At 42.6% G+C, this 132,377-nt stretch overlaps 3 protein-coding genes, 1 long non-coding RNA gene and 1 other non-coding gene across 8 annotated transcripts; 1 reads left to right on the plus strand and 4 right to left on the minus strand.

Annotated features, from left to right (window-relative positions):
- Positions 1 to 2,390: 2,390 nt before the first annotated feature.
- Positions 2,391 to 8,196, minus strand: APOLD1 (apolipoprotein L domain containing 1). The gene is made up of 2 exons (XM_065941078.1): positions 7,920 to 8,196; positions 2,391 to 6,196 (listed from the first exon to the last, which is right to left on the minus strand). The coding sequence occupies exons 1-2, from the start codon at positions 7,920 to 7,922 to the stop codon at positions 5,453 to 5,455; spliced, it is 747 nt and encodes a 248-aa protein (XP_065797150.1). The 5' UTR covers positions 7,923 to 8,196; the 3' UTR covers positions 2,391 to 5,452.
- Positions 8,197 to 57,142: 48,946 nt separating this feature from the next.
- CDKN1B (cyclin dependent kinase inhibitor 1B) lies at positions 57,143 to 61,826 on the minus strand. The gene is made up of 3 exons (XM_065941087.1): positions 61,342 to 61,826; positions 60,651 to 60,780; positions 57,143 to 58,487 (listed from the first exon to the last, which is right to left on the minus strand). The coding sequence occupies exons 1-2, from the start codon at positions 61,814 to 61,816 to the stop codon at positions 60,659 to 60,661; spliced, it is 597 nt and encodes a 198-aa protein (XP_065797159.1). The 5' UTR covers positions 61,817 to 61,826; the 3' UTR covers positions 57,143 to 58,487; positions 60,651 to 60,658.
- Positions 61,827 to 64,305: 2,479 nt separating this feature from the next.
- LOC136159711 (uncharacterized) lies at positions 64,306 to 75,352 on the minus strand. The gene is made up of 3 exons (XR_010661502.1): positions 75,219 to 75,352; positions 65,769 to 66,045; positions 64,306 to 64,408 (listed from the first exon to the last, which is right to left on the minus strand). It is a non-coding gene; the product is annotated as an uncharacterized lncRNA (long non-coding RNA).
- A 3,625-nt stretch (positions 75,353 to 78,977) lies between these two features.
- On the plus strand, positions 78,978 to 116,253 carry GPR19 (G protein-coupled receptor 19). 4 transcript variants are annotated; one of them, XM_065941149.1, is made up of 4 exons: positions 78,978 to 79,323; positions 79,888 to 80,245; positions 93,122 to 93,278; positions 114,303 to 116,253. In XM_065941149.1, the coding sequence occupies exon 4, from the start codon at positions 114,319 to 114,321 to the stop codon at positions 115,570 to 115,572; it is 1,254 nt and encodes a 417-aa protein (XP_065797221.1). In that variant the 5' UTR covers positions 78,978 to 79,323; positions 79,888 to 80,245; positions 93,122 to 93,278; positions 114,303 to 114,318; the 3' UTR covers positions 115,573 to 116,253. The 4 variants fall into 4 exon arrangements, with proteins under 4 accessions (XP_065797221.1, XP_065797230.1, XP_065797215.1 ...); XM_065941158.1 differs by having other exon boundaries at positions 79,888 to 80,068; XM_065941143.1 differs by having other exon boundaries at positions 79,888 to 79,940.
- Positions 116,254 to 130,511: 14,258 nt separating this feature from the next.
- LOC136156675 (U6 spliceosomal RNA) lies at positions 130,512 to 130,618 on the minus strand. The gene has a single exon (XR_010661164.1). It is a non-coding gene; the product is annotated as a U6 spliceosomal RNA (small nuclear RNA).
- Positions 130,619 to 132,377: the final 1,759 nt, after the last annotated feature.

Genomic DNA, 132,377 nt, shown 5'->3' on the forward strand with positions numbered 1-132,377 from the left:
TTTGTTTTTTTTGTTTTTTGGTTGCACAGTCATTAACAATGCAACATCCGGACCCAGGGATGTTTCCAAGGTAGGGCTTCAGGCTGGCACTCAGATAATGAGATTAGCTCCAGCAGTAGTTCTCAACCGACTGCAGCAACCACTATCGGCTCTTTGTTTGGACTGTTGGCCTCTCCCACCAATGTCCATCCTCCTTTTCGTTAATTACAAACAGAAACCTAGGTATTTGGGGAACAGTTAGTTCTTAGCTAAAAGTACCACATTTCCCATCCTGCTTTGCACAATTAAGATTAGTGACTTGCCAGGTGAAGACCACAGGAGACTTCTGGGAAAGTTTTGCCATCCTAATGTAGAGGCTGTCTCTTGTCCTTCCCCTCTACCCCTCTCTAGTGTTTGGGTTTTCTGAAGCTTGATGTGGCTGTGAGAGCTGGACTGTAAAGAAAGCAGAGTGCCAAAGAATTAACGTCTTCTAATTGTGGTGCTAGTTCAGTTCAGTTCAGTCACTCAGTTGTGTCCGACTCTTTGCAACCCCATGAATTGCAGCACGTCAGGCCTCCCTGTCCATCACCAACTCCCAGAGTTCACCCAAACCCATGCCCATTGAGTCAGTGATGCCATCCAACCATCTCATCCTCTGTCATCCCCTTCTCCTCCTGCCCTCAACCTTTCCCAGCATCAGGGTCTTTTCCAATGAGTCAGCTCTTAGCATCAGGTGGCCAGAGTATTGGAGTTTCAGCTTCAACATCAGTCCTTCCAATGAACACCCAGGACTGATCTCCTTTAGGATGGACTGGTTGGATCTCCTTGCAGTCCAAGGGACTCTCAAAGAGTCTTCTCCAACACCACAGTTCAAAGCATCAGTTCATTAAATTATTCAAATACATTTACTATGCTCTTCGGTGCTCAGCTTTTTTTATAGTCAAACTCTCACATCCACACATGACCACTGGAAAAACCAGAGCCTTGACTAGACGGATCTTTGTTGGCAAAGTAATGTCTCTGCTTTTTAATATGCTATCTAGGTTGGTCATAACTTTCCTTCCAAGGAGTAAGCATCTTTTAATTTCATGGTTGCAATCACCATCAGCAGTGATTTTGGAGCCCAGAAAAATAAAATCAGCCACTGTTTCCACTGTTTCCCCATCTATTTGCTATGAAGTGATGGGACCAGATGCCATGATCTTAGTTTTCTGAATGTTGAGCTTTAAGCCAACTTTTTCACTCTCCTCTTTCACTTTCATTAGGAGGCTCTTTAGTTCTTTAGTGGTGCTAGAGAAAACACCTAAGAGTGCCTTGGACAGCAAAGAGATCAAATCAGTCAATCTTAACAGAAATCAACCCTGAATATTCACTGGAAGGACTGATGCTGAAGCTCCAGTATTTTGGTCGTCTGATATGAACAGATGACTCATTGGAAAAGTCCCTGATGCTGGGAAAGATTGAGGGTGTCAGAGGATGAGATGTCTGGACGGCATCACCAATGCAATGGACATGAACTTGGGCAAACTTCAGGAGATGGGTAGGGACAGGGAGACCTGGCATACTGCAGTCCATGCGGTCGCAAAGAGTTGGACACGACTGGGAGACTGAACAACAAGCATTCTTTTCAATTACTTCTCAGGCTGTAGCTGTGTTCAAAGGTTTGAAACTGCTGGGAGTCTTATTTTTAGATAACAGAATTCCTGTACATGAATTGATTAATCTTTAAAAGTTAATTTATACAGTTTGATGCTGAATATTCTAAGTAAAAATAATTAAACCTCTACCTTTTCTCAAAGTTACTAATTTATACACAGGCAAACATGAGATTAGGTAACTAATTAGAGGAAGATCAAGAAGTTTGAGTAAATCAACTCTACTTCAATAAAATTAAAAGATTAAGAATCATAAAAAAAATCTTGAAAAGAAAGAGAAATGGGCAATTTATTTCAATAAAGGGAGAGGACTGATTTTGCTACAGTGGGGAAAAAAATTAGGAGGTTACAAACTGTTGAATTAAATATATCCCATTTCTCTCTGCACAATACCTTTATCTTAGTGTCTCCATTCCTTCTACTTTCATTTCATACCAAGGCATCGACTGAGAAATATATATAGTCGACAAACTGCTTGACATATCTGATCTAGGGTGGCTTCTACATCACTCTTCTCTCTCTTTTTCCTCCCAGTAAATACTCTGGACACTGACATTTGCCACATTGGAAATGACAGGTACCTGAGGACAAACGCATCAAAGTGATTAGGATCAGAATGTCTGTTAAGGATTATTTTTTTTAATAGAGTAGAATGTAGTTTTATTGAATCCTTGAGATGCAGAACCAAAAGAAACTCCTTTCTTGTGAAAGAAAACAATCCAAACAATTGTAAACCCCGGAAACCAACAGAAGCACTTAAACCTTCAATATGAACATGTTTATTTTTCCAACTCGGATATTGTTCTGAAGTACACTTGTAATCTAAATACCCCTTTCTCTCCTTCCCTTTACAACATACCATTTCAGTCTGTTTGTTTACAGAACAATGGCCTTAAGGAAAAAGCCTTATTCACATTCCCACAAAAGAAATAAATAAAATACTTGTCTCTAGGATCCATTTAACTAAACTTGACTTAAATCCTGGTAGAGGCTTCCATCTCTATAACAGACACAAAAGAGGATGAATGATCTTTCATTATCAAAACAAACTCCTATTAATATAGCTAAACAGTTCATTAAATTATTCAAATACATTTACTATGCTCCTATAATGTGCAAAGTACTGTTCCAAAGTAGACACCCTTCCTTAGATGTACAGTGGGCCACTAAATAGCAATTTCAGGAGCTTAAGACATTGGTACAGTCAAAATACCCTAATGATATGAAATGGTCTCTGTTGCTGCTGCTTCCAAAAGTGCCCAGTTTATTTCTAAGGAACAGCTCAGGCATTTGGAAGAATAATTCGAACTTAAGCTTTAATAAAAGATGGGGTTAGGCAGTGATTGTACCTTCATAACATAAAATAACCGTATGAAGTACATTCTGGTGATCTAAAACGCTAGCATCTGTGCAAGGTAACCTAAGAAATTTGACACCATTTCTTTTAAAAAGGTACCAACATCAAAATAAATCAAGATACAAATCAATTGCCATTTTAGGAAAAATAAAAATATAGAAACACCAACTCCTCTCCCCAGCTCGGAAATTACACTTCCTCCGACACACTGCCATCATTGGTAAGCATGGGGGTCAACTGGGTAAATTTAAATCACATTAGATAATTACATAATTTGACTTAGCTTGGGTATGTGTGTGATCCCAAAGACTTTTCAACATATTTTTCAGCAATACAGTGGTAGCAATAGAAACTGAAGAAATTGGAAGTATTTTCTTAGAGACAGCTTACAGATTTCTTACAAATTCCAAAGTGAAAATATAACACATCACCATCATAACACAAGCTACTTTGTCACTCCTAAGACCCAATTTCACAGGACATCAGGCTTCCTAGTGTTTCCTTCATACACCTCTACTTGGGTTTTCTTCCCCCTGAACTAAATAGATAGGGCCTTTCAGGTCAAGTGTTATCTGCTGGCAAGTTACCTTCAGGATAGATATGTTCACATCATTTCTATATTGACAAGTCAAGCCTCCATTTATGAGGCTTAAATTCAGCTCCTGGTCTCTTTATTCAGAACTTCCCTCATTTACTTATAAAAAGAACAACAACCCCCCCACCCCCCAAAAAAAAAATCCAAGAGAAAAAAAGAACTACCCTCATTTACTTAAAAGGATCATTCAAAACACTAGGGGAAAAATTTCCCTCTGAAGAAGACTTATTCAAGGAACACAATACTGTTTACAGCTCATGGTCCACCTTAGAAGGGCAAACTCAACTTACTCTCCTGAAAAGAACCTCAGTAGCCTCCCATTTGGAAACTTGCTATTCCTATTATTTTCTAATGTGGTTAAATAAAATTAAATGTTAATAATAAACAGTAATTAAATAACAAATTTAAAATAAATAATAATAAAAAAAAAAAACCCATGGTCTGGAGGTTTTTAGAAAAGGTAATAAAGGTCAATTTCCATTAAATTCACATTCCTTTCTGTACCAGTTTCTACAACGAGCGGGCAACACTGCCCTCTAACGGGCTGATTTTGTTATATCCCTTAGTTCACCTGATGGGAACCTGCTCCAGGAAGCATTGACACAACGGCCCCCCATGCACATTTTCTTTTACTTCTGGGACACAGTCTGTCCTGGACCATCTGTGAATGACACTAAAGACGGAGCAGCCCCTAGAGAGGCTATAGATTTAGAGAACGCTCATCAGGGGATTACAAACTAACACCCATTGCCATGGTGTTCAAATTTTAGCAGGCATCAAATTACCCCCAAGGGCTTGTTTAAACACAGCTTGCTGAGCCCCACCTGTGTTGCTGACTCCTTAAGTCTAGAGCTGAGTCCAAGAACTGGCCTTTCTAACAAGTTCCCAGGTGATGCTACAAGCCCAGAGACCACTCTTTACCACCCAGACACTGTGCTTGGCTTTATCTTACTCAATACTTCCCAATAGGGTGAGGTTTTAGCATCCATTTTACAGACTAGGAAGCCAAGTCTCACACAGAATAAACCCAGGACTAACTCAAAAGTCACTGATCCCTTCTCTACAGTCAGAAGTCAGTAAATGAAACTGTTAACCATTTTCTCTTCCTTCATTTTCTTCCCCAAGGGGGCGGGACTTAGGTGAAGGTTTAGTGGATTTCCCCTCTCAGAGCACCTGGAGATCTGGCTATGAAGTCACCTAGGAAGGTCCACTCCATCCCCAGGTTGGATCTGTGAGCAGGGTACGCTGAGAGAGGAGGGGGCGCCTATCAGCGGGAGGTGCCTCCTTTGAGTCCTGAACCGTCCTACACAGTTCAGAGAGTCTGATTAGCACTAGATTCTGGAGTTCTTCGTACTCAGAAACTCTGCCAGAGAGGTTTTAAAGCTAGTGCCTCTTCTCACGGGTGTTTTTCAGGACCTCAGAGCCTAGTGGGGCTCGGAGAGGACCCAGAGGGTGGGGATGTCTGCACCGCTCTCCAGCCTCGGCTCAAATCACCCGCCGAGGCAGGGACAGGCACGTTGCGCCGAGGCAGGGACAGGCACGTTGCAACAACTTTAAATCAGAAGTGCCCAAGGGCGTGAAGACTGAACGGTTATGATAAAAGATAAAATAGTTTTCAGGTCATATATGCCACCAGGATCAGGCAGGTAAAAGTCCCTAGCACTCAGCCCCTGGCAGGATGTCAGTGATGGTAAAGAAGAGTTGGGAGAACACACCCCCACCCCCCACCCCATCCTCGAATAGTTTTTCTCATCTTTTGCATTTAGCTCCTAGCCCAACTTGGTGTGTTCCTGAGGGAGATACAAATATGGAGCATCCCATGGGGATGGTTTTCTGGCTTCAGTCATTAGATGGGAAAAGATGTTCTCAGAAAAACTGCCCCCTGGGCCGGTCAGCCGAGATCTTGAGGTCGTGGCCGCGGCTGCTCTTCGTGTAGAGCTGGACTCTGAACTCCAGCCGCTCGCTGAGTTCGTCCAGCGCCCGAGTGCAGGACTCTAGGCTCTCGGCCAGTTTCTGAACCTTGGCCTTTAGCACGGCCTGGCTAACCCTGGTGGCCCCCTCGGCCCGCCTGGGCACGAGGAAGCCGCGGGAACCAAAGAAGACGATGAAGTACACCGAGTTGTAGAGCGCGATGGACGCGTTCCTCCCGCATTGCAGCAGCTGGCGGTCTCCGCCGCCCTGCCCGCGGCAGAAGAAGTCGAGGCAGCTCAGCATCTCGCGCATCTGGTCCTGGCAGGTGGCCGCGATCTCCTGCACGCGCCGCAGCTCCCGGGAGTTGCAGAAGATCAGGGCGAGGTCGGACGTGATGGTGACGGCCCCGCCGGCGGTGGCCACCCCCAGCCCCACGGCCGACGCCAGCAGCGAGACCCCCAGGGTGACGGGGCTGAGCGAGAGTCCCACGATGGCGGCCACAGCGCCCGCCGCGCTCAGCGAGCTGCCGGCCACGTTGGCCGCCAGGGAGCGCCGACGTAGGCGCTCTAGGCGCCGGGCCACCTCGCGCAGGCGCAGTAGCTGGCCGTGCAGCCGGCCGCGGCGGTCCAGCAGCAGCCCCTGGAAGCGTCGCAGAGCATCCGCGCCCTGCAGCTCCCGGGCCGCCGGCCACTCCATGTCCTGCGGGGACGAGACACGCGGTTAGCCCGAAGTCGAGCGCAACAGCTACAGCCACCCAAGGGGAAACGGGTCATTTTCCAGTGAGTCATGTGTCAGGTTCTCAAAGACCCGTTCTGTCATCTGGGACAAGTCCTCCATTTCCCAGGACTTTAAATCCGAGTAAGCCAATAGGAATAATGCTCTCGTCCACTTTTCTCCCAGGGAATGCCAAGGATTGATTTTTTTTTTTTAATCTGTTAAATAAGGGAGTGGTGCTATTAATATTTGGAGAAGAAATGGCAACCCACTCCAGTATTCTCGCCTAGAGAATCCTGTGGACAGAGGAGCCTGGTGGGCTGCCATCTATGGGGTCACAGAGTCGGACACGACTGAAGCAACTTAGCATGCATGCATGCATTGGAGAAGGAAATGGCAACCCACTCCAGTATTCTCGCCTGAAGAATCCCAGGGACAGAGGAGCCTGGTGGGCTGCCATCTATGGGGTCACACAGAGTCGGACACGACCGAAGTGACTTAGCAGAAGCAGCAGCAGCTATTAATATTAGAAGTCTACTGCAATACTGAAGGGCTTCCCAGGTGGCTAAGTGGTAAAGAATCAGCCTGCCAATGCAGGAGATGCAAGTTCAATCCCTGGGTGGGGATGATCTCCTGGGGAAGGAAATGACTACCCACTCCAGTATTCTTGCCTGGAGAATTCCATGGATGGAGAAGCCTGGCAGGCTACAATCCATGGGGTCAGAAAGAGCCGCCCAGGATTGAACAGGCACGGAATACTGAGCCCTCATCTCTGCAAGATGACATGTGGCAAGCAATAGGTTGTACCCCTTTACAAAGCCCTTTCCTTACAAGAAGACTAAGATCTTAGGAGTTTTGCAATAGTTTTTTCCCCTCTCTGATGAATGAAAAAGACAAATCACCAAAAACTCAAAAAGCATCTATCAAATGTAAGAAAATAGTTTTTCTAAGTTAGATGCTCACCTGAAGCAACTCTTCTGCTTGTTATTTTTCCCAACTCTTATAATCAAGTCTAAGATTTCTTAGGTTTGTGCTATTTCTTCTAACTAGAGTTCATCAGGTCTTCAGAAATCTTACTCTTTGATACATGCTTAATTAAAACTAAATTACACTAGCACCAGTTTGTTCCTTGATGATGAAAGCTCCCTTTAAAAATGAGTAACAATTGAACAGAATTTTAAAAGGGACCACAATTTTTGTTGAACAGCTCACTGAGGGCTATCTGTACTGAGCTGAACGGAAGCCAATTGAGGATGACTAACAGAGAAAACTACATCCTGAGTAAAAGTACATCCTTTCTAGTTGCCAAAGGTTTCTCCCTTCATAGCCATTGTACTTCTCATTATTAGGAACTTCTCAAAGGTGACAAAGCTATAGAAATCCAACACTTCACTACTGTGAGATATCAGGGCAGAAATTATTCTCATGTGGAAGGTGAGGAAATTGAAACACAGTCAAGTTCTATCTGCCACTGATACTTCACAGAGCCCAGTGTAGAAGTCCACTGGCCTCTAGACTCCTAGATCTTAATTTTATTAGCATGCCTCCACAAGTGTACCCACCACTGACAAACTGCCAGATAAAGACACCTCAGAGCAAAAAGGAGGCAACGTTTCTCAAAATGTATTACGGACCAAGGATGCAACCCCAGTATTACCAGTCCAGTGGCTATTCTTTCAGACAGCATTCCTCTGGTCTCCCCACTTACCATTCACTTCTGGCTATCTCCAGGAAAGAAGAATCTGAGACTGTTTCTGGATGAGCAAGCTTTATAGTTCCAGAGAGCCAATGACAGCCCTGGGAAAGCCTTGTCTTATTCTGAGAATTTGCCATTTCCTGTCCTGGCCCCTGCTGCCTTCATCCAGAAGGATATGACATGGTGGAAAATGACCAGCCAGCCTCGCAGCACATCCCATATTTAGGAAATGAACATTGTGTGTTCGCTTTCGCCCAAACGCAGGAAAAGAACCACAGGCTCTTCCCCAACTTGAAACAAGTGCTGTCATTGTCCCGGGGGCATACTCTGCCTTCCCTTTCCTGAAAATAGCTAATGACGTTATCTGAGAGGACATCAAACGCACCCCAGGCTGACCAATTATAGTGTTTCTTGGGAGGCCACCAGTACACAACCACTTTTTAAAAAGAAAAAGGGAAGAGACTCTGTCTGATAGAGCCACTCACAGTCCACTCCTGTATTTTTTTTTTTTAAAAAAGCATCGTGAATGTGAGCGTTTGAAACACGTGATTCAGTAGGCGCGCAGCCTTCAGAATGCAGAGCCACGCCCACAGGAAGTGCTGCGTGCAGTTTTGAGCATCTCCAGCTGCGCAGAAGCTCTTAGAGGTCTCAGAAAGGGCACACCTCGGGCCAAATGCGTCAGAAAAATCAGTGGGGTCAGGCTGCACGAGGAGCTAATTATACACTTTCAACAGCAGCGGAGATTCTGTTTCCTGGGTTTTCATGGGAAGCAACCACTGTAGCCCAGGCAATAGTTACATGAGTGCATTCTACCCCCACCGGGTGAAGCACTGGCTGAAGGGCAATATTCTAGATCATTCAGGAGAGGATGCTTTTTGGGACATTCAGATAGGTGTTGGCTGCTCAGCCAGGAAGACTCCTACCACAGGTTCCCAGATACGAATTATTGTCTCAACTCTCTGGTTCAGCTGGAAAGCCTTAGCAACCACATCTTTCTTGAACACAAGTCCCCCACCTTTATAAGTAGACATTGTATTGAGGAACACAACCCAGGTTTTTGCTACGCACAGTCATGGGCCTTTTGAACTTGCTTTTTCTGAATTTGACCCATGTCCAAAAATTCTGGTTACAGCTCCTCAAAGGATAAACATAACCCTCAGTCATACACCTTCTGTGCCTGCCTCTGCTTTTGAGGTAAGAGGTGGGAAAATGTCTTCCACTGAACCCATAGGCATAAGTCATTCCAAAAGGGATGTAAAGCAGGGTGAATTGGGCAGGCAGGCAGGCAGTGGGGGAAGGGGGGGCGGTGGTAGAGTAGGCAGGGAGTGAGACAGTGTACCCTGATTCTTCAATTCTCATTTGCTCCTCCAACTTCCCTGGATATTTTCTTGTGTTTGGGGTTTTGTTGTTGTTTAGTCACTGAGTGGTAGCTGTGGTACGCCAGGCTCCTCTGTCCATGGGATTCTCAGGCAGGAATACTGGAGTGGGTTGCCACTTCCTTTCCCAGGGGATCTTCCTGACCCAGGGATCGAACCCTCATCTCCTGCATTGGCAGGCAGATTCTTTACCACTGAGCCACCAGAGAAGCCCGTGTTTGGGGTTTAGAGGAACACAAATAAATCTTGATTTCATGAATGGGTGAATGTTGCTGGGATACAGAGAGGATCATCATCTTCAGAGCATCGGTAAACATAGCACAGAAGTAGGATGAAGAGGAGAAGGTCCAGGAGAATGGGCAGTACTGACCTCAGCCAGTGTCCAAGAATTTGTTTTTCTCTGTGTTATAAATCCACTTTCTTTTTTTTTTTTTTTAACGGAACAAAAAGAATTAATTCATTTGACAGTTTGGATTTGTTGTAGTTTTACCGCCTATAAAAATCTGGTACTTCACATCATTTCTAAAAATGGACACATGAACATAATACTTTTGACTCAGTATTTATTTACTTTCATATATTTAAGCACAATAAGAAATTTGAGGAATAATTGAAGGTATTTGGTCAAAAGTATTATTGAGGCAGTTCCTTCAACATCTTGGGGACTGCACCCTCAAACTTCTTTTCTAAACTGTTTTCTGGGCACTTGTAACCCATCACCCTGGACACGTTACATTGAAAATGGTGACTGACCTTCAGATTAAACATGCAACCAGGGCTGTGAACCACTGCTGGAGAAGCTGTGAATTCTCTGACCACTGGTTACAAGGCAGCAGAAACAGTATGGCTAGTAGATAGCAGTTTGTGAGTCAGGTGTTTATACAGTTAAGTTATTAACAACTCATTAGTCTGGGGCCCCTAGCTAAAATGACCACATTTTAAAAATAAGGTGATAACTATGTTCTGGGCCTCCCAGAGTTCTAGAAAGGTCTGGGCCACCTCCATTTTTTTTAAGGGTCTCAGTGAATTTTTTTTTAAAGAAGAAATTTTATAAACAAGAAGGTCCTACTGTATAGCACAGAAAATGATATTCAGTGTTTCTATGAGAAACCAAAATGAAACAGAATATTTTTTTAAAAGAATGTCTATATAGGGCTGTCCCAAAAAGTTCATTTGGGTTTTTCCATAATATCTTACAGAAAAACTCAAATGAACTTTTTGGCCAACCCAGTATATGTATAACTGAATCACTATGCTGTACAACAGAAATTTTTTTTAATTTTTATTGGAGTCTAATTGATTTATAATGTTGTGTTTGTTTATGCTCTACAGGAAAGTAAATCAATTATGCATGTACATGTATCCACTCTTTTTTAGATTTTTTTCTATATAGGGCATTACAGAGTATTGAATAGAGTTTCCTGTGCTATAGAGTAGGTCCTTATTAGTTATCTATTTTATGTATAGTAGTGTGTATATGTTAGTCCCAGTCTCCCAATTTATCCCCACTTCTTTCCCCTCTTGGTAACCATAAGTGTGTTTTCTACATCTGTGACTCTATTTCTCTTTTTGTAAATAAGTTCATTTGTACCCTTCTTTTAGATTCCACATACAAACAGTATCTATGATATTTCTCTATCTTACTTCACTCAGTATGACAGTCCATCCATGTGGCTGCAGCAGAAACGAACATAACATTGTAAATCAGCTATACTTCAATCAAAGTAAAATAAATAAAAAGAAATTTTAAAATGAGATATAAAAATGAGTGGTTTATTTCTTTTAATTGCCATATGACAGATCTTACAATGTCACTATTTCTCTATTCACAAGATAATCACTGATTTATAAAATAGTGCGTTACACTGGCAGTTTGACACAAGTTTAGGGAGCTTACACTTGGTGCTCTGTGGCAACCTAGAGGGGTGGGATGGGGTGGGCGGTTCAAGAGGGAGGGGCCATGTGTATACCTATGGTTGATCCATGTTGATGCATGGCAGAAACGAACACAATATTGTAAGCAATTATCCTCCAATTAAAAATAAATAGAATTTTTTGAATTTAATATTTATTTATTTGGCTGTGCCGAGTCTTAGTTGCAACACAAGGGATCTTCAATCTTCACTGCAGCATGCGGAACCTAGTTGCCTGACCAGGGATCTAATCTGGGCCCCTTGCATTGGAAACATGGAGTCTTACCCCTGGACCACCAGAGAAGTTCCCAGTGATGACGTTTTTCTTTTAGCCTTTCTTGGTGTATCTCAGTGACTGTGCATAGAACCCGTTTTGAAGACAATATCAAAAGTATAAAATTGAGACAATTTGTGAATGTGAGATTTAGGCCAAAGGTTTTTCAGACTTTCCTTTGTACTAGGTCCTAATATGTACAGTCATCCAAATAAACAAAAATAAGTTAAAATAATACCACCACTGCCTGAGGATCTTTGCCCATTTTTTTGGTAAATTTCATGAGCATGTTAAGTGCTATAGCACATAATTAGACTCGAATTACTTGCTGAATTTAAGGTATTTTTTTCTCTTAAAGAAGTGTCGATATTTTCATAATAATTTGATGAGAATTTAGCACTAAATTACAACCTGGTAGGAAATTTAGAGCCCTTATTTTGCAAACTTTCCACAAATCCATGTTGGGAACTTCCCTAGTGGTCCAGTGGTTAAGAATCAGCCTTGCAAGGCAGGGGACACAGGTTCAATCCCTGGTCGAGGAACTAAGATTCCATGTGCTTCAGAGCAACTAAGCCATACCACAATTAGAGAATCTGTGTGAGCAACGAAAGATACTGAAAGATCCCGTTTAACATAATGAAGATCCTGGGTGCAGCAATTAAAACCTACACAGCCAAAAAAGTTTTTAAATTTTTTTTAATTAATAAAAAAGATATCTATGTTGCATGAGATCTAAACTATTAATGCCAGAAAAAACTTATGGAATTGCACAGGAAAGAAAGTATTGAACTCCAGCCATTTTCAATTTCTGCAGATTAGCCTCTGATCTTTAATGTACACACACATCCTTAACCATTCGTGTTTAAACACTGGCCTGTGTTCTTTTCTCCACTTAACGTTCCTGCAGATACACACTTCTCCATGTTGACATAGTCCTCACCTCTGTCATTTTTAATAGCTCTATTATAATCCCATTGTTTGCTTAGTCATTTCCCTATTAGACACTTGGATCGCCTCCAGTTTTTTTCACTATTTTAACTAGAATTACCGGGAACATCTGTGTAAATTTTCCCCCTTGGGATCATTTCTTTGGGGAGTATTCACAAACAGGAAAATACCAAGTAAAAGAGAATGAACATTTTCATGGTTTTTGTTGCATGTTGTTGTATTGCTTTCCAAAAAACCAATTTATTGATATAATGCGATAAGCTTTATAAGAATCCCAGCTGCAGGCTATGGGACTACTCAAAGACTACTTAATTTGTTGGGTTTATTTCAGCTCCACAAGCATGTATCAAATACCTGTGTGTGTCAGACACCGTGCTAAATTCTGAGAATAAAAAGCTGAGTAAGATACCATGCCTGCCATCCAGAATGAAGACAATCCACTGGAGAGAAAAATACAGAACAGATCATTTCAATTCTATGTGGAAAGTGCCAGAGGTGTGTGCACCAAAGAAGCACAGAGTCCTACGAAGCACTACGTATGACTTTCTAGAAGTACTGTTATTGAGCTGAAACTTGAGAGTGGAACAGAAGTGGTTATTTGGACAAAAATTAGGAGGGAGGGGGAGCAAGCTAAGGAAACAGAATGGACAAAGGTGTGGTACCGCATTTAGGGTGCTTTAGGCAGTTTTCTATGGCTGAGCATAAAGTGGGATGCTGTGGGTGTCCAGGGATGAGGCTGAAGGGATACACTGGAGGCAAGTCACCTGAAATTTATTTATTTTGGGGAGATCAAACCATTTTATTGAGGGGCTTCAGGGGAGGGTTGAAAGGTTGGGAAGACAATGAGATCTGACATCTGTCTCCTGGCCAGGATCTCCCCAGCTTCACAGCCGCTGATGGTGGAATTTGGTACAGTGCATGGTGGGAGTTGGAGCTTCCTTGGTGACTCAGACAGTAAAGAATCTGCCTGCAATGCAAGAGACCCCGAATTCGATCCTTGGGTTGGGAAGAACTCCTGGAGAAGGGAATGGCAACCTACTCCAGTATTTTTGCCTGGAGAATGCCATGGACAGAGAGGCCTGACAAGCAATGCAGTTCATGGGGTTGCAAAGAGTTGAACACAACTGAGCTACTAATCCTTTCACTTTCAAGATGAGAGTTAAGCTAATTTTTGTCCAGATTAATCCCTTTTAAAACAGTAATATGCTTTTCTATAGATGAGTTATTGCTCTTTGTCTTTTTCTTTTCTTGATCTGTTACTGTTGTTTACATCTACTTCTAGAAACTATCCTATTTTACTCATCAGTTTACCTTTTTAAATTCAAGGTAATATAATTTTGAAAATCATTGCTTCATAGTAGCATTTTTATTTTTAGAGGGAGAATCTATCATAATCACATTTTCCTGGAAAATTTTACATGCTTGTTCTTCTGGACAAACCTGACAATGGGAGTTCTTCAACTGCTGTAGCCTCGCTAATATGATCAACTGAAGCCAATTTAAGTTTGTTCCACTTCCTCCTTCACAGGTGTGCACACTTGCACAGAACACCTGGGATCATTTGGGTGAAACATACATCATTCATATAGAAGCATTGGCCTCACAGGCTCTATTATAGTATAACTTCTTTACCACATGCCTTTTTCTCTGGTGCCACAAAGAGCTGAGTCTACATCCCTTTGGTAACCATAAAGTTTCTCTTATCTCCCGGGACACCAGCAAACTATTACCTTGGTCTCTTCCTTTCCCAGGCTTAGTCATTTTCTCCCAAGTTCTGAGGCATACATAACAATCATTGCAACCTGGATCCTAACACCTGCTTGTTCTATATTTAGAGAGGCATAAGAAATCTTCAGGGCTCCCTTAATCTCAGATATTTGAATAGTTTCATTTTTAGCATGTGTCTTACAGGTGAGAGAATGTTAGATATTGGCCTCCTTTTTTAACTTTGCTTAAAGCCTATTTTTAATAAGAAGAATTCAGTCATTTCACATCAGACATTACAGTGAAGCAAGGGTGTATGTTCCTGTACTCTGAAAGTTGATTGTTTTTATTCTAGTTATTTGCTTTTTATTTATTTTTTTCTTTAGTTATTTGCTTTTTAAAAAATAAATGGTTACTATAGAGGGTTTTCAACTTTATTTGCTTTTGAATTAGATGAGGAAAAAACTTTTTGTAGTCTACTTTTCCAGCTAAAAATTTAGCACTTTAAAAATTATTTCTGGGACTTCCCTGGTGGTCCGGTGGCTAAGACGCCGTGCTCCCAATGCAGGAGACCCAGGTCTGATCCCTGGTCAGGGAACTAGATCCCATATGCTGCAACAAAAGATCCCGTGTGCTCTAAATAAGACTTAATGCAGCCAAATAAATAAATAAAATATTATTCTAATATTAAAAAAGCATTTCTGCCTTTACTTTCTTTTTTAAGTTAAATTTTTTATTTTGAGAAAAAATATACATTCACATGTAAGGAAGAACACAGAAAAATTCACTGTATCCTTCACAGTTTCCCTTAATGGTAAAACCTTGCAAAACTATAGTAGCATATCACCAGAATCGATGTCAGTACAATCCACCCTTTTTTTTTTTTTTGAAATTTGAACAAAATCTGTATTTTAGTCAATAGTACTGTATCACATGTTAATTTCCTGAATTTGTTTTTACAACACAGTATTTCTTTATATTCTCAGAATTAGAAGTTTCAAGCCTCATTCAGGTTTTTCTATGCTAAATAAAAGTTAAACCACCTTTGAAAAATAGGGAAAACAGATTCTATAAGGTAGACCTCTGTGTATACAGGGATAACGTGGGGCTTGAATCCTGAGTCTGCATTTCCTGTGTGGTGTTAGGCAAATCACTAAACCTCTCTGAGACTAGAAAGTTTTCTTGATTAAATTAGAAAATGAACATTGAGTCCTTTTGAGACCTAGGAATTTGGGTACAAACATGAGTTATTGGTACCTTTTTCCAAACCAGTGACTATTTGTGATTTCTGATGACTTTTCAATAGTTCAACTGTTTACACGTTATTATTCTGATAGTATATTATTTATCAGCTGATTTTTTTAATCAGCATATTACCATAGACTGTCTGTGGCTTTCTCAGAAATATTTATATTTTTCAGCTATGGGGCCATCCAAAAGTGATTTTTAACTTATCAACTTATAGTGTTCTGGCCCTTTTTGCAACTGTCTTAGGTAGCTTGAGTAATCTTGTCTGGGAAATCCGATGGACAGAGGAGCCTGGTGGGTCCATGGGGAACCCAGTCCACGGGGTCACACAGAGTCTGACACGTCTGACGCGACTTAGCACACACACTCACAGATCAGAGAAAGTTTGTTTGCTGAGAAAAAAAAAGAGAGAGAGACAAGACCTGAAAGGCAAACAGAAAGAAAGTCTAAATTTCTTGCCATCATTCTGTTCCATGCTGCTGCTACTAAGTCGCTTCAGTCGTGTTCGACTCTGTCAGACCCCATAGACGGCAGCCCACGAGGCTCCCCCGTCCCTGGGATTCTCCAGGCAAGAACACTGGAGTGGGTTCCCATTTCCTTTTCCAATGCATGAAAGTGAAAAGTGAAAGTGAAGTCGCTCAGTCATGTCTGACTCTTAGCGACTGCATGAACTGCTGCCCATCAGGCTCCTCTGTCCATGGGATTTTCAGGCAAGATTACTGGAGTGGTGGGGGCGAGGGGGCAGAATCATCCTATTTCCTTAAGTTTTAACTCCCCTTTTATTATTCAAATGATCTTGATTTGCTTTCTGATCTTTGCAACAGAGAACTCAACTAACCAACACTAAAGCATATAAACTTGACTCTTTAACATTAAAAAATAATAATAACAGATTTTTGGAGGTCTTTATGCAGTACCAGCCAGTTAAGATTCTGCCTGCAATGCAGGAGACCTGGGTTCCATCCCTGCGTTGGGAAGATTCCCTGGAGAAGAAAATGGCAACTCACTCCAGTATTCTTGCCTGGAGAATCCCATGGACAGAGGAGCCTGGCAGGCTTACAGTCCATGGGGTTGAAAAAAGTTGGACAGGACTGAGTGACTAATACTTTCACTTTCACTTTAAGTGAATTAACTGTTTAATAGCCATTTAGAGGTTCCTCTACCTTTGCCTTCATCTTAGGCATAACAGCACTTTCTTTTCATGGAACAGGTACTTTATTTTCCTAATCACAAAAGAAATACTTCTTGTAATAAATTCACATAGTATAAGTACATAGAAAGTTAGGTTTTCCCTCTCCATTTGTTTTCACTCTCCAGAAGTAGCATCAAGGTTTACAGTTTCCTATGCATTCTTCATAATGTTCACAATTATATAAATATGTGGTTATGATTTTCTTTTACAAAATAACTTAGTGTTTCTGGATTGCTGGGCAACATTTTTTCCATTGAAAAAATATGACATAAATATCGTGCTAGTCACTCCCTATCTCCATATATTAGTTTTTGCCCTTTCTCTCTGCCTGCTCTGTGCCCCAGCAGGTTGCCCCACTCACAGAACAGAGGAGCCTGGTGGGCTGCGTGGGGTTGCAAAGCATTGGACAGGACTGAGCAACTAACACTTTCACTTTCATAGTTGTTTACAATGTTCCGCCTATCTCTGTTGTACAGCAAAGTGACTCAGTCATACATATTAGGCATTCGTGTTTTTTTTTTTTTCTGGCCATAACCTGTGGCATGGGGGGGGTCTTAGTTCCCCAACCAGGGATGGAACCCACGCCCCCTGCATTGGCAGCTCAGAGTCTTAACCACTGGACCACCAGAGATGTCCTCGTTTTTTATACTCTCCATTATGGTTTATCACAGGATTTTGACTATAGTTCCCTGTGCTATACAGTAGGACCTTGTTGTTTTATCCATCCTATATGTAATAGTTTGTGCATGCTCAGTCGCGTCCAACTCTTTGCGACCCTATCTCTGTAGAGAGATGGGCACAACATTGTTAACAACTATGAACGTGTTAGTTGCTCAGTCATGTCCAATGCTTTGCAACCCCGTGGAGTGTAGCCCGCCAGGCTCCTCTGTCCATGGAATTCTCTAGGCAAGAATACTGGAGTGGGTTGCCATTTCTTCCTCCAGGGGATCTTCCTGACCCAGGGATAGAAACCTCATCTCCCGAGTGCCCTGCATTGACAGGCGGATCTTTACCACGGAGCCACCTGGGAAGCCCAATATATAATAGTTTACATCTGCTAATCCCAAACTCCTAGCCCGTTCCTCCCCCACTCCCTCCCCCTTGGCAACCACAAATCTGTTCTCTATGTCTGTTTCTGGGAGAATTTTCTCTCCCTTGTGCCTTAAGCCCTAGAATGTAGTAACTTTCCACTGTTGCTCATCTGCAGGTTCCTCCTCCTCCCTCCTTTGTTTGTCTAACACTGCCCAACCTTTGTAAGTAAACTCTTCCTTAAAAAGCTCTTCACTGAACAGGGTGAGTCCTGCTTCCTGCTGGGACCCTCTCTTATACAAATGTTTTGCTAAGGTGATACATGTAGCCAGTCACTCATCCTATGGACAAGTCATGATTTACTTAACCCTTCCTTTATTGACAGACATTTATCATATTTTTTAAAAAATATTTATTTATTTTTGGCTGTGCTGGGTCTCCGTTGCTGCACACGGCTTTCTCTAGTTGCAGTGAGCAGAGGCTACTCTTCATTGTGATACACAGGCTTTGTGTTGCAGTGGCTTCCCTTGTCGGCCATGGGCTCCAGGCACATGGGCTCCAGTAGTTCAGCACACAGGCTCATTAACTGTGGCATTCGGGCTTGGTTGCCCTGCAGCATGTGGATTTTTCCTGGGCCAGGGATTGGACCTGTGTCCCCCACACTGGCAGGTGGATTCTTACCCACTGCACCACCAGGGAAGTCCCTGTCTTATTTTCAATTGCACTGTTTATTACAAACAATGGTTCAGTGACCATCCTTGTGTGTGGGCATGTGTATATGTGTGTGGGCATGTGTATATGTGTGTGGGTATGTGTATATGTGGGTGGGTATGTGTATACGTGTGTATACCCTTGGTGAGTATGTTTGTAAGAAAGATTCCTAAAATTGGGATTACTGCAACAAAAGACATACTAACTTTAAACTTGATAAATATTTTCTCTCCCTCCTGGGCAGAGAGTCAACAATTTCCTCTCCCTAGAGCATACTTACATTTAATGAGCAACAAACAAGCGATAGCTATGATGAATGAAAAAGTAAGGCTCTGGTAAAACATGCATGTTTAGACCATTAGTCCAAAAGAAATCGTGGACATTTTTAAACCTAAAAATAAAGGAAGTCTTTGTAAAGGAGTTTCTGAATCCTACAGCTATTCAGACAATGTAATCCTTCAATCAGCTTTATTTCAAGGAAAGAGAACAATTTCTGACTGTTTGAACTAATCTGACCAGAAAAAGTTCCAGTAGTCCCTAAGTGTATTAGATTAAGCACATGATTAAGAATAAAATCCAAAGAGCATTCTGATGGTAAGTTTCAGAGTACATTCATATAATGTGCTACTTCCATTTGGAGCCCAGATAACAAGGTGTTTGCTGCTACATTCTAGGTTTAAGTTTACAAGATTTAATATCTCAAAAGGAGACATAGACTCAAGAGGTCAAGACAGTCATTGAGCATTGTGTGTAATAAGTTAAAAATAACCTAAATTTCCACCAACCTGGAAATGGTTAAATGTCCGTACATCCATACTGTAGAATTTTATGCTGCAGTTTTAAGATACACTTCCTCGGGAGCGGTTTGGGAAGAGAATGAATACATGTATATTTACATGTATGGCTGAGTCTCCTGGTCACCTCAAACTATCACAACATTATTAATCAGCTATATCCCAATACAAAATAAAAAGTTCAAAAATACAAAAATAAAATGCACTTCCTTGATTATGAGCAAACTGAACACCTTTTGTATATTTAAGGTGACTTTTGTTTTGGTTTCCAACCTGCCTTATATACTCCTGTATGGATTATCTGCTCACTATTTCCTTTATGTATGGGCTTCCCTGGTGGCTCAGACGGTAAAGAATCCACCTGCAATACAAGACAGCTGGGTTTGATCCCTGGGTCAGGAAGATCCCCTGAGAAGAGAACTGCTATCCACTCCAGTATTCCTGTCTGGAGAATTCTATGGACAGAGGAGCCTGGCAGGCTATATTCCATGGGGTGGCAGAGAGTCAGACATGATTGAGCGGCTGAGCACACACAAACATAGTCCCTTAAATAACAGCAATTTCCTAAATTAAAAATGAGCCACAATTCAAAATTAATTTTGAAAGGAGATTTTTAAAAAGAGGTCTCTAGTTCAGTAGATGGCTTGACTGAAAGCTGACTCAGCCTGAAAGAGAAGCCACTCTGTCAGGATAAACAGTGGAGTGACACAGGATATGGGGGAATAAAAGGAAGCAAACATTTGGTGGACAGGTCTTTCTCATTGCTGCTGAAGGATGTGGTAGGCCAGCGGGAAATCCTTTAGTGAGAAGGATTCTGGAAGGTCCATACATGCTTTCTGGAGAAGCAAAAGGAAGAAGTCCCTTTGAATCCATTCACAACAAAGGTCCATGAATTAATGAATGAGGGATGTGATGGTTAGTTTTATGGGTCAACCTGGCTAGGTTCTGGTGCCCAGTTGTTTGGTCAAACCAGTCTAGATGTTGATATGAAGCTCTGTTTTAGATGTGATTTATATTTAAATTGATAGACTTTAAGTAAAGCAGATTACTCTCCACAGTGTGAGTTATAGAATTGTGATTCTTACAACAGTGTTTTTGTAAACAAAGTTGATTTAAATCTAAAAAAAGTTTTTAAAAGGTTGTTGGTTTACTGCCCACTGCCAGAACTGTGCCTTGCAGGTAATAGGAGCTCAATAAACATCTGTTGAATGAATCTGTTAACGTAGTGAATTAGTCACATTCTCATTAAGACTCTTCTTGCATCTATTCAGTCATGATGCATTATTCATTCAGAATACATCTAAATTAAATCTACTTCTTGAGTGATTGATTTTTCTGAGTTCCATACGTGATTGGGTCTGTTTCTTTTCTTATGCTGTCCTTGTCCTTGCTGGTATCAGAGTTAATTCGGGCTGATGAAATGAATCACATAGCTTTCCATTTCATTCTGTGCTCTGGAAAGGCTTAGAGAGCACAGGAATTATCTGTCCCTAGACTATTTGGGAGAACTCATTGTAAAACATTTAGGCTGTGTATCTTTTTGGTGGGTATTTCTTAGACAACCATTCCATTTCTTCTGTGGTTATTGACCTGGTCAGGTTTTCTACTTCTTGCGGATTGGTTTTTAAAATTTAGATAGTCTTCAATAATTGTTCATTTTATTAAATGTATTGCTATACAGAACACAGACATGACTGAGCACGCACGCACATTCACAGCCTCCTCTGCTATCAACGTCTACCAGATATGGTGGTGTTACAATGGTGCACCTACATTGACACGTACTGTAGTCACTGAGTCCTGTCCAACTGTTTTGTGATACAGTGGACTGTAGCCTGCCAAGCTCCTCTGTCCATGGAATTTTCCAGGCAAGAATACCGGAGTGGGTTACCATTTCCTACTCCAGGGGTTCTTCCCAATCCAGGGATTGATCCCTATGCAAGGGTCTCTTACATCTCCAACATTGGTTTTTGTTGTTGTTCAGTTTAATCATAATCTAATCAGATTATTTTGTAGTAGTCTTTTATTAAGAGAATCCAAGTTAACTACTTATTTTCCTATTGATGAACATTTCTAATATGTTTCAGATTTTTTTACTTTTACTATGCTGCTCTGAATCTGCCTGCAATGGGGGAGACCTGGGTTTGATCCCTGGGTTGGGAAGATCCCCTGGAGGAGGGTGTCGCAACCCACTCCAGTATTCTTGCCTGGAGAATTCCATGGACAGAGGGGCCTGGCGGGCTACAGACTATGAGGTCACAAAGAGTTGGACATGACTGAGTGACTGAGCACAGCACAGCACATGCTGCTGTGAACATTCTTGTCCAAGTCTTGTTGACTTACTATGCTAAGTCTCTCTACATGCCTCTGAGTGGAATCCTAGGCCCTAGATTATGTGCATTAAGAACACTTCTATTTTCTTAATTGATGTTTTAAGAACCCTTCTAGACATTACCAAACTGTTCTCTAAAGCAGACGTATCAAGACTTCCCTAGTGGTCCAGTGCCTAAGATGCCATGCTCCCAATGCAGGTGGCCAGGGTTTAATCCCTGGTCAGGAAACTAGATCCCACATGATGTAACTAAAGAGGCTACATGTCGCAACTAAGACCTGGCTCAGCCAAATAAACATTTTTTTAAAAGTAGACATAATACCAATTTATATTCTTTCCACGAGGTACATAATAGGTCCAATTATAATTCTATACTCTCACCAGCGATTGGTTTCTTCACATTTATATTTATTTTTGCCAAACTGGCTGAAAAATTGAATCACTTGTTTTTATTTTCCTTTTTATGATTCCTAATAAGGTTCATCATCCTATGATTTGTCATTTGGTTTTTCTTTTCTGTGCATTTTTTAAATTTTTTGCCTCTTTTTCCCCAGTAGGTTATTTGTATTTTATTGATTTGTGGGAATTCCTTATAAAATCTGGATACTAATCCTTATGTAACAAATGTCTCCTTTCACATTTTAACTTGTTACAATCAATTTTTATGATGTCTTTTAATAAACAGACTTTTTTTATTTTAATGTAGTTGAAATGATCAACTTCTTCCTTTGTAGTTTGGGTTTTGGGCTTTCTCTCACCTTAAAAGGCAAACATAAAAATTTTGGTTTTTTCTTCTAAAAATTGCTTTTCACTTTGGGTTCTTATCTGGAATTCATTTTGAGTATATGATCTAAGCTAGAGGTCTAATTATGTATAATGAGTTGTCCCAGCATCGCTGATGAGTTCATCTTTTCCCTGTAGATCCTGCGTATCAGTTTTATGTAAGTCATTGTTTTCATAGATAGATTCTGTCTGACCAAGAAATCACCTCACTCTGATCCAGCTACTGGGGAATGTAGCTTAGCATGAAAGCCAGATGAGTTTACTAATACTGAACCACAGAATTATATAAACTCAACCAGCCAGGTCCAGCTGCACCACGGGGACAGGTTTTATCACATGGATGGCATCCTATCCCGCAAGAAATAGAACTGTGCTTTCTTGAGCTGACTGGCTCCCAAAGAGAAAGGAGAATGAAGCCAATAATGCCCTATTTATTATTCCAGAATTTACCAATCAGATTAAGTCACCCTCTCCAAAAACACAGGAGATGTACTAAACTTCTTCCCACCTAAGATGTATTCATGTCCTAGTGTCACCGTAACAATTTACCCCAAACACAGTTGCTGGAAACACAGATTTATTCTCTTACAGCTCTGGAGCTCAGAAGTCCAAAATCCATTTCACAGAGCTAAAGTCAAGGTGTTGGTTGGGCTGGCTCCTTGTGGAGGCCCCCAGGGGAGAATCTGTTTTCTTGCCTTTTTCAGCTTCTATGACCACCTCTTTTTCTTGATTCATGGCTTCTTCCTCCATCTCCAAAGCTCATTACTCCCATCTGTGCTTCTGTCAACACATCACCTTCTTCTCTGACTCTGAGCCCTCCTGTGCCCCCTTGGGACAACCAGGTAATCCAGAATAACCTCCCTACCTCAGGATCCTTAATTTGAGCACATCTAAAATGTCCTTTTTTGCTGTATAAGGTAACATATTCACAGGGTGTAGGGGTCAGGATGTGGACATGCTTTGTTATTGTTTAGTCGCTAAGTTGTGTCTGACTCTTGTGATTGATCCCATCGACCACAGTCCACCAGGCTCCTCGGCCCTTGGGATTTCCCAGGCAAGAAGACTGGAGTAGGGAGCCATGTCCTACTCCAGTGGATATGTTTGGGAACCATTATTCAGTCTGTGACAGAAGTTTCATTTCCCTCTTATGCCAACTAACTTTGTTTGCTTCCAGGGACACTGGTAGGAAAGAGATTTTGCTCATGAGAAGTTCCAAAAGAGTTCCCTATTAATTAAATTAATGGTTTAGTGCCATTCAGTATCTAAGGCTAAGTTTTCATTCATTTTTCTATTACTTTTTATTATGCCTAACCATGCAATCCATATAGCATATCAGAGGATTACCAATGAGATTAAATAACAAAATTATACTAGTCTAATAATAACATGCAAAAGGAAACTTGGAAATAATCATCAGGGAAATGCAATCAAAACCACAATGAAATATCACCTCATACCTGTTAGAACAGCTTTTACCAAAAAGACAAGAAGTAACAAGCACTGGTGAGGATATAAAAGAATTCAAACCCTTATGCACTGCTGGTACGAATGTAAACTGGTACAGCCGCTATGGGAAACAGTATGGAAGTTCCCCAAAAAGTAAAAATAAAGCTACCATATGATCCAGTAATTTCATCTGGGTATTTATCTGAAGGAAACAAAACACTAACCTGAAAATATATATGCACTTCATGTTTACTGCAATATTATTGACAAAAGCCAAGACATGGGAGCAACCTAAGGGTTCACCAATGGATGAATGAATTTTTTAAATGGGAGATAAACAGACTATTATGCTAAGTGAAATAAGTCAGACAAATACCATATGATCTCACTCACATGTAGAATTGTTTTTAATGAATTTTTAGACAGAAGAGACTGGTGGTTGCCAAGGTAGGGGTTGGTTGAAATGGGTGAAGACAGTCAAAGATACAATCTTCCAAAGATAAGTCTTAAGGGTGTGTATATGACACAGTGACTATAGTTAATAATTGTTGTTGCTGTTTAGTTGACAGGTCGTGTCCAATTGTTTTGCAACCCCATGGACTGTAGCATGCCAGGCTCCTCTGTCTGTGAGATTTCCCAGGCAAGAATACTGGAGTGGGATGCCTTCTCCAGAGGATCTTCTCGACCCAGGGATTGAACCTGTGTCTCCTGCATTGTCAGTCGGATTCTTTACCACTGAGTTGCCAGGGAAACCCATAGTTAACACTGTACTGCATATTTGAAAGTTGCTAAGAGAAGAGATCTTAAATGTTTTCATCATAAGAAAGAAAAATTTTGCAACTACGTGTGGCAATGGATGTTAGCTAGACTTATTGTGGTGTTCATTTCACAATATATACAAGTATCACATTATTAGGTTGTACACCTGAAACTAATATGTCATGTTAATTATACCTCAATAAAATAATAACATCAAAGTTTTTCCTATAATCAAGTTTTTCATAGTCTTTCTTCTCAGAGTCATGATTTTAATAAACTAAGAAGACCTAAAAACAAAAGAAAAAGAAACTTCAATACAATAACATAATGCCAATAATGTTGAGGGGAAAAAATTAATATCCAAAAAGTGAAATCAAATCATGAGATATTAAGGTTCAAAGAAAGTAAACCTCAATATAAAATTATCTTGCTTTTATGAGTTAAAATTCAAAGAAACTAAAGTCCAAAATTCATCCCCCCATCTTGCTCTTCTGCTCTCAGCTGGAGAGGACTTCAATGCCTGAGTGGAGTCAGAGATCATCTAGCAATTTAACCATTCATTGACCAGAGACGCATTAATACCTGGATGTTTCAATATTCACTTACATAACAAATACCAGCCACAGGTATTCGTTTCTGCAAAAATCCCCCAGTCAATAATGTGTTAAGCTGCATCTCTTTGGCATGGGGATAGTTCTTACAGGGCCTCCCAATAATAATAACAATACTAGCCGAATCTGTGATGTACCTTTTTTCCCTAAGATTTAGTAGAACATCAGAAGGACCCAGGTGGCGCTAGTGGTAGAAGATCTGCCTGCCAACTGCCAATGCAGGAGACGTAAGAGACACAGGTTCAATCCCTGGGTAGGGAAGCTTTCCTGGAGGAGGGCATGGCCACCCACTCCAGTATTCTTGCCAGGAGAATCCCATGGACAGAGGAGCCTGGCGGGCTGCTGTCTAGAGGGTCACAAAGAGTGGGACACAACTGGAGCAACTTAGCGCGCACGCGCAAAAGGACTATAATGCTAGCTCCACACCCACCCTATTCAGAAAACAAGCCAATTCCCTGCAGTTATCTCAAACAAAAGACATACCCAGAACCAGTGCTCTGGATTGTCAAAGCCTGTTGGAGCAATTGCAGCTTCACTGAGTTGCTGGTTGGTTGATACCAAGAGTCCAAATGCTGTGGTCTGTGCATTCAAATCTGGCCAGGAGAAATCTCCTAGCTATGGGTTCGTTTCTGCCGTAGGCGCCTGTATGTACGTATGTGGAAGCTCCACCTATGTACACTGTCTCCTCTCTCCGGCCAGGTATCCGAGGGGATGTTGACTTCTTGCAAAGTTTAGAAACGTGCAGGAGCAACACCTCAGTCATCAGATGTTATTGAAGCAGCTATTCTTTCCCACTCAGATATTCAAAACCTTTTCATTTTCACAGCCTTTTTCACCTTGAGGTGCCTGCACCACCACGCTGAGGGGAAGGTGAATCCTGTCTAACAGAGCGCCCACAATAACCAGTGAACAGTTCTCTTCCTGCATTGCAATGGCTCTTCCCATAGACTCTTTTCATGGAATTCCTTGAGGGCTTCCCAGAACTCGCAGGTAAAAAATCCCCCTGCAATGCAGGCCCACAGGAGACATGGGTTCGATCCCTGGGTTGGGAAGATCCCCTGGAGGAGGGTATGGCTACCCACTCCAGTATTCTTGCCTGGAGAATCCCATGGACAGAGGAGTCTGGCAGACTACAGTCCATGGGGTCACAAAGAATCAGACACCATGGAGTGACTACACAGGTAAACCATTACCTGGGGAGGATTTCTCTATCGTATCTAAATAACTAGTTTCTAGTAGCCTTGAAGACAAAAATGGAGTAATTCTTGGACCACAGGAATTCAATCTAGGTCCATCCACCCCACCCTCTTTTGCCCTTGAAGATGGTTCAAAACAACATAAAAGCAGAATTTAAAGTAGAGCTGTTTGTTTCTCTTACCTACCAAGGCCTACCACTGGCACATTGAAAACTAATCTCTCACTAATGCTCTGTAGTCCAGAGAGAACCCAGCTGCCCCGCAGTTTAAAAAATGGCAAATATTTTCCCACTCCTTTAATATCTAAACGGACAGTGTATGAAGGGACTGTTTCTTTCTCCTTATAATTGAATCCTTGCCCCAGCTGTAACTGCTTATTAAGGCCTCTTCAGCTCGCTGGCCTCTGCTAAGTTCCTCTCCTGGTTCCTATGCCCCTGCCAAGGCCACTTACAACCTCTGAGTGGCTTTTCCAAGGTCTTTTCCCCAGCCACAGCTCTTAAAAGCCAACTGCACCATAATTAAAAAAACAAAACAAAACTACCTGGTCCAATATATGCCTACACGAACTGCCAAGATCAAAATGTCTTTGGAGAATAGACTAGTGGTTGCCAAGGGTGAGGGGGTTGGGGGAAGGATGGAGTAGAAGGTTAGGGTTAGCAGATGTAAGCTTTTATATAGAGAGAGAAACTCTAATGGAAAAATAACAAGGTCCTACTGTATAGCACAGGGAACGATATTCAGTATCCTGTGATAAACCGTAGTGGAAAAGAAATTAAATAAAGAATGTATAAGGACTTCCCTGGCAATCCAGTGGTTAAGACTTTGCCTTCCAATGAAGGAAGTTTGGATTCTGTCCCTCGCAGAGGAGTGAAGATGCCACATGCCTCACAGAAAAAGAAAAGGAAAACATAAAACAGAAGCAATACTGTAACAAATTCAATAAAGACTTTAAAAATATGGTCCATATACAAAATCTTATGTACAAATAGATATGCATACATATTTGTTGTTATTGTTCAGTTGCTAAGTCAGGTCCGACTCTTTGGTGACCAAGGTGTGTGAGCATAACTGAATCATTTTGCTGTACAGAGGTAATAAAACACAGCACTGTAAATCCATGTTCAATTAAAACAAACAATCACAATGTCCTCCACACACTCAAGAACGAGACCCCAGGACCAACACTAATCTTTAGCCACTCCAGAAGCCTTGACCACTCCATGTGTTTTCATTCGCTTCTCCCTAACTGTTCTTATTTCTTACGTATCAGTTTTCTAGCCAGTGCCTCAAACGTGGGAACACTGAAGGGGTATCCAGTAAAAAGCACCCTTCTTCCTTTCCTGAGTTCAAAGCAAATTTAAAAATGAGATAACAGAATGGAAGAAGAAAACCAAATGACCACTTAATTCCTGATAAAGTTGGGTTGCAGGATTCGGTTTACTATGAGAGAAGAGCTTCCTGTCGCCAAGTCCTAGAGTAAGATCCAGCAACTCTGATTAAAGTATACTTGTCTTGATGGGGATAGGAGGGTCAGCTGCTCCCAGAGCAGACCTCATGCTGGCTGGTGCCAAAGAGGGAAGGGGACAGGAATGAGCTGAGCAAGCTCACTTTACTCCCCACAAATCTCCCAATTAAACCATGCCCTCCTTCAGTTCAGGGCAGAATTAAGAAAGGGCCCCCCAAAAAGCCAGTTGTCACACTAATGCAACTCCCTTCACCTGCAAGGCTGTGTTTAAATTTTCTTTTAAATAGTAAAATATAAGTATGCATGACTTGGGTGAAAAAAAAAAACCAAGATGGTAGAAACTGCTACCTGGTGGGCTGGGGATATTACAGTCATAATCTGGAAGTCTAAAGTTTAGATTTCTCTGACAGCATAAGGAAATGATTTCCTACTCTTTCACATAGTTTTCTGTGCCTTTATGAAAACACTTGCACTTAAAAACACAATTCACCATTTGTAGCAACATTTAAATACAGGTTTTGCAGCCCAATATTCACTGCAGCACCATTCACAACAGCCAGGACATGGGAGAAACCTATCCATCAGCAGAGGAATGGATAAAGAAGATGTGGTACATGTATACAGTGGAATATCACTCAGCCATAAAAAGGAATGAAATTGGGTCATTTGTAGAGACGTGGGTGGACCTAGAGACTGTCATACAAAGTGAAGAAAGAAAGAAAAATACATGTCCTGTACCAGTGCATATATGTGGAGTCTAGAAAAATGGTGTTCAGTTCAGTTCAGTTCAGTCCCTCAGTCAAGTCCAACTCTTTGCCACGCCATGGACCACAGCACGCCAGGCTTCTCTGTTCATCACCAACTCCCGGAGCCTACTCAAACTCATGTCCATTGAATCGGTGATGCCATCCAACCATCTCATCCTCTGTCGTCCCCTTCTCCTGCCACCTTCAATCTCTCCCAGCACCAGGGTCTTTTCAAATGAGTCAGTTCTTCGTATCAGGTGGCCAAAGGATTGGGGTTTCAGCTTCAGCATCAGTCCTTCCAATGAATATTCAGGACTGATTTCCTTTAGGATGGACTGGTTGGATCTTCTTGCTCTCCAAGGGACTCTCAAGAGTCTTCTCCAACACCGCAGTTTAAAAGCATTAATTTTTCGGTGCTCAGTTTTCTTTATAGTTCAACTCGTACATCCATACACGAAAAATGGTATAGATGATCTTATTTGCACAGTAGAAATAGAGACAAAGACGCTGAGGACAAGCATATGGACACTACGGGACGAAGGGGATGGGGGGATGGATTGGGAGATTGGGATTGACATATATATGCTGCTTTGTATAAAACTGATAACTAAATAGAATCTACTGTAGAGCACAAGGCGCTCTACTCGGGGTTCTGTGGTGACCTAAAGGGGAAGGAAATTCAAAAAAGAGGGGCTATATGTATACCTCTAGCTGATTCATTTTGCCATACAGCAGAAAAAAGAAAAAACATAGTAAAGCAACTACAATCCAAAACAAATTAATTTTAAAAACGATTTAAATACAAGTTTTTCTCAGTTACACACACAAATGTTTTTAGCCTTCTCAGCTTCCCCCCATTACCCCTCCTGTCCTTTCTTTTTGCACCCACCACGAGGCGATGAGGGCGCACTGCAAAGCCTGCTTTGACAAAAGCAACTAGAGTCACTCCCCACTTCCAGATTTGAATGCAGTGGCCACACCACATGGTGTGAAGTTAATTTCCCAAAGGGTCCCAGATTCTGCCACCTGGGAGATCAGAGGACTTAGGTCTTCCTATGGTGAACTTTGGCCAAGGGAAAGGGAAGTGGGAGGAAGCGGGCTAACAGAGCCCTCTTCTTGCTCTTTTTCTTGGATTCCCCTGAGGAGTAGCTTCTTCCTGCAACCTTTCTGAAGAATTCCTGAGTCCTGAGCAAACACCCCGAATGAAAGACCTGCTATTCAAAGACTGCTTTGCATCCTCCCAGCCCTTTCCCCTCACTCTACCTGAAACCACTCGGGCTGTTTAGGGTCATCTTGCTCTTGCCTTTGCCTGGAGGACCAGCCTCAGGGCTTTCTGCAACCAGTCTCCCACAGATCCAGTGCTTACTGAGTGTTTCATAGGGAAGCAAAGAGAAGACTGTTGTTGCTGTTGTTGTTTAGTCATTAAGCCGTGTCCAGTTCTTTGCAATCCCATGGAGGCCCGCCAGCCTCCTCTGTCCATGGAAATTCCCAGGCAAGAATACTGGAGTGGGTTGCCATTTCCTTCTCCAGGGAATCTTCCCAACTCAGGGATTGAACTCACATCTCCTGCACTGCAAGGGGAATTCTTTACCTCCGAGCCACCTGGGAAGCCCTAAAGAGATGACATTACGTATTACAGAGAAAATCTTCCTTTGAAATATTCCTTGAGTTTCTTTCCTCAAAAGCTCCACAGCTTAGAGTTCACCCATCTCTACTTCCTCTTCTGTTCAAGATACTAATACTATTTTCTTCCTCATTCTCTGGTAGGTAAAACAATTCAGTCTCCTCTCAGCATTTTAATTCTCCTCACTGCCAATCACCGTGCTTATTTCAACAAAGGCCCTCTAGTGAGCGGAGTGCACAAAGCACTCATTCTTCCTTGTAGACAAGAAGGGAGGTATTGGCAGGACACCCTTTTAATACATTTTCCCCATGTCACGTAGGCATAAAGCAAAATTCCAAGCCAGCAAGGAGTGGAGGGAAGATAAAGCTCTGTCAGGGTGAAACCAGCATGGGTCTAGGTAGGGACCAGTTTGTAGTGGTGTCTGGTGAATGGAAAACTTCACATCAGGAGCATCACTCTTGATGCAGGGCAGACGTGACCTAAAACTGGGTTCAAGTGAGGCCACACCACCTGTGAATAGGAGGTGGGAAAGGATTTTCAGTAATATTACTGGCAATGGACACAGTTTAATACTCAGTAAATCTTATACTCAATAAACATCACAGTGATGTTTATTGACATAACGACTAGTGACCTAGTCGTTAAGAATTTGCCTGCCAATGCAGAGGACACAGGTTCGATTCCTGGTCTGGGAGGATTCCACATGCCGAGGGGCCACTAAGTCCATGAGCCACAACTACTGAGCCCAGTCCAGCAACTACTGAAGCCCATGCACCCTAGAGCCCGTGCTCTGCAACGAGAGAAGCCACCACAATGAGAAGCACACCCATGCCAACTAGAGAGTAGCCCCAACTTGTCACTATTAGAAAATGCCTGCTCCCAGCGATGAAGACCCAGCACAGCCACAAATAAATAAACTAAAAAAATAAACATCCCGTTAAGTTTGCAGCCATAGAACTGATCCCAGTGGCAATGATTCTGAAAGTGGACAAATAGATACCCTGCCCACAGTTGAAGGTTGAGGGACCAGGAAGCCAAGCAGTTCCCTACTCAATATTTTCTCATTATGCTTAAGAGTAGTACATTTTCTATTGCCCCTGTAACAAATTACCACAAGCTTGGTGGCTGGAAACAACATAAACTTAGTCTCTTGCAGTGCGGTGGGCTAGGAGTCTGACACCCATCTCACTGGGCTGACATCAAGGTGTTGAGGGGGGAAATTCTCGTTTTTAAAAATAAAATAAATTATTATTTAACTTGGCTGCACCGGGTCTTAGCTGCAGTATACAGGATCTTCAGTTGCAGCATGTGAACTCTTAGTTGAGGCATGTGGGATCTAATTCTGAGAGCAGGGACAGAACCTGGGCCCCCTGTAATGGGAGCATTGCAGTCTTAGCCACTGGACCACCAGGAAAGTCCTGAGAACTCCTTTTCCTTGCCTTTTCCAGCTTCCAGAGACTGGTGCATTCCTTGGCTCATGACCCTTCCTTCATCCTCACAGCCAACAAGAGCAAATTGAATCCTCTCATCACTTCACTCTGACCTTGTCTGCCTTCTTCTTCCACTTTTTGGGACCCTTGTGATTACACTGGGTCCACCTGGATCATCCAAAATAATCTTCCTACTTGAAGGTCAGCAAATTAGCAAACTTAATTCCATCTGCAACCTGAACTCCCCTTTGCCATGTGACAAAACATAAGCACAGAATTTGGGAGTTAGGATGCGTGCATCTCTGGGGAGCTGTCATTCTACCTACCACGTGGTGAGAAGTACTGTGGAGAAAAACAGAGCAAGGATGCGAAAGAGGGAGCGACCACTCTTTCACTGTCACGTCAACCTCTGACCACAGCTGAAAAGCTTCTCTATTTTTCCTTTAAGGATTCATTTGAGCCCACCTGGGTAATCCAAGCTCTTCTCCCCATCTCAAGATCCTTAACACTAATCATGAAACATGAAGACCCTTTTATCACTTAAGGTAACATATTTATAGGTTCTAAGGATTAGAATATAGACATACTTAGGTGCATGCTAAGTCACTTCAATTGTGTCCAACTCATTGAGACCCTATGGACTGTAGTCTGACAGGCTCCTCTATTCATGGGATTCTCGTCATGAATACTGGAGTAGTTGCCATGCCCTCCTCCAAAGGGTATTCCCAACCCAGGGATTGGACCCAAGTCTCTTACATCTCCTGCAGGCAGGTTCTTTACCACTAGCATCACCTGGGAAACCCACAGAACAACCATTATTCTCCATGCCACATCTTATCTGTGATGGAATTTTCTAGGCTTGTCAATGATTCTGAAATTTCCAACTTGTGCTCCAAAAGGTCAAAAGCCCTTGGAGAGAATTCAATGGGTAGATACGACTATTTCAATATAGTAAAAAAAAAAAAAAAAAAAAAAATAGAAGCTAAAATCTCTTAATATTAGCTCCCTGGGACTATATTGTCACCCTGCTTATTTAACTTATATGCAGAGTACATCATGAGAAACGCTGGGCTGGAAAAAGCACAAGCTGGAATCAAAATTGCCAGGAGAAATATCAATAACCTCAGAAATGCAGATGACACCACCCTTATGGCAGAAAGTGAAGAAGAACTAAAGAGCCTCTTGATGAAAGTGAAAGAGGAGAGTGAAAAAATTGGCTTTAAACTCAGCATTCAGAAAACTAAGATCATGGCATCCGGACCCGTCACTTCATGGCAAATAGATGGGGAAACAGTAGAAACAGTGACAGATTTTATTTTGGGGGGGCTCCAAAATCACTGCAGATGGTGACTGCAGCCATGAAATTAAAGGACGCTTACTCCTTGGAAGGAAAGTTATGACCAACCTAGATAGCATATTAAAAAGCAGAGACATTACTTTGCCAACAAAGGTCCGTCTAGTCAAGGCTATGGTTTTTCCAGTGGTCGTGTGTGGATGTGAGAGTTGGACTATAAAGAAAGCTGAGAACTGAAGAATTGATGCTTTTGAACTGTGGCGTTGGAGAAGACTCTTGAGAGTTCCTTGGACTGCAAGGAGATCCAACCAGTCCATCCTAAAGGAGATCAGTCCTGGGTGTTCATTGGAAGGACTGATGTTGAAGCTGAAACTCCAATACTCTGGCCACCTGAACAAATAGCTGACTCATTTGAAAAGACCCTGATGTTGGGAAAGATTGAGGGCAGGAGGAGAAGGGGATGACAGAGGATGAGATGGTTGGATGGTATCACCGACTCAATGGACATGGGTTTGGGTGGACTCCAGGAGTTGGTGATGGACAGAGGCCTGGAGTGCTGCGGTTCATGGGGTTGCAAAGAGTTGGACACGACTGAGCGACTGAACTCAACTGGAGACTGCAAAATGTGTGCATCTTTTCTCTTGACTCAGAAGTGAAGGAGCAGTAGCCCTCCATCAATACCAAGGTACAACAGAGTTGTATCAGATCAAAGAATCTCCTAGTGTTGCCTCTGTGTAGACAGCACATCTTGTCACACCAAGCTCCCAGCAACAGCTGATCCATCTCTTTACTTCTGCTTTCTGAGAAATCTACCTAAATGGAAGCATATGATCTGCAGGTCATATTTGGGTCTGGCTCCGTTCACATAGCAAAATGCATTTGAAATTCACCCATGTTGTTTTATCTATCAATAGTTTTTCCATTTTTATTGCTGAGCAGTATTTCATTGTATGCATGTGCCACGGTTTATCCATTCAATTGTTGATGAACATTTGGGTTTCAGTTTGGGTGATTATGAATGAAGCTGCAATAAACAACCGTGTACAGTCTTTTTGTGTGAACTTAAGTGTTCATTTCGCTTGGGTGAACACCTAGGATTACTGGGTTATATGGTAAGTGTATGTTCACCTTTATAAGAAACTGCCAAATTCTTTCCCAAAGTGGCTGTGCTATTTTACACCCCAACAGGAACGTATGAGGGTTCCAGTTGTTCAACACCCTTGCCAGCATGTAGCATTGTCAGTTTTCTGTTTTGTTTCAGTTTGATTTTGGTGGGGTTTATAGCCATTCTAATAGCCGTGTGGTATTATTTCACTGTGGTCTTAATTTACAATTTCATAATTACTAATGATGGTGAGCATATTTTCATACATTTATTCACCATTCATGAAGTACCTGTGCAAAATCTTTTGTCCAGTTTTAACTGGGTTGTTTTCCTATTGGAAGTTTTGAAAGTTCTCATATATTATACATGCAAGTCTTCTGTCAGGTATGTGATTTGAAAATATTTCTATTAGCCTGTGGCTTGTCTTTTCAATCTCTTTACAGTGTCTTTCACACAATAAAAGTTGTTAATTTTTATGACGTTCAACTGTGAATTTTTTCCTTCATGGATCATTCCTTCAGTGTCATATTTAAGAATTCTTTCCCTTGTCCAAAGTCACAATGATTTTTCTCCTATGTTTTCTTTAGAAGCTTTATAGTTTCAAATTTTACATTTAGATCTGTGACCCATTTTGAGGTGATTTTTGCACAAGATAAAAGGTATTGGTTGAGGGTTTTTTTTTTTCCCTCCTTCTCTACCTCCTCTTCCTCCTTCCCCATTTCCTTCCCCCTCCTCATCTTTTTTACCCCCATATGCTTGTTATTTGTTCCAATACCATTTATTGCAAAGACCATCCTTCCTACATTAAACTGGATTTGCTTTTTGGTCAAAAATAGGTTGACAATACATGGATGGATCTATTTCTGGACTGAGTATCCTGTCCCATTGGTCTTTGTGTCTGTCTATCCTTTCAATAAACATCACTCTCCCAATTAGTTTAGCTTTGGTGAACAGGTAAATCTATTTTTTTAATCCAAAAATCTCCATCGCTCGAAACATGTCATCTTGAGCAAGTTACACAACTTCTCGAAACTACAGTTTTCTTAACTGTAAAAAATAGGATCTTCGTAGGAGCTCTGTGAAACTGGCAAGGCATGGTGGGCAAGGTGGTGGATGTTGCTCATTTTGCTTGTCCAGCTCTCCTCCTTTCTTCCAGGGTCAGCACCTCCCTCTTTTATGGAACAGCTCTTCCTACGCACTTTAGAATACATACCCCAAGCACAGTAACGCCAGCTTATACATCATGTTTCCCAATCATCTTCCTCGATGACTTAGCGCCTTTGTGGATTCTGTTCAGCCCTATGGACTATCCTCCTACATTTTTGTTTATTGGGTTTGACCAGGCAAATTTCTACCGATCCTCCAATACTTAAAATCACATTTCCTCAGCCAAACTTTTGCAGAGTTACGTTTTCCCATCGTATACTCTCACAGTGGGTTGTTCAAATCTATTTTATTGTTCATACTCATTATCCTGTGATTTCACACACATACACACACAAAAACACACATGTTGAGTTCCTGAAGGGCTTAAATAATGTATTGGCTTTTTTTTCTTTACCTAATGCCTAGCATACAGCAGGTGCTCAATACATTTTTTTAAAGGCTTATGTATTTATTTATGGCTGCGCTGGGTCTTTGTTGCTGCGTGTGGGCTTTCTCTAGTTGTGGTGAATGGGGGCTGCTCTCTATCTGTGGTGTGCAGGCTTCTCATTGCAGGATTCCTCTTGTTGCAGAGCGCAGGCTTTAGGGTGCATGGGCTCCAGTACTTGCAATGCATGGGCTCAGTTGCTGTGGCTCGTGGACTCTAGAGTACTGGTTATGTAGTTGTGGCCCAGAAGTCTAGCTGTCCCATGGCACGCGCAATCCTCCCAGACGAGGGATGGAACCTGTGTCTCCTGCATTGGCAGGCAGGTCCTCTACCGCTCAGTCACCAGGGGAGCCCTCAGTATGTTTTTACTGGAACTGAAAAGGAAAGGAAAAAAAGAAAACTGACATAAACAAACTCCTTCCCAGATAGATATCTGCCTGAACTTTGTGCAAATGGGCCTCCTTGCACCATGTATGAGCACCATGGACATGTGTTATTTTGGCTCTCTTAATGACTCGGTCATAAGACCACAGAATAGAACATGCCAAGCACTAAGACAGCGATATCACACCAGCGTGGCCTGGTTCTCACGGTGACTCGGATGGTAAAGAATCTGCCTGCCATGCCGGAGACCTGGGTTTGACCCCTAGGTTGGGAAGATCCCCCGGAAAAGGAATGGCAACCCACTCTAGTATCCTTGCCTGGAGAATCCCATGGAGAGAGGAGCCTGGTGGGCTATAGCCTATGGCGTGGCAAAGAGTTGGACACGACTGAGGGACTAACACTTGCACTTTCATTGTGCTTAGGAATGAGGCTCTGGCCCTAGGAAGCAGGTCTAAGACGCCAGCCATGAAGAAAACATGCTTCGAATTCTGAGCATGGGCCACGTTGTATCCGATTATTAAGCAGTGTTACAACACGCCCCCCTCATTTTCGAATTGTTCTCCCTGTTCCTCAAGTAAAGAATAATGTGTAGCCTCCAATCAGAACAGAACCACCGAGGAAAACAAATATAATGCTCCAGCTGCTAAAACTAATGGAGAAACGTCTATGAATATACTATGCAAATTGAGAGGGAGCAAGGACTGATGGGGATAGATGCGGAGGCATAAGAATGAACAGGTAGGGGAGGGATTTATTTTGAAAAGTTGCCACCCACTCTGGGGGATCCCATTGACTATACAGTCCATGGAATTCTCCAGGCCAGAATACAGGAGTGGGTAGCCGTTCCCTTCTCCAAGGCACCTTCCCAACCCAGGGATCGAACCCAGGTCTCCCGAATTGCAGGAGGATTCCTTACCAGCTGAGCCACCAGGGGTTTGGTTGCCAGAGAAGTTAACTGTGCAACCAGATGGTTGGAACTTTCAGTGGCACCCCCCCGGACCTATGGGGGAGGGATAGGTTCCCCTCTAACCCCAAGCTGAATCAATCACCAATGGCCAATCATGTAATCAATCATGCCCTTGTAATGAGGTCTCCATAAAACCCTCAAAAGATGGGATTCAGAGAGCATCCAGGTTAGTGAACACATGGAGATTTGGAGAGAGGAGCACGCTGGCAGAGGGTGTGGAAGCTCCACCCCCTTCCCCCGACCTTGTCCCATCCCTTCTATTCGGCTAATCCTGAGTTACATCCTTTAATAAGAAACAGGCAACCTGGGAAATGAAATGTTTCTCTGAGTACTGTGAGCTGCTCTAGCAAATTAATGGAACCCAAGATGGGGTAGGAGGAGAAGGGGATGACAGAGGATGAGATGGTTGGATGGCATCACCGACTCAATGGACAGGAGTTTGGGTAAACTCCAGAAACTGGTAATGGACAGGGAGGCCTGGCGTGCTGCAGTCCATGGGGTTGCAAAGAGTCGGACACAAGTGAGCAACTGAACCGAACTAAAGATGGGGTAAGATAGACACCCTCTCCTCACTCTTTTTCCTGGACTCGCCTGAGGAGTAGCTTCTTCCTGCAATCTTTCTGAAGAATTCCTGAGTCCTGAGCAAACCACCCCGAGTGAAAGATCTGCTCTTCAAAGACTACTTTGCATCCTCCCATCCCTTTCCCCTCACTCTGACCACCTGAAACCACTCGGGCTGTTTAGGGTCATCTTGCTCTTGCCTTTCCCGGAGGACCAGCCTCAGGGCTTCCTGAAACCAGTCTGCCACAGATCCAGGGCTTACTGAGTGTTTCATAGGGAAGCAAAGAGAAGACTGTTGTTGCTGTTGTTTATTCACTAAGTCGTATCCAGTTCTTTGCTATCCCATGGACTTCAGTCCGCCAGCCTCCTCTGTCCATGGGATTTCCCAGGCAAGAATACTGGAGTGGGTTGCCATTTCCTTCTCCAGGGAATCTTCCCAACTCAGGAATGGAAACTGTGTCTCCTGCATTGGCAGGCAGATTCTTTACCACTGAGTCACCAGAGAAGCCCTTAATAATATTAATCATTATATTATTACATGATGTTATAATGTTATCAAATTATTATATACAATGCATAATAATCTGTTGTACATATATTTAAATCAGAGTGAAAGTGTTAGTCACTCAGTTGTGTTCAACTCTTTATGACCCCATGGACTGTAGTCTGCCAGGCTCCTCTGTTCAACGGATTTCCCAGACAAGAATACTGGAGTGGGTTGCCATTTCCTCCTCTGGGGAATTTTCCTGACCCAGGGATCAAACCTACATCTCCTGCATTGGCAGGCAGATTCTTTACCAATGAGCTGCCTGGGAAGCTCAGAGGCAGGCCCACAGTAAAAGTCCTTCCTGTCTCAAGTCAATCAAGCAGCCAACCAATCTCCTTGTTTGGGCCTTCTCTGGTTCTCCTGCCTTTATCCCTTAAGAAGGGGCTTGCAAATCTTAAAATGTCCAGCGGTGGCATAGCCTGCCCCCCCCCCCCCCACCCAAGTGTCTACTAATCATAGCCAAGCAACATGCCTGGTTTTTCTTCTTCCCAAAGCCACTTTCTAAAGTAATACCATTCTTTCCATCTTGCCAGAGGAAAGACAGGGACAGAGAAACAGCGGTATTCCTGTAGACATTCCAAGCTGTTTCTGTGTCCAGTGAAACAATTATCAAGGATTCAGGAATATCATTTTTCCGTAGGCAGCAAGATATTGCTGGCCAGAAATATTTAATCACAAGACCGTCTTCCAATCTGGCAGAAAGTGAAAGAGAATGATTGGGGATCGCGTGTCACCCTGAGCCACTTGGCCTTGTTCATATTGAGATTATTTACAAGAACAACAAAAAAGCCTCTAAAGACAGCCTGAGAGTCAGCAGGACCTAAATTTGAGCTTTTTTCCACGGTTTAATGTGACCTCGAGCCATAGCTCCCAGAATCCGCTTTCTCATCGATAAAGCTACTTCTCAGAATTTCATCAGGATTAAAAGAAATCATGTAGATAAGTGCCTTAACACACACTGTTTCATAAATGTTGGCCACTGTTATTATTTATTTAACTGCAGAGAGAAAACATCTGCTTATCGGACTACTGGGGGCTTTTTCCTGCAAGCAGGCTGTAGCACAAGGCAACCCAGGCACTTCCGGGAGGTGTAAATCAAAACCTAACATTTGGACTCGTTTTTAATATTTCTTCCCACTGTAAACTGGGAATAATCCTATGTGACTATTAAAGTCAAGCTGGTAGAAAAAAGTATGGAAGTTCGCAACAGATGGTCCAGGCTACAGCCCAATAGCTACTCAGTTACTTGCACTTTAGATGTATTTTTTCCAAAAGAGGGGAAAGAGTGGTAAGACATAACTCATGAGCAAGAATTTTCAGGTAATACTGGGTACACCAGCCCTTCCACGTGCGGGGGGAGAAAGGCTGAAGACCACTGCCTTAAGGGACCTTGACATTTGCAGTTGCGTTATGACTTCTAATTCCCTGTTCACGTCAGATTTAGAAGGAGCTTTGGAAATGCCAACCCATTTTTAAGGAAACAGAGATTGTGATGTTGTTAGCACATCTGGTTCAGAGGAAAGCTGTGCTATTATATAGCTACATTATCATGTTTAAAACCCATGTAAACAATAGTTAAACGTTCTCTAATCTAAGAGGTGTGAAATTACCTACCCAACCTCAAGGCGAAAAGTTTACATGATGAGGCAGCTGCTACTGTGTGATTACATGAAGCTCAGAGTAAGTTAACAAAATATAAGTTTCCCCCTTTAGAAATTTTTAGCACATAAAATTATCTTTTCTCAGCAAAGTACTCCAAGATGTATTTTTAAAATACTGTTTACAGTTGCTATCCAGTAGTGGATACATTTGGAATCTTGGTGAGACAATCACACGTGTAACAAAAGTTCCCTTCCTTGAAAATGTCTGCAGGAGTTCTGAAAAGGTGGTCTAAATTCACTTTACTGTAACAATGATACTGTTTTCCCATTCCAGTTTTCGCTTGTTTCTTTTTAAGACATGGAATAGTAGCCATCTTCTCAATCTCCCAAGCTTTCAGGCTACAGGACAAGAGCAGAATGCCAATGACTCAGTAACTACCTATTTCAATAACTATATAACTGGAGTTGAGCAGAGGAGTCCTGGGAAAAAAGCAAAATCAATGATCCTGTGTAAGATCAATGTGTATTCTCCTCATTCAGAGGCTCTCCCCACAATCTGTCAAGCCAACTTTATCTCATTGTATGCCCCGGAACCCCCGCCTCCCCAAATCCATCTCTCTCATAGCTACCAATCAGAATCGATTCCTTCCTCAAAAATCCTCAAGGACTTCTATATCAGTTAAGTTTTGCATTTGGCAGCTAGTAACAGAGCCCAGAAATAAGAGTGGCTTAAACAAGATAAAAGTTTCTTTTCTTTTAAAGGAATTCTGGAGATAAGCAAAGCAGAGCTGGTATGGCATCGCCTAGAGTTCCTGTATCTTTCTGCTCCACAATGCACCTTCTATCCTCAGGAACAAAGGATGCCTCCTCAAGTTGCATCCATCTTATCCACCGTCTCGGCAGCCAGAAGGCGACAGATAGGCACATGTCAAACTCCTTTTCAAACACCTTCGGGGCCTAACACAGTCCAGCATACTTCATGAGCCCCCTTTAAATAACTGCCCGATCCACAAATGAATTAATCTGGTTGCAGTAGGAAGTAGGGCAATTTATCAGTTACAAACCTTCAGTAGACTGTAACAGTATACCCAAGGGCACCATATTAGAAACTATAAGGTATAATTGTTAACTCTTTAAAACTCTTTAAAAGCTCTCTTATAATTGGTTTACCACAGTACCTAAAATCCCCAGGTAGAGAATTATTCTGGGTTTTTCTTTATTTCTGTAAGTGAAGTATAGTTCATTTACAGTGTTATGTTAGTTTCAAGTCAACAGCAAAGTGATTCAGATATATATGTTTTTGTTGTTATTTAGTCACCAAGTGGTGTCTCTTTTTCAACCCAAGGACTGTAGCCCACCAGGCTCCTCTGTGTGTGTGTGTGTGTGTGTGTGTGTGTGTGTGTGTGTCAAAGCCAAAGTGTTGGCTGTTCAGTCGTGTCAGACTCTTTGGGACCCCATGGACTGTAGCCTGCCAGGCTCCTGTGTCCACGGGATTCCCCAGCCAGGAATACTGAAGTAGGCTGCCATTTCTGTCTGCAGGGGATCATCCCGACCCACAGATCAAAGCCAGGTCTCCTGCACTGTAGGCAGAATCTTGACTATTTTTTTACCCCAGGGAATCTCAATATATGTAGAGGGGGAGAGAGAGAGAGAGATTTATACTGTTAAGAGACTATAATTCCAGTAAAAGTGACTGTATTATGCTGAGGGAGCTGGGAGAGTTCAAGGAAGTGTAAGTCAACGTCTAACATGGGCTTCCCAGGCGGCGCTAGTGGTAAAGAAGCTGCCTGCCAACATAGGCGACCTAAGAGATGGGGGTTTGATCCTTGGGTGGGGAAGATCGCCTGGAGGAGGGCATGGCAACCCACGCCAGTACCCATGCCTGGAGAATCCCATGGACAGAGGAGCCTAGCGGGCTACGGTCCATAGGGTTGTAAAGAGTCAGACACGACTGAACCGACTTGGCACACATGCACAACTTTTAACATTTGGAAACTCACAGCATCCACACACACACAAAGTACTCAACACTATCCAGCAGGCTAGAAATGCGAAGATCAGGAGACATTTCAGAGAAGGGTAAAAGCCTACAAACATCCTTTTGTAAACTTGGGACTCAAGTGATTTGTTAGCGCCCTAAAAAGGCCAGAGCAGTTGAGGAAAACGAGGAAGCCTGCCCCAGAGCTGGTCAGAGAAGTCGCCTGGTGACCGTGCTGAAGGGCCCAGGTTCCCTGGGTGCAGCAGGGGAGACTGGGGCCCTGAGAAAACTGCGTGACAGGCAACCCCAGAGAGGAGCAGAAAAGTACAAGGAAAAACCGTCTTTTGCACATTGCAGACCAAGGATAGTACAAGTGTTATACAGGAAGGACTGAATCCAGGAGCTCTGTGTTTCAGCCCTGCTTCAGCCACCAGCTGATTGATTGGGTAAACTCGGGCCACTGACAACCTCTCTGGACCTCGGTTTTCTCAGAGGAGAAGTATGGGCTAGACGAGCTGAGCATTAATGAGCATGAAAATGATCATTACTTGATACTAACATTAGCATATTATATGATAATAATATAACTTGATACTGACGCTCGTGTTTCAGTCAGTCCGGAAGAGGTTATTTAAAGTACGAGAATGGGGACTTTCTCCTGGTGATCCAGTGGCTAAAGGACTGTGCACCCAAGGTGGGAGGACTGGGAAAAAAGATTCTGCATGCTGCAACTAAAGATCCCACAGGCTGCAATGAAGATCGGAGATTCTGCGTGCCACAGCTAAGTCCCGGTGCAGCCAAATAAATATATTTTTTTAAAAAAAGAAAGTACGAGAATAAAGGAGTGAGAGTAGGTTAGACCTGGGAAAACAGGAGATAGGGGCCACTGTGCAGAAGAAATGTGGCACCCAGAGGCACCTCTTTGGCTCTGCTCAGAAGAGCTGGAGATGTTGTTCTAGAGGTGAGCTTAGAACATACTCCAGTGAGCACAGGAAGGCCTTTTCTCATGTGCAAGTCTTGTAGCATTGTAGCATTGTAGAATAACGTAGAATAATGATGTAATAATGTAGAATAATCGCATTGTAGAATAATGCTTGTAGCCTTATCTCAGAGTAAAAATATAATCCTAAAATAGCAAACACACACACAGCGATTATTTTTATGTGGGCCTTGTTCTAAGTTCTTCGCATATATTTTTTTCATAGAAAGGTGTTAAAATCATCATTAGAGAGGAAAAGCAAGAAGCAGAATTAAGGTACATCACTGGCTTGGCTCAGGGCCTGGCACTCAGCAGGTACAAATCATGGTTTTCACTGTTGACAAAAAGGTCTTATGGAGACAGTCCCCTTTCTCCTCCCACGAAACTCAGCTCGACATTCTGCAGTGTCCTTGGTTTCCATTCACACACAACTCCCGGTCCCACGGTTGCACGTTTCCATCGGAAGATGCTAATGGGATTCACAGCTCTTCTCAGGTATATAACCCCAACCCCGGGCCCCAGGCCTCCAGAGCCAGGGGAGGATGAGTTAGAGATAAGAGTTTTGTTCCCTCCTTCTCACTTTCCATCAGCAGTTCTCTCTTTTGAGTGAAGATGTGTTTTATTTTATTTTACTGGCAGAGAGGAGGAAGAGGGGTGAAAGGCAAAAGAGAAGAAGGAAACAGAGAAGACAAGATGTGGGAGGTATTTCAGGTCTGGGTTTTGGCTGCAGCTGACACTTAGGGCTATTATTTTTGAGAAATATGAAAGCTTAACACCAAAGACTGAAGCAGAAACGACTGTGATTGGGGCCGTTACTTCGATTAGTTCCAAAAGAACCCAAGTTGGGAGCTGAGATAATGAATAAACTGTGAGGAATCCATTTGCTAACACCTGTGAAAGCTTAATGGCCACAGACCAATGCTAGGTTATTATACCAGTTTAACCAGCAGAGGTCTCTGTTTTACTGATCTTCAGTTGAAGAGGGGGGCGGGAAACAATCCGGGAGTTGTCCATTTTTATCATCGCTCTTTTGAAGTCTCTTTTCAAAAACAAATATGTAAATAGGGAATCACTAGGCCAAAGTACTTGTGAACACTGGATCTGGTTGCTCAGTCCAGATGAGCAACAAGATAAATAAATAAAATGCTGGAATATGGAATCATTGAAGAAATGATCCCATATTCATCCCTAGCTGTTCGCTAGCTTAGAAGCTTCACACCAACTGTACCAGCAGAGGGTAAAACATGGACTGGCCCATAAAACAACACATACAACTCATCATGACAATGAAGAGAAGGCAAGCTGAACCCCTAGAATGTGGAGTGGAAGGGGGCCAGTTAGTTGATCACCCAACTGCTTGGGTCAGAATACTTGCTTGGGTCCTCCTTCAAAACCAGAAATAAATCAGTTGTGGCCAGCACGTGCTCTGACAGTACGAGGACTTCACATCTCTTTTACTTATTGAGATCAAAGCTTTAACACGTGTTTACATTTTGTGTGTTGAGCAGCGGGCTTCCTCAGTGGCTCAGTGATAAAGAATCTTCCTGCAGAACATGAGACCTGGGTTCGATCCCTGGGTCTGGAAGATCCCCTGGAAGAGGGTGTGGCAACCTACTCCAGTTTTCCTGCCTGGAGAATTCCATGGACAGAGGAGTCTGGTGGGCTATGGTCTGCAGAATCACAAAGAGTCAGACAGGGCTGAAGTGACTTAGCGGGCATGCAGGCATGCTGAATACCCTCTCAAATAAATACAAAGGTGTGAGCCAGCACTTTTTTTCCCCACGTCTATTGGAATGATCCCAGTAGGAGACTAAGGGCTTTGACTAGAACAAGACAAAAGGAGGAAGTGAGAGTTTCACTGAAGCTTAATTGAAGTCTCTCTCTTCTGTTATCCAATGGTTCTCCATCGCTCTTGATGTAAAGTCCAAAATTAAAAGGCCATCACCATGTAGACTTGCCCATCACTCCAGTTCAAGTCCTTAGCCCTGCTGTCCCATTGGCTACATACCTGCCACCAACACCTTCTTTCACATCATAAAAGGCCTTCCTGGATTTGGGGCCTTGGGCAGGGCTCTGCCTGGACCACTCTTCTTTCAACTGGCCCCCACCACTAGGTGAGACCCTGTGTTCCAAACAGCATTCCTAGAGGGCAGTCACTACAACACAGGGGGCTGCAGAAGCACCACACAGAGGGATGGGTTTTTAAAGGGCGGCCTGGGGAAAGTGTATGGACTTCTGCTTCCAGCCTGATCCCTCAACTGGACACCTCTGTGTGAAGCTCAGACTCTCAGAGCACAGAGCGGAAGCTCTGAGGTCCCTTCATAGCACTTATCATTCAGAACACTCACAGGTAACTGTGGTTGTGATTCCTTGTCCTAGGCTTCCTCTAGCCTCATGAGGGCAAGGCTCCTATCTTGTCATGTTGAAAACACAAAGCTTGGCCCTTAGAAGAGGCTCCACGATCTTCAGGCAGCAGTGAAGCAGTGTTTGGAACCACCAAGTGACCATTACATTATACCTTCATATGCCTTTTTCTGGTAAAATAATGTGTTCAGTGTTCAGGGGGCTTCCCTGGTGGTCTGGTGGTTAAGAATCTGACTTCCAATGCAGGGGAAGCAGGTTCGATCTCAGGTAGGGGAACTAAGATCCTGCATGCTGCACCACAACGAAGACCAGACGCAGCCAAATAAATTAACTAATTAAAAAAAAACTCTCCTCTTTTGCTATATTTAAAATGGATAACCAATAAGGACCTACTGTAGAGCACATGGAACTCTGCTCAATGTTATGTGGCAGCCTGGATGGGAGGGGAGTTTGGAGGAGAATGGATACATGTATACGTGTGGCTGAGTCCCTTCACTCTTCTCCTAAAACTATCACAACATTGTTTGCTAATCAGCTATACCCCAATACAAGATAAAAAGGTTAAATACATAAATAAATAAATGTTCAGTGTTCAGCCTACACTCTTGAACTATCATTTTCCTTCAACTCCGGTGAATATGTGGTTTGTGGCCAAAAAAAGGAATCTAGCTTCCTGGAAAATAACCTGATCCACAGGGATGGAAAGCGTGATCTGGACTAGGAAACAGGAATCTCTGAATTGTAAGCCAGAAGGAACCTATAAATCATCATATTTAACTTCTCCACTTTACAGGAAATCATGGATTCAGATGTCCTCATCTGTCGAACGAAGACTGGACTCGGTGATCTCCCATCCCAGGTATTGTGAGATTTCTAAGTTCTGCCCCAGGTCAGTCCCATGGAGATTGACAGCTCAAGACTGATCTACTCACTTGAAATTTAAAACGATCTCCCCAGCACTAGGTGCTAAGTAACTATAAACTACGGCAGGGAGTTGATCTGTTGAATTTCAGACAGAATCCATAACTGTGCCAAAGTTCAAGGAATGTGAAGTTTGGGGTAATATTACCAATTGGGATCCCATGTGGCAAAAAGATGGAAAAGGCTCAATTTTCCATGGCTTGTTAAGTTACCCCTGAGTTAATAGGAATGATATTTATACCTCGCTGATGTGCCCTGGAAGCAAAACCATATACCCAAACTCACACACTTCTCATAACTCATTCATGGATTTAACAATATCTGAAACTAAATAGAAAAATGGAGAGGACATGAACTCTAGAAATGCTTTGTTCCCTGCTAGTGTCTGAAAAGAGACTGTGAGACAAAGAGAAACTTTTTTTTTTTTTTAACAAAATTACTCTGCGTTCAAGAATTATAAGGCTAGTTATTTTTCAAATTTGAAATCTCTTCATGTTTTTTCTCTTGTTAAAATCCATTCTAAAAAATACAACCAATAATGAAATGTCTACAGAGAAATCACTTCAAAATTGAAGAGGTAATCTTTCAGACTGAGTCTATGCCTGTATGCATGTCTGTGTGCTACTGGTTCATTTGTGTCCGACTCTTTGCAACCCCATAGACTGTAGACCGCCAGGCTCCTCTGTCCATGGGGATTCTCCAGGCAAGAATGCTTGAGTGGGTTGATTCCCTTCTCCAGGGGATCTTCCCAACCCAGGGATCAAACCCCTGTCTCCTGCATTACAGGCAGATTCTTTACTGTCTGAGCTACCAGGAATTTTAAAAATATTTTTACAAAACTGGAATCATACTATAAATATTGTTCTGTGCCAGGTTTAATACTATAAAACTTTTCCTATTCATACATACAAAGCTACCTGGGGTGTTTTAGTAGCTGTAATCTGTCTTTTTTTATATATTCTATAGTTGGTTCAATCAAATAGTCAATCTTGTAATCCTATATCAAAGGAAAGCTTGTTTGGTTGTTTACTTTTTTTGTTCCCTTTAAAGTTTAATACATAAGTTAACAACAATCATTCTGGTAAATATATATTTAGTCACACTTGGTATGTGCGCTAAGTCGCTTCAGTCATGTCCAGCTCTCTGTGACCCTATGGACTGTAGCCCACCAGGCTCCTCCATCCATGGGATTCTCCAGGCAAGAACACTGGAATGGGTTGCCATGCCCTCCTCCATGGGATCTTCCTGACCCAGGGATCGAACCCAAGTCTCACGTCTCCTACATTGGCAGGCAGGTTCCTTACCACTGCACCACCTGGGAAGCCCATATTTAGTCACACATATGATTATTTTTATAAAGTAAATGTGTAGAACTGCTGAATCAAAGACTAAACCTACAGTAGATAACATAAAATGCAGTATGTATGTGTGTGTATGTGTGTGTAGGAGGGATTTAACCCGTTATTCACATGATTAGCTAAAACCTAATATTTATTCCATAATATTCTCTACAGATGGCGCTAGTGGTAGAGAACCCACCTGCCAATACAGGAGACATAAGAGGTCTGGGTTCCATCCCTGGGTTGGGAAGGTCCCCTGGAGAAGGGCTCGGCTACCCACTCCAGTGTTCTTGCCTGGAGAATCCATGGACGGAGGAGCCTGGCGGGCTACAGTCCACAGGGTCGCACACAGTTGGACACGACTGACATGACTTAGCACAGCACATTCTCTTCTGATTTGACATTTCATATTTATCGTTTAATAAATTCTGCTTGAACCTTTTTACAACAATAGAGAGAGTAAAGGGAAAGCCAGAATAAAGCAACGATTTTGAAGAAACTCAGATTATCTAATGATATACAGCCATTAAAAGCATGAATGACGAATTCCCTGGTGGTTTAATGATTAGGACTCTGTGCTCTCACTGTCCAGGGCTGCAGGTTCAGTCCCTGGTTGGGGAACTAAGATTCTGCAAGCTACATAGTAGTGTGGCAAAAAAAAAAAAAAAAAAAAAGCAGGAATGAATGAAATGTGTTGACAAAGGTCATTGCACTTGTTTTAAGAGGCTGATTCTGGGGACTTCTATGGGCAAAGTAAGGTGATGCCAAAAGCCAAAAATTAGATGGTGTGGATGAGAGGGATTTCTCACTCAACTCGAAAGGTACTCCTGGCTTCCACAAATGCAAATTCCTTGCTACTTAATCTTCAGTGAAGTTAGGGAAAAAAATCATTCAGCTTTGGACAAAAGGGAGGGAAGCAAATGTCAAAATCTCAAGAAAGAATAATGGCCAACTTTGCATCTGAGAGATGCTAACCGTAACTCTATTTACCCAAACTTACCTATTCTGTATATGACATATCCTTTAAGAGTCTTTTGTATTTCCTTTTCTGAAAATTAGGGTCACATACTTTGCCTACTTTTCTACTTTGTTTGCTTTTTCTTGTTGATTTGTAGAAATTATTTATCAGGGAAATGAAGTCTTTGATATATAGGTTGCCAACATTTTTTTCCAGTTGGCCATTGTCTTTTGTTATGGGTGTGAGTGTTACTGACTTAGTACCACAAATAAAACTATACCAAGTCCTTTCCAAGATAATTAATGATGACCCTAAACCTCCCTGGAGGCTTAGACAGAAAAGAATCTGCCTGCAGTACGGGAGATTCAACTCCTGGGTCAGGAAGATCCCCTGGAGAAGGAAATGGCTATCCATTCCAGTATTCTTGCATGGAGAATTCCATGGACAGAGGAGCCTGGCAGGCTACAGTCCATGGGGTTGCAAAGAGTTGGACACGACTTAAGTGACTAACACACTTTTCAAGCTAAACAAATGCCTTTTTGTTTTGTTGTGGCCTGGCCTGGGTGCATGGTTTGAAAGATCTCACTTATCCCATCAGGGACTGAACACAGACTATGGCAGTGAAAGCTAATTCTAACCACTAGGCTACCAGGGAACTCCCACATTAAACTCTACCATTTCAACCAGTTTTTGCAATATATTAATTTTGTTTATTAAGTTACCACCCTCCCCTAAAATCATTTGTTTCTCTTAAGGGTAACAACAGCAGTCATTAAAAATGAGAAAATAAATTGACAAGGTTAGTATAGTGCTAGTTGTGGTTACTTGAGAATCTAAAATAAGAACTGGGTGTCTTGGGGAATTCCCTGGTGGTCCAGTGGTAGGACTCCAAGCTTCCACTGCAGGGGGCATGCGTTCAGTCCCTGGTCAGGGAACTAAGATCCTGCATGCCACATGGCATAGACAAAAAAAAAAAAAAAAAAAACCCTGGCTCTCCTTATTAATTGTATATATTAACACAATGATTATTATTTATTAAATACCAGGTACTGTGCTAATTACTGCACACACATTATGCCACCAAACAGTATTAATAATCCTTTGAGAGAACTATAAGCATCCTCATTATATAGCTAAAGAAATAGAAACTATAAAAGGTGAAAGTCTTAGTCACTCAGTCATGATCAACTCCTTGTGACCCCATGGACTGTAGTCTGACAGGCTCCTCTGTCCAAGGAATTCTCCAGGCAAGAATACTGGAGTAGGTTGCAATTCCTTTCTCCAGGGGATCTTCCCGACCCAGGGATTAAACCCAGGTCTCCTGCATTGCAGGCGGATTCTTTACCACCTGACCCACCAGGGAAGGGGAAGTTACTTTCAAAATGGTCTTGCAGGGAGTAAGTTGGGTAACTCTATCCTGAACAGTCTCATTTCAGAGCCTCAAAAAAGATGGGATCCAGAGTCTTGTGAGATTCTTTTAGGTGGGACATGGGTGAACTTAAAAATTCTTCCAGGGGCTTCCCTGGTGGCTCAGCGGTAAAGAATCTGCCTGCCAATGCAGGAGACACGGGTTCCACCCCTGGTCTGGTGAGATCCCACACGCCTGGGAACAACTAGGCCCATGCACAACTACTGAGCCTATGCTCTAGAGCCCGGGAACCATAACTACTGAAACCCAAACGGTCTACAGCCTGTACTCCGAAACAGAAGCCACCACAATGAGAAGCCTCTGGAATGAGAAGCCTGTGCACAACTAGAGAGCAGTCCCCTACCCCCACAAGTAGAGCAAATCCCACGCAGCTACAAAGACCCAGCACAGCCAAATAAAATATTTTTTTTTAATTTAAAAAAACAATTAACTATTAAAAAAATAAAATTCTTCCAGGATGGTGGTCTCTCCTTATCCAGATTTTCAATGTTCTCAGTTTCAGTTAATCTCAGTTAACTGGGGTCCAGATAAATTCAATGAAAAACTCTGGAAGTAATTCACAGATTTAAATTGCAGGGCCTTCTGAGTAGCATGATGAAATCTCTCAAGGGTCTGGTCCCATCCCACCCAGGACAAAAATCATCCCACTGTCTAATATAGCTTCTCCTTCGTTTAGGAAAAAAGCAGTGTATACAGGCTTCAGTACTATCCTCAGACTCATACATCCACTAGGATAAGAGGGGACCATTGGAGTTGCATATTTATTTACTATTATAGTTAATTATTAGAGAAGGAAACGGCAACCCACTCCAGTATGCTTGCCTGGAAAAGCCCACAGACAGAGGAGGCTGGCAGGCTACAATCCATGGGGCTGCAAAGAGTCAGACAGGACTGAGAACAGCACACAGTTAATCACAATGTAACATAAGATTTTCCATCTTAACCACTTTTAAGCATACAGTTCAGTGTCATTAAGTCCATTCACACTGTTGTGCAGCCACCAACACCATGTTACTGTCTTTTGACTTTCTATGCTGAGCTTTCCACGCAAACACTTTTATGTCACTGGGTTTATGAGTAAGAAGGCAAAGCCAGAATAATGTAATGATTTGGGGGAAACTCAGGTTATGGATTTTATATGTTGTGTCATACTTAGAAAGACCTTCCTCATTCCGAGATTATATTTTAAAAATTCTCTGAGATCTCTTCTGGTATGGCTATGGCTTCATTTTTTAAAAAAAATTTTTCACTTTTTAATCCTTCAGGAATTTATCTGGTATGATGTGGGAGATAAAGATCCCACTTTATTTATATTTTAACGCAACAGGAATTATATTTGCAACTAGACGAAATTCATTTTAAATCCATTAGGTGAGGGAGAAAAGGCAAGGAAAAGAAGTATAAAGATACTGGTTGGGGTGTGGAGGATTAGTGCTACGAGTAATTGTAACTATTCTAAATTTACAGTAATTAAAGTAAAATGGTTCTCAGTGTTTAAACTGATTGAACAATGGAATGAAATAGAATGAGAAGAACTTAGAATTTAGTGCAAAGGTATAAATTTATTGCCATCTTTATCATGTTGAGTATTCCTACCCCAAAATATGGCACCACTTTTCATTCGTTCAAATCTTCTGATAGAGATACAATCTTAGAATGAGAACACTTTCATCTCCCCATCACCCTCCTCTCTGCTGATAAGGGCTACTGAAAAATTTCTCATGGAGACTTCATTTGGGGTCTAAATGTTTTTTTTCAGAGTCATTTTTAACATATTGAATTTCCCAGGTTCTCTACATAATGTGGAAAGCTGTGATCAAGTCTGATTTCATCAGACAGTGCACGCTCAGTCGTGTCTGACTCTTCTGGCCCCAGTGGACTATAGCCCCCCAGGCTCCTCTGTCCATGGGATTTTCCAGGCCAGAATGCTGGAATGGGTTGCCATTTCTTCCTCCAGGGGACCTTCCCTCCCAGGGATCAAACCTGAGGCTCCTGAATCTCCTGCACTGGCAGGTGGATTCTTTTAGCACTGAGCCACAAAATTGTACCATATTTCCATAGTCTGGGCTCAAAACCAACACTATGTATTAAAGATTAAACAGTAGGTGTCGGGTGCTGGCAGACTTCTTTAAGGGTCCCTAAAGCCACTCTGAGCCTTGATTTAACTTGGGAAGTGAGAATGACAGCTAGCTGTTACCACTTACTCCTCAGTATTATCAGCCACCGATCTCAAAGATGGGGCTTCAAGTTACCAGGAATGTTGGTCTAGAACAGCAATGTCCAAATGAGAACATAATGAGTCACATCTATAAACTAAAACTGTCGAGTATCCACACACAAAAAAGGTAAAAAGAAAGAGATAAAATTAAATTTAATATTTTAAACCAGTAACCAAATATATGATTATTTCAACATGTAATACATATAAAAATTATTAATGAGATATTTAACACTTTTTTCATGCTAATTCTTGGAAGCCCTGAGTGTATTTCACATTTACAGCACACCTCAACTTGGACTAGTCACATTCACGTGCTCAACAGCCACATATGGCTTTTGGCTACCACAGTGGATAGCATAACACTAGAAGAGAGTAATGAGGGACTTCCCTGGTGGTCCAGAGGTTAAGATTTTCCCTTTTAACTCAGGGGGTGCAGGTTCGATCTCTGATTGGGGAGCTAAGACCCACATACATGCCTTTTGGCCATAAAACAAAAGCAATACTGTGACAAATCCAAAAAAAAAAAAACTTTAAAAATGGTCCATATTTTTAAAAAAAAAGAAGAAGAAAGAAAAGAAAATGGTAATGAACGAGAAAAAATGCTTAATTTAGTAGAAATCCAGAAACTCTAAGACTGGAAATCCACTGTCTCAAAGGTCTGGAACAGACTTACAAAATCACTAGTCCTAATATTCACTTGCTATTTGAATCTTTCCCGCTATTTCCCTATCTATTAAGGGGCCATGGAGACTAGGGCTTGACTAGGACTTCCAGAAAGGAGATCACTGCTTCCTGAGGCTAACCTGTCTATTGGGGTGGGGGCGGGGGGAGGTATTTTAACATCAAAAATTCCTTGCTAAGGGCACAAGGAGATTGGTTGATGGTGGTCTGAAGAGCTTAGGTGGTTTGGGCTAACCTTAAGGGGTTAGTGAGGTTAGGAAGTATTGGAGAAGTTTAGTAGTAAAAAAAAAAAAAAAAGGACTGTATGTTCTACAGAATAGGAACTGTTACACTGAAGGCTGGGGCTGGATATCTGGTTAAAATCAAAAGGTACACTGCCACAAAAATAACAGAGGGAAAACAACTGTATGCATGCTAACTTCACTAATCTGAAAATACAGTAATTTGGAGAATAATCCGAATTATCATAAACTTTTAAAATTTTCACAGTAAAACATAACTAGGATATAAATTAATGAAGGATATCATTTGTATTAGGCCTGTAATACAAATAACAGTATCCTACATGGTAAAGAAAGAATTCATTTCAGACTCAAAAATCAAAAGCCCTTTCAGTCTCAATCTCTACCTCGATTTTAACATTTTCCTTATTCAAAAACACCCTAGAAATCAGAGACAGAAAGCAATTTCCCCCCACAAATTCAGTAAAAATGACACTGCCTGAATCTTGAGGGATTCCGACTGGATGACCTTTGAAATAATACGTTTTTGCTATAGATGTATTTCTTCGGTTTCTTACCACTGCCCACCCCCACCCCCGCACCCAGCCTCCTAGGAAATGGTACGGTCTACTTTTCCGGGCCACCTTCACTTCCGCGCCCCCCGCCCTTCCCGATGCTTCCCCAAGGTAGGGGAAAGGTGCATCTTCTCTAGGGATCCTGCCAGCGCCTCCCAGTCCCACTGGCCAGCAGCCGGGGAAACGACGCGCCCTGGACATCTATTAACGTTTTTATATTCCACTGTGCCCCAGTCCGAGCGTCTCCAGATTGTCTACGGAGGCCCCACGCCCCCCGACCCGCGCGCACACTGTCAACCGCTCTTAGGAGGAAAATTTGAGACTAGAAACTCGGCCCATCAACACACCTCCCTCCCGGCTACACAAAACCGGCTACAACACCCCACCTCCGGCCGCCGAAGTAGCTTTCATCACACGATCTGGGGCGCAGTAGCTTTTTTTCCCTCGAGAAAACAAGCGTCCCAAGGAAAAAAAAAAAAAATTCAAACTGCCCTCGCGGGCCAATGGGAAAGAAGCGAGAGGAGGGCGGAGCCAGCGGGGCGGGGCGGGCGCCGGGGCTGGTACCGCAGGGGATGCGTAAAAACACGGCGGGCGCACGGTTTGGGGTGTTTTTTTTTTTTTCCTCCAAAACTAGCTAAAAGCCCGAGACTCCGCCCGAAGCTGCAGCCTCTCGGATCCACCTTAAATCTTCAGTGGACTCGGCGCCGGGGTCAGTGGGCGCAGCCAATGCCAATCAAGTTTACAACCACCAGCACAGGAGGGGGAAAAAAAGAGAGAAAAAAAAATAATCTGCAAGTTCTCGGGTCCGCACACACACTCGCGGGGAGGCACGCACACACGTCCACAAGCACACAAAAGGCAGGAGGGGGTGGGGGCCGGGTGCTAAAGAGGAACGGGGGACGTGTCCGCAGATCTCTCGCTCGACGCGAAGCGCCCGTGGCCCCGTGCGCTCTGGGAAGGCGCGCGGGAAGCGCGGCCCGGCCCGAGCGCCATGATGGTGGCCGCGGTTCGGAGCCCATTTTTTTCTGGCGGGGGAGCTGCAATGATGCAATCCCCCGGCCCCGCGGTCCCCCGGCTGCGCGCCCTTCTCCCGGCCTTTTCTTCGCCTTCCTTTTGAGGCGCGTCGATGTTTCGCGCCTAGCCCGCCTCTACTCCTTTTTGTACTTTGCAGTTATTGATTCCTGCCTCCCTCTTGTGTGTGTTCCCACGCGGGTCAGGCCCAGCACGCGGAGAGGCCCCCCCAGTCCACGGGGCCTCGAATTGACGTGTGAAGCCTACACTTTCGGTTCTGCGGGGTCCCGGCTGGCGCTGACCCCACCCTGCCCCACCCCCACGCCAGCCGAGATACAGGCGGTGCCACCGCCCCCACGCCGACACCCGGGGGAAGGGAGGGTCAAGCGTGACCGTGGGCCCTCTTGCCCTCCCCCACTGCGCAGGATTTTTACCTTAAGTTTGGCCGGGAGGCAGGGGAGCGAGCATAGGGTGTGGCCCAGGTGAAAAACTTGGCAAACTTAAAAAACTCGTAGTCTGGAAAACATCAGATCCTAGATGAGTTTTTAAAACACTTTTTTTCCCAGTCAGAAAAAGCTTCGGAAGAACAAGTGTATACGCTAACAAGGGTGAAGATGAAATGGCGAAGGCAACGTTCCTCGGCATCCGGGAAAGGTCCCGGCGCGCGGCCGGTGGGCGCACCGTGGCCTCAAAGGCCGCGCGCCCCGCTCCCCTCCTGTAGATTTCCACGGTCCCCTTCGTCTCCAATCACGCCCCTGAACTCACAGTTTCCTAGTTCTTCCCTGCCCTGCCCTGATCCCCCTCACTGGGCAGCAGGGATGCGACCGGGGGACTTGCTAGAGCGGGTGTAAGTGAGGAAGCGACCCCCGCGAGCGGCAGCGGCGCTCGGCCCCTCTAGCGCGCGGCTGCGGCCCTCCTGGGCCGCCGGCGAGCCGAGAAGCCTTTCGAAATGCGCGGGGCTGCGGATCATTGGAGCCTGGGGTGGGGGTGGGAGCGGACTGCTGCCCTGGAGGGTCCACGAATTCGGAAAGGTTCTCCCCTCCGCTCACATCTCCCCAGCGCCCTGGAGTTGGCGGGGTGCTGATGGACAGGGTCTGATTGTGGAGAGCAATGGGGGTTTTCGCTTCTTTCTGAGCCCAGAGGGGAGATGATGAGAGAGGCAAGTTTCGGAGAAACCGCCCAGCCCAGCTGCGCGGGCCGAAGCGCAGCCGCCCTTCACGGCCTCTGGGTGCCCGGGGCGCGGGAACTGCGCTCAGCGATCCGGGAGGTGCGGGAGCCGCCGGTAGCAGACGAGGAGCTAGACTTGATAGTTTTTTCTTGCCGAGGCTCCGGCCAGCCCGACCCCGCAACTGCCGCGGCGGGCGATCGTAGGGCTGCGGCTCAGGGCGGAGAGACCACGGCGCGGTGGCCCGAGTAGCCGGGTGGGGGGTGCCTGGCGCTGGCGGCCGCATCCCCTCGGACCAGGCAGTCCGGGGTCGGGGAGAGGACGGTCAGAATCTCGGGGACACGTTTAGAGACTTGACGCAGAACGGGCGAAGGACCGACACGATGACTTTAGGGGCTGCGTTCCTGTGAACGTGCCTGGCGCGACGAGCATCCACTTCTTTCTGGCCCTGTACTCCTAAAACGCAATCTCTAAAAATTCGCATTAACGATGCCTCTTGGAGAAAGAAACGGGGGTGGGGGGTAAAAGCAGCTTTTAGAAGAGGATTTTTGCCCCCCCATCTGTTAGAAACACGTTTTAAAGTACTGTTTTTGGCTCAGAGAGACTTTATTTCATTATTTCCTGACTCTCCACTCCTTCCTCCCCATTTTGAATTGTTTTTCTTGCTTTCTCAGTCTCTTCCTGAAAAACACCCTGCCTTCGTGTTTTGAATAGAATCACAAAAACACCTTTAGTCTTTAATTAAAATAATACCCCAACTTGGAAGATGTGGCCCAGCCACCAAAGGACCTACTTTTCCCTTCCCGGCGGTCGAAGACAGACAATCCTGGGTTTGTTTGTTTTTTTTTTTTTTTTTTGATAAGCAATTTCGGGTCAAAATAAGCTGAAATTATCTTGTTTAGAGCCCCCTTTGAGGTGCAATAAATTAAATGCAACTATTCAAGAGAAACTATTTAATCCAAATCCAGATTTTTGCGATTTAACAATTTACAGATTCCTAGAAAAAATAATTTACTTTTTACACCTTAGCCACATCTTCTAAGAGAATTTTAAATTAGAGGGATTATCTTAGTAAATCTGACTTTAAGATGCTGTTTAACTTTATTTAAATAAAAAATAACTTTGCTATGTGAATATGGGACCCCCCAAACCCTCAGATTTGGTATTCAGATTAACCAGCTTAAGGTTGTGTAGAGTGTAACCAGGAAATCTAGAAATTGAGGAATTGGTGTATGATGGCCAGTTAAATTTTAAGGATACCTGTTCTATCTAAATTAGTGTGGAATGCACGCCCCTTTCTAAAGGACCTATATATCTGAATATTTTGGAAGAGAGGTGTAGCTTAGAGGGTCTGAACAATTGCTCTAGTTCCTTACAACATTGTGTGTGTGTAAATACAGAATTTAGAGAAGTCACCATGTTAGTTTCATTTTCAATCCTGCAAGTGTGTGATCAGTCTACACTTATATAAGAATTTTTGGTTCTGACACATTCATATTCTAGAAGATATAAATATTACCATCTTATTAATATGAAAATGTGGCTTTCCCACTTTCCACTTCTAAAGTTTTGTCTACCCATACAGAACTAAGTGGAAATGCATTACTACTACATTCGGTCCTACATAAACATCATCTGAGTGGTAGGCCTGAATTATCTAGGTATTTGCCACTTCATATTACATTTGTGGAAATGACTAGAATGCTAAGTCCAACACCTCAAGCTTAGTAAGTATATTTATAGACAGTTCAACTCAACAAATAGCTCTGGAAGTTTTCTTTATTGATTACTTGATGTGTAACAATAATTGGCGTCTTTTTCACACATTACAAAAAATTATACTTGGCTCAGTATGCAACCTTTTAAGCATAGCCATATTATTTAACAGAAGAACAGAAGAAGGGGAAAAACCTACTCTACTCGATACAGCATTTACAAATGCACAAAACATGCCACTTTGGCTTGTATATTGTCTAGATTAAAAAAAAAATCTCTTTTTAACATAAATAAGTTAGTATAATTTTCAGTGTCTTTACAGAGTTATGTACACAGGTACACTTCAAATGGTTTTGTTTCATACACATACACAGGCAATGTAAAAATACTGTTTAAAGATGTAGCATCCATTTTGCCTACCCACGGGTGCTTTTCTCTATATTCACTTTCCTTTAAAAATACCACTATCCTTTGGACAAATTAAGAAACAGAATGAGAAGCTGTAAATTAAAAATTATTTCATTATTTTTTATGTCAAGTTACTTACAGATCTTTTAAAATATCCAAGGATTTAGAATTATTTTGACTGTGTCTACACACCCTGAATTGAAAAGAAAATTAAGAAATGTTCTCAAAAATCTGATAAAAATTAAATGGTTAATTCTGAGCATTCAGAACACTCCCCACATACATGCCAGAGTTTTGCTCAGAGGTACCTGGAGTGATTACCAGACTGCTGAATACTGGTAAATTCCAATTGTAAGGGAGACTAGTGGGGAGCACTGAGGAGTCTTTTGTTGTTGTTTAAAAAAAAAAAAGTCATTTGCTACTACATAACGGAATCATCAGAGCTCCCAAATGAGAAAAAACTTCATACAAAAATAAATAGCAATTATCTGAAGCCAGTGTTCAAATTTGGATGATTTTTTAAATGAAATATCAGTTTTCATTGAAAGGGACATTACATCTTTAAAGAAAATAATTCAAACCCTTCCCCTAAACTGCTTCTCTTCATGCAAGTCAAATATTTTTGTCCTTGCTCTAAATCGAAGCAAGCTCTTCAACCGCCCCCCCATGCCAATTCCTCAGTCCCCCCGCTCCCAGCCCTCCCTTCCCCAAAGTTTATGTGCTACATAAAAAGTAAAAACTATATACACAGGTAGTACAATGAAGCAAATAAGGAAAAACCTAATTGCACAATGCTACATCCAATGCTTTTAGAGGCAGATGATTTAAGAGTGCCTAAAACTTTAGTGTTATTAAGTCTGTTGCTGTTCAGTGCTTGTAAAGGTTGTCCGTTCTTGGAGTCAGATATGTATTTCAAATTTTTAATTTATATCTTCCTTGCTTCATCAAGCAGTGATGTATCAGATAAACAAGGAAACATATTCTGCAAAAGAAACAAGGAGAAAGAATTAGGAGAAAAAGCACTAGAATAACATTGCCAATATATTACCGGAATTATTTTGTTACTGTTTTAGCTGGGAAATACCTGAGCAATGGGAAAGAACAAACATACTAAAAGCTGGTGACTAGAGTCATCTCCAACCAACATTTATCTCACTGGCATTTCACTCTCCCCTGTGCTATAGGTTTTTGTCTACAACAGCAGTATTCAACAGTGGGTAATTTTGCTGCCTGCCCTTCGCCACCCGCCCCCCCGGGGGGACATTTGGCAATGTCTGGAGACATTTTGCTTGTCACACTGGGTATGACTGGAGGGGTTACTATTGGCATGTGCTTCAAGAGATCAGGGATGCTGCCAGAACATTCTACAATGCCCGGGACAGCCTCCCTCAACAAAGAATTATTCGGCCCCAAATGTCAGCAGTGCAGAGGTTGAGAAACCCTGGTCTAGAGAATTGGGGTCAAAGATACTGAGAAAGAACAGACATGGGAAAATTCAGAAACCATTAACACTTAAAGAGTAGCAGAATTTTCTCAGTTTGAAAAATAACTGGCAATGATACTTATAAAGGCTCTCCAAAGAAAATTCTATTCACTTTTTTTTTTTCTCAAACTCTTCTAGTCTTAGTCATATGTAGAAATAGACACATGAATGCTTATGAATAGGTCCTTACTACGATTTCCTGTATTCTCTGAACTGGCAATATTTACTAACAAGTGCTTCTCGGTTTGCAAGAATGGAGCCAGATCAAAACTCAGCAGGTCTGATTTGCTCATCTGACGACCTATGCCACAAGTCACAAACCAAGAGCCGCAGGTGTTAAGGTTACTTCAGAAATCATTTTCATCCAATTTACCTACTTCATATATATAAGCTGTGATGTAGAGGTTTCATAGCACTGTTTCATATAAACTCTGAAAAATATCAGGTCTATGTAGCCAAGTCCTATATATGACACTGATTTAAAAACACAAAACTTGAACCTCACCTTTATCCTTTTTAAAATTTTTATAGGTGAGGATTTTAAAAGTTAGTGTAAACATTTCTTAGGATCTCTTTATATGCTAGGCTAGTGAGAGTGTTTGGGCAGAGAAAGAAGGACATAGTTATTTTAAGAAGTTTACAAACTATGAATATGTGTAGTTTGAGCCTTAAGAAGACCAATCCATGTAAAGCTGGGGGTTGATTATTCAAATTAGCTTTTCATGTTGATCATATTTTAGTAGATGGCAAAAATCTCCACTTCTAATGTTGGGGGTACACCTACCCCTGCCAGCCCTGATAACTACCCTCCATTTCCTCTACAAGTACCCAGCTTCTCCTGTTATAGCATGATTAGCATACACATGCTGACGTGTTCCTGGATTGCTTACTCTGGCAGAGTCACTCTAACTTCTGCTTTGCAACTTGAGTGTTATCAGAAATTCCGCAGGAACCTTAGTATTTTTGAACCTTCCATTTCAGTTTTATTTTTTTAAACAAACAGGTTCCTTCTCCATCCCCCAAACTCATCAGAAGCCAGAGAGAGTGAGAGCGTATGAAAATAATAAAGACAAAAGAAAGTCACACATTTCTCTTGTCACATTTCTAACTATTATCTGGATATGAACCACTTTTTCAGTGAGGAAAAGTGCCTCACTTTTCCCTCAAAGTTTGAATTAAATCATTTATTTGCCATTTTTGCCCATGGAGAGCTCAAAATCTGTTACTGAGTCAACGTGGTCCTCTGGGAGATGAATTCTCATGAAGTGGGATGGAGGCAGACCCCCGCTCCTGGTCAGATGGAAAAAGAACCTATTGTTCTGGACATGTTTTGATGGCACCTTCAGGGAACTGACCTTCCTACTCACAGAGCCTTGGTTACAAGTACTTGCTTGGGAGACTTGCTCTGATCAGTTGGTGCTTGAAAAGAAAATAATCTCAGGAGGTGAAAACTGGGAAGAACTACAATACCCTCCGCCCCCCGCCCCTGATTCCCAGTCTTCCCCATTCCTACTTTTTTGTCCTCCCAAAACATAAAACAAAAGCCCACAAGTTTTCATCTGCCAGCCACCACTGAGATCGGGTTATCTTGGGGCTTGAAAGCACATGAGTTCCTGCAACCCGACTGGGGTGTCACTTATCTGCTCCAAGTCATCAACCCACCGAGTAGTTTACGTCTGACGCCTTCTGAGGCCGGGCTTCTTGGGCGTCTGCTCCACTGAACCGGCGTTGGGGGAACCGTCTGAAACATTTTCTTCTGTTCTGTTGGCTCTTTTGTTTTGAGGAGAGGAATCTAAGGGCAAGAGGGAATTTTAAAAAGAACACACACAAACAATCATTATTAGAAAAAAACAATGGCCGACAGAAGTGAGCCCCAAGAGTCAAGGGACAAAAAACCCACCACCTCCACCCACAATCCTGGGTCCGTCATTCCCCGTGGCCTTTAAGAGCACAAAATGAGGTTGTTTTCACATAACAGAAAGTGTATTTTCTACGCTCCAAAGCTCTCTCTCCAAAGCGAAGAAGGAGGCAGTTGATAAACATCCCAACGGTGTCACATACCTACCGCTGTCTAGCTGGGAGGAGCCGCGATGTTTTCAGTTAGAGAAATGATCAGATAACACAATCTCAAGCTTCTGACTTAAAAGTCATAAACAGACAACCACGCAACTAAATAAATAGCATGTACAACATCACAGTAGGAAAGTGCGCTCCCCCCCTCCCCCCGCCTCCGCCCCAAAAGCTAAGTCAGAACGCGCTGAAAAGAAAGCTGCGGTTAAAGACCCTCAAGCCAGGGAAGGAGCGCGGCAGATAGACAGAGACAGACATTTTACACATCGGAAAGGGTCACTACCGTCTGCGGCAGGTCGCTTCCTTATCCCAGGGCACTGCTCCGCTAACCCGGTCTGGCTGTCCGGAGCATCAGTCTTCTGATCGACCAAATGCGTGTCCTCTGGGTTTGCCTGAGACCCAAGTAAAGGCACCGCCGGGCGGGCCCCGCTGGCATCCTGGCCTTCCTGCGCCGGCACCTTGCAGGCGCCTTTGGGTGGCCGCGGGGGTCTGTAGTAGAACTCGGGCAGGCTGCCCTTTTCCACCTCCTGCCACTCGTACTTGCCCTCCAGGGGCTTGTGATTCTGAAAATCAAAATTCCACTTGCGCTGGCTGGCCTCTTCCATGTCTCTGCAGTGCTTCTCCAAGTCCCGGGTTAACTCTTCGTGATTGACCGGGCCAAAAAGGTTTCTGCAAGCCGAGGGCTTGGGGTACTCCGCCTGTCTGGCGTCCATCCGCTCCAGGCTCGGGCTCCCGTTAGACACTCGCACGTTTGACATCTTCCTCCCGGGGGGTGGGGTGGGGGTGGGGGGTCTCGGCGACTGAGGCTCTCGCGCGCGCGCTCTCTCTCTCGCTAAACAAAACCGAACAAAACAAAACGCCCCGACCCAGCCCGAGCCCCTCTTTATAAGCCCTGCGCCGGCCCCTGGAGCCAAGAGAAACAAACGCGAGCCGAGTCAGCGCCCGAGCTTCTAGGCGCGCGCGGGGCTGGGGGAGGGGGCGAGGGGCAGCCCCCCGGGGCCAGACAGCCCCGATCCCGGCCGAGCAAGCGGGAGGGCGGGGAGCGGAGGGGAGGGGAGCCGAGCGCCGCCGGGACAGGAGGGGGCAGAGCCGCTCCGAGTCCGGGCCGCCGAGAGCCCGCGGGTCCCGCCGCCCAAGCGCCTTCTCCAAACCTTGCGGGTGTCGCGGAGTCGCGGAGCGGCGAGAGAGTGAGCCCAGTGGAAAGCAGGGAGGAAGAAAAAAAAACACCCCCGAAAAGACGAGCCCCCTTTTTGGAGTTGCCCAATATGGCGGTGGAAGGGAGGCTGACGAGGGAGAAGATGATTGACACCGCGAGTCTATTTAAACAGAGGAGGAGATCATTGGTCGCGGCGCCGGGAGCCGCCCCGCCGAGGCTGGCGAACGCGGCCTTAAGGTGGCCCGGCCGCGCCTCTCCGCCTCCCGGGCGCGCCGCCGCGGCCGCCGCCGCTGAGCGCGCGGCCGGGACCCGGGGCTGGTCGCGTGACTGCGGGAGGCGCACGGCTTGCCAGCAGACCTGCTCCGGCTGGCCTCGGAGAAATTACAAATAAGACAAACAAGCTCGCCAAACGGCCGGGGAGGGGCCTGGGCAGCGGCGCCGGCCGGCGGGTGTTCTGATCCCGGGCGCTGCGCGGGCCCGCGCGCCACTGCTCTGGAGTCCCGACCTCCCCGGCTCCTCGCCCTGGAAAGCGGGGGAGAGCGCCAAGGTGCTCGGCCGCCGGTGGTGGTGCCCCTGACTGGCGATCTTGTTTACCCCTCACTCGCCGAGCAGGGGATGGGGGACGCAGGGTGGGAGCTCGGCCCCCTAGCTGGGCTTTCCCCCGGGGGGCCCCAGTCGCTCACACGGCGGGGGAGGCGGGGAGCCCCTCGGCCTGGGTGCCTTAAGCTGGGGGTGAGCAGTGGTTAGTTCACCCTTAACCTAGAAGTCTTTGCGATTTCTAGGGGAGGCTAGGAGCTTAGGGGAGAAGCCTAGGAGGACGTCTTTCTATAAATTACCCTGGAATAGATGCAGTCTTTATCATGTATTCTGAACCCAAGGTCTCCTTCAATAAAAAAATGAGAAAGGATTGCAAGATCAAAAAGTCAACTGGTCTCCCAAGTCCCTAATAAACTTTGTAGCTGTCTCAGACACGCTTAGTTTAAAAAAAAAAAAAAAAAAAGCGAGGTTACACCCCTGGCCCAGGTTCTTGCCTCCCAAGTACAGTTCACTGACGCGGGCTGCGTGTGGGAACTCGTCTCCTCTTTGTATTTTTTCAATTCTTTGCCGGGTTGTAGCAGTTTCCTCTACCTGAGTCCAGCCGCCAAACACAACAGCTTCTTCCTTCCTCCACCCTTCTCTCCCACCAGACTCAACTTCTCGGAACCCACCCAGAACACCATTTAGATGCAAGTGAGTGACGCTTTTAAAGGGCGGCGGGTCTTCCAGGAGTGAAAGGAATCGGAAAGTCCGGGTTGCGAAGTGATTTCTAAAGCAACCACAACCGTGTCCTCACGTCTGAGATTGTTCGGTTGGTCAGAAAGTTGGCTCGGATTTTTCCAGGAGATCCTACAGAACGGGCTTTTCGGTCAACCCAGTGTCTCGGCATTTCTCTGCTCCCCTTTGCAACTTGAAATTTACCTAGCAGTGTGCTCCTGAGCAAGGTGATGTAAGTTAAAACAGGATGGACAGGCTGTTATATCTGAAACAAAGGGTCTTTAACTGCCCTCCCTATCCTCCTTTTGTTCTGGATCAAAGTTACACATTTTACTGGAAAGGGATCTCCGGTTCTAACAGTGCCCAGAAGCAATTGTGCACAACAGTTTTCTTAGGCATCTATGCTACAGATGAGTTTGACATTTAACTTGTTTTCTTAACCCACATAGTATTTGCCCACTTTGTGTGCCTCCCTTGCTTCAGACACTCCAGAATGTAGGAGTTAGGAGGAACCTTGGAAACCCTGTGCTTCCACCTTCTCTTTTAACGATTGAGGAAAACAGACTCAAGAGAGATTTCTCTGGGTATCACCCAGAGTGATTCTCTTGTCTACAGTCTGCAGGTCCTCATCTCCTATAAATGATTCAAAATGGCTCCTTCTCATGCTCTGGGCTGCTTGCAGCTGTTTCCTTGATGTGGCCTGTGGTCCCTGATATTTAAACACGACTGTCACTGGCCTTTGGTATGACCTTGCACTTAATATGACTAAAATGCAGATTCCAAAAGGGCAGGGTGAGACCCAGAGAGCAGTGAGAGAGGCAGTGCTTTCAAAGGCCGGACTTCCTACCTGATGGAGAGAAAATATTTCACCTGGCATCTAAGTAAAAGGTCTCATCTTCTTTTTTTCTTTATTTTACGTCGAATGCCCCCACTTGGTTTGCTGAATTGGAGAAGATGGAGAAGAGGGACAGAAAAGTTAGGGCAGGTCTCAATACCATAATTTATACCCAACTCCTGAAATTATAGATTATTGTTGTTAAAATCTTTACACAGTTGTTGGACTACACCAAAATTCTTATTCTATACGAGCAAAATTCTTTATATGAGCATAAATTCAGATACCACATCTATGTAAATTGAAACATTCTAGAGTATTACACCTTGCCACAGATGTTTGATTTTATTCGTGGAATTAGTAGCTTCCAGATAAGTAAAAAATGGATACTTTCATCCCCTACGCACCCTTAATATTTCTTTAACTGATATGTAGGACCACCATTTTGTCGCTTTGTTAATCTTGAAAACCAAACGAGTCACAGTGACGCCACCTTAAGACGTCTGACTGCCAGCAGAAAGGCTGTGCTTACTCCGACCTTGCTGTGATCTAAAGTGTTTTGTTTACAGTTAAGGCACCGGAGAACTGCGGGGTAAATAGTGAGAGGGCAGGCGTCTGCTGTAGTAGCGACGTAGCGTGAAAAAAGTACGACGCAGTCCCCGAGGGAAGAGAACCGGGAGCTGTGAGCGCCATCCTCCTGTGGAAAGTAGGCGGCGGCTTTAAAAGACTGAGCCCGGGAGAAGAATTTCCAATAAACAGCCTAAAGGCGGAGCCTGGGGAGAAGACAGAAAGTTACACTCGCGCTGCTCTGAAAAAGGGGGCTCGGCTGCCCGCAAGACCCAGAATCTCGTCCTGGGTGATGTTTTTGTTGTCAGTTTCACCCTTGGTAGTTTTCTCCTGAGAGCTGAGAAGTGGCTCATAAGCCACCCAAGATTTGTGTGTCCTTTAACAGCTTGGGAGAGAGACGAAGACCACAATTACTTAAAAGAAGACACCTGTGTGGTAGCCGAGTGTCCCGGCGGGGCGGCTGAGCAAGCTCGCCTCCCAGGTGCGGTTCCTCGCAGGGGGAAGTCAAGCAGCCCCCAAAACTTCTGCGAAGGCGCACGCTTTTTGGCCCCATTGCCCCTCCCACCTCGAGCACACGATTTTAATCCTTCCTCGAGGATGTTTACGGTGAGGCGAGGCTCGTTCAATTTCGCTATGCTCCTAAACCGACATATTTTTAGAGTTTGGAAATTTCACAAACTGTTTCTGACGTTTTTTATTCAATTTAATAAATACTTATTGAGCATCTTCTATTAATTTGCTTACTCTTTCTACAAATATTTTTTGAGTGCCTTGATATCCGAGACTCTGGGAATACAGAGGTAAACAAGCAGATTTACACTAGGATGACCGCTTACACTCTAGTAGGGGGAGAGGAGACAGAAAAATACACAATAATACATGAGTGAAATACACATACCGCGGAAGGAAGTGATACATGCTATGGAGAAAAACAAGCAGAGGAGGGGGGAGAGTGTTGTGTGAGGTCCCAGTGTGACTAGTGTGGTCCAAGAAGGCTTCATTGAGAAAGTGCCCTTGGAGAGATGCTCTGAGGACTCGAGAGAGAGCAGCCATGTAGTGTACACCATAGAGGGAACAGCAGAGGACTTCCCTGGTGGTCCAGTGGTTAAGACTTCTTCCAATGCAAAGGGTGGGGGTTCCATCCGTGGTGGGAGAGCTAAGATCCTGTGTGCCTCCTGACCAAAAAAAAACAAAAAACAACACTAAAACATAGAAGCAGTATTGTAACAAATTCAAGACTTTTTTTTTTTGATAGAAAAATTCTTTAAGCAAAACAAGTTTACATGTTGACACTTATGGCTTAACTAGAATAAATTTGTCCAAGTTTAAATTGTGTATATTGTGTAAAGTCGAAAGACTTAAAAAAAATTTTTTTTTGATGGAGAGGAACAGCAAACACAAAAGTAACAGCAGCAACATCTGCTCAAATAAAGCAAGGTAGGCCTATGCAGGGTTTTAATCCATGAGTGGCTGACAGGGGAGGCCACTGAAGCAGTAGGAGGTTCTGAGCACTGGAATGATGTCCTCTTACCATGCGAAAGGTATTCTCCAAGGTTGTATTCTCAGCAGTGTGGAGAATGAAAGGATGAGGAAGTCACAATCCTTGCCTTTTAGGGAGTATTCATCCTAGAGGGCTTCCCTGGTGGCTCAGACAGTACAGAATCTGCCTGCAATGCAGGGGACTGGGGTTCGATTTCTGGCTCAGGAAGATCCCTTGGAGAAGGGAATGGCTACCCACTCCAGTATTCTTCTTTGGAGAATCCCCAGGACAGAGAAGCCTGGAGGGCTACAGTCCATGGGGCCGCAAAGAGTCAGACACGACTGAGCGACTAACACTTTCATCTTAGATGAGGAGACCACCCTCTGCACAGAAACTCCATAGATAGAAAGCAAAATATGGAAGAACTCTGTTCAGAGATGGAGTACAAAGGAGAGAGAAAGAGGAAGCTGTAAAGGAGGTGATATGAGTCAGATCTTGAAGAATGAGTAAGTGCCCTTGGAAAGATGCTTTGAGGACTCCAGAGAGAGCAGAGAAAACTAAAAAGCTGTATTGGCAGGGGTGGTAATTGGGGGTTGGGATCAGACAGTGGCAGGCATGGGGGTGACATGCTAGTGAAAAAGTCTGCTTTATTCAGTAAGCAAAGGAGCTTTTGGTGAGGAGAATAACATGATCATTGTTCAAACATGTCTCCTGACCAAGAGCAAGCCTGTACCCTGAGAAACAGAATCTAGGGACAGAGCCAAATGAAAGTTGGGTGGACGGTCCCATAATGGTCTTAATCAAAAGGGAACTGAGTTTTGCACAGAGCACAGATGTGAGGCAAAAGGGTAGAAAGAAGCATAAGCCACAAGACCAGAGAAAGAGGGCTTGGAACAGAGAACAGGAGGCTGTCTGGTGTGAGCTACTGAGTTACAAAGGCATAGCTGCAGATACTTTGTATGCAGTGATCACTGCCTTGACCAGAGGAGAGGAGGTAACAGTTAAGGGACCCAAGTTGCATAGATTTGGAGTCTAGAAATGGAGACACAGATGCAGAGAACAAACTAACAAGGGGGTGGGGGGTGGGATGAATTGGGAGATTGGAATTGACCATATATACACTATTGATACCATGTATACAATAGATAACTAATGAGAACCTACCTATAGCTCAGGGAACCCTACTCAGTGCTCTGTGGTGACCTAAATGGGAAGGAAATCCAAAAAGGAGGGGATATATGTATACGTGTAGCTGATTCAGTTTACTGTACAGTTGAAGACAACATTGTAAAGCAACTATACACCAATAAAAAATTTTAAGTTATTTATTTGGCTGTGCAGGCTCTCAGTTGTAACACTAGGGAATCTTTGATCTTTAGTTGCAACCCTCAGGATCTAGTTCTCTGACCAGAGACTGAACCTGGGCCCTCTGCATTGGGAGCATGGAGTCTTAGCCCAAGGATCACCAAGGAAGTACCTCTAATAAAAATTAATTAAAAAAAAATATGGGACTATGCGCTCCCAATGCAGGGGGTCCAGGTTCAATCCCTGGTCAGGGAAGTAGATCCCAAATGCCACAACTAACAGTTTGTATACCACAACTGAAAGATCTCCCATGCCACAACTAATTGACTTGGTGCAGCCAAATTAAAAAAATTAAAGGACCCCAAGCTGTCTTGGACAGTCAGATGTTTGGGTTCAGAAATGGCATCTGACAGCAGAGTATAGGGTGGTTGTGATGAGCATGGAGGCACTGACATAGGGAGGTGACTTTGAAGGCTGACTGCAGTTGCTCAAGCAAGAGGTGGGTGTGTGCCAAGTCGCTTCAGTCATGTACGACTCTTGGTGACCCTATGGGCTGTAGCCCACGAGGCTCCTCTGTCCCTGGGATTCTCCAGGCAAGAATATTGAAGTGGGCTGCCAAGCCCTCCTCCAGGGGATCTTCCTAACCCAGGGACTGAACCCACGTCTCTTGCACCTCTGGGTTCTTTACCACTAGCGCCACCTCGGCAGCCCTAAGCAAGAGATACAAGGGCCTTAAGCTGTGGCGCAGAGGAAGGAATGCAAAACAAGGAATGAATATGGGTTTGCTTAGGTAGTCAGAACAGATAGGAGAGCTGGTGAAAGACAGAGAAATGAGGGATGACTTTACAGGTAATTGAGAGAATGGTGCCATTAAATAAGAAAAGTAGCACACAGGGAGGATGCGGCAGAGACGGCTTGCTGTTCACCAAATTCCATTCTCACCTTCTTCCTCAGTATCAGAATTGTAACCAGGCATACAGCTGCCCAGCTACGTTAAATTTCCCACCTTCCTTTGTAGCTGGATGTGGTCTGATGATAGGTGTTTTCCAGCAGAATGTAGGAAAAAGTGATATGTGTCTTTCAGCCTAGTGTATAAAACCTATCACATGACCCCTCCCCTTCTGCCCCTCTCTCATCGCTCCCATGGACTGTTAAGGTGAATATTACTGTAACCTTGGAAGACTCACGTTAAAGATGATAGCGTCACCATCAATGACTTGACCCAAGGGGAGAAAATGAATTTCTACTTTGTCAAACCCTGTTAGTTTGGGTCGATTTGTTATAACATTTTATAGTCAATCTTAACTCATACCAGAGGGCAGAAAGAGAAGGGGGGTGACAGAGGATAATGGTTGGATAGCATCACTGACTCAGTGGACATGAGTTTGTGCAAACTCCAAAAGACAGTGAAGGACAGGGAGACCTGGTGTGCTGCAGTCCATGGGTCGCAAAGAGTCGGACATGACTTAGTGATTGAACAACAACAACTAATACAAATGGGAAAGTCTGGGAGATAAAGAGTATCAAAGGTTGAGAATTTGATTACAGTCAGTATATATATTGAAATGAACTATATCCTTGAGGGAAAAAAGAATAAGAGGTTATGTTCCTTAAGAGGGTAACAAAGGGACTTCCCTGGTGGTCCAGTGGTTAAGAATCTGCCTGCCAATGCAGGGGATATGGGTTCAATCCCTGATCCAGGAAGATCCCACAGGCCTCGGAGCAACTAAGACCATGTGCCACAACTACTGATCCTATGTGCTGCAACTACGGAAGCCCGCACACCTAGAGCCCACACTCTGCAACTACAGAGTGTTCCCCATTCTCTGCAACTAGAGAAAACCATCATGCGGTCATGGGGTTTCAACTCAACCAAATAATAATAGTTAATTTCTAAAAACAGGCATGATAATCCCCACCCCACACAAAAATGGGTAACAGAGATAATACTGGAGACATGAATCTGACATGTAATGTAAAGATATGGTGTGGTTGGCAGGACTCTCTGAGACCTGTCTGTATTTACAAATATGCTGAAAGTAATCATATGACCAGGTCTGATCCAGCATAAAGTTTTCCAAAGTATGGGAAAGCATATTCGGAATGTTCTCCATATTTTTCATCACAGTTGAGCTGTGCAACACTCTTTTCTTCACTGCCCCACGAAACCTTCTCAGAGAGTTTGCTCCCTTAGCCTTTTCTGCTAAGGGATTATATGACATTGCTCCCATTTGCTTCCTGAAGATGACCAGAGAGGGGAGAGTCAGTAGCTATATGATTTGAACTTGACCAAATCCTCTCTCCTGGGAACTTCAAAACCAGGTTTCAAAAACTTCAGTTAGTAAACTATAAGTTAGAGATGCATAAGGTAATACAGATTCGGAATTGAAAGAGCAGTTTTAAGAAAGCTATCTTTGGCCCATATGTGATGGAGATGGAGATAAAGATTGCCTGTAGTGTCAGAAGAAAGAAAGGGACATTCAAAGAGAGTTGGAGAAGAGAGACCATAGGTTTTCACATTTATTTATTTATTTGGCTGTTCTGGGTCTTCATTGCAGCATGAGGGATCTTTAGTTGTGGCATGTGGGATCTAGCTCCCTGACCAAGGGTTGAACCCCGGGGCCCCTTGCATTATCAGTGCAGAGTCTTAGCCACTGGATCACCAGGGAAGTCCTGAGACCCCAGGTTTTAGACAGACAAATAACACTCAGCACCCTAAACTCCCCAGTTTCTGGATCCTGCAACTCGGGAGGTCCAACTACCTGGATTTCAGTTCCGTGGGACAGCATGTGTTTGTAAAACAATTCCATTTTGCTCCAAGCTAGTTTGTTACTGGTTTCTATTATTAGAACCCAACACATCCCTGATTAATACTTTACATATTTGAAAGCAGCTTCTTTGATTTCATCACATTTGACCCTCATAAGACCACCATGGCAAGACAAATGCCATTATCCTCTCTTGCAGATGAGGCCCCAAGATTAAGAAGACTGAGTGTTCCAAAGCCACAAAAAGGTGCAGGCAAGGCGCTAGGACCAGTGTGCCTGCCCTCTGGAAGCTGAGTCCAGAGTCCACTGTGATGACCCTTGTAGATGATGCAATGATTTAGTGAGTTTGTAAATTTTATCACTGAAGTTTCATTGGCTTAGTTTACCTACTATTCATCAATAGAAGGTTCTGGAGAAAAGGAGAGTCAAATTTCTGAAAAGAAAAATAGCATCTTTGAAAGAAACTGGACTCAAAAAAGGTTTAAAACTGAGCTTAGGTCAGACTTTAGAGAAAAAAATTCATGAGGCATTTTTAATTAGAGAAAAAAATTGTCATTTTTCAGTAAAATGTAGTAATAAAATGCAGTATTGCTGGTTTCATAAGAAGGGGAAATAGCAGACTCTGGTTTCATGACCTTAATTTCCATGATTGAAACATAAATGGCCAACTTCTGTGAGTAGAATATGGAATTTGGAACAAAAAACATATTCACCACCAACTCACCATTTTCAACTACATTCATTGAGAAGATATGAAGGAGAAAACTTCCCTCAATGACCGTCTCAGTCTTCAGTTTACACAAACTTACAGCTAAAAAAAATACTGGAAAGTGCTCATTTTCTGTTCCTGACCACTCTCTGAATAACTGTTCACATGAATATTTGTTCATTCCTTCATTCATTAAATTTTTAATGAGCTCTTACCAGATGCCAGACCCTCTGGGGACATAGCAGAAAACAAAGACAGCCAAAGTCCTGCTTAATGGAATGGAGTTAATACTCAAGTGTGGAAGGCAGACAATACACAAGTAAGTAAGCACAGGGTGTCATGCCATTAAAGGTGCTCAACTAGTGTCATTGAGGGTGCAGAGAGTAATGAAGACAGGTGCTATATTAGGAAGGACTCTTTGATTAAATGATATTTGAACAGAGACCCAATGAATTGAGGGCATGGACTACATAATTTTCTGTGTTCCAGGCAGAGGAAACATCAAATCCAAGAGCCCCGAGGAATGTGCCTGCGATGCTAAAGAACAATAAAGGGACTTGCAAGTTAGAGTATGTAGGGGCTGGGAGGTAGGAGATGAGATCAGAAAGAAACTAGAGGCCTGGATCATGTATACTTTATAAGATATGGTAAAGACTTTCAATATTATTTCAATTGAGGTAAGCCATCTTCGAGCAGGGAGTTTTGATTTGACTTTGACTAATTTTGATCATTTTGCTGTGTGGGAAGTTCTTCAAAGAAGCCCGAGAGAAGTAGGGAGACCATTGCAGTAATCCAAAAAGAGGTCATGTTGATTCAGACCAGGGTGGTAGCAATGCATGTGGAAGAAAGGGTAGAGTTATGATATATGACTTTTTAAATTTTTATCTCATTTTTAGTTGGAGGATAATTATTTTACAGTATTGTAAAATATTGTTTCTGCCATATACCAATGTGAATCTGCCATAGGTATACATATATCCCCACCCCACCCCCAGCCTTGAGCCACCTACCCTCCTCCCTTCCCATCTCACCCCTCTAGTTTGTGACAGAGCACTGGCTTTGGGTTTCCTTCGTCATATAGCAAATTCCTACTGGCTGTCTATTTAACATATGGTGATGTGTATGTTTCCATGCTACTCTCTCAAATCACCACCCACCCTTCCACCATTGTGTCCAAAAGTCTGTCTCCTTTGCTGCCCTGCAAATAGGATGGTCAGTACTATCTTTCTAGATTATATATATATATATGTGTGTGTGTGTGCGTTAATATAGGATATTTGTGTTTCTCTTTCTGACTTACTTCACTCTGTATAATAGGTTGTAGGTTCATCTACCTCTTTGGAACTGATTCAGATGTGTTCCTTTTTATAGCTGAGTAATATTCCATTGTGTGTATGTATCACAACTTCTTTATCCATTCGTCTGTCAGTGGACAGATATGTTTTTAAAGATATAGCCAGCAAACTTTGCCAAATGATTGAAAATGGAGAGTGTATGGGAAGGAAGAGTCCATAATGACCCCAAGGCTTTTTGGCCTAAGCAACTGAAGAGGGTTTGGCCATATACTGAAATGGGGTTTACTGAGGGAGGAACAAATTTTGCTTTAAGTGTGCTAAGTGTGAGATAGACATGGACATCCAAGTGGAGACATTGAGTAAGCAGTTGTATATATGAGTCTGGAAGTCAGGCGAGAGAGGTTTGTGTTGGAGACACAAATTTGGAAATTTTCAGCATTTAGATGATATTAAAGCCTTGGGACTAGATAAGATCATGAAGGGAGCGAGTTTAAATAGAGAAGAAGCCTGAGCATTACAACTTTTAGAAATCAAAACTATGGAAGTCTCTTAACAGAGGAGAATATAAAGGAGCCACTGATGGAGTGGAGGAGAGCCAAGAGAGAGGTGACTCAGAAGCCAAGTAAAACAGTGTTTCAAGGACGAGAGAGATCAAATGGTTCAAATGTTGCTGGAAAGTCAAGTAAGATGAGGACTGAAAACTGACCATTGGATTTGGTCATGAAGGTCATTGGTGATCTTGATAAGAATAGTTCTGGCCAAGTGGAGGATATGAAAGCCTGGCAGGAGTGAACTAAAAGGTAAGTCATGTAATGTCCCTGCATGCTATATACTCACATGAACAAAATAGGCACACATATACCTCATCTAAATAGAGTGTGGCTAGGTTCTAATATCAGGAGGCCAGTGTGGAAGCAGGCCTGGGGTGGGACCTGGGTACTGGCAGATGGGGAGCTAAGGATGTGAAGAAGATACCACCCACTGACCACCTTTGCTTGTTTCACTGTATGGTTTCACATTCTATAATTCCTTCAGTGTGTTTTCTTAACTTTCCAGAGAATTGTCATGTTGATAAATTACCTTAAACCTCTTGGAAAGGAATCGCTTTTGGAGGCTGTACTAAGAGAATTAGCACTGAATGAGCTGTGCTTGTGAATCTCATATTTCACCCGGCTAATGTTCTGCTTAGAAAATCATCGCTTTATTGTAAATTCTTAGCATAATAAAAGGACATTGAGCTGTGTTTCTATTCTTGACAATAAGCCTTTTCTGACATTGTCATAATGGTATTTTTCTCCGAACCTCAATAATCTGCTTAAGATCTTCCTGTATCAGTGAACCAATTACATCTCTAGTAGCTAATGCAATTTGCAATTTTTTGCCTTTTTCCTTAACTTGGGATTTGATTTTCTGACCTAGATGTTTCAGAGTGGTTTTCCATCTGGCTTCCTTCACCAAAGAAACAGAAACATCCAGAATAGTTAGGCCCTCTGTCGCCACATGAGGACAGAAGAGGGTAAGTAATAAGAATTCCCCCGCAGAGCATTCATGAAGCAGGAATGTAATTGACTTGCTGAGCTGTTTAAACAGCACAGGAGGGCAGCACAAGGCCAGAACTCTCGGCCCCAATCTGGCAAATATTCCAGACCATAACCAAACTTACAGCCTACGTTTCTAAATGCATACAGAAGAGTTTTAAACCCCACCAAATTTAACTGAACTGTAAATCTGTATAGACTCTACCTATTGAACGTTTTCAGATCATTTTCATACATTACTCACATAATAATTTGAATTTAATGTTAATGTAGTTTATCATAGCAGAGGGTGTTTTAATACTTGTCTGAGCGGTTAAAGTAAGTATTATAACCCTTAACAAGTGAGTAAGTAGAAATGAAGGAAAAAGGTGGGGACTTCCCTGGTGGTCCAGTGGCTAAAACTCTGCACTCCTAATGCTGGGGGCCCAGAGTTTAATCCCTAGTCTGGGAACTGGATTCCACATACCACAACTGAGAGTTTGCATGTTGCAACTGAAGATCTGGTGTGCAGCAACAAAGATCAGAGATCCCACCTGCAGCATTTAAGACCTGGCCCAGTCAAATAAGTAAATAAATACATATTTTTAAAAAGATAAAAGGTAATTTGTCTCTGGTCACATGCAATTGGTGCAAAAATAATCCAAGCCTGATCCTTTTCCACTAAACTACTCTTCAGAAAGACACACCCCCATCCCTCTAAACACATATAGACATATACACTGCCTCCATGACACATTCACCTTGACTTCAGATATAAATATATGGCTTTCTTTTTCCTCAAGATTGCTTTGGTAATTCTGGGTCTTTTATGGTTTCACGTAAATTTTAAAATTATTTGTTCTAGTTCTGTGAAAAATATCATGGATAACTTGATAGGGAATCTATCTGCAGAATGCTTTGGATAGTATGGCCATTCTTAACAATATTAATTCTTTCAATCCAAGAGCATGAGACACATGAGCAGTTAATTTTAATGAAACTGCTTTCAATTGGAATCAAATGTCCTCAATGAACTATATGTCCAAGGAGAAAGCACATGTCCCAGGGTTAAAGGTTCTAAAGCGGCACTGTTTGGCAAAAATATGAGAAACGTGCAATTTTAAACTTTCAAGTAACTATATTTTCAAAAAGTAAAGTAAAAAGAAACAGGTGAAATATTTCAACATATAATCAATATAAAAACTATTAATGAGATATTCAACATTATTTTTTCATACTAAGTCTTTGAAATTTGGGGTGCATCTTACACTTACATCACATCTCAATTTGGATTGGCACATTTAAAGGCTCAAGAGTGGAACTTCCCTGGTGGTCCAGTAGTTAAGACTTCACTTTCCAATACAGCAGGTGCAGGTTTGATCCCCAGTTGGAGAGGTAAGATCCCACATGCCTTGAAGCCAAAAAACCAGAACATAAACAACAGAAGCAATATTATAACAAATTCAATAAAGGCTTAAAAAATGGTCCACATTAAAAAAAAATCTTAAAAAAAATACTCAAGAGCCTCACATAGACAAAACAGACAATATAGCTCTAAAAGATTACTGTGATGTTGACAACACCAGAGGAGATTTAATTGTGCTGGTATTTTTCATTAGCCTAGTAACTTTTATGGTCCTCAGGTAACAAAACTGCATAGGTTTTGAGTGGTCTGTTCCTAAGTTTGTATTTTCTCTAAGTCCTGTTATTTCTAGTGTGCTGTTTTTAAAAAATACTTGTCTTTTTCTGTATATACATATTTTCCTACCCTTCCTCCCAGCTAGAGGTAGTCCTATGACACAGTTCTGAGCAAGGAGGTGTGAGGGGAAGACTGTTAAGTCATATGGGAAAGATTTTTCACCCTGGTAAGAAAGGAGGATACAAAAAGAAAGCATTTTTCTCTTCTCTTTTTTTCCTCCCTCTATCTCTTCCTTTCTCTTTGAACATTTCACATGAGAACATGATGTTTGGTGCTATGGCCACCATCCTGAGACTGACAGAAGACTGCTAATTTGAGGATGGCAGAACAGAAAGGAGATGTACATGCAATCAAGAAGCCAGCCGGGCAAAGATGACGATGGTAGAGAGCCTAGGGTGGAGTCCTCTAGCTGTTGCCAGAGTATTGTAGCACAGAAGATGTCCTTAATGGGCACTGCCCATTCACAACCAAAGTTCACCCTTTTTTCTCCCATATGCCCCCATCCCTTTGCTAATGATTCCCTTCCATCTGACCAATATTCTTTCTTCAGGTGTGACAAGTGTGCTAGAATTACTCCCATTACTCCCAGAAAGAGTGCAGGGCTAGAAGCAGCAGCACAGTTCTCTTGCAGTCCCTTGTTCATCAATAAAGATTCATGCAGAAACACTGCAATTTGGCTGTAACATGTTTAATACTTTTAAAATCTTAAAAATGATCTGTCATGAAAAAAGTTCTATCACTCAGTTAATAAGATTGAAAGTGAAAGTCGCTCAGTTGTGTCCGACTCTTTGTGGCCCCATGGACTATATAGTTCATGGAATTCTCTAGGCCAGAATACTGGAGTGGGTAGCTGTTCCCTTCTCCAGGGGATCTTCCCAAGCCAGGAATCGAACCCAGGTCTCTCGCATTGCAGGCAGATTCCTTACCAGCTGAGCCACAAGGGAAGCAGTAAGTAAGATTATAGTGTATTGATTCAACAAATTTGGGGTAATTGGGAATGCATAGAAGATTCCTTGCTCAGCAGTTCCTTATGTTGGGGTCACAATAATTCAAGAACCCATGTTTACATAAATATGTGACTACAAAAGGCAGCAGTTTTTTCACTGCTTTACAATGTCGGGGTAATTACAGGAGAGTATGCTCAGAATGCTGCTAAATAAATAATATGGATAGCTATTTTTTTTTTTTCATGGATAACGTTTTTAGCTACTGATTGTGAAAATTCTGGAAGTCTATTTCCTGAGTTGCATGACAGACTGAATGGGAAACCAATTCATTGGTGAGTTTCTTTTACTCATTAAAAGATTTTTTTTTCAGTGAACAAAGATAAAAGTTTTATTTGACCAGTTACTGGTCTTACACTAACGTTTTCATCACATGTAAATTAACCAGTAGTCTCAAAGGATTGGTAGCTCTGTATCAACTCTTCATCCAATTTCCATTAGCACCATCTCATCATGTGCAATAAAAGCATTCAGTTTCTTTTACAGTTGTTGACTGCCTTGACAAAGTAAGCAGTGTTTATGAGTCAGTCTTAATCACCTTAATAAGTGAACAAAGAATCAATTCAGCTTATCTACATTTCTTTTCCTTCACCAAAAAAAGTCAATTCAATCCTGCTTAGAAAACTGGCTATCACCTTACCTCAACCAAATGAGTGCAACCCTAGATAATGGAGCAGGACTTTAAGTTCCTTCTCACTTTGGTACCAACTGTTGCCTTAAAAGTAAGTATCCAAATCGCTACATTTACTACACTTTACTATCATATCAAACATAATGAGAAAAATCTAGAGGTTAATTTTTTAACGTTAAGGTACTCTGAGAACCATACTGGAAGTACCCAGAGCCTTCAAAATTTGGCCCCATTGGCACACATGTACATACTTTCCCCTTATTTAATTTCATGCGACCTAAAAATCTCATCTTCCTTTTGTAGAAAGTTTCTTCTATTACAAATTAAAGTCTTCAAATTCATTATTTAAAACCTAACATATAGTCCAATAAAACGTCCAAATTGTAAACATCAAACTCAAAGATACATATGCTATTATCCAACTCAAAGATACAGATCTAGGTTTAGCTGAATCTACCAGCAACTGAAGGCCGTTTAGAGCACATTAAAATGCATCATTAGAAACTCTTCTATTAAAAATACCTAAGAAAAAATTAACTTGCCTTGTTTTCAAACGGATCTAGTCATATCTAAAATATAACCAAAGTTTCACCAGATCTTCTCATCTTGTAAATATCATAGCCTTCTAAGCCATTTGAAACTGATTTTGAAGGGAACTTAAAGCCATTTAAAAAAAATTTGCTTGTTGGTTGGTGCTTTTTCCGGCTATTGCTTCTCGAGTCACCACTGTTTTTAGTTTCAAAATTTGCATGGCTGCCTTCTTGACTCTGCTGCAAGAGACATTCTTAACCATGGAGGTATTGCTCGAAATTTAAGTAAATGGGCTTGAGCGTTAGGGTTATTTGCATCTTTTCCATTACAGAGTCCATATTTTTAACAAGTACCTAAATTCCACCTTCGCTTTGGGGCTTAGGGTTGCTGCTTACCACTTCTTAGTTATGGTTAAGAGTGGCGCTATCACCTTCATTACCTTCAGTAGGACAGATCTGATAAGACAACGGTTTCTGAGTGTTCAAGAGCTTTCATTACCGCTCGTATTTTCCCTGGTTTCAGGCTTACACTTAACCTGTCCTGGTATCAACCTCCCATCCGTGTCCCCGGCTGACAACTACAGCCCAGGGCCTGTCCTTACTCGCCGGGCTCTTGAGGCGGGACCCAGCGGCCGTCCGAGGTAGTAAACAAAGCCTAGCGCAGGCGCAGTGGCGACAGGCGTGTAACCTGGTTTGCTAGCAGCCAATGGGATTTTTTGAACAGTAAAAAGTGGAAAAACAACAAGAATCTCTACACCGCTCTAAGGTGATACAGTGGTTGGCTTCTTCTGTTTTTACATACTCCTGACTTTTGTTTCTGAGGAACTTGTGGGACCTTCGAGACCTCGCAAGAAGCCCTTCCTAGAAGGGAAAACAGCTGCTGGCGTGTTGCCTACTTCTAGCCTCGTTTGTTCTCGCCGTGGAGTCTTGATATTTTTAATTTGACTACAGCACTAAATCACCACACCTGGTGGAGGGGAGGTGGGGAAAAAGCCTCCCACCACCATAAAAAAAACTACTCGCCCGTCTAGATCAAACATCGCGAGATCTGCCTGCGCGAACAGCAACCCCCCCAACTCTGTGCGGTTGCGCATGCGCTTGACTAATTTTTTTTTTTTTTTTTTTTTTAAGCGGGAAAACGTTTCGAAACTTTTTGCTGGATAAGTCAAGCTAGTTTGACCCTCGAGAAAGGTCGGAGGATAATTCACGTTGACGCGATGGATTCAAGCACACAACGCTACATTCTTCGAGATTTTGCAGTCATTACTACTCACGCTTGTATGGTCGTCCCTTCTTTCCGTTACTGTGTGTCTACCGTGAATTCTCTGAGGAGAATTCAGCGAATCGAGTAGTAAAGGAGTGGACATAGGAGAGCCGTTCAGGCTTTAAAAACAAGAGTGATGGGCTTTATGTGTTTGGAAAGATAACCCTGGGAGCGACAGAAGGAATAAATCGTTAAGGACCGTGAAAAAAAATTTTTTTCCCCCTGGAGACCAAGAGGGATTGTGAAGTAAGGTAATGTAGAGGGAAGGAGAAGATGGGAAAATAGAAGCGGTGAAGGAAGGCAGTAACTACACTGCCCAGTGGAGAGGAGAAACTAGGAAAACAGGGCACTTGGTAGTAGAGTAGTGTTCCCCAACACTACTTTTTTTTTTTTTTTCATCAGGGACCAGTTTTGTGGAAGACAGTTATTCCGTGATGGGAGGGGGACAGGGGACGGTTTCAGGATGAGTCAGGCTCATTACATTTATTGTGAACTTTATTTCTATCATGATGGCATCAGCTCCACCTGAGATCATCAGGCATTAGAGTCTGAAGGTTGGGAACTCCTGCAGTGGAGAACGTTCCCCATCAGATAGTATGAAGATGTTCGTATTTGTAAACAGAATGACAGAAATGCCCCCCACATTTAGTTCCTCTTGAGTAAGGTGGAAATCGGGGAGTCCCTAAGTGAGTGGGACAAGGAGGATTCTAAAAGCCAGAGTCCTGAGCAAGGACTGAGGTTGGGATGAGGAAGTAGAGGAGTCAGGAATTCTGGAAGCATCTTGGGAGGACTAATCTGACCTCTTTCTCTCTCAGGATACGTGGGACACCTGCACGAGCATTCAGTTTCTTCCTGCAGTGTCTGAAAGGTACTACCCACACCTCAAGTGTCCTCACCCTGTGGGTCCCTTCAGCCACACCTCAGGCAGGAGGCAGTGTGGATTTCATGGAGTGGAATGGTGGAACTGAGCTATCAAGACACCAGCTTGTTACAAAAGTACATGCTTTCTGCTTTTAGCCTCCCAGCGTCACTTGGTATGAGAGTCCATCTTGGTATTAGCAGCAATCTCTAGTCAACTTTTGATTTTGAGTATATTTTGATTTTTTATGTACTATCTGGAGTACAAGGCAGAGGAACAATGCAATTTTAGTCGGCCAGCAAAATTGCTTGTAGGTAAGCAATATAGCTTCATCTGTAAGAAAAACTCGATATAGAAAGCCACAGGATTTAAGTTAGCAGTGAGGGAGAAGGATCCAGGTATCAATCAATAGAATCGAAATGCTTCATTAAGAAAGTCCAGTCCTGGTAGTCCCCTATCAAGAAGTTCTCCCTAGAGCAGTTTACTTCATTTTGGCAGCCTACAGTATAGCCTAGGAAATGGCAACCCACGCCAGTATTCTTGCCTGGAGAATTCCATGGACAAAGGAGCCTAGCAGCCTACTGTCCATGGGGTGACAAAGAGTTAGACATGACTGAGCAATTAACACTAATGTAACCTAGTAACTGGGCCACATGTGTGTCATTCATGAAACTGTTCCAGAAAAAAAAAAATCCATGCGTGCAGTAGAGTAGGGGTTCTGCATTGATGCCTTCGTATTTTGGTTTTAGGGAGTGGGATCATCCAACTGTAAGAGGTGTGATCTCTCAGTATGGTGTCACAGAAAGGGTATAGAATTGAGAATCAGACCTGGAGTTTGATGCTAAGGTATGACAGTCTCTCTGTGTGACCTCTCTGAGCCTCGGTTTTTCTATGTGTCAGATAAGAACAGTAGTGTCGTCTTCATAGGATGGCTATAAAGATGAAACAAAATACTGTTGACAACTGCATGAGTTACTAGTATAACTTATAGTGTATGTTTAATAAATAAGAGTTTCTGCCTTGAGCTTCCCACCATTTATGCCTGCCATCTCCTCACCAAAATGTGCATTCTCAATGTAACATCTGTATTCAGAAAACCTTAGGCTAGATTCTTTACCTTGCCTGCACATTAGCATCATCTGGGGAGCTTTAGAAAGTCCTAGTGCTCAGGCTTTATCTGTGACAATTCAATCAGAATCTCGGGAAGTGGAACCCAGATATCAGTATTTTTTTAAAGCTCCTCATTTTACTGCCAAGGTTGAGAATCACTGCTCTGACTACACAAGTGGTGCTGTCGGTACTTTCAAATGAGAATAGTGAGAATCAAGTGTGTTTTTGTAGCCTTTGAGTGAGTAGACAATCACTTGTACTGGGAGGGATGGCAAGGTGTGGGTCAGGAATTTGAATTTCTAAGAGAAAGGGTATTTTCTTGTAGGTTTCTAGAGATATAAGTAATTCAGAAGTTGAAACCACCATACTACTTCCGTTATTGATGCCAGGATATTGTGGTTATTGGCAGACTCGGCAGTGGAGAGTTCATGGAATTAAAAAAAAATACACACTAAGATGTCAGTCATTTCCTCTGTCAATTGCTTCCTCGCTTTCCTTGTCCTTCCACTTTATAAAATTTGCCAGTTCTATTAGAGAGTGTTGAGGGAGAAGTACAAGAACTCTGCTCCATCCCAGTGCCTCCAGCTGATTTGATCCACTTTATATCTGACTTTGTTATTGTTGTTTAGTCACTCAGTCATGTCTGACTCTTTACAACCCAATGAGTTACAGCAAGCCAGGCTTCCCTGTACTTCACTATCTCCTGGGGTTTGCTTAAACTCATATCCATTGAGTCAGTGATGCCATCCAACCATCTCATCCTCCATCGCCTTCTGCTTCTCCTTCCCTTTGTCTTTCCTAGCATCAGGGTCTTTTTCCAATGAGTCGCCTCTTTGCATCAGGTGGCCACAGTATTGGAGCTTCAGCATCAGTCCTTCCAATGGATATTCAGGGTTGATTTCCTTTAGGATTGACTAGTTTGATCTCCTTGGTGTCCTTGAGCTGAGTCAAACTTACTGCCTCCTAAGAATTTGGATCAGAATATTGAGAGACTGGGTCATATGTTTTCTCCCCAGCTTTATGGAAGAATGACTGACAAATAAAAGTTGTATATCTTTAAGTTATACAATGTGATGTGATATATGTACATTGTGATGTACCTTGTGATGACCACAGTCAAGCTAAATAATACCCCATCTCACATAGTTAACATTTTTGTATTTGTGGTGAGAACACTTGAAATCTCTCTCAGTAAATTTCAAGTATATACTGTTATTAACTATAGTCAACATGCTATATGTATATAAGATCTTGAAAACTTGTTTACCTTATAATTGAAACTTTGTACTCTTGACTAGTATCTCTCCCTGTAGTGAAATCCGGAAGCCCTGGTAACCACTATTCTACTCACTGTTACTATGAATTTAACTTTTTTAGATTCCACATATGAATGAGATCATGCAGTATCTGTCTTCCTGTGTCTGGCTTATTTCACTTAATGTAAGGTTCATCCATGTTGTCACAAATGGCAGGATTTTCTTTTTTAAGGTTGAATAATACTCCAGTGTGTGTGGGTGTGTGTGGGGGGGTATTTGTATATCACATTTTCTTTACTCATTCATCTGTCAACAGACACATTGTTTCCACATATCTTGGCTATTGTGAATGATATGTCCATGAACATGGGAATGCAGACATCTCTTCTAGACAGTGATTTTATTTCCTTTAGGTATATACCCAGAAGTGGACTTTCCAGGTGTCTAAAATCAAGATTGCCAGGAGAAATATCAATAACCTCACATATGCAGATGACACCACCCTTATGGCAGAAAGTGAGGAGGAACTAAAAAGCCTCTTGATGAAAGTGAAAGAGGAGAGTTGAAAAAGTTGGCTTAAAGCTCAACACTCAGAAAACTAAGATCATGGCATCTGGTCCCATCACTTCATGGCAAATAGATGGGGAAACAGTGGAAGCAGTGTCAGGCTTTATTTTTCTGGGCTCCAAAATCACTGCAGATGGTGATTGCAGTCATGAAATTAAAAGACGCTTACTCCTTGAAAGGAAAGTTATGACCAACCTAGATAGCATATTAAAAAGCAGAGACATGACTTTGCCAACAAAGGTCCGTCTAGTCAAGGCTATGGTTTTTCTAGTGGTCGTGTATGGATGTGAGAGTTGGACTGTGAAGAAAGCTGAGTGCCAAAGAATTGATGCTTTTGAACTGTGGTGTTGGAGAAGACTCCTGAGAGTCCCTTGGTGCAAGGAGATCCAACTAGTCCATCCTAAAGGAGATCAGTCCTGGGTGTTCATTGGAAGGACTGATGCTGAAGCTGAAACTCCAGTACTTTGGCCACCTCACGCAAAGAGCTAACTCATTGGAAAAGACCCTGATACTGGGATGGATTGGGGGCAGGAGGAGAAGGGGACAACAGAGGATAAGATGGCTGGATGGCATCTCTGACTCGATGGACATGAGTTTGAGTAAACTCCAGGAGTTGGTGATGGACAGGGAGGCCTGGCATGCTGTGATTCATAGGGTCACAAAGAGTTGGACATGACTGAGCGACTGAACTGAACTGAATTGAGTGGTAAAGAATCTCTCTGCCAACGCAGGAGACATGGGTTTGGTCCCAGGGTCGGAAAGATCCCCTGGAGGAGGGCATGGTAGCCCACTCCAGTATTCTTGCCTGGAAAATTCCATGGACAAATGAGCCTGGGGGGTTCTAGTTCATGGGGCTGCAAAGAGTCAGACATGACTGAGCAACTAGACAACAACAGTATACCCAGAAGTAGGCTTGCTGCATCATATTGTATTTCTGTTTTAATTGAGACTGGTTCATTTAGATACAAGCATTGAATTTGTAAGGTCATGTAACTTGCAGAGAGCTGAGGCCACCATTTGTGTATTAGTAATCTGACCAAGCTGATTGCAAAAGAGAAGCAGGTGAATGCTGTTAATTAAGAGAGAGAAAATGGGAGAGAATAGGTCTTGTAGCCTCAAGAGAGAAAGAGATGGAGTCGGTGGCTATCTCAGCTCTGACAGCTTTCTGTCCCTTACTTTAGTCCCATCTTTGGTGTCACTACCCCTTCCTGTTCTTGAGTTCCCTGCAGTTCTTCTTCAGAATCTTTATAATAAATCCACCTCCACCCCAGTGGCTTTCTTATTTCCCCTTAGATAGCTCTCTAATGTGGCTAGTTGTGTTCTCCCTTTCCTCCTGCCCTTGGATTAATAAAACCATAATTTTCCACAACAGGAACACACACAAATGCAGCAGGGACACTTTTTAACTCACTACTGCTCAAATATGCCAAGAAAAAGTAGTTCTCTTCATTGTTTTCTAGAGCTTTCATGTGGGTGTGTTATCTATTATTGCATAACAAAATTCCCCCAAACTTAGGAACTTAATAATAAGCATTATCTTATCATTTTTGTGGGTGAAGAATTTGGGAGCAGCTTAACCAGGTAGTTCTGGCCTGGGATCTCACAAAGTTGCAGTCAGGATGTTGTCTGTGACTTCCTTAGTGGTACAGTGGATAAGAATCCACCTGCCAATGCAGGGGACATGAGTTCAATCCCTGGTCCAGGAAGATTCCACAACATAGAGTGTGTGCGTGCTTAGTCACTTCAGTCATGTCTGACTCTCTGTGACCCCATGGACCATGGCCAGCCAGGCTCTTCTGTCCATGGGATTCTCCAGGCAAGGATACTGGAGTGGGTTGCCATTTCCTTCTCCAGTGAGAAAGTATGAAGTGAGTGAAGTGAAGTCACTCAGTCATGTCTGACTCTTTGTGACCCCATGGACTGCAGCCTACCAGGCTCCTCCATCTGTGGGATTCTCCAGGCAAGAATACTGGAGTGGGTTGCCATTTCCTTCTCCACCGCAACGTAGAGTAACTAAGCCTATATGCCGTTAACTACTGAAGTATGCACACCCTAGAGTCTGTGCTCTGCATAAGAGAAGCCATCGCAATGCACTACAACTGGAAATTAGCCCTCCCTTGCTGCAACTAGGGAAAGCCCACATGCAGCAGTGAAGACCCAGCAGAACAACAACAACAAAAGATGTCGTCTGGACTACAGTCGCTTGACTCGGGCTGGAGGATCTGATATCGGGGTGGCTCCCTGTCCTGTTGGTAGTTGGCACTGGTTGGTGAGAGGCCTCAGTTTTCCATGCATGGACCTCTTTACAGTACAGCATTAGTGTCCTTATGACATGGTGGTTGGCTTCCCCAAGAATGAGTCATCCAAGAGGGAGAGAGCCAGGCAGAAACTGTCCTTGTGATGATCTAGCCACAGAAATTACAGAGAATCACTTCTACCACATCATTTTAACTGGAAACAGGTTGTAAGGATGGCCCATGTTCAAGAGAAATATTATTAGATGTCACCATTTGAAGGGAGGCATATCAAAGAATTTGTGGTCATATTTTAAAGTCATCCCAACTGTTCGATTACAGAAAAACCAACTAAGTGTCCAGTTCAGTCTCAAATATAGTTCAATCAATTTCGTCATTTAAGTGGTTCCTTTAAGTAGCATAAGTCTCCTTTGAATAAAAATGTGTCCTGTTTCATAATGTTTCCCAAGGAGGTCCTGACATCTTCTCTGACAATAACGTCCATGTGTATGAAGGGTGGGCAGGGGTAATAGATACATCCTTGTGGACTCGAGTAGGCTTCATTCTGGACCTAGTGTGTGCACTGGCAGGGTTTTTGCATGATGCCCCTTGCTGGCCTGATCACTGGGGAACCTGCTGGCCTGTGATGCTGAAGCCTGGATCTCATGAATTCATGGCCCATTTTTGGCTTCAGGCAAATCTCCTAGGGAGGAACAGCCTCTCCCCCTTAGCGACTCTGCTTCTCCTTGGCTTTTGCTATCGAGTCACCTCACCTGACCACAGCAGGTCCCGTGGCTGTTCGTTTAACATCCATGCTTCAAAGGAACAGGAAACTCTTGGGATGGTCAGCTGCTCTGTGTGCATGTGTACGCTGTAGAAAATTTGCCATTGGCCCAAATGGCCATGCAAAGTTCAGAATGAGGTGTGAGGGGCCTTGGCAGCTGTCTCCAGAGGGGAGCAAAAGCAGAGATCTCTTGCCCTGAGTGCTCCTCTCAACCTGGAGGTAACTTACTGTGGTACCCAGAGTTAGGACACCTATAGATATTCAACCAATACTCAGATCCTGTGAATATGTTACCTTCCAGGGTTAAAGGGACTTTGTAGATATGACTAAGTTAAGGCCTTGAGAGGGGAGATTATCCTGGATTATCTCGATGATCCAATCTAGTGACTTTCCAGTCTGAGGTCAGAGTCACAGGGAGTGACTCTGGAATGGTTAAAGTTACTCACCATTACTTTATGACTGTGAAGTAATGGTTAAAGAGATACAAGATGGTTGGTTTCAAAGATGGAGTAAGGGAGTTACGAGCCAAAGGATGTAGGCAGCATGGAAATAGATTCTCTTTTCTGTAGCCTCCAGAAGAGAACACGGCCCTGCTGTCGCCATAATCTGAGCCCTAAGACCCATGTTGAATTTCTGACCTACAATACCTTAAGACAGTAGATTTTTGTTGTTTGAAGCCATTGTTTCCAAAAATTTGAAAGAGTCACCAAGAGAAAATGAATACGCTCATATCCTTCTTAGGTCTAGAAGGAGTCAGGTTCAGTGACTGGCTGCTTTATTCTCCTTTATCTCTTTCTCTCTGAACCTGAGATCTAGACGGAGAGACTCTTACTGTGTGGCATGTCCTTGTCCACCACAGAGCAGAATTTATTACTTTCCATTTTCATTCAGACAACAGAGTTGAAAGTACAGTACAGTAAACACCCACACACTCTTCACCTAGATTCGCCAGTTGTTACTTTCCTTTTCTGATTATGTATGTACGTATTTTTTCTTGTTTAACCACATGTGGGTAACTTGAATTCATCTTGACCTTTCATCCTTAATTCTTCAACATCTCCTCTAAGTGTAAGAAAATCCACCCATTAACTACAATTCCTTTCTCACATCTAATAGAAATAATGATTTCCTGACACCATCTAATACAAATCACAAGACAAATTTCCCCAATTGTCCCCAAAATATTTTAGAGCTATTTTATACTAACTCTCCCTCCTCAGTCAGCATTTCATCAAATTACGTGCTTTGCAATTGGTTTTCTTTAGTCTCTTTAATCTGTCACAGCTCACCCTTCTTATTTTAAAACAATGACCTTCTGATAAGTCCAGACTAGTTCTTTTGCAGAATATTCTATGTTCTCAATTTGGTTGATTTTTTTCTTATAATGTCTTTGATTTGTTTCTCCAACCACTGCTTCCCCCACCCCACTCCCCTCCCCGAGAGGCACACTGTATAGAGGTTTGATTATATTCAGATAAATGTTTTTTGGAAAGAATACTTCATGAGTAATGTTGAGCAGGTTACATTGCTTTATGTTAGACACTAATTTCAGGTTGTCCCATTGTTGTATGTGTGCTCAGTCATGCCTGACTCTTTGCTACCCTATGGACGGTGGCCCACCATTGTTAGTGATGCTAAATTTGGTCACTTGGTTAAGATGATGACCCCCTCTCCCAGTCTCGCCATTGAAAGTTTGTAAATAATCTACAAACAACCTGTTCCCAACAACTTTTCATCTCATAGTTTGAATATCTGTTGTGGTCCTTGCCTGAATCATTTCTTACACTGGGGCCTGCAAAAATGGTGTTCTAACTATTATATTCTGCATTTATTAGCTGGCATTCTTTTGTAAATAGAGTTTTCTTTAAGAGAACTGTTTTAATGAATCTCTCAGTGGACAATTGGATAGTGGTTTGCTTTCAGCTTTGTTTATTTTTTTTTTAATTTAAGTTATTTATTTATTTTACTTTACAACATTGTATTGGTTTTGCCATACATTGACATGAATCCGCCATGGGTGTACATGTGTTCCCCATCCTGAACCCCCCTCCCACCTCCCTCCCCGTCCCATCCCTCTGGGTCATCCCAGTGCACCAGCCCCGAGCATCCTGTATCTTGCATCGAACCTGGACTGGCGATTCATTTCACATATGATAATGTAAATGTTTCAATGCCATTCTCCCATATCATCCCACCCTCGCCCTCTCCCACAGAGTCCAAAAGACTGTTCAGTACATTGTCTCTCTTGCTATCTCGCATACAGGGTTATCGTTACCATCTTTCTAAATTCTGTATATATGCATTACTATACTGTATTGGTGTTTTTCTTTCTGGCTTACTTCACTCTGTATAATAGGCTCCAATTTCATCCACCTCATTAGTACTGATTCAAAGGTATTCTTTTTAATGGCTGAGTAATATTCCATTGTGTATGTATACCACAGCTTTCTTATCCATTCATCTGCTGATGGGCATCTAGGTTGCCTCCATGTCCTGGCTATTATAAACAGTGCTGTGAAGAACATTGGGGTACACGTGTCTCTTTCAATTCTGGTTTCTTCAGTATGCCCAGCAGTGGGATTGCTGGGTCATATGGCATGTCTATTTCCAATTTTTTAAGGAATCTCCACACTGTTCTCCAGAGTGACTGTACTAGTTTGCATTCCCACCAACAGTGTAAGAGGGTTCCCTTTTCTCCACACCCTCTCCAGCATTTATTGCTTGTAGACTTTTGGATAGCAGTCATTCTGACTGGCGTGTAATGGTACCTCACTGTGGTTTTGATTTGCATTTCTCTGATAATGAGTGATATTGAGCATCTTTTCATATGTTTGTTAGCCATCTGTATGTCTTCTTTGGAGAAATGTCTGTTTAGTTCTTTGGCCCACTTTTTGATTGGGTCTTTTATTTTTCTGGAATTGAGCTGCAGGAGTTGCTTGTTTATTTTTGAGATTAATTCTTTGTCTGTTGCTTCATTTGCTATTATATTCTCCCATTCTGAAAGTTGTCCTTTCACTTTGCTTATAGTTTCCTTTGTTGTGCAGAAGCTTTTAATTTTAATTAGGTACCATTTGTTTATCCTTGTTTTTATTTCCAGTATTCTGGGAGGTAGGTCATAGAGGATCCTGCTGTGGTTTATGTCAGAGAGTGTTTTGCCTATGTTCTCCTCTAGGAGTTTTATAGTTTCTGGTCTTACATTTAGATCTTTAATCCATTTTTAGTTTATTTTATAGCGTTAGAAAGTGTTCTAGTTTCATTCTTTTACAAGTGGTTGACCAGTTTTCTCAGCCCCACTTGTTAAAGAGATTGTCTTTTCTCCATTGTATGTTCTTGCCTCCTTTGTCAAAGATAAGGTGTCCATAGGTGCGTGGATTTATCCTGGGCTTTCTATTTTGTTCCATTGATCTATATTTCTCTCTTTGTGCCAGTACCATACTGTCTTGATGACTGTGGCTTTGTAGTAGAGGCTGAAGCCTGGCAGGTTGATTCCTCCAGTTGCATTCTTCTTTCTCAAGATTGCTTTGGCTATTCGAGGTTTTTTGTATTTCCATACAAATTGTGAAATTATTTGTTCTAGTTCTCTGAAAAATACCATTGGTATCAGCTTTGTTTAAAGCAGTTGGAAAGCTTTTTTTTTTTTTAAAGGATGTGTTAACTCAGTTTTAAAGTTCACTAATATCTCAATAGCATCCTCAATGTTTCCAGTTGTTTCTTTTGCTTGGCTCCCAGGCAATTGACTGTGGTAGGATTTGAGGTAGAGGTGGGTGAGAGGTTCACCAGTCTGTGGTAAAAGGGAAGAAAAATTTCTAGATGGGAATCAAGAAGCAGCATGATATTTCGACTGCACCAGTTCACAGGAAGATCGGTTTGTGGAAGTTAAGGATCTAAAAATTAATTCCCATAGAACTGGCTACAGACTTCGGGACCCTTTGGAAAATTTTTGCCTGCCCCAGCCTGAAGGCCTGCTCTATGGTACCAGACAATCTGAGCAAAGTCTTCCATATTTGTTTGATGACAGACAAAGAAATTTGAGAATGGCTTTCAAAACAGTAGCTTGGATTTCAAGCCTATTGTCTTGCTGTACACTCCTGTTTTAAATTTTGGAAGCTGAATATTTATTCCTTCTTTTTTTCCCATCACTTTGGTAACTCCAAAGAGTGCCACATTCCCTGTCCCCAAGGCAATTGATTCCCCAGGCAGGCAGAGGAAAAAAAAAAATCACATAAATTATTTTCAAAATATGACCCCAGTTACACAAATATTATGGGATTTTATGGGTTGGAGGGAAGACAACTGTCTACTTTCTTCAAAAATGCTGGGAATAAGTTTGATGATTATAAATATAACATTTTAACATAATTCATATATTACATAGCATTTTATAGTTATTATTAATAATATTTCAGATTATTATTCCTTATGAAATTGTTTTTATTATTTTATCATTAAGCTATGATGTACATGTGCAGTCATTCTAAAAAGAATGAATAATTTGATCTTTTTTGCTCTCAAATGATTTAAAGCAGTCTTTCTGATTTCTTCTGTCAAAGGCCTATAGTACTGAATCACATCAGTCACATTAAATTGATGTTACTTTAAATGAATCCATTATTTATGATATAGAATAGTATAGTATAGTGTACCTGCTCTGGAGTTAGACTAAACAGTCCCAAGTCCTAGCTCCTATACTAACTAGTGGTGTGGTTGTGGGCATATTACTTCTCCTCCCTAAGTTTCCTTGTCTGTAAAACAGGAATGTTAATAACAGTACCTGTCTTATGGTTGAATGTGCTCAGTCGTGTCCAACTCTTTGCCACTCCATGGATTGTAGCCTGCCAGGCTCCTCTGTCCATGGGGATTCTCCAGGCAAGAATACTGGAGTGGGTTGCCATGCCTTCTTCCAGGGGATCTTCTTGACCCAGGGATGCAACCCAGGTCTCCTGCACTCCAGGCGGAATCTTTACCGTCTGAGCCACCATAATTTGCTGAGAAACATAATACATCACCCCACTCCCAATATTTTTTTTACCAGTGTGGTGAATGTTTTATTTAAAATACAATAATTTCTTTTACCAAGTCAGGCTAAACCTCCAAGGAGTCTATTAAATAAATGAGAAAAATACAGTTAAGTTTTTCTCTGGTTGGACAGGAGGATAAAATGAAATCATGGCTCATGATAAATAATTAGCTGGTTCTGTTGTCATTGCTGTTATTATTATTCTTATTATTCACTAAGAGAAGAGAGATGATATTAAGTTACCATCTGACTGACTCTCTTAAGAATATCTTCAAACACATGTCCAGCTTTCCTGATAAATTAATTTTCTGAAAGGGGCCAGTGTTCGAATTAACAGAGTTGAATTTCTCTGAGCCTTACATAGAAAAACTAAATTAACTTGATTCTTATCCTAGAATAAAAGAAGTAAACATGTCTTAAGCTATGGACATTAGGCCAGGAAAGAGCTTCAGATCATGAAATTACACTGGGGCTCCTCTATGCTACCTCTTAACAGAATTTGCCTTACTGCACATTGAAAGTCAGTATTTCTACCTGAACCCCCCCAAAGAAATACAATATTCAGAATTGCCATGCTTAGAATTCTGAGTTAGAAACAAACAGGTTATATGTATACCTAAAGAGACAAATGTATAGATTCAGTTCCTAACTTGGGATAGTCCAAATGTTATGCAAGGGATTGACCTTTTCATTCAAATTTATTTTTATTTAAAATAATCCAACAAGTCACAATTAACAATATTTATCTTTTCTCCTGTAAATTCATAATGCATGCACAATTGTTCCTAGTTCAGGTGTAGGTCTAGTGTATCTCCCACTTAAGACTGTTAGATCTAGATGAACGGCCTCATAAAAGTCAGAAGCCGCAACCTGAGAAGTATGTTTCCTGTGTTCTTCCACCCCTCCACCCCCTCCACCCCCCCACCCCAACCCCGCTTTCTGATGGCACTCGACGGTCGTTCTGTGAAGCTGGCATTTTCATTCTGTTGCACCTAAATACATTTTTAAGGAAAGAAGCAGTGAAGGATGGAAGGAGTTACCATCACAGTGTCCATACTAATTCCTAGAATCCTTTCAAGATTTAGGGTCAGTAACAATTCAGTAAAGAAGCGGCCCATTAGGTAAATTTGGCTCTGAAAATGCTAATTGAAAGTCCTCCTCTGCAATTCAGTTCTGTTCCCTCTTCCTTTCTTTAGTCAGCAGGGTCCCATGGTGACTGGTTCTGAACGCAGTCATCCCCTTCAGCAGTTGCCTAGCACCATGGCAACCAGGACGTCAGCAAAGCAGGAAAGACCCTGCACAAAACAGCTCCTACCAGACTCGCTCTCTGCCTCTTAACTCAGCCCTGCCTGAGGCCTAGGGACAGGGCTAAGGACATCTGAACATACACAGTCAAGAAACCTACATATTTCTGTGCTTGTGCCTGTGAGCATAGATATATGGGCATATGATAAACTGTATAAGGAGAATTTCCTCTCCACCCCCAAAACATGGAGCATATTTAAAGAGTGTGGATGGGTGGTGGGATGGGGGTGGGAAGGTAGACATTTGAGGATATGTAAAAATTATATTTGTGTTTATAAAAGTAAGTTGACAGTAGGGGAAGTTGGAGTCCTACTTATATATGGCCAGGTGTATATTTAGGCACAAAACCTCAGGGAAATATTTTTAAAATAGTTGTATTTACCCGAGGGTGAAGTAGACGAATGAGCACTGCTGAGGGGGTATAATGCTGTCCGTGGTGCTGAACACTTGATTTTTGTCAGATGTGCCAAGGGGGCTCTGGAGCGAGCTTAGGGAACACCTTTCCAACTTAGGGTATGGATGACAAGAAAGAAAGGGAGGGCCTGGGGAGAAGGCATCCTTTCCTTCCCGTCCAGGCAATTCTGCGTGTCCAGGGTAAAATGTTCAAATGAGAAATAAAAAAGAAAGTGGCGAAGACTAGAGGTTTGGATGGTTGAATCTTCCCCTTTTCATATGGAGATTTTTGGTCAGAGCCAATCAGGTCGGAGATTTCTGCCTCTGTGCTCCTGAAAGGAAAAGTGAGGGGGAAGGGAGAGAAGCTGGCCACATTCTCCTCGTGAGCCACATGATCCATTTCCCATGTGACACATTCCAGAGCCCAGGAAAGGAGAAGGGAGGGGCGCCGGGAGAGTGGGGCTGGGGGCGGGAAGATGGTTTAACAGTCACCCCTGCACAGCGTCATCTTGTCTTCCCACCAGGAAGCAGGCTGTGAGCCAAGGGGAAGGCAGAGGACAGATATGACTGTGTTCCCAAGCTTCTGTGGTGGTTTATGGCATCCTCCAAACTCCTCTGCAAGGGCTGATCCTGACCACGAAGACCCAAGGAGACCGTCTCTGAAATCAAGTCCAGATGAAGGTATGTGCTAGAGACCCCGCGGTTTCGTGGCTGAAATTTGGCTCAGAGGATATGATACCTTCTGTTTGCCAGGCCATTTGGAGATTTTGTCTTCGCTTACATGCTGGTTAGGGGCTTTTGATTTGTCACAGATCCAGAAAAGATGCCTAGGTAGTTCTATAAAATGCATAATTCACCACAGTAACTGCCTGTTGAAGAAAAATGAGATGGACATTATATACAGTGATAATGAATAAAACAAAGCACTCATTGCTGAAACAGATTTTTTTTTTCCTTTGAATCCTGGAAAGAGGGAGAAAATAATATTACTGACACCAGCCAGATTTCATATGTCACTACAATCAAATCCTGTTTCATCCTTTTTCAGCTGCTTATTCTGTGTCCATGTTCCCAAAGGTTATTGGCTGTGGCTGAGGGAGTCTGAGTGGGCTAGCATGCTGTTTCTTTGTGCTGTGTGATCATCTTCCTTCTGATGTCCCTGATACTAGGAGTGCTTGTGATTGTTTTCAGCTCTCTGTTAGGGATGGTAGGCTGTCCACCAAATCTCCTATCTTTCAGAATAGCTACCAAGAAGGCTCCCAGGAAGTTCTCAAAGGAATCTTCCAGAGTTATAGGCTAAAAGAATCTGCCATGCACTCAAATCTTGATCCCTTTGGTTATTTCTACTCAGCACAAAGAGAGGAACTAGCAAATTTACATTTTATTTTGTCTTTATTTAACAAATACTTATAAAGTTCTTGCTATGTGTAAGGCATCATTCTAAGCACACTCGGTTATTTAATCTGTATAATAACCTTCTGTGGGAGTTATTATTAGTACCCACATTTTGAGATGAAGAAACTAAGGCACAGAGAAGTTAAGGAACTTTCCCAAGGTCACACAGCAATCAAATAGGAGAAACAGGGTTTGGACTGAAAACACTTGACATCAGAGTCCATGCTCTTAACCACTGAACTGTGTTGCTTCCCTGCTTCCATTATTTCAGATGATGTCAACAGTTGATTTGGTTATAAATTTTGTTCAGCTGACACTACTAGAACATGGAATCGTTTTCCCTGGCTAAAACAGATCCCCAGTGAAGTCTGTATTTAATTTTGAATTATCCCACTAGTCACATTCTGTACCCCCAAATAACTCAGTAAGTAATTGCCTGTTCTTCTCTTCCCCTTGTGCTGTATAGATATCTGGTAGTAAAACACTGTGTTGCTATGGTGACCAAATGATGTCTAAAGGAAAAAAAGAAATCTAAAATTACTTCATGGTTGATTTTTTTTTTTAATCAACCCAGAAACATTCTTCCATCCTCAGGACCTAGTAACAAGACCAGCCTAACCATATTATCTTTAACAGTACTTACCTGGTTTTCAGAATAAAATAAATAGATTAAAAACTTCTAAAATTATAAACACAAACTATGCTTTATCAAACTGACTAGATTTATTGCTTTAAAATAACATTATCATACTTTAAAACAGGGAATAGACCTCTCTTTTGCAAATTATCTCAGGTTTTATGGGAAAAAGGGATTTTTTAACTTCTGAAAATATTTGAAATATAAGGTTTACTTCCTCTTGGTCTGTGTTGTTTCCCTTCTGGCCCCTGACAAGAAAAGATGACATCTCATTCTTACATGCTGTGGGAAAACTTAGAGAAATTACTGGGTGGGTCAAAGATAACAGGGAGAAAGAAAAAGGGGGTAAGAAATCAAAATTTGTGAAATTCCTCATGGTATAAGGTGTTTCCCTTGAGGCTTTCACTGAAAAACACTTTGAGAGGAGGGTATCTCCCTAACACCTTGAACTTTATTGAACTTTAGTTCTTAGATTAAGCCTTTGATCCTTGCTGAAATCTACATTTCCCTGGAACAAGTACACTTAACACTATTGTAGTCATCTGAAGTCAGCTTCTGGACAGAAGGGACCCACTTCTTCCATCTCTGGATTTCTAGCACTTAGCCCCTGGCCTGTTTATGATATCATCTTGTGAATGAGAATGGGAAGACTGAAGACTCTGACAGCATTCTGGGGGCCCATATCTATTTTGTTTTGCATGCTTTTATGGGGAACAATATTGAGGAGGTTAAAGTGTAGTAGGAGAGAACTTGGCAACAGTCAAAGTTATGTCTGAAATTTACATATGCTAGTCAGACCAACCCAGGAGCAGACTAGAGTTCAAGAAAGATCCATAATTTTTTTTCCTGGGGATTACCAACCCCCCTGACATTTTTATTTAACATTTAGAATGAAGTTCTCCTGATATTTGTATCTACATCTACATGGAGGCACCCTGAACAGTCTCATTTTCCTCTGATGTTTTTTGGCCTGGCATCATCTCCCAGTGTTGAGATAGTTCACCTTGGGCCGAGAGAGAATGTCTTGAGAAGGTCAGTTCCTGCCCCAGGCTGTCCTATCCTAACCAACCATCCCTCACACTCCCTGGGACATTGCACCAAGATCCTATCCCACTGGCCTACAGGACTCCTCCCTGGAGAACCATGGGATCTTCAGAGTCAGAATTGATTGAGCCAGACTGCCGTTTCCATACCGTGGTGATTAGGACCTGAGTACAAGAGATTGTCTTGGGGCATCTTTAAAGTTTGCTTGGGATTTGAATTTAAGTTATCAGGTTAATAACTAGGCTTAAAATAGTCACCCCTCCTAATAGCAAACACAAATATAACCCATTCTGTTCTTTTCCCTGGCTTCCCTGGTGGCTCAGTGGCAAAGAATCCACCTGCCAATGCAGAAGCTGTAAGTTCAATCCCTGGGTTGGGAAGATCCCCTGGAGAAGGAAATGCAACCCATGCCAGTATTCTTGCCTGGGAAATCCCATGGACAGAGGAGCCTGGCAGGCTACAGTCCATGGGGTTGCAAAAGAGTCAGACATGACTTAAGACTAAACAGCAATTCTTTTTCCATCTGATTAAGGGTCATTAAGAACATTAAGAGTAGGGTTTGTGGATAAGGTGTGGTTCAGACGGTAAAGTGTCTGCCTACAATGCAGGAGACCCGGGTTCAATCCCTGGTTCGGGAAGATCCTCTGGAGAAGGAAATGGCAACCCACTCCAGTACTCTTGCCTGGACAATCCCATGGACAGAGTAGCCTAGTAGGCTACAGTCCATGGGGTCACAAAGAGGCGGACACGACTGAGCGACTTCACTTTCTTTTTTTCTTTCACCGTGTGTCCTTTAATCCTGTCTACGCATCCTCCCAGCCTTCAGTGTGACCTGGAGTGAATGAGTTGTGGAAAAGAAGCAGCCCTGCTGGAAACACTGTACAGCTGGGCCGGGGCTGCTTGCCAACTGCACGCTTGCTGGCCTCCTCAGATGAGCAGGGCTGTGCACACAAGAGGGTTGGGTCTAGAAGCCTCTTTGGGTTTCCACTCATCACTCTCAAATCTAAAAGGGGACAGTCCTCTCAACCAGCTGAACAGGAGAAGACAGAGGGAAAGTGGAGAGGCTCCCCTGGAGGAGAGACCTTGCTAAGAACACTTTCAGCTTGGAGGCTGGGGATGAAAGAAGAAATACGAAGAGGAACAGCGAGGGTGCGTGGAGCTTGTGAAAGTGATACCTGGGTCCTGCCTTTCACTCACAGTCACTTCTGGCTGCTAGTCTGCCCTGCCCACCAGATTATCAGATCCTTTCCTAGGATGTGTATATGGGGAGGTAGAAGGAATAGAGACAAGGATCAGAGTGTGGGTGCAATTTCTTCTCTGAGTCCAGACAAACAGTGGGTTGAGATGAGAGGACAGTTTAAAAACCAAAAGGGCAATCACCATCATGAATATATTTCCCTGTTTGTAGCCTCATTTTTCCTGGGCCAAACTTGGAAAGTGCTCATTTCTTGGAGCCTGTCATTCAGCATATTTCCAAGGCACTGAATGACTGTCATGTTTAATCTTGATGGACGCTCTCTGATAGGCGTTACTAGACCCAATTTCTGATCAGGAAACTGGAGCTCAGGGTAACTAATCTGCCCAAAGCCACCCACAGCAAATAAAACCAGCATCTGAATCCAGGTCTTTCTGGTTCCAGTATGTCCAAAAGGAAGATTCTTCCCTCTATATTCTTTTAAAAATATTTTTGGATGTTAGAGTAATAACAAATACAATTATAGAAAATTTGGAAAATATAAAGACAAAAGAATAATGAAAATAAAAATCATTTGTGGTCTGGCCACCTAGAAGCAACTTATTTTAAAATTTTGGTGTTTTTCTTCTCAGTCTTTTTCAATGCATATAGTGATAACAAAAGTAAACTTCGGTTAAGCTCTGGCTTTGTTCAGGACATTGCTCTTAGCTCCTTTTTGTGTCATTTTTTTCTCACAACAAATCAATATGGTGGAGACTGTTATTATTCTAATTTTACAGGTAAAGACAATAAGCACATAGATGTTCAATAACTTACACAAGTAACAGGAGATTTGAAACCCAGGCAGGTTGGCTTGAGAGCAAGCTTTTTCAGCCTCAGCACTATTGGCATCTTGGTTCAGACAGTTCTGTGTTGGGAATGGAGCACTTGTCCTCTTTATTGTAGTATGTTTAGCAGCATCCCTGGCCTCTACCTATGAGATATCAACACTTTCCTCCCTGAGTTGTGAAAATCAAGAGTGTCCCAGTATTGCCAAATGTCCCCTGGGAGGCAAAATGACCTCTGGACCACTAGTCTAAGAGCCTGTGCTTTGAACCATGCATGGTGGTTGAGATAACATAGCCTCTTCATATTTTAAGTGTGTTTAGAGTATTTTCTTCTACATGTCAAAAAAGAAATACACCTTTGAATTCAGATACAGGCTATGAAACCTGCCTGGGATGTCAGTGGCTTTAAAGAGCATAGGTAGGAAATTAGTTGCTTCCAGAAAAATGCTCATTAGTGGACTTTTGTCACAGGTTTATCTTATCCCACCATTGCCCAGTGTGGAGAATGTGTTTCTCTCTTATTACTTTTTCCCTGGTTCTGTAAACCTTTTGCCTTCAGGAATTGGGATTTCACACATACACTTATGGTATAGCAGGACAGTGCTTTTCAACCAAAGTGTCAAAATATGTCCCAAACAAAGGGTGTCTGTTGCAAATAATTTCTAGCTAAATAAAATACCAAAGTTTGCTAGTTATTCATTTTTTAAAAAACTTATGATAATAAATTTAAGGATGTCTAAAATTCTTTTCTACATGACTACATGACTTCTTGGGTTGAAGACTGTAGTCTGAGTGCCAAGTGTTGCACATAATTCTGGATGTGTCTGTAGGAGGATATCACATGTATGGACTCAATGTCACACCTGCCTCTGAAGAGGAAGTTGAAAATTGCTGGTGTTGGTGATTTCGGTCAGTCATTGCTTATATGCAGAGAGGATTAAAATAAGCACTGAGAAGTGATAGCAGTAACATTTTAGCTGACAAAATGTCTAAAAATATATGGCACTAAGATATGTTATTAACCATGTGAAACATGTGCAAATACGTGTTCAACCATATTTTTAAATCACATCTGACCACATATGTAGTTGCATAATTTGTCCATGAAAAAAAATACATGTGCTGCACATTCAAATCTAGTTTCTCCATGAGCTTGAAGGTAGCTTTCTTGGAAAACCATGATTGAGGACAGTGATGCAGATCAAAATTTACCCAGAGTGTTGATGTGAACTTGATGTGAGACAGCATGTAAATGCTTTGGAAAAAGAGAAGCTTTTGGTAACTCGCTATTCAGTGCTTATACTCAGTTCTTAATGAATCCTTCACCTTCTTTTCAAAAGGCTGTAGATCACATCTACTGTTCAGCTCTTTGTTTTTAAGTGTAATGAATCTGGTCTTTGCCTCCCCATATCTCTCCTATTTCAGTCTCATGACTAAAGATGTTGATACTGAAATCAGAGAATGGAAATGAAATTGAACATTTCCCTCCCAAACTTGAATTCAATGAGCACACAACAGCTGTTCAAAAAATGTTTGTTGTAATAAACTGAGTTTACTGAGGTGCAGACTCCGTGGCCAAATTATTTTCTTCAAAACTTGAAAGATCCCATTCTAGGAACAGAGGTGTGAAAAGTTGGTAGAGGACAGTCAGGTTTCTAGCAAGTATTTCTCCTCCCCAAGAAGTCTGGCGTTACCTGGGATGGGAAGCAAATGCAGGTGGCAGGTTTTCCTAAACCAGACCACTTCTTGTGAGGAGTCTTCATTAGGAGATTGTTGGCACATCCAGGGTAACTCCTGAGGGGGGCTTGGCTGGCCCCTCAGTACAATTCATCTCTCCTTTGAAGACGAGACTAGTGACCTTGGGCTGGACCCCAGCATCCCTTAGCAGCTTCCCTCTCCTCCCATCAAAGTGCACTTTGAGGAGGCGCTCTCCACCAGCTGAGAGTGGTGGCTTATAAGCTAAATGAGTGTGTGTTGCTCATTATGATGTCTGCCCATCAGTGTTAGTTCCTACAGCGAACATGACCTTTAAAAAAAAAAAAAAGAAATCATCTGGACCAACTCATTTTTGTTGCAGACGTGGAAACAGATTCAGGGAGATTAATTTACTTGAGGTCCTTACACTGATATAAAAATAAGACCTGGGTCTCTTGATTTGCTGTTCAGTGCTTATAATCAGAATTATAACTTTTTTTCAGCCTACAATCTGACATTAAAGGTGAAGTAGAAAGTACTACATTCTTTAAGGTTTGGGGGTTTCTGATATCCTAGATCCTGGTAGGGAAGTGGAAGGTGATAGAATGGCTGGTATGAGTTTCAGTGTTCATACTCGGTTTTATAACAAATCTATATTGAATGTTTCTGTTGCTGCCATCACAAACGAACACAAACTTGGCCAACACAATCGCAGCCATTGATTAGGTCACAGTTCTGCAGATTAGAAGTCTGGGTGGGCTTGACTGGTTTCTCCGCTTAGAGTCTCACAAGGCTTCAAGGTGTTGACAGGACAGCACTCTTTGTAGAGGCTCCAGGGCTGATTCCCCTTCCAAGCTCCTATCTGTGGTTGGTAGAATCCTGTGCCTCGTCCTTGTAGGACTAAGGGCACGTTTCCTTGATGACTGTCAGTTGGGGGCCACCCGTAGCTCCCCAAGGCCTCCCCCTGGTTCTTGCATGTGGGTCCCTCCACCTCAGCCAGAACAGCGTATCAGTTCCTTCTCACTCTTGGAATCTGTCTCTAGCTTCTGTTGTAGCTCTCTGCCATCAGCCGAGAAAGTTCTGTCTCTGAAAGGGTTCATTAGTTTGGGCCCCCCTGGCTAATTCAAGATCATCTTTCCATTTTTAGTTGCATAACCATAATTGTATATGTAGAGTTCCTTTTGCTATTTAGTGTAACATATTCACAGGGATGGAGGTATGGACGTCTTGGGCGGGGGTGTGGTATTCTGCCTATTATTCATGTCGGCTGAGTGTGTGCTAAGTCGCGTCAGTTGTGTCCAACTCTGTGTGACCCTGTGGACTGTACATGTTATTTCCTTTAAATAATGGCAAGGCTCCATCCTACCAGGACAATGGGAAAGTTGGTGACAAACATTCTGAGGATTCTCATCCTCTTTCTAGGACTCGGGCTCTTAGACACTACAAAAAGAAAAGGTGGCCCCTCTAGTCTTGCATCCCCTCTGATTATAGCAGAGATGTAATTATGGCCTGAACTGCTGTGTGTGCTTGAAGGCTGGTGAAGCTGCTGCATCAGTATAACCCACCCCACCCCTGACCTGGAGCAGTGGCCTCTTTTCCAGCTGGGGAACTCCATTCCTTGGACCCACCTCTCTACCTGCAAACCTCCATCACCACCTGTCCCTTACCTGGAGCACAGTGAGGAAGTGAGGCAAGGGTCCCAGGCCTGCCTTTTCTTTTTAATTGCCTTATTTACATGCCATAAAGTTCACCTGTTTTAAGGGTACAATTCAGTGATTTTTGTTAACATTTACAGAGTTGTACAACCATCACATAATCCAATTTCACAACCTTTTCATCATCCTCAAAAGATCCCTTGTGCTCATCCAGGACTCCCCTTTGCAGGACTCCAGGGGGCACAGCCACACTCTTGGTTCAGAGGTCCTAGTATCTCCCTCCTCCCCTGTACAGAAATACAGAAATTCCACGCCACCCCCCTCCCCCGCCCCCGCTGCCACCAACCAGCATCCAGAAAACAAAAGCCAAGGAAGCAGTCTTGTCTCAGGCCTGGTGAGGCAACTCTCCTCTAAGACAAGACAGTGCGTAGGCCTGGGTTCATTCTCAGCAGAGGACAGGAAAGAAGTCCCAGCAAGGAGCACAGTGCACACACATCAGTACCTCAGTGACTTACCCTGTCACTTTACCAGGCAGAGGGGTCTTCAGGTTGCACTTACCAACGGGCAGCCACTGACCTCATGGAGCAGTGACCTTCAGAGGGGTGTCAGACCTCTCTCCTCCATGATTCCTTACCTCTCTTTGGTCACAGAGCACCTGATGGGCACATAATGGGGAGTGGGGAGGGAGAATGTGGAGCCCCTTTGTGGCACCAGAGTGAAAGGAAGTGCCTGGAAATACTCTGCCCCTCCAGGCTCCGCTTACTCCTTTCTGTCTTCCCTGCCCCCATGTGATGGGGCAAAGAATTCTGAGTCACCTTAACAACAACAGCCTGTCACAAGAGCAGTCCTAAGGCCAGGCCCCAAGGAGCCTGAAACATTGTTCGGGATCTGGAAGGAAGCTGGGGATCCAGTGGTGACCGGATTTCCTTGGCCTGTGTTCTGTCTGCAGCAGGAGTCCTGGCGAGTCTACTGTAGAGGACCCTGGCCTCTGTCCCTGCTTCTCCTGTCTCCATAGCTTCCTCCAGTCTTGAAGCCCAAGAAAGGGGCCTCCTGCCAAGCTCTTACAATAGCTCTTTTCTTTCATACAACTTATAACAACTCACTGTCTTTTTGGGGGGTTGTGCTGGGTTTTCGTTGCTGTCTTTCTCTAGGCTTCGAGGGTGGGGGCTTCTCTCTGGTTGGGGTTCGCGGGCTTCTCATTGCAGTGGTTTCTCTGGTTGGGGCACGCGGGCTTCTCATTGCAGTGGTTTCTCTGGTTGGGGCACGCGGGCTTCTCTTGCAGTGGTTTCTCTGGTTGGGGAGAGCGGGCGGCAATACATGTAGCGCGTGGGCTCAGCAGTTACGGTGCACGAGCTGAGCTGCCTCGCGGCACATGGGATCTTCCCGCGCATGCGTGCTAAATTGTTTTAGTCATGTCTGACTCTGCAATCCTGTGGACTATAATCTGCCAGGCTCCTCTGTCCATGGGATTCTTCAGGTAAGAATACTGGAGTGGGTTGCTGTGCCCTCCTCCAGGGGATCTCCCCGACCCAGGGATCGAACCTGAGTCTCTTATGTCTCCTGCACTGGCAGATGGATTCTTAACCACTGGACCACCAGGGAAGCCCACAACTTACTGTCTTTATTTGTGCTTATTTCTTACTCTTCTCTCCACCCCTCCACAACTAATTAGACTATGACCTTCATGAGGGTAGGGACACAGTTTTGCTTGCCACTGTATATCCAGTTCTTAGCACAGTACGTTCTGGCACATTGTATGATCTTACAATATGTTTATGGAATGATGAATGAATTAATAAAGATGGGCAAAGAATCTGAAGAGACGTTTCTCCAAACTTATATGTCCAGGTGCTACCTGGGTAGCTCTGCTTGAATATCCAATAGGAATTTAATTCAGCCAAAATAGAATTGCTGATTTCCAGTTCCTCAGACTTTTTCTTTCTGCATCTCAGATCCTCAAATTTAGGAATCATCTCCATCCCCTACCCTGTCACACATCAGCAAATCTCGGTGGCTCTTTATCCAATATATTTTCAATATCCATCTACTTTTTCCACTTACACTGCTACCGCCCTGGTCATCATGTACCTGGGTAATTGTAAGAGCCTCTTAACTGTTCTCTCCTCGTCTACTCTCAGCCACCCACATAGCAACTAAAGTTGTATTTTTAAAACACAAATCAGGTAATACTCATATTCGTCCATTGCTTAAAGCCCGCAATGAATTTCACTGTAATAAGAATAACACCTGTGCCCGACAGTGCTATATGTGACCTGATCCCTGCCTACATTTCCGATTATGTCAGGTACCATTTTCTCTCTTGAGCTGTGTGAAGCACATAGCTCAGTTGGTAAATCATCTGCCTGCAACGCAGGAGACCTGGGTTTGATTCCTGAGTCAGGAAGATCCCCTGGAGAAGGAAATGGCAACCCACCCCAGTATTCTTGTCTGGAGAATCCCAAGGACAGAGGAGCCTGACAGGCTACAGTCCTTGGGATTGTAAGAGTGGGACAGAACTTAGCAAGTAAACCACCACCACCACCATTTTCTTCCACATTCATAGACTCCAGCCACATAACAAGCTTGTTCCTGCCCCAGGACCTTTGGACTCATTGTTCCTTCTGCCTAGAATGCATTCTGATTTCCACATGGCTGACTTCCTGTAAATGGGGTTTTAGCTCTAGTATCATTTCAGAGAATCCTTCTCTGATGACTATCTGAAATAAGACCCTGCATTTAGAGGCAAAAAATAGAAAACTAGAATTGCTTGGACTGCAAGGAGATCCAACCAGTCCATCCTAAAGGAGATCAGTCCTGAGTGTTCATTGGAAGGACTGATGTTGAAGCTGAAAGTCCAATATTTTGGCCACCTGATGTGAAGAGCTGACTCATTTAAAAAGATCCTGATGTTGGGAAAGATTAAAGGCAGGAGAAGAAGGGGACAACAGAGGATGAGATGGTTAGGTGGCATCACCAACTCAATGGACATGAGTTTGGGTAAACTCCAGGAGTTGGTGATGGACAGGGAGGCCTGGCATGCTGCGGTTCATGGGGTCGCAAAGAGTCAGACACGACTGAGTGACTGAACTGAACTGAACAGAAAACTCAAAAGGGCTTAAGACGTCAAGGACTACTTAATAAGTAGTCTGGAGGCAGGTGTTCTGGCAGCTCCACAGTGTCAGAGCACTGGGTGGTGTCTTTGAGAATCTTAGGACTTCCCTTGACCCCATAAGATACCACCAATTGCACTGATATCATTATGTGGCAGTTTACAAAGGCAGGGAGGGATAGTCAGGCTCATAAGAAAGAACACTCCCGGCATGCCCTTTTCCTTTTATTAAGAAAGATTTTTTCACGGGCCTCCCAGCACCCTACAAGGAGGCTTACTTTTGTCTCAGTGACCAGAGAAGATGATGTTGATATGACCACCGCTAGCTGCAAGGGTTGGTGGGAGGTGATTATTTTTCCTTGTCAGCCTCTGGAGACAGGAAGGCAGGAGAGGTGTTGGGAATGACCACTGGGTAACCAGCCAACCACCCACTTGCCATCCCTTTCCTGCCCAATCTGGACCTTCATTCTGCTTTATTTTTCTCCATGGCACTAAGCATTTATTAATTGTGTACTTTTTCTTATTTAGCTATGTAATATTGTTTCTCCCACTAGAGGAGAGCTCTAGTTTACTTCTGTATCTCCAGCAATTAGCCCAATCCTGGCTCCTCATAGATGATAAAAATTACTGGATAAACGTGTGATTGAGGGCTGCTGTGTATATTACTGTCATAACAAAGTGGTCATTTCATAGGGTGAAGTTTATTGCCCTTGGTTTCTTTCGCATTTTATCTGACTACAGACTTTGTGAGAACAGTAGAGAGACAGGAAGTGTTATTCAAGCTTCCACATAGATCCCTACTAAGTGGCATTTGGGATGGGAAATACTGGATCGCGTCCTTTATACATTCCCCCAAAGAGGAGCTGGTATGACCTAACATTTCCTCCTGCATCTAGGTCTACAGGGAGTTTGGGGAGGATTGCCACTTGTGATCAACATAAACTTCCATGTGGGTGAAGCCTGGGCTCCTTTCTGTTGGACTTCTTTGGGTTAAGTATCTCTCCAGTGCCACCCATACCTACACAAAACTGTCAAGTCGGTGAAGTTTATCTTCTTCAGCTTCAATCTTTCACCCTCCACCCATCCCTTCCCACAATATAACACCCCATCTTCATTCTCTCTAGATCCTGACTGTTCCTTATGGTGTTTGCTTTTGGCATCTCTTCTGTTTTCATTTTCACTAAGATCATAGTTCTCCAAGATAGAAGGGGTCTCAGATATCACCACTGTTCTACTGATAATGTGTTTTAAAATTTACTCTTTAAGAAGCATTTACATTTTAAATGGAACTTTGGTGCTCACTTCAGCAGCATGTATACTAAAATGGGACTTTGACCCTAAAAGAATGATGCTCTAATGGTGAGAGAAGCAGAGGGGATGGAAGCCCTCCTGATTCCTGGAAGTCACACCAAGGATGCTGATTCTGTTTATTTCTAATATTTTCAGATTTATGTGAAAAACAAAAAAGGGTAAAGGTGATAAAAGAAGAATTGTGGTGGTAGTGGTTTAGTTGCTAAGCCATATCCGACTCTTGCAACTGCATGAACTATAGCCCACCAGGCTCCTCTGTCCATGGGATTTTCCAGGCAAGAATACTGGAGTGGGTTGCCATTTCCTTCTCCAAAAGAAGAATATAGTTCCTTAAATCTAGATATCTAGAATTTCTCACCAGCAATGTCATTATTTTGGGATATTTTGTGATGTCGTGTGTGTGCTTAGTCGCTCAGTCGTGTCCGACTCTTTGCAACCCTATGGACTGTAGCCCACCAGATTCCTCTGTCCCTGGGATTCTCCAGGCAAGAATACTGGAGTGGGTTGCCATGCCCTCCTCCATGGGATCTTGCCAACCCAGGAATCAAACCCAGGTCTCCTGCATTTGTGATGTTAGAAGAGGCTTTTTTTGAAAACCCTTCCCTGTTCAAAAAAAATCATGTTCTCCTTGAAAGCAGAACCAGTATTCAAACAAAGAGAAAATGTGCCACATCTGATCTCAGGAAACTATTTGATCTCAGTTGGGAGACGTATTGAAAGGCACAGACCTGGAAATATTATGGAGAAATACTTATATATATATTATATAACCAGAGGAAAGAGAGAAGGGCACTAGGGAAAATTTCAAGCTTATAAATCACAATGCCAGGAGTCTCAGATGGTGAAGAAAAAACTTAATTTTCACTGGAATTATGAGGTTCTTTTGCAATTATTCAGAATTACCTAAAGGAAATAATTTAAGCAGGATAGAGTCTCTTTGCTTTTGAGAAAGACACAGTCAATCCAGTTATATTATCAATACATATTTTGGTTTAGGGTATAGGAAAAAGTTTCATCTGACAAGAAGAAAGTGAAGTCGCTCAGTCGTGTCCAACTTTTTGTGGCCCTGTGAATTGTAGCCTACCAGGCTCTTTCTGTCCATGGGATTCTCCAGGCAAAAATACTGGAGTGGGTTGCCATTTCCTTCTCCAGGGGATCTTCCCGATCCAGGGACTGAACCCAGGTCTCCCACATTGCAGGCAGATGCTTTACCCTCTGAGCCACCAGGGAAGCCTTCGTCTGGCAAATATGTCACACACACACACACAAAAGTCCCCAACTTGAAGAAACTTGGAGAAAGGTTATGTTTATTTGGACCTCAGTGACTTCCCCCTTAAAAGCGGTGTTGTCAATGATGAGGTATTTAGGCCCTTGACAAAAGCCATTCATCCTTAACAATGCTAAATTATGTGACCAATGTTAGTAATATGAGTCTAAGTTGTGATGTATGCTGTGGTTAATAAAATTTGCTTGTCATATGGCTTAGAAGACTTTTATGGACTAACAGTAGTGCTAATATTTTCAGCACTTCCTATGTGTCAGACACCAAGCTAGGTGTGTTTTAGAACTATAGTAGGATAGCAGTTACTGAGGGTCTCGTACCAGACAGATTGACTTGTGATAACTCATTTAACTCCTGAGCATATATTATCTCATGTAATCCTCATAATTATCAAATGAAATAGGGACTAATTATTCTCATTTTCTGGACTTCCCAGGTGGCGCAGTGGTAAAGAATCCACTGGCCAATGCAGGAAATGCAAGAGATGCAGGTTCAATCCCTGGGTTGGGAAGATCCCCTGGAGTAGGAAATGGCAACCCACTCCAGTATTATTGCCTGGAAAATTCTGTTGACAGAGAAAACTGGTGGGTTACAGCCCATGGGATCACAAAAACACAACTGAACAGATTTTCATTTTACAGATGAGAACACTGGAATCAAGAGGGTTGGATAACTTGTTTTGGGTCACACAACTAGATAGTGAGTGACAGAGATAGTACTCCTACTTCAGTCTGCTTCAAAGCCTGTGCACAGAACCACTTTGCAATAATCCTATATTGTGAGCTGAAAAATAAGTGTCTCTCAGCAGAAGATTATGTTCTAGGTGTGCAGGTTTGTCAGATTTAGGTAATGAAAATATAGGATGGGACATAGTTATGTTAAAAAGTTATCTGTTATTAATCTGAAATTCATGCTTAACTGGGCTTCCTGTGTTTCACCTGGCAACCCTGTCTGTGTGGCACATTATGAGAACATGTCTTCTCTTTCTGGTTTTCCTGTTCCCCCACCACAGTCTTGCTGGTGGCTGCCTGGGCCTTATGTGGTTCTATGAAGTGCTTAGCTCAGTGTCCACACCAGAGCCATAGCTCAGAGCCAGGAAGCGAGATAGGAGCTAAGGAAGGTTCCAAAGAACCCGTGTGACCTCCCTAGCTATTCGTAAATTCAGGGATGTGTGTAAGTTCAGGACTTTTGGATAGGTTGGTCTGTGAACTGCCCTACTGGAACTGGGGGGCTGGTAACTACTGGCTATTTGTGGTGGTTGTCAGTCTCATGGTGCGACTGTTCCTACCTTGGCTGATTCATGATGCCAACATGATGTCATTGAGCTTGGAATTGGGAAGGAATGTGCTCTGAGGAGCCCCATGCAAGCTAGTCCCAGCCCACCTCTGTTCCAATCTTATATGTAGGCAAATCAAGCCTACAAAACATTGAAAGGTTTAAGGAAAATATCTACCACCATCATATTTCTTAAATTACAACAATTAAAATTTAAAAGAGAATTTCCTACTTGGGGTGATACTGAATTGTTCAGACTTTTTCTACACTTCGATTCAAACTGAGTTCTGCTTTCATTCTACCTTTGAAAGGCAGCAGTCAGTCATCTGATAATGAATTTTCAACACTTTCACATTCTTTATTATGAAGAAAGGCTGTGTTTCCAGACCAGCATGACTACTGCACTTTTGATGCTAAGCCTCCCTGCAGTATATAGTGGGAGTGATTTTTTCCCCCCAAATGTTCACTGTCACATATTTCTGAGCTAGCATATTGAACAGATGTATCTGTGGGTTGCAAGAGTCTGTGGGGGAATTTTATATTCGTGTTTGATTGAGAAGTCTGTGTACAGCCAGTTTGACCCTCCAAATTTAGATCCAGCCCATTGTGGCTCCCCTGGGATGTCAAGTGCCATGGTGGTTAAAAGCATGGGCTTTGGAGCAAGGCAGTCTTGGGTGATCACTTTCCAATTGTATGACCTTGGGGAAGAACTTCAGTTTCTCATTTGAAAAATAGGGCTAATAACATTACCTCTTTCTCTGGAAGGGCTCTGTATATGAAGTACCTGACAGATAATAAGCACACACACAAAAAAAGTACTAACTCTTGGTGGTATTGATGCTACTATAACTCCTGTCTTCATTGCAGTTAATCTCACTGCTCATTAGCCACACATATTAGGCTGTGTGTCTGCCTAGGTGCAGCAGACACTTCTCATTCTACAGAAAATGTTTCCATTCATTTTTTTCCCAACCAAATCATATATAAATTTAACATAAAATTCTAATTTGCCATAGTCTTCCTGTATTATGGGAATATCTCTGAGTCTGTATATAATTTCAGGAGGGAAAAATAAAGCAGTTGTTAGGGTTTTCTGAGTCTGGAAGAAACCTACCCAGCATTGATACACTTATCTGGGAATAGCCTCTGGCAAACTGTGAAGTTTATCGTCTGTGCCCCTCTGATTCTTTTTTGTAGTCCTCTGATTAGTATCTAATCATTCATATACCCATCAAAATACAGTTTTCCAAAGGTTAGTCATGGTTCTTATTCATCATGATTCTCATTCAAGCATAGAAATGAACATAATGTAAAAAATCATTAACTTATTACTGAAGGAACCAATGAGATAATAAGGTTGCTTCTAAGAGCATTTGAATAAATGGATATTTCTGGGGATTTGGGGGGGTGCTATTTGTTTGTTTCTCTAAATAATGTCAGCATAAAATTGCTAGGAGGCACAAAACTGGTTATTGTCCTACAGGGCAATAAATCTATAACCTTTGGGGTTATTTTTTCTGCTAAACAAATTTGCATGTTTACATGTAATGTCTGGGTGCTAGTCATATTGTAGATAGCAAAATCAAGAACAGATACATTCTTCCAGAGAATTAAATAATCCTTGGGGAAGCCCATGTAACAGTGTCCTAGCATGATATTAAAAAATTATGCTATGCTCTCTGTGCCTTATTTTCAAATAATGGATAATTTTTCTTAACATATCTACCCATTTATTGAGTAAACCTTTATTAATATCTATGTGCTACAGGGATATAGAAGTAAAGACACAATCCCTGTCCTTACGGAATTCATAACCCAACGGGGGGAGACAGTACTCAAAATAAAAATTACAATATGAAGTGACAGACATATCATTTTATATATAGACACAAGGTCCCATCATTACAGAGGTTGTTCACTCCCTAGCTCTATACCATGTCAGCTCATCCACCATTTTCCCCAGCTGTATATTTTTTTTTTTTCCCACCTGTATATTAAGACACATCTCTTTGAGCCCAACAGATGAATAATTCCTGTCTTAGATAATACACAGATAAAGATATATATTAATAGGGGCCCTCAATCTCAACTGAATCGGGTGTGTCATGTGGTAGTCTCAGGGCTGGCTGGGAAGAGACAGGATGAGCTGGAAAGAGGTGAAGAAGGCTTTTCTTGCTGCTAAAACTACTGAATATGGATGACCCAGACACAGCTACTAATTATGTAGCCCCCGTATTTCAGAAATACTCCCTTAAAGATATATTTATTTCCAAATTAATGGAGCAGGGGAGAGCTTTCTTTAACATTTACTTTAGCGTTCTAGAATTTGGTTATAATATGGCAGACCATGTTTTCTGCGAGTGGGTACAGGAGGCTGTCTGAGGTCGCCTAAACTGCCTTTGCTCGCCCTTAAACGAGAGCTGACCTGGGTGACTTGTTTCACCTTTCCTGCTCTCTTCAGGAGCCATGTTGCGCTGTCACCATGGCCACCAGCGTTCCAGCTCAGGGAGAACACACAGGGGTTCTGTATCTCTGCTTGTAATTCTCCTAGCAGAGCCACCTAGAGTAGGAGGCCTGTATTTCAGCTGTCTGTCTTTATGGAGTCAATTCATTCAATAGCTAATAAGCGATTATTAATGTAAAGAACTTCAGTGGAAGCTGTGGAGCATGAACAAAGAATAACGCCCTTTTCCCAGGACCCCATAGTTAATGGGAGAAGACAGAAATGTGGAAGCAATTCTAAAGCAGTGATTGTTAATCCGGGTTTCACATTGGGATCACCTGGGGAACTCTTGAAACCTCGTGATGCCCAGGCTGCACCCCAGAGCAGTTAAATCCGAATCCCTAGGGAAGGACCCTGGCATCAGCATTTTGTAAAGCTCCCTGGGAACATCCAGCTTGGCTCTAAAGCAAAACAAACCAGGAAAAGGAGTAACAAAATGCCCTATGAAATCCACAGCCATTCTGCATATGTTAATATTCTCATCCACTGGGTGACTACATTTCAGCTCATGAATGTGGAAAATGTAACCTCTCATTGTAACCACAGGAAAAATGTAGGTCAGTTTGATTGTAGGGCATTTAGAGACTGTATGGTCTGGGCAGTATGGTCTGCAGAAAACTATACCTCTAAGAGTCTCTTGGAGTGCAAGGAGATCCAACCAGTCCATTCTAAAGGAGATCAGTCCTGGGTGTTCATTGGAAGGACTGATGGTGAAGCTGAAACTCCAGTACTTTGGCCACCTGATGCGAAGAGCTGACTCATTGGAAAAGACCCTGATGCTGGGAAAGATTGAGGGCAGGAGGATAAGGGGACGACAGAGGATGAGATGGTTGGATGGTATCACCAACTCAATGGACATGAGTTTGGGGAAGCTCCGGGAGTTAGTGATGGATAGGGATGCCTGGTGTGCTGCAGTTAATGGGGTCGCAAAGAGTTGGACATGACTGACCGACTGAACGCAACTGAACTGAAGGGGAAAAGGCCCCTAAAGGTCAACCCGAGAAGGATGACCCCCAAGTTATTCCACATGCTCTCTCTCCCTTGGAATGTTTGGGACGTTTTTGTTGTTGTTCTTTTTTAAACCCTTGTCTTCCTGAAGAAGAGACCTTTATCCTCCAGGTCCCCGGCTCACACCTTGGTCTCCTTTGTGAAGTCTTTCCTTTTCTTCCCTTTTCCAAGCAAAGTTGGGTCCCTGTTTTTCTCTGGCACTTAGCTCCTTATCTGTCAATTATAATTATTATAAAATTAGTTATAATATGGCAGACAGCTTATTTATACATTTACCCTTTTACTGGCCTTACTTTTCATTGGTTTTCCTAGCACCTAGCATAGTTTCTTGGTATACTGAATGAGTAAACAGAGATGCAGCACTTTAGGTCCAGTCAGAAAAGTCATGCCATCAATCAGGTGAGACCTAGACTCAACAACTCCTCAGGCTGTCTTGTCCCATTTCTTTTTCTTATTTGGCCACACCCCACAGCATGTGGGATGTTAGTTCCCTGATGGGGGATCAAATATGCCTCCCCTGCAGTGGAAGTGTGGAGTCTTAACCCCTGGATCACAAGGGAAGCCCTCTTGTCCCGTTTCCAGGAGGGTATGTGTGTGGGTGGGGGTAGGTGGGGGTCGGACACACTCGTTACAAAGCTGCAGGAAGAAGGGACAGAAGAAGGCCCCCATAGCACATCAGTGGTGGTGGTGGTGGTGGTGATTTTGAGTTTCATCTGCAGAGTTTTGCTATGAGAGGAAGGAAGAAGCAGAAGGAAGTTCAGAGGCTTCAAAGTGTGTGTGGAGCTACAGAAAATGCCTGTGCCACCAGCTCCTGTTTTATTTAGGCCACAGGCATTCCCCCACAAATTTAGAACAGCTCTTTCTCTCTGGGAATGTTGCTTGTCTCTTGTATTTTTAAGCTTTCAGTTCTGTTCAATCGCTCAGTTGTGTCCAACTCTCTGCAACCCCATGGACTGCAGCACGCCAGGCTTCCCTGTCCATCACCAACTCCCAGAGTTTACTCAAACTCATGCCCATCGAGTTGGTGATGCCATCCAACCATCTCATCCTCTGTCATCCCCTTCTCCTCCTGCCTTCAATCTTTCCCAGCATCAGGGTCTTTTCCAGAGAGTCAGTTCTTCCTATCAGGTGGCCAAAGTATTGGAGTTTCAGCTTCAGCATCAGTCCTTTTAAACTTTAAATCTTTAAAAAAAAAATTTAGGTATTTTTTTCTTTTTTCAATGTTGTAGGTTTTACACACATAAAGGTGGAAGGATGATTTTGATTTTGTAAGGATGACACACATGCATTACAGATTTTCAAGGACAGTGCTAATTTTAGATCTTATGTCCTGTTTTCAGACTGTGTCCTAATTTTTTATATGGGAAGTATGGTTGCTAGTCTTACAACTTACTATCAACCAGCCAGGCATGCTTAAAGGTCTTTTAGTTATTAAAATGGCTAATTACCTTATGGTTCCCTTTAAGAAATTTAGTAGGGCTGCTTCATGGACAAAAAAGCCTTGAAGGGAACATGAACCTGGCCATTTGTACATCACCCTGAGCACCAGACTTTTGTTGAATGGGGTTTCTTGGTGAGGGCAATATATATTACTGCAAATATCCTTCAAGGAAAAGTGGGTCATTAGGAACTGCCCTTTGACCCCACAGAAACATTTCTTTGTGAGGTATAGTGACAGCCGCCCCCAAGAAGGGCAAGAGGCAGAGCCTGTTGCTGGGGCGCCCTCCCCTGTGTCCTGGCCCTGGTTATTATGGATTCAGTTGCTGTCCTTTCTCTTTCTGCTTACTAGATTCAGACCAAATTAAACCTTAAAGATCTGACTGCAGCCAAAGTCACCTCAATTTTAATTGAATGGCTCACAATGTTACAGTGTTTTTCCCTGTTAAAAAGTGTAACTTTATTCCCCTAACTGAATAGTAGTAAGAAAAAGTTAAAATAAAGTCTGGGTAAAGTTAGAGTTGATTGCTTATAATCATCTGGATGCCATAAGGTTTCTTGCAACCTGGTTTTACATTCATTAGGAGACATCTTGTACATCCCCAGTCAGTGTCATTTTATGAAACAGTAACAACAGTAGCATCAAATATGTCATCGATAGGTGGCACATCATCTTTTGGGGAAAAATAGGCTGTGTTTTTGTGTCATTAAATGAGGAGCTACTTCTGGCTCATGTGAAAGTGTTACATTTGCTCCCACGATGCTTCTGTAATGGGAATTCTGCAGTAAGTGAGGACAAGGTCCTTCCCAGTAGCCAGCCAGTCTGCATTCAGATTCCTGTTAGCTATTTCCATAGCTGACGTCTGTGTTTCCATCTGCCCAAATTTTCCTCCCTTGCAGCCTCACTTCTTTAGTGTTAGGACATTCAGGAACTTCTCATATGCTTCCCAGAACTCCAACAGTTCTTCATTTGGGGGTAAACCCTAAAAGTGAGCCAGATCTGAGATCTCTACCCCTCTGCGATCCCCAGCACATGAAGGGAACAGGGTCAGTGAGGACTGGGGCTTGCTGTGCGTTCCACCACATTTGACGAAGATCAGGAGAGTGGGGAGGCCAGGAAGGCCCTGAGCTGGGCTCAGCTGATACAGCCCTAAAATGAAAGAGAAACAGGGCCAGAGCTTTTTCTGGATAGTAGTCATGTTTTCCTACCAACGCACAATCCTCCTTGACAAATGACAATTGACCTAAGCATCCTAAATCATTGTTAGCCTTAGGAATCAATCCTTGTAACACCATTTTAACAGGAGACCTCATTCTTCTTTTCTTATCCAGAACTAAGAGGGGAAAAATGAATATGGTTTTTGCTCACAGAATGGATAAGAGCAAGCCACCTTTGGTTGTTCCTACACTGCTGGTGCCTCTTCACAACCACAGCTGCGCAGAGACGGCCGCCCCTCTGCCGAGCCAAGACCTGACGGAGCTCTCCCCAGAGCACAGCTGGAGGAGCAACAGAACAGATCCACAGTATGGACCGAACCCTGGGGAAGTGGCCACAGCCAGCATCTTCTTTGGGGCCCTGTGGTTGTTTTCTGTCTTTGGCAATTCCCTGGTGTGTCTGGTCATCCACCGCAGCAGGAGGACTCAGTCCACCACCAATTACTTTGTGGTCTCCCTGGCATGCGCTGACCTTCTGGTCAGTGTGGCCAGCACGCCTTTTGTCCTGCTGCAGTTCTCCACCGGCCGCTGGACCCTGGGCAGCGCCGTGTGCAGGGCCGTGCGCTACTTTCAGTATCTCACCCCGGGTGTCCAGATCTACGTGCTCCTGTCCATCTGCATAGACCGGTTCTACACCATCGTCTACCCGCTGAGCTTCAAGGTGTCCAGAGAGAAAGCCAAGAAGATGATCGCCGCATCCTGGATCTTCGAGGCGACCTTTGTGACCCCTGTGTTGTTCTTCTACGGCTCCAGCTGGGACAACCACTGCAGCTATTTCCTTCCCTCCTCTTGGGAAGGAACAGCCTATACTGTCATCCATTTCTTGGTGAACTTTGTGATCCCTTGCATCCTCATAATCTTATTTTACCAGAAGGTCATAAAATACATTTGGAGAATCGGCACTGATGGCCGGACAGTGAGGCGGACCATGAACATTGTCCCAAGGACAAAAGTGAAAACAATCAAGATGTTCCTCATTTTAAATTTGCTATTTTTGCTCTCCTGGCTGCCTTTTCATGTCGTTCAGCTGTGGCACCCCCATGAACGAGACTATAAGAAAAGTTCCCTTGTGTTCACTGCTATCACGTGGATATCCTTTAGTTCCTCAGCCTCTAAACCTACTCTGTATTCCATTTATAATGCCAATTTTAGGAGAGGCATGAAAGAGACTTTCTGCATGTCCTCGATGAAGTGTTACCGAAGCAATGCCTATACTATCACAACCAGTTCAAGGATGGCCAAAAAAAACTATGTCGGCATCTCAGAAATCCCTCCATCGGCCAAAAGTATAACCAAAGACTCAATCTATGATTCGTTTGACAGGGAAGCCAAGGAAAAAAAGCTTGCTTGGCCTATTAATTCAAATCCGCCAAATACTTTTGTCTGATTTCTCAGAATTCTTTCAATTATTATTATGCATCAGAGGTTAAAAGTTTAACTATAAAAACAAGCTATTTATGTATTTTTTCAATCAATTTTCTGACGGAAATGTTTTATTATGTAGAATGCACTCACTATTGATTTTAGTTTTTGTTTTTTTTAATTTAGCTACTTTTTGTTTTACAGGTATCTTTTCACCTTGAGCTTATTTATGGTCAACAGTCCCTTTACTATTTTAGTTATGTGCATTAAAAAAAAAAAAGAATGCTTTCTGACTTTTTATTTACTATTAGGTCCAAAAAGCATACACAGTCTTTGATTGATGATTCAACCTGATTTTATTCTGTTTCCTTTTTCTCCTCCCTACTGAATTTTTATTAACTATAGGCTTCTGTTCCAAATCAAATCTCCTGTGTGACACATTTCAGAGACTTGTATTTCTTCTACTGAGCAACATTTAGGAAGTGTTAATATTTTATATGTTTTTACATTACCTTCTATCCAGATCTGTTACAGAGAGCACTCCATATGTTAGAATATACTAGAACTTGCCCGGGTAGCCTTCTGTGATTGAATTTTAATGAAGATGCTTAGGGAAAGAAAGCTTGGCCTAATTTCTGTCTCTCTGTCTCTCATTCTCTCTTAAAACCAGCTGATGATGCCTTGCAGCGTTTGAAGTTGCCATGCCGTTTTTCTCACATCCAGGTCCATCTAGGCTGTGTCTAGGATGCTTACCTCCCTTCTGAGTCAAATTCAAGCAATGTGCAGGGAACCTGGCTGGGCAAGCCCAGAAAATGCCAATGGGAGTCACGCAGATGCCTTTTCTCTGTGCTCTGGCACTCAGGCAGACACCTTCCGCTGCCTGGCGCTGCCCCCAGACTCTGGGAGAGCAAGGGCAAGGAGCAGGTTCTTCTTTCTCCTGAGCATGTAGACATGAGGCCATTTCTCCAGCCAGTGCTTCCTGCCCCTCATCTCTCTCTCAGGACCCATGATCATACCCTCGCCAAGCTCACACTCCTCTTTGGCCAAGGTAACTCAAGATTTTCTTCTGGTTGCCGGGTCTCCATTATTTCAAACCCAGGAGGAGCACATTTAAAAAATGCTTTGTTTAAACAATAACAGGTTTACAGACAAGATTGGTGTGCATTTTCACACCCTAGTGAACAAGAATTGCAAATAATAATATCAGTAGTTCAGCAACTTTACCTGCATTGTCTCATGTCATCCTCTTAAAAAAGCATGTGATGTTCTTATGACCATCTCTGTTTTATAGGTGAGGAAATCGGACCTCAGCGTTATGGGACTTGCTTAAGTCAGAGTGTGGCTGAACTCGTTTTCACACTCAATCCCCTAGCTGCAGGTCTGTGGCCCTTTCCTTGACATGACAGGTGTCTCTCGAGGGAACACTTGAGCAGTCAAGCAGATTCAGACCTCTGTGGGCCTAACAGCTGCTGCCTGGGTGAGAATTGGTCTAGGAGAGCGTGATGTTCTTAACAGGAGAGCCGAGAAATTTGGTGAGCTGGCCCCCACCTTTTTCTTGGCTGTGGCTGGGTTCCTGGGCTCCTGGTGCTGAACATCTGAGATTGGAAACAAACTGGTATTTCCTGTCTCGCAGACACAGGGAAACAAGACACAATTGGGCTTGGTTTTGGGGGGCAAAAAATGAGAAAAATAAAATATTCTATCCACAAAACATTATAGAGCTGATGTGCTCAGGTGGAGGTCCTGCCTTCAATCAACCAGGTCAAAAGATAAAAAGAATACCTTGTATTTTTTCTTCCTTTTCTTTCTTCTCCACATATGATATTCAAAAATGACAAAGTGAGTCAGAACTTGATGTCAGTTGACCCTTGACTTTTTAGATTCATAGTTGTTAAAAAATAGAAGAGACCCTGCAGTACTTTTATTTATTTTTAAAAGTTAAATTCTAAAAAAAATAAAATTTGATTTACTTTAATTTTATTTATGTATATATTTTTGGTCTCGGTTAAACTGAAAATGACTAGATGATTACTAAACTCTGTTCTGTCTTTAATGTTCTGTGAGTTACCCCAGTGGGTGGAAATTCAGTGAGAGGATCTAATGCAAAGTCTTATTGAGATTAGTTTTTTAGAAAAAAAAAAATCCCCCCAAATAATAACAAATTGAGTTAATCAAATCACAAAAGCAAGAGCTCTAAAGTCTCAAGACCTATGATAATTCAGCTATATTTTCTCAGCATGTTGTTAATTCACTGTACTTTTTTAGTTTAGTTTAATATTTAGGATTCCTGTTGTCTCACTTGATCCTGAATTTGGGGGAAATTGGATGTAATGTACAGATTAATAAAGATTTTCATAAATCCCAGCAACACAAGGGCTTACCAGGTGGCACTACTGGTAAAGAACTCACCTGCCAGTGCAGACTTAAGAGATGAGGTTCGATCCCTGGGTTGGGAAGTTTCCCCTGGAGGAGGGCGTGGCATCCCACTCCAGTATTCTTGCCTGGAGAATCCTATGGACAGAGGAACCTGGAGGGCTACAGTCCATAGAGTCGCACAGAGTGGGACACAAATGAAGCAACTTAGCATGCATGCACTCAGCAATACGAGAACAACATTCACCATAACTCATTTACCTGCCAAGCACCAGAGTTTAAGTCACAGGGAGGCAGGCTATTGTGGGGAATAAGAAAACGACTTCAGTCTCCTTACCAGGCACATGATGAGGTGCATCATGAATATGGACTCATATGGCCTCGAAACAAAGAATTCAAAAAAGCTAATGATGGGAGCAAGGTTCCGAGGAGAGCAATTCCCTGGAGCCAATTCCAGGTGCCCATAAACTGTCAGAGGAAGGGGCAGGGCTGCAGCCTTTTAAGTAGTATTCAGGTTTCTCCTTCTAATCTTCAGTGAAAGCAGTAGACCCGCCATCCTGCTGCTCCGAGTCCATCAGCTTTCCCGTGGACCTTCCCTCACAGGTTTCCCCAAGGTGCCTGGAGCCAGGGCTGGAGCTCTGGGCCACTGCTCTCAGCAAGGACAATTTACCCACTGGGCCTCCAACAAGCACGTGGGGAGCAGAGTCAGTTGCCAGATAAGGTCGGCACTTCTGCCTCTCCTGTGGGCACAGTGCCTCCCTTCACCCCCCAGCCTTGCTGCCACCTGCCAAATGCACTTTGAAGCAACAGAAGCAAGATCTGTTAGAGTTTCTGGACCAGAGTCAGCTTCCAGGTTATGCTCCTCTACAAAAACCACACATGAAAAAAGCAAAGAATTAGACTTGTAGAGTAGAAGGAATGGGATGTTGGGAGACCTAACCCAAATCCCCATTTTTTAGAAGAGACGATTAAGTCCAAAAGAGGTCAAATTAGGGGGAAACTACAATGCCTTCTGCCAACCAGTCCAACATTCTTTACATTCACCATCCTGCTGGCTGTGGCATGATGCGTTCATTGGAGAAAAAAATCTTCACTGTGTTGGGAAGAATATGAAGAGAATAAACAATTGCCCACTGTTCAGTGAACCTGCTGATTCTCTGGGACAGAGATGACCTTTGTGTGCTGAGTTGCTTTAGTCGTGTCTGACTCTCTGCGACCCTATGGACTGTAGCCTGCTATGCGCCTCTGTCTGTGGGGTTCTCCAGGCAAGAATACTGGAGTGGGTTGCCATGCACTCCTCCTGGGGATCTTCCCAACCCAGGGATCAAACCCTCATCTCTTAACGTTTCCTGCATTGGCAGGTGGGTTCTTTACCACTAGGTCCAACCTTAGAGAGCTGTGATTCAGTCCAGTTCAGTTGCTCAGTTGTGTCTGACTCTTTGCGACCCCGTGGACTGCAGCACGCTAGGCTTCCCTATCCATCACCAACTCCCGGAGCCTACTCAAACTAATGTCCATCGTTTAGAGCTGTGGAAAACTTGGTCCCACCGTTTTGCAGATTGACCACTTGGTGGCACTGTGGCCAGTGGGCAGAGCCCAGCAGCTTTTCACAGGACCCATCACTGTCGATTTCGGGGAAGTCCTCATCTCCTAGCAACAAGACAGTAAAAATTGCTGAGCACCCAGAGGCAGCTGCAGATTAACTAATCAGTCAGTGTGTTCAGAACACAAAGCATCTAAACACTGCAGGAAATTCCAAACTAATTAATACCCTTTATAGGCGTGAAGTCTTGTCAAAATATTATTTTAAACTCATTTTACAAATGGCGGCATTTTCGAAAACCTCATTGTCTCGCGGCTGCACCACCCACACTCATCAGGGCCCTCTCTCTTTTTTCCTTTTATCATTTGAGAATTCACGGATTCCATAGCAGTGTAACCTAGACTTTCCCTAAACGTAAATGTTCTTGTGTTCCTGGTAAGTAGGCAGTTAAATTTATTTTAGGTTAAATTTATTTTCAGCCTGTCTCACTTCCCTTAGATCCTCTAATTTTTTGAACCCCTACAATCTGGGCCATTCGGAACTTTTTGCTCAGCTGGACATTTCTGTTCAAAAGTTGTCTTCTCAGAAGACGCCTCCTTATTATTTTATTTTAATGGAAGTAGAGTTGATTTACAATGTTGTGTTAGTTTCAGTTGTACAGTAAACTGGATATGTATATATGCTTTTTAAGATTCTTTTCCATTATAGGATAAGTTATTGTAAGATACTGCATGTATCTTACATATATATCGGCCACATAGTAGGTCCTTACTGTTTGTTTTCTATATAGTACTGTGTCTCTGTTAATCCCAAACTCCTAATTTATTCCTCCTCCTCCTTCCCCCTTTGGTAATCATGAATTTCTTTTCTATGTCTGTGAATCTATTTCTGGGTTTTTTTCTTTAACGTAAACATTTTTATTGGTAATTCCATTTCACTTATTGGATTAAAGTCAGATTTTTAAATTTTATTTTACTTATTGTTTTATTAATTTTTATTGTAGTTGCTTTACAATGTTGTTTTTATTTTATATTGGAGTATAGTTAATTTACAGTGTTGCATTAGTTTCTGATGTACAGCAAAGTGATTCACTTATACATATTCATGTATTTATTCTTTTTCAGATTCTTTTCCCATATAGGTTATTACAGAATACTGAGTTCCCTGTGCTAGACAGTAGGACCTTGTTGTTTATCTATCTTACATATAGTAGTTTGCGTCTGCTAGTCCCAAACTCATCTATCCTGCCCCATCCCACCATTCCTCTTTGGTAACCGTAAGTTTGTTTTCTGAGTCTGCTTTTGTTTGTCAATACATTCATTTGTATCTTTTTTTAGATTCTGCATATAACTGTTATCATATGATAATTGTCTTTTTCTGTCTGACTTACTAGAAGCTTCTTTAAAAGTATTGCTTTAAAAACTAATCAACCCTAATGAGTCATGGAATTAGGACTCACCTATAATTTGAAGAATGTGTGATTTTAGTTCTGCAGGAAAACAACCCCCAGAAATGCTGGGCTGTGGTGACGAGTGCGTGTGTAATGTATCTGGCTTCAGGATTGTGACTGCCAGTCTGGAAGCTTGAGAACATCATCTGGTTTCAGCGGCAGGCAGTCACTAGAGCAGTTCCAGCTGTTTGCCCACAACAGCTAGACATGAGATGAAGGGGGTCTTGAATGAATACTCTCTGTTCTGTTTCCCTGTGATATCTTCCAAAGAATAGTCTCTTTAAGGATACTGTGTTCTACTAGTAGGACCCTGAGTGTACTAGACAGAACTTGGCTAGGATAACCGGGCAGCAAAAAGGTAGATGTGAAGAGTTGTAAGGTGGAGAGGTTGGAGGGGCACAGTGTCTCAAAAAGAATGGATTTATGCTCTGTTCATCAGTTCAGATTCATTTAAACTTCGGGCTATCTGATTCTCCAGGCAGATGCACTATACTTGAATGACCCTTTAAAGATTAGCAGAAATTGGGCACAGGACTCCAGTGACACCTCCAGACAGCAACGTTTTCCTTAATCACAAGTATGATGTTTGTTTTCAAGGGCTCTTGAATCAGCTTCTGTGTTGAAGCTCAGGTTCTGCTTACCACTTATTGACTGGCAAATTATTCTCAAACCCCAGCATCTCTATTTTTAAAATGGGGGGAAATAAATGTCTACCTGTATTATCTCCAGGAAAAACAGAACCAGTAGGACAGAGATGACAGATAGATGGATAAATGACAATATTTTAAGAAATTGGCTCTTGTGATTAATGATTAAGGGGGTTGGCAAGCTGGAAGTTTGTATGGTGGGCCAGCAGGCTAGAAACTCAGGTTGCTGCTGTAGTTTTGAGTTTGAAATCTGTAGGCCAGGCTATTAGGCAGAATTGATGCTACAGCCTTGAGGCAGAATTTCTTCTTAGGGAAACCATTTTTTGCTCTTAAGGCCTTTAACCAATTAGATAACCATATTATCAAAGATAATTTTCCTTAAGTCAATTGATTGCAGATCAAAGGGCAACTACAAAATACCTTCACTACAACACCTAGATTACTGTTTAATTAAGTAACTGAGTGCTCCAGCCTAATAGAATTGTTGTAGTAATAAAATGAGCCCAAATCCATGTCAATCATTCATTCAGTGCATTACCAAACACATGGGAAGCCCTCAAAAAAGGTTTTCTAGTTATTTCAATTTAGTCATTGCTAACCCAGTGGGTTTGTTTCCATTTTCAAGTTATTTAGCACCTATTGCCACGTGCTAACTCTTGTAGAAACAGGTTTTTGATATGATTCTCAGATTGTGGCATTATTTTCCTTCTTTAGCCTTTTTTTCTTTTTCAGCCTTGCTAGGATTTTGCACACTGAAGGTGGAAAGAGTTGGGAGAAGGAACTTGAATGGAAAGAAGGGAGGTGGCAGTTCCTATTCACTCACCCCAAGGGGATTTTTTCCGCCCGAGAACTATTTCTTTAGAAGGTACTTGTGCGTGCTCAGTCGTGTCTGACTTTTTGCAACCCTGTGGACTGTAGCCTGCCAGATTCCTAAATCCATGGTATTCTTCAGGCAAGAATATTGGATTGGATTGCCATTTCCTCCTCCTCCTGGACCCAGGGATAGAACCTGAGTATCCTGAGTCTCTTGCATTGCAGGCGGATTCTTTACCACTGAGCCACCAAGGAAGCTCTATTTCTTAATAGAAAGTGAAAGAAGAAAGTGAAGTTGCTCAGACGTTTCCAACTCTTTGCGACCCCGTGGGCTGCAGCCTACCAGGCTCCTCCGTCCGTGGGATTCTCCAGGCAAGAATACTGGAGTGGGTTGCCATTTCCTTCTCCAGGGGATCTTCTGGACCCAGGGATCGAACCCAGGGATCGAACCCGGGTCTCCCACATTGGAGGCAGACACTTTAACCTCTGAGCCACCAGGGAAGCCCATTTCTTAATAAGTCATAGTCTAAATTCAGGATATGAGAACACTTGAGAATGTAGACTTTCATCATCATTCTTGAGTTGGGATTTCCACATATACAACAGAAAGAACTGATGAAGGGAAATTGGTTTCAACTGTTATTCATTCTAGTAGAATATGAAAAAACAGGACTTAAGTTGCTCTTGGCCATAGTTAATTGTAGGCAACTCTGTAGCTAAAAACATGTAACCATTGTATATTTTCAGTGGAACTGTAAGTGAATTACACAGTAATTAGAAAAACAAATTTAAACAAATCCAGTGAAATTTAAGGTGTTGTTTGTTTTTTTTTTTTTAAAGCTATTTGGTAACTGGAGTTAAAGGGCTAAAAAACAATGAAAAGCCAGAGATTCAAACTTATCAACACCAATATTGTAAGGAACTTTTAAGTTTATTTTGAAAAAAAATTTAAACCAGCAAAATGATTTATGGCTTTTTTTAAAAAGAAAAGATATGTGACTGTGTATACTATTTGCAGGACAAAGGGGAAAAATACTAAAATAATATCAGTTTTGTGGCTTAAAGGAACCCTCAACTAAAAAAGACCACATATTAAAACTTAGTGTGACTTCACAGACTAGGTAGAGGTCTCTAGTATCATCTGCCTCTGTTCTATCTGAGCTGTCACACCTTCTGGAAGGTGAAAGGGAGACTTCGCCCTCTGGCAGCCAAGCCTGCCCACAGGCTGGATGGACCAGCATTCATCCCCTGACCTCAGGGAGCTGCTGATGATCTTAGTGTGATGGTCCCCATGTGGCTCCACCCATCCCAGAATAAATTCCACAGACTAAAGCTGCCTCTCCTCTCCCTAGTCATCCTCATGGGAGATTGAAGTATATTAACCAGAAGCTAATATATTCATTTACAAGGGGGTATAGTTCTTCCCAATGACCAGAATTCAGGGCACATTTTACTAATTTTGGAATTATTGGGAAGCTGGAAGTATAACTGTACGTTGGTGAATAAGGGATCTGAAAAAAGAGGAGTGTGGTTATTGTTTTTGTTTACTGTTATTCTGGAAGATATTTGAAACTAGTCTATTTTTATAAACTGAGTATGAAATTTACATTTCATGTGGGAAAAAATAAAAAATTATGTTAGTTATTACTGCATATGTTTGTGGCTCAGTTGCTAGTTGTGTCCAACTCTTTGCAGTCCCATGGACTGTAACCTGTCAGGCTCCTCTGTCCATGGAATTTTTCAGGCAAGAATACTGGGGTAGGTTGCCATTTCCTACTCCAGTGGATTTTCCTGACCCAGGGATCAAACCTGCATCTCTTAGGTCTCCTTCATTGGCAGGTGGGTTCTTTCCCACTAGCACAACCTAGGAAGCCCCTGCTAGTGCATATTACCCCCAAATTTGGCAGATTAAAATAATACACATTGTTTAATCTCATTACTTCTGTGGGCCAGGAGTCTGGACATAGCTTTGATTCCCAAGGCTGTCGTTTGATTCACAAGGCTGCAATCAGTGTTGGCCAGGGCTAGGATCTCATCTGAAGGTTCAATGGATGTAGAATCTTGCTTCCAAGCTCATGTGATTGATCTTGGAATTCAGTTCATTAAGGGCCTGAGGTTTGAGGGACATCATTATTTACTTTTCATCATAAACCACATAGCTTTTGGGAAATAAGCAAGCATGGTCTTTATTCCATCGAAGTGACAAAATCCAGAATTCACTGTGGGCTTTTGGCCTGTTGATTCTACGCACAAGAGGTGGACACAATCTGAACTATTATCCAAGGCTACCTAGGGGAGGCGCAGGTGTCATCAGTTCTAGTCTGCTGACTTGACTGGGTTTAGGGCTGCAAAGTGCTTGTCAGACATTATTTTCCTCTCAGTAAAGGGGCACTGAGGCACAGCAGCAGGATTGAACTGGGTTCTGCTGGATCTCAGGAAATTTTCTCTGCTCAAATATTTACCTTCCTGCAGAGTCAAAATAGTTCAAAGCCAGAGCTTATTGTCAAACTGCAGCCCAACCCTCAGCCCAGGAACAATGTCACAATTGGTAAATTAGTTCTATCACTTTGACCCTAAGGCTTGCTTTAAGTAAGAATTCAGCTGATTTGCCTCCTAATCATTTCCAGAATTCAGCTGGGTATCTCTCTGCAACCCAGAAGTTTCCAAGTCACAACCATCAATTGTCTATCTTGTAAGCTGAATTTGATATGGACACCAAGCTGCCTACAGACTTACAGTCCTTTTAGCTTCATGTATCCTCCAGTCATGTAGTTTGTGGGCCTCAGATGTGCCTGCTCTGATCAGGGCCATTCCAATCTACCCCAGGCCTTGTTCAGTGGTGTGCTGAAAACCCTCTCTGGCAGGGGAGGGAAATCCCTGATTTCTGTGGTGTCGATATTCCCATCATTACTGATGAAAAGCTGCCCATCTGATGGGCATGCAGCTGGGTTAGATGCACACAATTGGCTTTCCTCTAGGAACAGCAATACACCAGCTGCAGCACAGTTGTTTTGCACGTTTTATAAAAGGTACCCTCTGGGTGGAAAACTTAAGAAAGGCTCCTCTCTGGGCAGACTTGCACCACCTGTATGCCCTGGTGAGCAATGGCAGGTACCCTTTCCTGCACACGTGGCTTATTTAAGGGAAGGTGATTTTAGGCCCATCGCTTCTTCAACTGGGTGCCCTTGTGCAGTCCACACTCAGTAGCAGTCCTGGCTTCGATTCATGATACTCTGTAATTTAGTAAAGTGGATGGAATAAGGGAAAAATGAACCAGGTTACCTAGCAGCCTGAAAACCTGCTTTATGCAGATGATTACTGCCAGGTGGAACATTAATTGTTCTTTAGTCTAGTTAATCAGTTCAGTTCAGACGCTCTGTTGGGTCCAACTCTTTGCAACCCCATGGACTGCAGCATGCCATGAAGGCTATTATTGCTAAAAAGAACCTCTAGCTATACCATTCCAGAGGTAGATGTAATAATAATCTACATTATTATAGATGTAAATGTATACTACATCTATAATGTATGTAACTAATGATGTAACTAAATGGCTTCAGAAACATAATACCTACAACAGTACATATTTAGATTCTAGTCCATTAAATATGTTTACCTTTAACAAATGACATTTTAACAACAGTCAAACCCAGGCGCACTTAATTTAATGTAGTTCTTTACTAAAGAAGCAGTTTATCATAACTCTATTTAGCCTATCAATTACTCTGGAAAGTCATCCTTCCCCTTTTTTACAGAGGAGGAAACAGTCTGAGAGATTAAATAATTAAAGGTGACTCAGAAAATGGATTCAAGACCAGTTCTGCCTAAATCTCTTTTTACTGTGCTTATACAGACATACCCCAGTACTATGAAACAGACAACCTGAGATAGCTGTGAAGATATTTTATTTTTCATAAAAATATAATTGTACAATGCTCTTCAGAAAAAGGATTCCTTCAATGCCCCCAAATACCCATGTGGTTTAGAAGTCAATTTCCTCTCTTTTAAAACTAAAAATGTAATTGGTAATATGCAACTGATTTTCTGATATATCACATTTATGTTTTTCATTTTTATTAGCCTTTAACTAAAGGTGAGTCCAGTTTAAACCTATACTTTTTATAATGAGCCAAATCAAGCCTATTACAATTCAAAGATGATAAACTACTAAATGGTGAATGCTGATAAATACTGTCAATTAGCTGGTAAAGAGTGATACGAATTTGCTGCAGCAAGATAAGATTCTGATTCAGATATATTAGAAAGATTTTAGATAAAATAGAAAAAAATTTTAAGAACATCAAATATATCCTAAAATTTGACCTAGTCAAACTTACTCCATGTTATACTCAGTTGTCCTAGTACACAGCAGGTCTGTGCTAAATTAATGACAGAATATGACTGACCTAAATACATAAATATATTTCCCTCCTTACCTTCCTCTGGGAAAAAGGAAAAGTACTATGTCTACTCAGAGGGGCCTGAGCTCACTGACTCCCCCCTCTTTTGTTCTCTTTCCATCTGTCTGTTGTCCTTACAGGTAAGTAAGAGATGCCAGGATTTCAGCATGCTGCCCCCTAACTGGAATGGGGCAAGAAATTCTCCAGCTGTCTTCATCAATGATGTTTATTAATGTGCTTCAGGGGGCCCAAGCGTGCAGCCCGCACAGTACCCAAAGCAATTGGTACCCAAACGAACTTCCTCTTGGTTTGATCTACTCCAAGATACCAAATAGACAGGTTTCAGAATAAATTCAAATAAATTGTAATTTACTTTTACCCAAAATTACACATCCTCTACCTGAGGACAAAGTCAGTCCCCTTGTAAAGGGCAGCAGGGGAACAGCTTAAAGGACCCAGTAATTTAAAATCACAACCAGAGAAGAAACACTTGGAGCACAATGGAGACATTCCATAGAAGAGCCACATTCATTTGGAATGTTTGCTTTGAAAACAACTCTTCTGGGAAATTCAAAAGGTACTGAACAAAGCAACAGAGAGTTAAATCTTGGGTTGTTTTGCAAAATAAAAATATACATTTGAGTAGACCAGATGGCAAAAACATAACCCATTACAATCTGAACACTATATTTAAAACACTTAAATTCTGAAGGCCTGAATATTAACAATCTATCTATATTTATGATCCAAAAAAGACATTAAATACTCTTAAACCCCTAGTCCTCCAGAACAGAAAGACCCAACAGACTGGGCTAGTGGTTTATCAGTTGTCACAAAGGACTGGACTTGCTATCTGAGTCTGTGACCTACACACAAGAGAGTTTTAGGAACTCAGGGAGGCACTTAATTCAAACGAATGGCCTCAGAGAAGGGACGGAAGTACCTTGTCACCTGAAACTATGTGGTCCGTCTCATGTTCCACCTCACAGACAAGCTAGACTAGAATGCCTCTTCCTAAACTATTTTGTGACAAAACACATTTTATTTGGAAACCAAATGTTTGCTTTATCAGAGCAAAGAACAATTACAATTTAGCAGCAACAGAGACAACAACCTCCTTATTTAACTATGCGAAAGAAAAGAGAGAGTCTTAAAGTGTCTCAGTGGGGACGTCAAAAGATTCCCAGGTCTGAGTGTATCATATGAGTGTGATTCCTCAACCATCACTCCATTTGGTAGCCAGGAAGAAAGCAAAGGCAGCCGTGATGGGAATCGGAGAAAACGCCTCTGCCCTCGCCCCTCCCACCAGGCCCCCTGGCGGCGGTGCTGGGTACGACTCTGGCTCCAGTGCTTCACGCCGGAGCGGAGGCAGGGCCAGGGCCGAACGGGATGCACACCCGCAGTGTATTTATTTCTCTCTGGCTCAGAATACATTCATAAGGAAACTCAAGTCAGGGAAGAAACTTAAGTGTTCTGGTTATGGCTAAAGCCATTTGACCCACCAGCAATGTGTCCCTTGTTTGGTTCCGGATCTCCTGAGGCAGAAACTCCCATCTCAGCAGCTAATTTCATCCCGTTGTCTTTAGAAAAATTCTCCAAATTAGTTGACGACACAACAAAATGTGTGTGAACATTCACTCCTGCCCTCCCCCATATACATATAGAAACACATACAATAGAAACACATACATACATACATACTCTGGGTTGTCAAGATGATATATGCTGCTGAAATGCCTAACAGATTACTTCTTGTTTAAAAATAAAAAGTTTGACTGATTATTCCCCAAGTATGGATCAGGCCCTAATAAACTTGTATAAATACAATTTGAAAAGACAGCAATTAAAGTTTTAAGTAGAGGCTATCTTAAGGGCTTTCTTGATGGATTTTGTTAATGTGTATATTATTTAAAACAGGCATATCATTATGGATTACAAAAATAGAAGTGTATGTATTTGTTACTATATATTCACAGCTTATGCTGGAATGGCTCACAGGAGAAGTCATGGTTCATGCATAAAATAAACATGACTCAAGTAAATATAAAGAAATCAGATTAGGTCCATAAAGGCTGAGGACTTAGTAGTGAGTCATCAGCCCATTTGGTTTCTCTTTGTAGGGCAATCAAAAACATGAAAGGAAATGACACCCAAACACATATACACATACAATTACATGAAGTACATGGAAAGAATATAAATTAACCAGTAAAGCGATGTGGAGTTGAGGTGCAAAAATACAATCTTCACTCACTCTCTTTCCTTGTGCTTTCTAGCATCACAATGTGGCAATACCAACCAGAACGAGTCTGAACGTCTGTAAATTTTCTAAGTGTTGAAAATCAAAGCAAAATTCTTTGAGATCTATGATCACACATTTTGCTAGAAACTGCAGATTTACAGAGATGACTGGGCAGTAGGTAGTAAATGGAGCCAAGAAGTACAATCTTGCCTATTCATCCTCCACAGGGTCAGAATATTGGCTTCAGTCACTGACTCATAATTTTATATGATCTTCACCCTGAAAAATAAAGTTACTAATGTAAGAATGTTTTTAAAGATAAAGAGGTTTGGTTACTCTGTTTTAAAATGAATTTTTTAAAATTTAGTATCTACAGGAAGACTATTTTTAAATATAAACTGAAAGAAGACTCAACTGGCTTTTCTTCCCATTAATTCAATTTAGATTAAGGCAAATATTACTTCATATAATAAAAGTGATCAAAAAGCCAATCCTTCAATTTCATAAAAAATTCTAAAAATAATTTTATTTATTTTTGTCTATGCTGGGTCTTTGTTACTGGGCGGGCTTTTCTCTAGTGTCAAGCAGGGGCTATTCTTTGTTGCAGTGCACAAGAGTCTCATTATGGTGGCTTCTCTTGGGGAGCATGGGCTCTAGGGAGGTCGGGCTTTAGCAACTGCAGCTCCTGGGCTCTAGCGCACAGGCTCAACAGTTACAGCCCAGAGGCTAAGTTACTCCACAGTATGTGGGATCTTCTCAGATCAGGGATTGAACTCATGCCTCAGATTCTTTACCAGTGAGCCACCAGAGAGGCTCGCATAACAGTTTTTTTAAAGGATAAAAAATTTATAACATTTCCTTATAAAAAACAATCACAATGATGAAGAAATCAACACATGACACCTTCATTCTAAAATATAGCCTCATCAATAAATGGTGCTGAGACAACTGTATCTTCACATGCAAAAGAATTAAGCTGGACTTCTGTCTTATACCACATAGAAATATTAACTCAATAGATCAATGATATATAACACCTAAAAGCATAAAGCTCTTAGAAGAAAACGTTGGGGCAAATTTTCATGACCTTGGATTTGGCAATGAATTGTTAGATAGGGTACCCAAAGCATGAACAACAAAATTAAAAATAGATAAAATGGAGTTCCTCAAAATTAAAGTCTTTTGTGCACCAAAGGACACTATCAAGAAAGTGAAAAGACAAACTATAGTATAGAAGAAATATCTGTAATCATATATCTGATAAAGGTCTAGAATCCAGAATATATAAAGAACTCTTACAACTCAACAACAAAATGAAAAACAACTCAATTAAAACATGCGCAAGGGACATAAACAGACACTATTTTCAAAGACATGCAAATAGCCAGCAAGCACATGAAAAGCTGCTCAGCATCATTAAGGAAAAATGGAAATGAAGACCACATCAGATGCCACTTCACCAGGAAGGCTACATTTTTTTTTTTTTTTTGAACAGGAAAAATATGGAATGCTTCACGAATTTGCGTGTCATCCTTGTGCAGGGGCCATGCTAATCTCCTCTGTACCGTTCCAATTTTAGTGTATGTGCTGCCGAAGCGAGCACGGAAGGCTACATTTTCAAAAAATGGAAAATAAAAAGTGTTGGCAAGATGTAGAGAAATGGGAAACTTCATATACTGTGGTGGTAATGTAAAACATTTCAAATGCTGTGGGAAATAATTTGTAGTTCTTCTAAAAAATATAGAATTACCATATGACCCAGCAATTCCACTTCTGGTATATACCCAAAACAATTGAAAACAGGCACTCAAATGTATACTTATACACGCATGTTTATAGTAACACTGTTTGCAACAGCCAAAGGTAGAAACAAATATCCATCAATGGATAAATGGATAAATAAATTGTGGTATATATGTATAAGAGAATATTATGCAGTCCTAAAATGGAATGAGATACTGATACATGCTACAAAGTGGATGAACCCTGAAAACATTATGCTAGGTCAAAGAAGCCAGACACAAAAAAGTCACACACTGTATGAGTCTATTTATACAGAATATCCAAGAACAGGTAACTCCGCAGAGACAGAATGCAGATTCACAGTTACCAGGAGCTGGAGGGAGGGTGATAGCGATTAAGCACTAATGAGTTTGGAGTTTTCTTTTGGGGTGATACAAAGTTTTCTAAATAGAGGTGGTTGCTGTACAACACTCTGAAAATCCCAAATGCCTCTCAATTGTTACTTTTGAGTGATTAATTTTATGCTGTGTGAATTTCTCCTTAACTAAAAAAAACCCTTATGGTGATGGGCTACTGAAATAGAGCCTGAGCTAGGTGAGGACAGGTTCTACCACTATAGCTGTGTGACCCTGGGCACTTTACCAAGCTCCGGTACTATTTCTTTATCTATAAAATAAAAAGTACAATTATACTTAACACAGTGACTGGAGGAAATAATTAAGATAAATGTAAGTGAAACTACTTTGCAAATCAAAATCAAAATAAAAGGTACTGTTATTATTAACAATAACTAGGGGATTCCCTGGTGGTCCAGTGGTTTGAACTTGGCACTTTCACTGCTGTGGGCCTGGGTTCGATCCCTGGTTGGGGAACTATGATCCCAAAAGCTGTGCAGTGAGGCCAATAATAATAATAATGACAACTACTAGAATGGTACACTTTCATTTATCTACTAACTCTACTTTTTAAAACTGCCATGAATTTATCAGCTGCTCTTTATATAGACCCCATGTATATAACACATTCCAATATTTAGAATATAATGCCATTTCACTTGGTTACCAGTGTATTACAAATTTATTTTATTTGAAAACACACAGCAAGGGAAGAGGTCAACAGAAAGCCTACTCTGAGTCACTCCTCTGAAGATAAACTCTCCCGCGTACCGTACTCACAGGAGTTGCTGTTAGCCTCTGTCTTCCCAGCTTTCACGTGCCTGCTTGCGTTCTGCTGAGATTTGCTCTGCTCTTCTCCAGTTAGCAGGGCCTTTATTTCAGACGGGATTTTACCTTGGTCCATTGCCACGCACCACTGCTTGTACTGAAATATGTAGAATATAGTTGAGTAAACTTCTACTAATCGGGCAGAAAATCCTAGACAGAACAACTCCCATAACTAGAGGTCAAACTGGCTACTGGGAACCCCACCTTCTACTGTATTCCTATTCATGACCTAGGACATGGATGAACCCTGCTATCTTCAGAAAGGAGGGTGAAAAACTACCACTGAACCTCCTTGTGATGTGCTGGAGTGCTGCTCAGATGTAAAAGGCCTCACTGGCTAAAATAATACCTTTCTGTGGAGTGCCATGCATCAAAATTCATCTCTTTGTACTGACT

This window comes from Muntiacus reevesi, chromosome 1 (assembly GCF_963930625.1).
Source record: "Muntiacus reevesi chromosome 1, mMunRee1.1, whole genome shotgun sequence".
NCBI classification, from domain to species: Eukaryota; Metazoa; Chordata; class Mammalia; order Artiodactyla; family Cervidae; genus Muntiacus; species Muntiacus reevesi.

Bases quoted from the DNA above. Each gene is read 5' to 3' on its own strand.
- CDKN1B (XM_065941087.1), bottom strand. From the start codon at position 61,816: ATGTCAAACGTGCGAGTGTCTAACGGGAGCCCGAGCCTGGAGCGGATG. The intron at 60,781-61,341 runs GTAGTGACCCTT...TCTTGCCCTTAG, and splicing joins GAAGCGACCTGCCGCAGACG to ATTCCTCTCCTCAAAACAAA.
- GPR19 (XM_065941149.1), top strand. From the start codon at position 114,319: ATGAATATGGTTTTTGCTCACAGAATGGATAAGAGCAAGCCACCTTTG.